Consider the following 144,179-nt stretch of genomic DNA (forward strand, 5'->3'; position numbering starts at 1 on the left):
AATCACAGTCTCAACAGACCACGATCTTGCTGCTGTCGACTTCCGCCCTGTGCTGCTAGAGACATTTCTCATCCTTACACCAGGCGCGACACGATCATCTCTCATTCAAATGCTATTTCTGAATGAGAAACCCGCAGCATTAACTTCTGTATGTACGTAACGTAGATATTGTTACCACCTTGAATCATGGACCTTTCAGAAATAAGAAGACTTGAGTGCCTCAGTGATACAGATAGCCGCATTGTAGGTGCAACCAAAAGGAGGGATATTGAAGATGCCAAACAAATTTGTGGTCCGTGAAGAGGTACAGCAGCCGTTTATGTAATCGCAGGGGCAACAGCCTGGATGACTGACTGATTTGACCTTGTAACAGTAGCCAACGTAGTTTTGCTATGTTCGTAACGTGAACGGCTGAAAGCAAGGGGAAAATACCGTTGTTATTTTTCCCGAGGTCATGCAGCTCTACTGTACGACTTAATGGTGATGGCATCCCCTTGAGTTAAAACAGTCGGATCTCTGGGCGCTGACTACTCAGAGAGATAGTGTCATCAGGGAAAATAAGCCTGCCATTCATGTAGTTAGTGGGTGGAATACTATATCCCTTGATCGGTAAGTGGGTTAGAGTATTTAAAAAGGGAAACGGCCAGTTTGAAATTAGATGTAACGAGAAATCAGTGAAGTGCGGTGGTAGGACGAACTCGACTTCTGTTCAGGTGAGTACAGGGTTATAAATACGAAATAAAATAATGCAGGACTAGGTCCAGTAGAGAATAAGGAAATAAGAATGTTGGTAAACTACTATGAATAGCATGGTGGACGCATTGTAGCAGCCAATATAGACAAGCAACCAACACCCGCCACTGTAGTGCCTTACACTAGATCCTCAGACGATAAATTTGCCAACACTTCGTTTGAGACTCATGAAAGGAAGCTGTATACATGGTAAAGACCTGGGCACACCACAAAGTTTCAGACAGATTATGTAATGGAAAGGTAAAACTTGAAGCCAGATTTTAATTTTCAAAATATGTACAGAAGCGCATGTGAACTCTGAGCGTAATTTGTTGGTTGTGGACGTAGATTAAAGCTGAATAAATTGTGGAAAGGCGGAAATTAAGAATTTGGAACTTGGATAAATTGAAAGAAGTAGTAGCAGTAGAGTGTTTCGAAGGGGGCATTAGGCAGTGATTGACAAACAGGGGGAATTAATTCAATATCAGACATATGGGTAGCTTTGAGAGATATACAATAGTAAAGGCAGCAGAAGATCAAACAAGCAAAAAGAAAACACGGCTGAGTACTGAGCTTGGATAAGACGGGAGATATCGAATGTAACTGACGACAGGAGAGCATCAGAAACGCTGCAAATGAAGTAGTCAAGAGGGAGTACAGACGTCTAAACATGAGATTTAAAAAAGTCCAAAATGACTAAAAAGGAATTGATAGTGAACAAATGCAAAGCTGTACAGTCGTGCACGACTGTGGCAAAGAAAGGCGCTGCGTACAGGAAAATTAGAAAGATCGTAAAAGAAAAGAGGAACAGCTGAATGAGTATCGAAGAGCACAATGGCAAGCCAATACGAAGTAAAGAAGGGAAAACAAAGGTAGAAGAAATGTACAGAAGAGTTATGCAAGGAAAAACTGGAAATTTGTGGTAAGATCCTATGGGACTGAACTGCTGTGGTCATCGGTCCCTAAGGTTACACACAACCTAATCTAACTTTAACTTACGCTAAGGACAACACACACACACACACACACACACACACACACACACACACACACACACACACACCCATGCCCGAGGGAGGACTCGCACCTCCGACCGGGGCAGCTGTGTGGACCGTGACAAGGCGCCTTAGACAGCGCGATTTGATTCTAAGTCACATCTGTAATGTATCACTAACTGAAGGTCAACTGAGGTATTACTTGAGTGAAAAGTAGCGCGCCACTGGTAGAGAATGACATGGCGACAGATCGGTACTGAACGGCTTGTCAGAGCCAGTATGTGGATTTATAGTTATTACGAGACGAGGATTGTTAGTACTAGAAATTTTCCGCTAAAAAACTCCTCGGTGTCAGAAGGTAAGAATATTTCTCCGGACAACAGCGTTTGTTATGCTCAGAAGAATACGTCTCTTGTGTGAACTGGGGGTGGAGGGAGGGGAAAAGGTAACATTTATTTGAAATGGTGTTACTGGGCGTGTGGCTTTAGCCACACGGAGAAACGTTCTGCCCAGAGGTCGCGTTATTCGCACTTCTCTCCCTAAAAGCTATACAACCAGATACACCTCGTGCAGCAATGTTTTGCAGTGCTTGTTGCAGTAGCTCGTCCAGAATCTGAGCTTACGCACGGAACTGGCTCTGCAGTGACCGCTGCGTAGCTATTGCGTCATGTCTTATAATTTGCGATTAGTACCTACATGAACGCTGCAAAAATGAGACGTTTGCATGCATACCTGGATTGGTCGTGGTCACTTCCATAGATTTTCTTCATTAGTGCTCTAGACTCTGCAGGTGTCTGTAGGTGAAAGTCCTCAGTTTCTGGTGCTTTTGTTAGCAACTCTGCATTCAGAAATTCGATGGTGATACCCGAGATGGAAATAGTTACGGAAAGTATGAATACTTTTTAGGAAAAGAGATAGATGCTCATGTACTGAGGAAAAATGGAAGTAAGCGAGTGAAGCACGATATGGAAATCATGGACTTGACTTTCGATAGTTCAAATGTGTGTGAATTCCTAAGGGACCAAACTGCGGAGGTCATCAGTCCCTAGACTTACAAACAACTTAAACTAACTTTAACTTATGCTAAGAACAACACAACATCAATGCCCGAGGAAGGACTCGAACCTCCGGCGGGAGGGGCCGCGCAATCCGTGACATGGCGCCTCTAACAGCGCGGCCACTCCGCTCTGCTTCGATAGTTTACGTTATTGTTAAAGAATACCAGAGGGAATATCTAACAGCTCCTATCGTCTTAACGCGAGGCCCTTGAGCAGAACTATTAATTTGTCTGCCTCTGTTCTTATATTTACTTTCTTAAAATATATAAAAAAACACTTTATACAAATGTAATTGATGTGCGACTCATTGAAAATGGAAATGTTCCATTCACTTTCTCAGTAGAATTTTGTTCAATGAACTATCGTTCTATCCAGAATGACATTTTACTTCAGGAAAACAAGCGGTTTCTACTACTGAAACAACACAAAGCCAAGTTACAGATCGAAGGGAAATCGAAACTACTCTCTCTGGTCAATAAACAAGTCTATAATCGACAAGACGAGCGAGTGAAGTGCTCGTTCCCTTTTCTGAATTTTTAAGTAACTGATCGTTGAGTTTGGCCTCTGTGCACAACGACAGCACCATTATAGTGAGATCAACATCTTAGGAATAGAATAAGATATTTATTAATCGTGGATCGCCTAACCATAGAGAATGGAGAAGTTGGAGGACGGTAAGGGATCTTGAATCTAAGTCAAGACTGAGAGTAACCGATATTTATTTCTTCTTAATGACTGACATCTACATCTACATGACTACTCTGCAATTCACATTTAAGTGCTTGGCAGAGGGTTCGTCGAACCACAATGATACTATCTCTCTACCATTCCACTCCCGAACAGCGCGCGGGAAAAACGAACACCTAAACCTTTCTGTTCGAGCTCTGATTTCTCTTATTTTATTTTGATGATCATTCCTACCTATGTAGGTTGGGCTCAACAAAATATTTTCGCATTCGGAAGAGAAAGTTGGCGACTGAAATTTCGTAAATAGATCTCGCCGCGACGAAAAACGTCTTTGCTGTAATGACTTCCATCCCAATTCGCGTATCATATCTGCCACACTCTCTCCCCTACTACGTGATAATACAAAACGAGCTGCCCTTTTTTGCACCCTTTCGATGTCCTCCGTCAATCCCACCTGGTAAGGATCCCACACCGCGCAGCAATATTCTAACAGAGGAAGAACGAGTGTAGTGTAATTCAAATAAAATCAGTGCAGAGCTAAGTTACCTGAAAGCTCAAATCATGTAACAAAATGTCACTAATGTTGTGGGGAAGAACTAAATTATATGGAAGACTGCCGGTCGGTGTGGCCAAGCGGTTAAAGGCGCTACAGTCTGGAACCGCGTGACCGCTACGGTCGCAGGTTCGAATCCTGCCTCGGGCATGGATGTGTGTGATGTCCTTAGGTTAGTTAGGTTTAAGTAGTTCTAAGTTCTAGGAATAGGCCAGCAGTACGCAGCAGTTAAGTCCCATAGTGCTCAGAGCCATTTGAACCATGGAAGACTGTCCAGAGGAAACAACATCTCGGGCAGCTCCCAAATTCAATGTAAACGAGATGAAAGGAGGCCATAAATTATAACCAATTAAGTAACAGAAGTTGCTTGGCAAAATAAGTACGTAACGTACTGCTCAGAATATTGATCATGCTACCGCAATTGTGACATTTCCCCAAGAATCAGCTAGCATGCGCCGATCAGCAAAGGGCGCCGGCCGGGAGACGATTCACTAAATCTTAGTTCCAAACTTCAACTGGCCACTTAAAAAAGAAAAAAAACCTCACCACAGAGGGGACGAGTCAATGTTTTTGTCAGTGTGACGAACGAGAGTATCGCTTATTTTACGAAACAGCAAGGGAACACATCAGAAACTTCCCACTCTTTTCGTACAAAATGCACATTGACAAATGTAATGTTGGTACTCTTCTGGAGCGGTATCCCCTCGACTGGTCAGCTTCTTCACGTCAAGCTTGGTGGCAGGGGCAAGTTATTTGAGTGGATACACAAAAATTTTGGAGTGAAAGCAGCCGACTTCCACACGCTTGTCGTACAGCACAGTGACATCACGTCCTTTCATTTACATGCAGAAAAGGTAAAAATGTCATGCTCAACTATTCTCTGGGGGCGTCAGTGACAGCACGGCGTCCTCTGTCCTGAGCAAGTGTAGGCACCAACCCTGCACTGAGCAGACTGTATCCCAACTTCCGTGAAAAGTGTTCAACCCCCCAGGGATGCTCGTATTTCTTAATGAGACTCACTGACCGTTTCCTGTTGACTAACACGAATTGAGGCCATACCAGGAGCACTCCTTCCAAGCGGGAAAAACAATGCTTTTCTCCCAGGCGCACACGTCAAGTACACTCAATAAAATAACCACGAGATAGTGGCAGAAAATAAAACAATATTTCATAGAGATATGTGACAGTCGTGTCGAACTTGCGTGACTGTCACAGATTTTCTTATAGCGATTGCAGCCTTTTGCCTATCAAATGGTTGCAAGAGCTAGTACTTGTCCCACCCTCCTGGTAGGAGGGGTTCAGCCTTTGACACTGGCTCGCTAGCAGCTAGCAGCACTAGCAGTGCCTCATCTCTGAATTTGGAAACACGCAATAGGCCAGCAATACGCAGCGTCTTGATGTACACCATTAAACGCTATTAGATTGAAAGCTAATAAGATTGCATACCCACAGAGTGTCGTCTCAGTTGTCCGACTGTATTCGTGATTCAGAAAGGTTACTGGAAGCCCTCTAGTGAAACCGAAGTGAATTCTGGAATTCTCCAGGGATGTGTTATAGGCCCTCTGCTGTTCTTAAGCTACATAAATAATTTAGGGGCAATCTGTGTAGCACACTTAGACTGTTTGTAGGTGATGCTGTCATTTACCGTCTAGTAAAGTCAACAGAATACAAAACGCATTTAAAAATGATTTACACAAGATATCTGCTTGATACGAAAAGTGCCAGTCGACGCTGAAAAAAAAAGTGTGAGGCCCTCCATATGTGTATTAAAATTCAGTTACACGATAAAACATACGAATTTGTTTATCTAAATTCGAATAAACACCTAGAGATTACAAGTACTATCACCTTAAATTGGAACCATCACATAGAAAACGCTCTGGGAAAACGAATCAAAGACTGCGTTTTGTTGATTGTCCGTACACTTCTGGAGTACTGCTGTGCGGTATGGAATCCTTACCAGATAGGACGGACGCAGGATATCGAAAAAGTTAAAAGAAGTAAAACTCATTTTGTATTGTGAATCTTCAGGTTTTCGCGGCGCAAAGACTTCTCCATTAAGTTTCGGGAATGCAGCCGCATGTATTCAGCTTCTTCTTCTAATATTTCGGCTGTATACCTTTCAGCCATCTTCAGAGAGAGCCGTACGACTGACGCTCCAGCGATGGAGCGAGCGCTGGAGCGTCAGTCGTACGGCTCTCTCTGAAGATGGCTGAAAGGTATACAGCCGAAATATTAGAAGAAGAAGCTGAATACATGCAGCTGCATTCCCGAAACTTAATGGAGCAGTCATTTTGTATTATCCCGAAGTAGGGCAAAAAGTGTCACGCATATAGTAAGCGAGTTGGAGTGGCAATCATTCAAGCGATGGTGTTTCTCGTTATGACGAAATCTTTTCACGAAATTTCATCAAAGAACTTTCTCGTTCGATGAGAATATATTTTGTTGACTCCCATCTACATAGGGAGAAACGCCCATCGTAGTAAAGTAAGAGAAATTAGAGCTCACACCCAAAGATTTTAAGTGTTTGTTTCTCCTACGTGCTATTCGAGAGCGGAACGGTCGAGAAATAAAGTGGTTCGGTGAACACACTGCCAAACACATTTATGCAAATTGCAGGATAGTCACATACATGTGGTGTAGATGCATTGGCCTATGTTAGGCATTCAAAATAGCTGCAATTCGTCGTGACATGGATTCCACAAGACGGTGACGAGTGGACAGAGGTAGATGACACGGGCCATAAAATCCCTGAAATCTACGCGGTGGGAGCTCATGTGTTTTGGCTTTTCCCTCGATGTCATACCAGACGTTTTCGATATAATTCATACCCGGCGAACGTGCTGAGTCAGGCCACCAATGAAATTCACTGATATCATGATCCACAAATCAATGTAGTGCGCTTCTGGTTTAGTAATATAGGCAGTTCTGCCAAGAAAAGTAACGTGTAACTGGAGAGGAAGACGTTAGCCACGAAGCAGTTTAAGTGGTAATTAATTATCACTGACGTAGCCAACAGGATTCAAGGCCTCTGTTGTAACAATCACACGCGCAGGAAACTGAATATAGTTCATAAGTATCAAATGTCGGTCAAAAATGCTTATCGGATGCATTTAAGGATCCCATGGGCCAGGAGCAATAGTGGCGGAGCGCTTCAGAGAGAAGTTGCAGAATATTGTTCGCAACTTTCTTGAAGATGCAGCTGTAATAGGAAGCGACTTCAACTTGCCAGGTGTAGATAGGTGACAGTTATGCGATCAAAACTGGTGCTAGGGACTGGGATTCGTGTGGAATTATTCTTAATGTCTTGTCCGAAAATTACTTCGAGCAGATAATTAGAGAACCAACTAGTGAAGGTAACGTCTTAGACCTCCCAGCAACAAACCCGCCTGTACTTCTCGAATCAATTAACACATGGGAATGTATCGGTGATCATAAGGCTGTGATAGCAACTACGACTACGGCTAGTACAAGGAATGTTAAAAAAGTAGAAAAATATTTTTGCTTAGCAAGAGTGACAGGATACAAATTGCCGAGTATCTGAGTAGTTAACGTAAAATATTCAGTGTTGAGGACGGAAAAGTGGAGCACAAACGTCTTAACGTCTTAAGGAATGGGAAAGACCCACCGTGTCTTATTAGCAGTGTTAGAAAACTGATTCAAAAGAAGTCAAAATCTAGCTGACAAAAGCTGAACGAAGCGAAGGTGAGCGCAAGGACAGCAACGAAAGAAACGTTCGATGATTTTGAAAGTAAAATTTTGTCTGCCGATCTGATTAAGAATGGTTCAAATGGCTCTGAGCACTATGGGACTTAACATCTGAGGTCATCAGTCCCCTAGAACTTAGAGCTATTTAAACCTAACAAACCTAAGGACATCACACACATCCATGCCCGAGGCAGGATTCGAACCTGCGGCCGTAGCAGTGGCACGGTTCCGGACTATAGCGCCAGAACCGCTCGGCCACCGCGGCCGGTTGACTAAGAATACTAGGAGGCTTAGGTGTTACGTGAAATCACTAAGTGGTTCGAAATTATCTATTCCGTTACTCAGTGACAGTATGGTCACCGAAACGGAAGAAAACAAAGAGATGGCCGAAATACTGAATTCAAAGTCCGCCCCCGGGAGCTGAGTGGTCAGCGCGACAGACTGTCGATCCAAAGGGCCCGGGTTCGATTCCCGGCTGGGTCGGAGATTTTCTCCGCTCAGGGACTGGGTGTTGTGTTGTCCTAATCATCATCATTTCATCCCCATCGACGCGCAAGTCGCCGAAGTGGCGTCAAATCGAAAGACTTGCACCAGGCGAACGGTCTACCCGACGGGAGGCCCTCGTCACACGACATTTCATTTCATTTTTATCTTCCGAAACTGTTTCACCGTGAAATACCGTAATACTGTTCCTCCTTTAAATCATCATACGAACGTCGAAATGGCAGATACTGAGGTAACCGATAGTACAATACAAAAACAACTACAATGGCTTTTTAGTGGAAATACATCAGGATCATGTGAGATATCTGTAAAATTCTACAAAGGTTACACGAAAGAACTTACTCTCCTTCAAGCAGCGGCTTATCGTACTTCGTCGGAGCAACGAATGATACCTAGCGACTGTGAAGACACAGCTCACTCCCGTTTCTCAGGAAGGGTCGTAGGACAGATGCTCATAATTCTAGGCTTATATCGTTGACGTCAGTCTGTTGTAGAATTATGGAACACGTTTTATGATCAACAATTATGTTTTTGGAGAATCTCCTTTATAAAAATCAGAACTGATTCCTCAAACAGATATTTTGCGAAACTCAGCTCGCTCTGCTCCTCCACGAGATCGATAGCGCCAAGGCTGATGCCGTATTCCTTGACTATGGAAGGCATTTAACACCGTCACGCACTGCCGTTTACTGAAAAAAATCCTAACTTACCAAGTACCACACCACCTTTACGATTGGATTCAAGATTTCCTTGCAGATAGAACTCAACATGTCGCTTTTAGCAGAACAAAATCGACACATGTAAAAGTAATTTACGCAGTACTCCAAGGAAATGTGGTAGGGTCGTTACTGTTTGCATGTATACTCTGTAAATGATCTGATAGAAAGTGTCGGAAGCACTTTAAAACCGTTCGCAGATGATGCGTTCGTCTATAAGAAAGTAGCAACACCAGAAGAAGGTATCGATTTGCAGGATGACCTAAAGGCTATGGCAGTTGACCCTGAACGGAAATAAAAGCAACATATTGCTCATATTCAGGAAAAGAAAGCCACTACTGTACAACTACACTAACTGCACTATTGATCACAAATTGCTGGAAACATTAACCACCGTAGGAGTAAATATCCAGAGCGATCTTAAGTAGAGTGGCCACATAAAACAAATAGCAGGAAAAGCAGATGCCAGACTGAGATTTATAGGAATAATCCTAAGGAAATTTAACTTATCCGCAAAAGAAGAGGCTTAGAAGGTGCTTGTTCGACCGATTCTTGAGTGTTGCTCATCAGCCTGTAACCCTTAACAGTTATAACGGTTAGAAGAGAGAGAGAGAGAGAGAGAGAGAGAGAGAGAGAGAGAGAAGATCCAACGAAGAGAATTGCATTTCGTCAAGGCATCATTTGGTCGGCACGAGAGCGTTACAGAGTAGCACAGCAGAACTTCAGTGCAGACGCTACAAAAAAAGCGTTGCGCATCACGGAGAGGCTTACTATTGAAATTCCGAGAGAGTACTTTCTAGGAAGAGTCGGACAATGTATTACTTCCTCCCCCACATACATCTCGCAAAATGATCGCGACGAGAAAATTCGAGAAATTATAGTGCTCCACCCGTAATTCAAATGTGGAACAAGGAAGAGGGGATCATTTAGTGGTACCATAAGTACCCTCCGCCCACACCATTAGGTGGCTTGCGGAGTATTGATGTAGGTGTAGATGTAAATAGCATAGTACTAAAATAACCGTGTACGTCGTGCAGCGCAGCAGACGATGTACGAGTAGAAGGCGAATTACTCTGACGCAGTCATGAACTAAGACATCGCTCCTGGGAAACCTCACTTAACATGCGATGCACGGTCGGTTCCCATACACTTTTAACGTGCCCAGTATTTTGCTCCGCTATTAGCTGTACCACAGAATTTCGCATTTTATACTTTACAGGGTGAGCAAAACTCCGATGTCAACGTTATTGGCGGTGACGTACACATACAATACGTTGCCGCCTACTATTTGTTTTACCGTAATTTGTCCACTTTCGAGTGAAACTAATGCCGGCAAGTTATGAACGTCGAACGAGAGTCTTTGTGTCCGTTATGGCCATTTACAGCAAGCAGGATATCAAGTTCTGCCCATTCAAAGTTACTGACCTGAGCATCTCACGCCCTTATCTGCATGCGAGTCTGAACGAATACCTGTGGCAGTTGTTATCCAACTCTGGTACGGCATCAAGCACGCTGCACGTGACCTAGTTGCGCCCATTCTCACGAGACATTGACGGTAGTAACCACTAAACTGCACTGTGCATACAGAATTTAAGCAGGACTACATCCTGTATCCATAGTCGAGGTGACTTACCAATGTTAATGCACTGGGGTTCGGTTCGAATCCTCATGCTGGAACAAAATTTGATTACCGCAGTTTAGCTAGGAAAGAGAAGTGAGGCGGGACAGGGATTCTGATAATTAGAAATGAGCAGCACTATACTGCTTCAAATCTACATATGCATCTACATCTACATGGTTACTCTGCAATTCACACTCAAGTGCCTGGCAGAGGGTTCATCGAACCATTTTCATGCTACTTCTCTGTCGTTCCACTCTCGAATGGCGCGTGGGAAGAGGAACACCAAAATCTTTTCGTTCGAGCTCTGATTTCTCTTATTTTATTATGATGGTCATTTCTCCCTACGTAGGTGGGTGTCAACAAAATGTTTTCGCATTCGGAAGAGAAAGTAGGTGTTTGAAATTTTGTAAATAGATCTCGCCGCAAAGAAAGCCGCCTTTGTTTCAGTGACTGCCACCCCAACTCGCGTATCTTATCAGTGACACTCTCACCCCTATTGCGCGATAACACGAAAAGAGGTGCCCTTCTTTGCACTTTTTCGATGTCCTCCGTCAATCCTACCTGGTAAGGATCCCACACCGCGTAGAAATATTCCAGTAGAGGACGGTCAAGAGTAATGTATGCTGTCTCTTTAGTGGGTTTGTCGCATCTTCTAAGTGTTCTGCCAACAAAGCGCAGTTTTTGTTTCGCCTTCCCCACAATATTATCTATGTGGACTTTCCAATTTAAGTTACTCGTAATTGTAATTCCTAGGTATTTAGTCGAATTGACAGCCCTTAGATTTGTGCGATTTATTGTATACCCGAAATTTATCGGATTTCTTTTAGTACCGATGTGGATGACCTCGCACTTTTCTTTGTTTAGTGTCAATTGCCACTTTTTGCACCATACAAAAATTCTTTCTAGACCATTTTGTAATTGGAATTGATCGTCTGCTGATTTTAATAGATGGTAAATTACAGCATCATCTGAAAACAATCTAAGGGGGCTGCTCAGATTATCACCTAGATCATTTATGTATATCAGGAACAGCAGAGGGCCTGTGACACTACCTTGCGGAACGCCAGATATCACTTCTGTTCTACTCGATGATTTACCGTCTATCACTACGAACTGAGACCTCTCTGAGAGGAAATCACGAATCCAGTCGCACAACTGAGACGATACTCCATATGCACGTAATTTGGTTAATAGTCGCTTGTGAGGAACGGTATCAAACGCCTTCTGGAAATATAGGAATATGGAATCTATCTGAGATCCCTTGTCGACAGCACCCATCCTGAAGTTCTCTGCAGTGTCCTATGGAATGAGGACATAATGTACTGTTGATACGGTGATTTGGCCGTTGAATCAAACTGTTAGCCTTGGCGGTCACCTAAGGTGTTATTCGCGAGGAAGAAGTGTCTACCAGTACCAGGTTTTGCCTTCGATTTCATTTTAGCTCACAAAATAAACAACACAAGCATGATATTATCCATTTTATCTGACGCATAATTCGCAACATGGAGGAAAGCAATGGAAAATCACTTGGGACCTTGGCATGACTCCTGTGTATGGTACCCATACTGTAGCTATATTAATGGAGTACTTGAATTATTTGGAGGAAGGCTTAAAAATACGTGACAAAGTTGTACGTTTATTAATATATACGTAATTACAAATGTACAGTTCCGATGCACGGAGATTGCGACAGACGGTAGGCAACCATGAAGCCGATTACTAACTTCAGTTTCTTCCTGCCATCATTGAGTAGAAGCTTGTGGAAATTTGTTCAGATAATTATCCTTTAACTGGTTCAAAAATGGTTCAAATGGCTATGAGCACTATGGGACTTAACATCTGAGGTCATCAGTCTCCTAGAACTTAGAACTGCTTAAACCTAACTAACCTAAGGACATAACACACATCCATGCCCGAGGAAGGATTCGAACCTGCGACCGTAGCGGTCGCGTGGTTCCAGACTGAAGCACCTACAACCGCTCGGCCACACCGGTCGGCCTTTAACTGGCAGTGACGTATAAATCCGTGCACAGATTGCTTACGAGGTATACAGGTGGTCAGAAACAGTCTGAAAAGCTTGTCAGGGTATTACACGGTAGGTTGTCATGAGAAATAATTGTTAGTAAAAATTTTGATATGTTACGTTGTTTCTGAATTAATTAGCATTGAAGTTAACCAGTTAGACCGTTCTACATGCAAATTCAAGCGGCTCGTCAAATAGAAATTAGTGTTAGTTGTTCTCATAGCGCAGATGGTAGCGCACGAGACTGCTCAGCCTATGGCTCGGATTCGGTCCCTACTACCGGCGCATGTCCAGTTCTCGTATCGCTCTCTGGTTCGGTTTTAGGAAACAGAGAAAAGTACAAGTCTGGTGACGCCATCTCTGGCGGGCCGTTTCAATTTGCGCCTGAGACGGCCTGACTGGATAACTTCAGTGCTAATTACCTCTGAAATAGCGCCACGATTTTTTTTCTGAATAATTATTTCTCAGTAGAGCCTACCGTTACAAGCTTTTCAGACTGTTTCTGACCACTCTGTACATGCGACAGTCGCTGGGCCAGCTAGGAGTGCTTAAGCCTCCTGTTGTTCAAGAGACAACTGAGTATCAAATGGTACGTTTCATTTAAAAGATGTCATTCTGTTATACAACTTAGATTCTCTGCAATTATGAAACTAGGTTGAAACTATATTTTTAGTTTATACTGGTGTAAAGTGTGACACTGTCAGTGAAAAACATCTGAGAAAGAGACAATATTTTAACATCATTTCTGGGAACATTATTTGGGAATAGGATACATGCTACATGTCGATAACTGGTGCACAAGTCCATTTCCATTTCCACCGTTTGCTTGTAAAAGGAACAAATGCAGCAAGTACGGTTTTGATGAACAGGCTAAATATGTTAAAACTGAAGGCAAACTGCAAGGAGGTAAAATTAAATTTAGCTCAACGTACGCTATGATGACTTTGAAGCGGGATGTGAAAAGAAATGTATGTATGTTGGCCACGGGCACACAGCCAGAGTCATAGCATGTGAGAAAATGGACCACCAAAATAATTCAGAAGAATTTAAACCAAAACGTTTATTGGATTACAACGAGTCAATGGGTAAGGTGGTGAAATACACGAAGTTAGCTCAACGGAACGTGTTCGCAAAACAATGAAACGTTACACAAAACTCTGTTTCTACCCATTAATGGTGTAAATGCAGAATTACCATGTTATTTACAACATTTATCGTAGGAAAAATACCCCTGTCGCCGAATCACATCTTAGTCTCATTCCTTCGTCACAACCAAGAAAGGAAATCACCAGTAGGCTGTCAATCAGACTAGGAAAATCCATAGCGGCTTCGAGAAAGGCACTTTCCAAGCGTTGTTGTATCTTCAATAAAACAAAAACGGAATGTAAAAAGATATTATATGCAGTAAATATGAAAATCGAAGGGAATCACGTTGCTGTTGTTAAAATTATGACGTTGGACTGTTTGTCGTTCTTTGTATCGAAATACAACACACACAAAAAATTGTCTGGACTGTGATAATTTGAGAAATATCAACAATAAGGAACATTTAAAGTGTATTTTATCTCAAAATATTTTAGGAGATTGATTATGATAAAGCATTTCTTGTATCATATCTCCAATTTTCATTTTTTACAGAGATACACGCGGTCATGCCCAGAGCATACGATTTCTTCAGCTTCCATCATTATTGTACATACAATATTAGTTGGAGGTGACATTAAGATACCGAGTATAGACTGGGACTTTATGGATTCACTGCAGATGGTACGGACAGACAGAATTGTGAAGTAGTTTTGAACATGGTTTCCGAAAACTGCCTTGAGCATCTTGCGTGGCAAACCAGACACAATGGAAATATTTTAGACCTTGTAGCTACAAACAAGCCTGACCTCGTCGACGATGTCAGTAGAGAGAAAGGGATTAGTGCTCATGATGTCATCATAGCAGTGATAGTTACTAAAGATAATAAAACAATCAAGAAGTATAGGAGGTTCTTTTTGCTGGAAAAGTCAGATAAGAAGATGTCAGAATCACACTGTTTTGTTAGACAATGATTGGGCATCATTTAGTTCCAGTATGACGGACGTAGAGGAATTACGGGCAAAATCGATACTGACTGTAAACTGCGCTGTGGAGAAGTATGTGCCGAATAAGTGGATTAAAGACGGAAAGGACCGACAGTGGAATAATAACAAAATTCACAAAATGCTGAGGAAGCACTCTCTGATCAAATACGAAAGCGCAAATGACAGACAAAAGTTAGTAGAATTTAGTGCTTCTGTAAAAAGAGCGATGCGTGAGGCATACAACTTCCACCGTCATACCTTATCAAAAGTTGTTGCCGAGAACCCGAAAAAAAATCTGGTTATATGTAAAATCACTAATCAGGTCGAAAGTTTCTATACGGTCACTTGTTGACAAGTCAGGTGCAGCAGCAGAATACAACAAAAGAAAAGCTGAAGTTTTAAATTTTCTACTTAATGAAACATTCACACAGGAGAATCGTTCAAACATACCATCGTTTGACCGACGCACGGACTCCCATGTGGAAGACATAGTAATAGGCATTCCTGGCGTAGAGAAGCAACTGTAAAGGTTGAAAACAAATAGGTCGCCAGGCCCGGATGGGATCCTACTTTGGTTTTACAGCGAGTACTCTACGGCAATGGCATCTTACTTCGCCGGCCGGTGTGGCCAAGCGGTTAAGGGCGCTACAGTCTGGAACCGCGCGACCGCTACGGTCGCAGGTTCGAATCCTGCCTCGGGCATGGATGTGTGCGATGTCCTTAGGTTAGTTAGGTTTAAGTAGTTCTAAGTTCTAGGGGACTGATGACCTTAGAAGTTAAGTCCCATAGTGCTCAGAGCCATTTGAACAATTTTTTTTTTTGAGCATCTTACTTCGTTTGTATTTATCGTGAATCTCTCGCCCAGCACGAAGTCCCAAGCGACTGGAAAAAAGCGGAGATGACTCCTGTATATAAGAAACGCACAAGAACGGACCCGCTAAATTACTGTACAATGTTCCCAACAACAGTTTGCTGCAGAGTTCTTGAATATTTTCTGAATTCGAATATAATAAATTTCCTGAAGACTGAAAAGCTTTTGTCCACAAATCAGCAAGGATTTTGAAAGCATTGCTCGTGCTAAAACCTGCTCGACCTTTTTTCACATGATATCTTGTGAGCCATAGATGAAGAGCAACGGGCAGATTCCATATTTTGAGACCTTCGGAAATTGTTTGACACTGTGCCCCACTGCAAACTTTTAGCGACGGTCCCAGCATACAGATTAAGGGGAGGTTTGCTATCTTTTGGTTAAAAAAATCGATATTTTAAAATTGCATTTTTGGATCCATAAAAGTGTTTACAATCTACCCCTGAAACGGTTTTTCCGAATACGGAACGGAAATTTTTGTTATTCGCGGTTGTACAAAAAAATGCATCTGCCTGAAATCGGCCTTTTTCACGCACCAGTTTTTTTTTCGGGAATTTCGACATTGTAGCCGCGAAAAATTATTCTGTGTGCTTGCCCATGACTAAGACTGATAAAGTGGTCAAGGAGCTTACGACGTACTACGGCTTGGCAATCCGACGGTATTCCAAATCGGTAGAACAGAGGAAGATGGCAATTTGGGCAACGTATTTCCACAAGTTTTCTACGGATGACCACCCACAATACCAAATCTGTCCGGCTGGGGAAACTAGTTGGTGCAAGTGGCGCATTGCAGAGGCTACCGGACATCTGGAGGAATATCAACAGCCGGCCGCGGTGGTCTCGCGGTTCTAGGCGCTCAGTCCGGAACCGCGCGACTGCTACGGTCGCAGGTTCGAATCCTGCCTCGGGCATGGATGTGTGTGATGTCCTTAGGTTAGTTAGGTTTAAGTAGTTCTAAGTTCTAGGGGACTGATGACCACAGATGTTAAGTCCCATAGTGCTCAGAGCCATTTGAACCATTTGAATATCAACACGACCAGCCGCTCTCCAAAGTTCAAAAAGTGCTTCATCCGATCTACGAGGCCCTTTCGGAGGACGAGGTATTGTACCGGTGCTTGGGAGGAAACTCACAAAATTCAAAGGAATGTTTGAACCCGTGTGTTTGGAAGTTAGCCCCCAAGCATTTGCATTCTGGTGCGAAGACTGTGGAGACTGCGACTTTCCTGGCAGTGAGCAGCTTCAACTAAGAGTATTCAGCAATTTTGAAGACCATGACAATGATGGACGTCACCCTGGGACTCTATTCGACGCAGTTCGCCAAGCATTCGGACGACCACCGGATTCAAGCGGCCGAAACCCGCTTGTCACCGGCCGTACGAGCGGCTCTGGAGCAACGCAGGATGGCCCATATCGAGCAAAACGCCCTCTGTGAGGAAGGGGAAGGACTAGTTTATGGACTCGGAATAGCAGATTGAAAGTAAGTTGCATAATATTGCATTTATATGTAGTGAAAAATGACTTTTTTTTTTTTATCGCGCGGTATGGTAACTTCAAATCTACTGAACCGATTGGCATGATCCTTTATTTCCGACGAAGCTAACCAAATTGTGTAGGAGTTGTACCGCTTTTATTCCGATCCATCAACTATAAATATTTTTACTTGGCCGACGAATTCGAAAAATAGATGAAAAAACCCCATTTTTCTTCAAATGGCCGCCATTTTGTTTCCTATGGTCCAAATAACTTAAGCGAGGTACAGCTCCTAAAGAATCTTATATACTTCCCTAACGTCAACTCAATTTTGATTTCAGACGAGCCGGCTGACCTGTGGCATACCGCGCGTGGAGGTCTACATCGAAATTTTGTTTCGTTCCTACGGCACTTCCGCCTCTACTCTTCGACATTTACGGCCAAAAAAATTCCAATTTGTAGAGGAAATATTAATAAACATTTTGACTAAATTTGACATTGATAATTATATCACAACCAGAGAAAAAAATCTCAAAAGACATGCTTTTTTCGGGCCAAAGACAGTAAACCTCCCCTTTTAATTCCCAGATGCGTGGGTGGCTTGAAGACTTCTTATGTAATAGAACCCAGTACATTGTCCTAGACAGCGAGTGAACGTCAGAGGAAAAAAAAATGGTTCAAATGGCTCTGAGCACTATGGGACTTAACATCTGAGGTCGTCAGTCCCCTAGCACTTAGAATTAGTTAAACGTAACTAACCTAAGGATATCACACACATCCATGCCCGAGGCAGGATTCGAACCTGCGACCGTAGCAGCAGCGCGATTCCGGACTGAAGTGCCTAAAACCGCTCGGCCACCGCGGCCGGCGTCAGAGAAAAAGGTATCGTCAGGAGCGCCCCTGCTAAATGTTACGACCGCTCTTATTTTACATATACACAAATGATCTCGCGGCCAGGGTGAGCAAAAATATTCTGTTTTGTGATGATGCTGTGATGTACGGGAAGGTGTCATCATTGAATGACTGTAAGAGGATACAACATGACTTAGGCAAAATTTCTTGTTGGAGTGATGAATGGCAGCTTGTTCTAAATGAAGAAGAATGTAAAATAAAGCAGAGGAGTGGGAAAAACAACCCCGTGGCGTTAGAATACGGCACTCGTAGTGTGCTGCTTGACATAGTCATGTTGACTAAATTTCTAGGCGTAACGTTGGAAAGCAATATGAAATGGAACGAGCACGCAACGGCGGTAGTAGGGAAGGCGAATGCTCGACATCGGTTTATTGGGAGAATTTTAGGAAAGTTTAGATCATCTAAAATGGAGACCGCGTGTAGAAATCAAGTGCGACCCGTCCCTGATTACTGCTCGGGTGTCTGCGATCCCCACCAGGTCGGATTAAAGGATGACATCGAAGCAATTCAGGGGCAAGCTGCTAGATTTGTTGCAGGTAAGTTATTTCAAAACATGAGTATTACGGAGATTCTTCAAGAACTGACACGGGAATTCCTGGAGGGAAGAGGACATCCTTTTTGCGAAACGCTTTTCAGAAAATTTAGAGAATCGTCATGTGAAGCTGACTACAGAAAGATTCTTCTGCCGCCAACGAACATTTCTCATAAGGACCACGAAGTTAAGTGAAATTAGAACACTTACGGAGTCATACAGAGAGTCGTTTTTTCCTCGCTATGTTTGCGAGTGGAACAGAAAAGGAAACGAGTAATAGAGGTAGAAAGTACTATCCGGCAGGCACCATATGGTGGCTAGCCGAGTATGTATATAGCTGTAAATAGAGGTGTCAAAATGCAACTCAAACGGGTACTCACAGAAAGTGTTCGGCAAAGGGAAATTATGAAGTTCAAAGTTGATTTTCATAAATTCCACCTCCGACTTCGATGCACTTTGGAATTCTCTTAGAAACACCACGTGTGGGTCTTCTGAGATGGTGTTTGTGTTCCAATCAGTCGATTGGGCCAATTGTGTTACCACATAGTCTTATAGAACCCCGTAAGCTACATTTTCTTGAAAATGTGCTTCAAGCAGTATTGGAAGATGTTACTATGTGTACAACGATGGCTATATTATTGCAACATGAGGGGACCCCTGTACATTGCAGTCGTCACGTGACACAGAGTCTAAAACTAACAATCTGCGGATAATGAATCGCCAGAAATGGTCACGTTTCTTGGCCACCAACGACGCTGGACTTTGCCCTTTAGAGTTTGTGGGTGGTTGAAAGGCAATGCGCCAAAGGAAGAGGCAGACACAAGAGACGAATAGATTCATCGGATTATGAGTAGCGTTGCCCTCATAAAAGTATGCCAAGACACGCGGTGCTGTCAAGAAAATTCGAAAGTGGATTTACGAAAATCAGCTTTGAACTTACAGTCATTGCCTTTGCTAAGCACGTTCAGTGAATATTTGTTTGGGTTACATCCTAACAACTGCATGTTTCCAAATAATAAAAATTGGGCGTATGTTACATGGAATGATTTATGCGAAGTAGTTTGTATTACCACCTTCTAAAATATTTACTGTTCCCGGGAAACACCCCGCATAATAAAAGCCTGCGATGACAACTTAGCGCAGAGAAAGACGGCGGCCACCACAGTGGACACTGCCGCACGGAGAGACAAGACGCTAGACCTCACACGGCAGTAAGTGCTGTTAATGTTGAGTAGGTAAAGGCTCATCAGTGTAAATGAGGTATGCAGCAGTACACGCCAACAAATGTGGTGCCAAATAAGACAGAGCACGGCATGTATAACAGATCGTGAGGAGGAGGAAATTGAGTTTTGGAGGACTCCGTCAACTCGCCCAGGCAGGCTAACAAGCGGAAAGTTAAAATTAGACTGGGAGCGCGGCAACGGGAGAATTACAAAGGCGGCGTCGCCGTAGCCAGCGGTCACCGATTTCTCGGAAACTGCACACTCTGCCCCTGTAGCCGGACCGGAAAGCTGGGCCGGCCTTCAGCCGAACCGACAAAGACTGCTACACTGGCAACCAAACGCTACCGGTGCAGAACCCTAAAATCCTTACGCAGAGCAGCTCCCACGCGTTTCTCACGTCCCCCGCGGTGAGACCGGCGGCGTGGGCGTGACTAGCATAAACCGGCACCCAGGGAAAACTTAGACTTTGCATCCTCTCTCTGTGTGTGTCTATCTGTCTCCCTCTCCCCCACTACATGCCGATAACTGCAGTTTTTTGTTTTTGTTTAATCCTCATCGCTGCATAGAGTGCTTATTGAAACGGAAACTAGTTTACAATAAAACAAGAAGCAGACATTTCAATAATTCCTCCTTGTAAGGTACATTTCTGAACATGGAACAACACAGTCTTAAGTCCCACTGCTTGCAACAATAACGCGATTCCTTTTCCGTTGTTTCATTGCCAATCAGTGTAAACCTTTACACAAAACAACGAACCAAAAACATGCTCTTTGCGCTTTAGTTACAGTGACTGTTTTCATAACGAGAATGGCTCCATCTTGTAGCCAAAAACAAGACACAGACGTCTTGGTATAAAGTGAAGGTAGGAACTGTTATTCACCGTAGTCCAATCCAGGTCTGCTTATGATTTCGTTTCTTACAGCTCCGCTCACTACCATTTTGTTGGCCTATCGTTTCGTTTCTTCTTTGTCCTTCTGCATCTTCTTCTTCCCTTGCCGTCCTCTTTCTTCCACTCCTCTTTTGCTCTGGCGCATTTTTTTTTCATCTATCACACAAATGCACCCGTATGGAAACGGCGTCTGCGGCACGAGCCTCTTATTATGACACTGATTTGGACTGCCTAACATATTCTGCCTTCTGGTCACTTAATGTACTATTCTGATATTAACTTTGAATAACATATTTTCCGCTACGTTTACGCTCAGAAAATATTTTGGTACTTTAGGCTAATCCTAAGTAAGAACTCGTGTAAGTACTGGATCACGTCCCGCAGAGTAAAGCTGGCTTCTGTGTACTACAGACGCAATTTTCTTTCATGATTGTCAATGGTACACAGGGTGTTTGATGATTAACATCGAAAATTGACATGGGTGAAAGTACGTGATAATGAAGTAGAAACATTCCAGTAGCTATGGGTCCGCAAACGAGCCGTATGCGAGATAATAGCACATGTGTGGCTGTGAATCGTCACTGACTTCAGTATTAAGTACTGTCCTGGTTAGTACAAATGTGTTCGAAAGGTAACCTTATTGATTAAGTCTCCATCCATCTGGGCTCAAATTTCATCCATGGCGGTGGTACTGTTGTCGTTGTGGTCTTCAGTCCGAAAACTGGTTTGAGGCACCACGCTAGTCTGTCCTGTGCAAGTCTCTTCAGCTTTGCATGCCTACTGCAAACTGCAACGATTTCGATCGGTTTACTGAATTCGAAACTCGGCCTCTCTCTACAATTTGATACCCCCCTCCCCTCCCACAAACACACACATACACACACTGCCCTCCATTACCCAAGCAACGATTACTTCACGCCCCAGGATGTATCCTCTCAACTTAGTCCTTATTTTTAGATAATTTGTGCCATGAATTTATTTTTTATCAATTTATTTCAATAGCTCCACATAGTTACTCGATCTACCCATCTAATCTTCAACATTCTTCTATTGTCTACTCGTCTGAACCGTTTACTGTTCTCGTTTAAGTTCTGCATAAGGCTACGCTCCAACCAAATACCTTCAGAAAAGACTTCCTAATATTTAAGTTCGATGTTTTTCTTCTCCAGAAATGCTCTTCTTACTATTGACAGCCTCCATTTATATTCTTTTTACTTTGCATTTCAATAGTTACTCCGCTGCCAAAATAAAAAACTCGTCTACTACTTTTAGTGTATAATTTTATAATCCAAGTCTGTCGGCATCATCTGATTAAATTCGACTACATTCCATTTCCTTATTTTACTTTTTTTGATGTTCATCTTACAATTTCTTTTTCATAACACTGTCCATTCCGTTCAACTGCTCCTCCAAGTCCTTTGAGGTCTCTGCCAGAATTACAACGTTATCAGAAACCCACAAAGTTTTTATTTTTTCTGCCTGAATTGTGATTCTCTTACCAAATTTGTCCTTCGTTTTCTTCACAGCTTACTCAGTGGACCATTGAATAACACAGTGGAGAGGCCAGTTCCCTGTCTGTTCCTTTTCTCAACTATTACTTCCCTTTCAAGTACTTCCACTCTTGTAACATCGGTCTGGTGTCTGCACATGTTGTAAGCAACCTATGAATCCCTAGTGAGCGAGGTGGCGCAGTGGTTAGCACACTGAATTCGCATTCGGGAAGACGACGGATCAAATTCGCGTCCGGCCATCCTGATTTAGATTTTCCATGATGGTTTCTTTGTAAGGGCACGGCCGACTTCCTTCCCTGTCCTTCCCTGATCCGATGGGACGGATGACCTCGCTGTTTGGTTCCCTCCCTGGTATCAACTAACGAACTCCCTGTATTTTATCCCTTCTCCCTTAAGAATTTCGTAGAGTGTCGTCCGTCAACATTGTCGAAAGTTTTCTGTAAACCCACAAATACTGTACACGTAAGTTTGACCTTCTTTAAGCTTTCTTGTAAGTTCAGTAGTGTGTTCTCACATTTCTCCGAAACCGAGACTGACCTTCCAGAAGACGGCTTCTAGCGGCTTTACCATTCTTTTGTAAATAATTCATGACACTATTTTGCAACCACGACTTATTAATTAAACTAATCTCTCTATGTCCATATTTTTAGAAATGGCTGCGAGACTGGGCTGCTCGATAGAGGATGTCAAATTAAATGCCTTTCAGCCGTCAATTTTTAACCTTATTTTAACTGGCAACCAGTTTCAGCGTTTTATTACGCCATCTTCAGGCCCCTGACCGACATTTAGGAAGAATCTACCTCGGTTGTGTTCAAAACAGGGGCCAGCAATACTGGCATTGTAGATATTTGCTACAGTGATCTCTTCAACGATCACCTACCGACTCGGTGATGGTCGAAGAGATAACTGTACTAAATATCTACTAATACCAGTATTGCTGGCCCCTGGTTTGAACACAACCGAGGTAGATTCTTCCTATACGTCGGTCAGGGGCCTGAAGATGGCGTAATAAAAAGCTGAAACTGGCTGCCAGTTAAAATAGGGTTGAAAATTGATGGCTGAAAGGTACTTAATTTGACACCCTCTATTAAACTAATAGTTGGATAATATTCAAACATGTCTTTATCTTCCTTTTCTGGAATTGGAATTATTACACACTGAAGTGTTGGCAGAAGAGCCAACACTGTGTTGCTAGAGGAGGCCGAAATACACGCGTTTAATTACACGCTGACTGGCGTGAGGTCTGGAACAGTTAAGGGAATTAATAGTAGCAAATAAAGTACGTAGTTGATATAATACTTAACTTTAATCCACAATTGGTGTACATCTCTCGTTACTGTACAAGCTTCACAATATTAATTATCAAATGCTATGGCGCCTTGCTAGGTCGTAGCAAATGACGCAGCTGAAGGCTATGCTAACTATCGTCTCGGCAAATGAGAGCATAATTGTCAGTGAACCTTTCCTAGCAAAGTCGGCTGTACAACTGGGCGAGTGCTAGTAAGTCTCTCTAGACCTGCCGTGTGGCGGCGCTCGGTCTGCAATCACTGACAGTGGCGACACGCGGGTCCGGCGTATACTAATGGACCGCGGCCGATTTAAAGGCTACCACCTAGCAAGTGTGGTGTCTGGCGGTGACATCACACATACTTCTTTAAGTCTGAGGATATTCCGTCTTTTTCATATCTAGCACATCACGTGCAATACGCGCATAGCGGCTAGGGCGGGGAAGAAGTCCAACGTTCACTCGGTGTGCTTGCCGGGGGGCCTTGTCCACGATGTGGAAGAGGCTCTTCCGGCGGCTATCGAGCGTGCGGGGTGCAGCCAGCTCCAGATTGCAGATCTGCAGTTTGCAGCTCCACATTGTTGCGCATGTCGGCACTAACGATGCCTGTGTTCCGAGGAAATCCTTGGGTCCTTTCGACGTCTGGCTAAATTGGTGAAGGCGGCCTCCACCTCTCGAGGAGTGGAAGCCAAGCTGACGATCTGCAGCACCGTACCCAGGGTGGACCGGGGTCCTCTGGTTTGCTGTCGAGTGGAGAATCTAAACCAGAGGCTACGTCGACTCTGTGATGAAAATGGTTGTAGATTCCTCGACCTACGCTATGGGGTGGAAGGTTGTAGGACGCCTCTCGATAGATCAAGGGTGCACTACACACAGAAAGCAGCTACATGGGTAGCACAGTACTTGTGGCGTGGACATGTTTTTTTTTAGATTAGGTTCATCCCCATGGAAAACAAACCGCTGGCCCGAAAAATTACCAGTTCATGACACTGATGTGGGTGTGCAAACTGTAAAAATTGTTAGTTCGCCTAAACAGGTCATTCCAAAGGATTTAAATATGCTTAATCTCATGTTAGTAAATTGTCGAAGTGTTTGTAGCAAGGTCCCCGAGTTAATCTCCGAAATAAACAGTAGCATTGCCAATATTGAATTAGGTACCGAAAGCTGGTTGAAACCAGACATAAGAAGCAGTGAAATTTTGAACTCTGATTGGACAACTTTCCAGTTAAAAGCTGTTTTGAACGCAGTTGATATCGATACTGCGTCGGACTGTGAAATAGTCTGGATAAACCTGTCAATCAGACAAGGATTGACCATTGTATTAGGATGTTTTCATAGACCACCAGCATCCGCAAGAAACGCCGCAAAACGTTTCAGGGAAAGTCTTGAGTACATAGGAAGTAAATATCCAAATTATCCATCTAGCATCCATTGACTGGGAAAATTACACGTTTATCACAGGGGGCAGATGCAAAGATTCGTGTGAAGTTATTCTAGGAGCGGTCTCAACATACAACCTTGAGCAATTGGTTAGAAAACCAACTCGAGATGTGAACATATTAGATATCTTGGCCACAAACAGACCTGATCTTTTTGAGGAAGTTAATCTAGAAGAAGGTATTAGCGACCATAATGTCGTTGTGGCTTCTATGTCAGTGGAAGTTGGAAAAAAAACAGCGTAGAGTTTTCTTGTTTGGGAAAGCAAATAAAAGTGTTATTAATGAATATCTTCATAGTCAGCATTCACCACGGGACACAAAGATATTGAGCATCTTTGGTCGGAAATTAATGGTATTGTTCACCACGTGCTAGAGAAGTATGTGCCTAGTAAAAGTAAAGGGGAGGGAAAGAATCCACCTTGGTACAACAAACATATTAGGAAGTTGCTGAGAAAGCAGAGAATTTTGCACAGTCGTTTTAAACGTAGTCACTGCCCCGCTGAAAAACAGAAATTATGCGAAATGAAACCAACTGTCAGAAGGAGAATGAGAGATTCTTTTAACGAATTTGAAAGCAATATTTTATCTGCAGATTCTAAAAATAACCCCAAAAAATTGTGGTCGCACGTAAAATCTATGAACGCTGCAAATAATTCAATACCTGTTCTTGCTGACAGTACAGGTAATGTAACTGGTTATGATAAACAGAAGGCCGAAATTCTAAACCTAACTTTCAAAAACTCATTTACGATAGAGGACTGCAGCACCATTCCCCCTTTCAATCATCGAACAAACGAAAGGATGGCTGACATAATGTTTAGTGTATCTGGGATGGTAAAACAGTTAAGATCCTTAGACCCCAGAAAGGCATCTGACCCAGACGGTATCCCCATAAGATTTTATGTTGACTATGCTACAAATATAGCACCATCGATCAGAGATCATTGGAACGGCGGAAAGTTCCACGGGACTGGAAGAAGGCCCAGGTCATAGCTATCTATAAAAAGGGTAGAAAATTGGATGCACATAATTACCGGCCAATTTCACTGACATCGATTTGTTGTAGAATCATGGAACATATTTTGTGTTCAGACATAATGACCTTTCTAGACTCTGAGAAGCCCATCTGAAGAAATCAGGACGGTTTTAGGAAACAACGGTCATGCGAGACACAGCTGGCCCTCTTTGTGCATGATATACAACAGGCTCTAGATACCGGCTCCCAGGTTGATGCCATATTTCTCGACTTTCGAAAGGCGTTCGACTCAGTTCCGCACTGTCGCTTGCTACAAAAAGTGCGCGCTTACGGTCTATCCAATAACATATGCGGTTGCATAGAAAGTTTTCTAACAGACAGGGAGCAGTATGTCGTCCTGAACGGGGTAACTTCAACAGAAACAAGAGTAACTTCAGGTGTGTCCCAGGGCAGCGTAATAGGTCCTCTGCTTTTTATGATTTACATAAAGGATCTGGTTGATGGTATTGACAGCGGCCTTAGACTGTTTGCCGATGATGCTGTAGTCTACAGGAAAATAGTATCACACGAAAGTTGTGAACAAATCAATGAGGATTTGCAGAAAATAAATGCGTGGTGTAATGACTGGCAGTTATTTCTCAATATTAGTAAGTGTAATCTACTGCGTATAACAAGGTGAGAACCCCCATTAATGTATGAGTACAAAATAAATGATCAGTCTTTGGAAGCGGTAACATCAGTCAAGTATCTGGGTGTGACTGTTCGAAATGATCTCAAATAGAATGATCAGATTACACAAGTAACGGGTAAGGCGAACTCTAGATTGCGGTTTATTGATAGAATCCTGAAGCGATGCAGTCCTTCAACAAAGGAAATAGCTTGCAATACGTTAGTTCGTCCAGTCTTAGAGTATTGTTAGTCTGTATGGGACCCTTACCAGTTGGGTCTGATTCAAGTGATTGAGAAGATCGAAAGAAGAGCGGCAAGATTCGTGACTGGTACATTTAGCCATTGCAAGAGCGTTACAAATCTCATAGATAGTTTGATGTGGGACACACTTGCAGATAGACGACGCGCTAAACAGAAGGGGCTGCTGTCTAAATTCCGAAATCGAATCTTCACCGAGGACGTAGAGCATATATTACTACCACCAACTTTCAAATCGCGTAATGATCGTCATTCAAAGATAAGGCAAATAAGAGCTCGTACTGAGGCGTTCACACAGTCGTTTTTCCCACGTGCGATCCGCGAGTGAAACAAAGGGGGGGGGGGGGGGGGGGAATACGACTTTGGTGCGAATTGTGCCCTCCGCCACACACCGCTTGGTGGTTAGCGGAGTATATATATTGATGTAGATGTAATAGATTCCTCATAGCTGGCTCTTCCAAGGATCTTAACAATTCTGAGAGAACGTCGTCTACTTCAGAGTTTTGTTTCGATTTGGGTCTTTCAGCGCTGTGTCAAATTTTTCTCGCAGTATGGTATCACCCATTTCATCTTCGTTTATTTCCTCTTCCCTCTATAATGTTGTCTTAAAGTTCATTTCAGTTGTATGTCCTGTTATGTGTTCCTTCCACCTTTCCACCTTTTATCTTTCGCGTCTGAGCCCTTGATATTCGAGCAACTACTTCACTTTTCTTCAGAAGTCTCCTTAGTTTTCCTGTAGGCGGCGTGTTACATTTACCTTCACATGTACATATCTATAGCCTTACATATGTCTCCTAGCCATTCCTATTTAGCGATTTTACACTTTCTATCAATTTCACTTTTAAACGTTTGTATTCATTTTTGCCTTGTTTGCCTCGTTTGCAGCACTTGTACATTTTCTCCTTTCGTTTATTAAATTCAATATCTTGCGTGTTATCCAAGGATTTCTGCTGGGATTTGTGTTTTTGCCTATTTCATCTCGTGCTGCCTTCACATTTTATCTCTGAAAGCTACCCATTCGTCTTTTATTGTATCCTAATACTTGTTTTGAAATGCTCAATAGTCTTTGGTACTTTGAAATTATCCAGGTTCTATCGCCTTAATATCCTACCTTCCTGTTGTTTCTTCGGTTTTAACCTACAGTCCATTGCTAATTATGATAGTTCACCTCTTTACCCTGGAACTGTTTTGAAATTTAAAATGTGGTTTCGAAATCTTTTAAAATTACATAATCAATCCGAAATCTAGCGGTGTCTCCAGATCTCTTCCACGTATACAGTCTTATTTCATGATTCTTAAACCAGGTATTAGCAATAATTAAAGTAAGGTCCGTTCAGTGTTCTACCATGTGGCTACCACATTCAGTTCTTTTCCCACTCCAAGATCTCCTACTATTTTTCCTCCATTCTTTTCCTATTATCGAATTGTAGTCCCTCGTCCCAAACAAATATTACTTTTCTGCCTCATTGAATAAATTTTTTTGTCTCCTCATACTCGTTTTCAATCTGTTAATCATCTGCGGAGCTAGTAGGCAGATAAACGTGTACTTCCGTGGTGGGTGTTGGCTTTATGTTTGTCTTGGTTACGATAATGCTTTCATTAAACTGCTCTCAGTAACTTACCCGCATTTCTATTTTCTTAGTCAAGGTTAGATCTACTCCTGCATTACCCCTGTGTGGCATTGAATTTATATCTCCCTACTAACTTCACCAGTAGTCCTTTTCGTTCTGCCACCGCACTTCACTAATTACCACTAAGTCTAGCTTCCACCTATATATTCACCTTTGTTAATTCTCTACCTTATCTAGTAGATTACGGGTTCTAACAATCTACCTCCGACCCGCAGAATGACAGTGTTGTTTATAAACACCCTCCTAAGTAGTCCAGGCCGAGAGATTCGAATAGGAGACTATTTTACCTCCGGAATAAGCTGCTCCCTTTTTTCAGTAAACACGTGTTAGCCTGGCCTCTCCACAGATACTTCTCCACTGTGGATGCACATACGGCACGGCTGTCTGTATTTTTGAGGCGCGCAAGCCATCGCACCTCGGCAAGAATTCATAGGGGGCATATGAGTGTAAAGATTTGTTCTTAGTATTTCACAGGACGTCCTGACTGCTGCTCGCTGTCACAGTTTCGTTACGATCGAGAAAATTCTTTTCCATGGATGCAAGGTCAGCAACATGAGTGCTGAAACTAGCAGTTAGTCTCAGATCTTTGCAAGCGACGGGATTCGATAAGCTAAGGCGGTGGACGCAAATACACACATCAGCCAGAGCACTATGACCACCGACCAACTATCGATATAAACCTGTCCACGTGATAGCAGCGTCACCTAACGAGTAATGATTGCTAGTCAGGCACACGCACGGTGCATGTAGTATCAGTGAGCGTGCTGGCCGTGTGTAGAATGGGGAAGACTCGTGATCATTCTGAGTCTGACCAAGGGCAGACTGTGATGGCCCTGAGATTCAGCACAAGCATTTCGGAAACTGAACGAGTTTTCGGGTGTTCGAGGAGAGCTGTGGTGAGTGTCTTCTACACGGGCGAAACCAAGGTGAAACCGCGTCGAGACGTCGAGGGGGTTGGGCGACCACCCCTCATTACAGATGCCGGACGTCGTAGGCCGGGCAGACTCGTTAAAAAAGGACAGGCGGCGAACTGTGGCGGAACTAACGTCTGCCTTTAATGCTGGGGAATGTACAAGTGTGTCAGAACACACGGTGCACAGAATACGCCTCACGATGTTGGCGCAGTGGTAGAGCGTTGCATGGCCTGATGAATCCCGATACCTTCTTCATCACGCCAATGGGGGGTACGCGGGTGCGTCGTCTTCCAGTGGAACGGCTCCTTGACATCTGTACTGCGGTACGGAGACAAGCTAGCGGCGGCTCCATTAGGCTCCGGGGAACATTCATGTGGGCGTCCATGGGTCCAGTGTAGCTCGTGCAAGGCACCATGACGTCCAAGGAATATCGTACACTGGTCACAGACCACGTACATCCCTTTATGACGATCATGTTTCCCGACGTCAGTGGCAGTGGCAGTTTCAACAAGATAATGCGCCATGCCACGCAGCCAGGCATGTGATAGACTGGTTCGAGGAACACAGTGGCGAGTTCCGGATGATGTGCTAGCCGCCCAATTCACCATATCTGAATCCGGTCGAACACATCTGGTATGAGAGGGAACGTTGCGTCGAAGCTCATCGCATTTCCCTTGATTTACGGGAAGTAGGTGACTTGTGTGTACAGATGTGGTGCGAATTCCCACCAGCGATCTACCAAGGGATCATTGCTTCCAAGCCAGGACGCGTCGATGCTGTTATCCGTGCCGGAGGTTCAAATGGTTCAAATGGCTCTGAGCACTATGGGACTTAACATCTGAGGTAATAAGTCCCCTAGACTTAGAACTAATTAAACCTAACTAACATAAGGACATCACACACATCCACGCCCGAGGCAGGATTCGAACCTGCGATCGTAGCAGCAGCGCGGTTCCGGTCTGAAGCGCCTAGAACCACTCGGCCACCGCGGCTGGCCGTGCCGGAGGTGGACATAGCGGCTATTAGGTAGGTGGTCATGATGTTTTGGCTGATCAGTGTATTTATCTAAGCCATGAGCTGTTCCGTGTAATAATGTAGTTGCCCTTCACGCGTGGTCGTATTCAACGTTCTCTACGACGTCTATGGCACTGGTGTTCAGCGGTGTCTACGTGAGTACTCACAATGATGCCTTCAGTCTACTCGCTATTCATATCCATCAAAAATCACACGCCAAATTCAGAAACTTCACCCTTTCAGAAATACTGGTACCTTTGATCCGAAAGCTGACGACAATCCTTCTTCGTAGCTCGGATGGATCACTAGTTCTACGTTTGAAAATAGTGAGCGAAATGCTAGGAGATAAATCGCTGTTTTCGTATATCGTTAATTCTTTAAGGCACATCACCTGATATACAGCAGCTTTGGACGTTACTTCTGGAAAGTGCTGATAATAATGCGACTCGACAGTGTACACAGATGTGTTCAATCGGATTCAGGTCTGGTGAGTTCGGGGGCCAGCACATCAATTAGAACTTACGGCTATGTTCCTCGAACCACCCCATCACAGACATGGCCTTATCACATGGCGGACTATCCGTCTGCAACCAGTGTACAATACTCCTTGGTCGTCATGGTACCTTGCACAAGCTCCACTGGACCCATGGATGTCCTCGTGAATGTTCCCCAGAGCAAAATGGATCCGCTGCCAGCTTGCCTCCGTCCCGCAGTACAGATATCAAGGAGCTATTGCCCTAGACGACGATGGATTCGCGCCCTCTCATTGGCATGTTGAAGGTATCAAGATTCGTCATGAGACCATGCGACTCTCCGCCGCTGCACCAACGTTCAGTCCCGATGGTCACGTGCCTATTTCAATCGTAGTTGCCAATGTCGTGATGTTATCATTGGCATATGCATGGGTCGTCGACTGCGATGGCCCATCATTAGGAATGTTCAGTGCGCTGCGTGTTCAGGCACACTTCTGCTCTGCCCAGCATTAAAGTGTGATGTTAGTTCCACCACAGTTCGCCAACTGTTCTGTTGTATCAGTCTGTCCAGCCTACGACGTCCGACATCTGTACTGAGGGGTGGCTGCTCAATCCCACGACGTCTGGACGTCGGTTCACTTAGGTTTCGCCCCGTGTAGAAGACACTCACTACAGCACTCCTCCAACACCTGACAACTCATGCAGTTTCCGAAACGCTCGTGCCGAGGCCCCGGACCTTCACAATCTGCCCTTGGTCAAACTGAGATAGATCTCGCGCCTTCTCCATTACACACACGGACAGCACGTTCACTGATACTATATGCACCTTGCGTGTGTCTGAATAGTAGTCATTCTTCGCCAGGTGGCGTTGCTATCCCCTGGACGGCTATATATCGATAGTGGTCATAATGTTCTGGCTGGCCAGTGTCTGTTTCGTATTTTGATCTAGCAAGCAATCTTGCAGTATTCAAAATTAGGACTACGATTTGATTAAAACGTATCTGTAATTATATGGTGAAGAAAATAAAGAAGTGGGAAAAGCCACAGTAGTCGATAATCGTAAAGCCTTTCATACAGCTGCAGGAAACCCTCCATTACTTATAATACATTTGTTATTTACGAGAACTAAAAACAGCGCATCTATAAATGTCACATCATAAATTTAAACTTCAGCCACTAAAAGAATGAAGGTTAGATATCAGAGTTCTGAGGTAATTAGAGACGGAGCAGAAACTTTGATTTCGAAATTATAGCGGCATTTTTGAAAGTAACATCTTGACATTCGCCCAAAGAGGATTAGGGAAATCGTGACAATAGGGACATGGCGAACGCCGGTAAGAAATTGAAATCCACACCTGCTAAAACGGACCTAGAGTGTCGCCTTGGGTTTTGTTTCATCAAACAGCTCACTGTTTGTGTCCGTGTTTGCATACATCCACATCTACATGATTACTCTGTAGTTCACAAAAACAATTAAGTGCCTGGTAGATGGTTCATCGAACCACCTTCAACCAATTTCTCTACCATTCCACTCACGAACAGTGCGCCGGAAAAACAAACGCTTAAATACTTCCGTGCGAGCTCTCATTTCTCTTATTTTATTATTATGATCATTTCTCCCAATGCAGATGGCATCCATCAAAATAATTACACTCTGCGTGGAAAAAGTTGGTGATTCATGAGACGATCCTGCCTCAACGAAAATCGCCTTTGTTTCAATGATATTCACCCCAAACCGTGTATTATATCCGGGGCACTCTCTCTCCTATTTCGCGATAATACGGATCTGATTCAGATATTACAGATCTTCTTTGAATTTTTTCGGTGTCCTCCGTCAATCCTATCTGATGCGGATCCCACAAAGCACAGTAGTACTACAGAAGAGAACGGACAAACGTAGCGTAGGCAGTTGTTATATGTAATTGTAATCCCAAAGTATTTAGCTGAATTCACAGCCTTTAGATTTATGTAACTGATCGTGTACGCGAAATTTAGTCGTTTCCTTTTTGTACTCATGTGGATGACTTCACACTTTTTATTATTTAGTCAACTGCCACTTTTCGCTCCATATACACTCCTGGAAATGGAAAAAAGAACACATTGCACCGGTGTGTCAGACCCACCATACTTGCTCCGGACACTGCGAGAGGGCTGTACAAGCAATGATCACACGCACGGCACAGCGGACACACCAGGAACCGCGGTGTTGACCGTCGAATGGCGCTAGCTGCGCAGCATTTGTGCACCGCCGCCGTCAGTGTCAGCCAGTTTGCCGTGGCATACGGAGCTCCATCGCAGTCTTTAACACTGGTAGCATGCCGCGACAGCGTGGACGTGAACCGTATGTGCAGTTGACGGACTTTGAGCGAGGGCGTATAGTGGGCATGCGGGAGGCCGGGTGGACGTACCACCGAATTGCTCAACACGTGGGGCGTGAGGTCTCCACAGTACATCGATGTTGTCGCCAGTGGTCGGCGGAAGGTGCACGTGCCCGTCGACCTGGGATCGGACCGCAGCGACGCACGGATGCACGCCAAGACCGTAGGATCCTACGCAGTGCCGTAGGGGACCGCACCGCCACTTCCCAGCAAATTAGGGACACTGTTGCTCCTGGGGTATCGGCGAGGACCATTCGCAACCGTCTCCATGAAGCTGGGCTACGGTCCCGCACACCGTTAGGCCGTCTTCCGCTCACGCCCTAACATCGTGAAGCCCGCCTCCAGTGGTGTCGCGACAGGCGTGAATGGAGGGACGAATGGAGACGTGTCGTCTTCGGCGATGAGAGTCGCTTCTGCCTTGGTGCCAATGATGGTCGTATGCGTGTTTGGCGCCGTGCAGGTGAGCGCCACAATCAGGACTGCATACGACCGAGGCACACAGGGCCAACACCCGGCATCATGGTGTGGGGAGCGATCTCCTACACTGGCCGTACACCACTGGTGATCGTCGAGGGGACACTGAATAGTGCACGGTACATCCAAACCGTCATCGAACCCATCGTTCTACCATTCCTAGACCGGCAAGGGAACTTGCTGTTCCAACAGGACAATGCACGTCCGCATGTATCCCGTGCCACCCAACGTGCTCTAGAAGGTGTAAGTCAACTACCCTGGCCAGCAAGATCTCCGGATCTGTCCCCCATTGAGCATGTTTGGGACTGGATGAAGCGTCGTCTCACGCGGTCTGCACGTCCAGCACGAACGCTGGTCCAACTGAGGCGCCAGGTGGAAATGGCATGGCAAGCCGTTCCACAGGACTACATCCAGCATCTCTACGATCGTCTCCATGGGAGAATAGCAGCCTGCATTGCTGCGAAAGGTGGATATACACTGTACTAGTGCCGACATTGTGCATGTTCTGTTGCCTGTGTCTATGTGCCTGTGGTTCTGTCAGTGTGATCATGTGATGTATCTGACCCCAGGAATGTGTCAATAAAGTTTCCCCTTCCTGGGACAATGAATTCACGGTGTTCTTATTTCAATTTCCAGGAGTGTAGATATCTCGTCTCAATGATTCTGCAATTGGATTTGATCTTCTGATGATTTTACTCGGCGGTAAATGATAGTGTAATCATCAAAGAGTCTAAGAGAAATGCTCAGATTGTCTGGTAAATCGTTTATATAGATCACGAAAAGAAGAGGGCCGGTAGCACTTCCTTGGGGAAGGCCAGATATTACTTTTTTACTCGATGAATTTCCGTTCGGTACTACGAAGTGTGACCTTTCTGATAGGAAACCGCGAATCTAGTCGCACAACTGAGACGATACTCCGTAGGCACGCAATTTGATTAGAAGTTGCTTCTGAGGAACGGTGTGAAAAGCCGTCTGGAACTCTAAAAATATGGAATCTATTTGCATCTCTTGTGTATATATTAAAATGTATCTAAGATTCCGTCTTGAGAACAACACAATTTGTAATTATTCACTGTATCCCATATTTTTTTCTTCAGTTTTGTATTGTCCTTAGTCGGTTTCTTTTTACATTACTTGCCAGCACATTTGACTGCTTGTGTTGCTTTTTGCCACGTTTATTGTAGGGGATATTTTTATACCGGTTGTTAACTGCAGTACTTTCACAGCTATAGTAATTATATCTCCTACTTTTTAAATATCCATTTTTGCTGTTCCGAAATTGTGCGATCTGTTGCCGTTTCTTCTTTATTTGACATTATAAATTGAAAACTGTACACGCGCTGCTGTTGTGATTTACGACTACAGGCGCCAGCGTTAACGTGGGAGAAACCGAGAAACGAAACCAGAAGTGCGGACTGACACAAATGAACAAAGAGTAGAAACTCAAGTTCTTTTTGAGGGTACCGTCGAGTACAATCGTCCCCAGAAACTAGTCGGTTGGTTCTTCCGGCCGTAGCCACTGAAGACAGCTGTAAACTTAAAGCATGGGCCTCTGTTGATCACGTCGTGGTTTCCAGTATGTAAAATAAAGTGTTACGGCCTTGTTGGCTGGCAGACCCCAAAGGATTGGTTCAGCCGTCTAGTCGGAAAGGCTTTTGTTCCTCCACATACAATGCTATATTTCCTTGCGGATATACACTACTGGCCCTTTAAATTGCTACACCAAGAAGAAATGCAGATGATAAACGGGTATTCATTGGACAAATATATTATACTAGAACTGACATGTGATTAAATTTTCACGCAATTTGGGTGCATAGATCCTGAGAAATCAGTACCCAGAACAACCACTTCTGGCCGTAATAACGGCCTTGATACGCCTGCGCATTGAGTCAAACAGAGCTTGGATGGCGTGTACAGCTGCAGCTGCCCATGTAGCTTCAACACGATACCACAGTTCATCACGACTAGTGACTAGCGTATTGTGACGAGCCAGTTGCTCGGCCACCATTGACCAGACGTTTTCAATTGATGAGAGATCTGTAGAATGTGCTGGCCAGGGCAGCAGTCGAACATTTTCTGTATCCAGCCCGTACAGGACCTGCAACATGCGGTCGTGCATTATCCTGCTGAAATGTAGGGTTTCGCAGGGATCGAACGAAGGGTAGAGACACGGGTCGTAACACATCTGAAATGTAATGTCCACTGTTCAAAGTGCAGTCAATGCGAACAAGAGGTGACCGAGACGTGTAACCAATGGCACCCCATACCATTACGCCGGGTAATATGCTAGTATGGCGATGACGAATACACGCTTCCAATGTGCTTTCACCGCGATGTCGCCAAACACGGATGCGACCATCACGATGCTGTAAACAGAACCTAGATTCATCCGAAAAAATGACGTTTTGCCATTCGTGCACCCAGGTTCCTCATTGAGTACACCAACGCAGGGGCTCCTGTCTGTGATGCAGGGTCAAGGGTAACCCCAGCCATGGTCTCCGAGCTGATAGTCCATGCTGTTGCAAACGTCGTCGAACTGTTGGTGCAGATGGTTGTTGTCTTGCAAACGTCCCCATCTGTTGACTCAGGGATCGAGACGTGGCTGCACGATCCGTTACAACCATGCGGATAAGATGCCTGTCATCTCGACTGCTAGTGATACGAGGCCGCTGGAATCTAGCACGGCGTTCTGTATTATCCTCCTGAATCCACCGATTCCATATTCTGCTAACAGTCATTGTATCTCGACCAACGCGAACAGCAATGTCGCGTTACCATAAACCGCAATCGCGATAGGCTACAATCCGACCTTTATCAAAGTCGGAAACGTGATGGTACGCATTTCTCCTCCTTACACGAGGCATCACAACAACGTTTCATCAGGCAACGCGAGTCAACTACTGTTTGTGTATGAAAAATCGGTTGTAAACATTCCTCATGTCATCACGTTGTAGGTGTCGCCACCGGCGCCAACCTTGTGTGAATGCTCTGAAAAGCTAATCATTTGCATATCACAGCATATTCTTCCTGTCGGTTAAATTTCACGTCTGTAGCACGTCACTTTCGTGGTGTAGCAATTTTAATGTCCAGTAGTGTATGATACTTGTGTTTTGTGTGTATTTCTTGAGTGTATGTAAGCGTAATGGCTGAATGTACAGTGTAGTGTGACGTTTTGTGTTGCATGACGACGATGAAAGAAGGGAGAGGGTGAAACCCAGTGCCGGCACATAGCCTACTCCTCTCAAGTATCATCTAGATGACTACCGGACTTAACGATCCCATGCGACTGACGGATCAGTGTCACATGCCCTCACTTCATGAAACACCACAGAGAGGTTCGGAATTTAACCCAGGATATTGGCGCAGAGGCTGGTGATATCGAACTCCGGGCCACCACCTCTCCTTCCCTTACCGGCCGAATATTGGCAGTGAAAATTTCATCCACCAACTTCATTCCAACCGGCTGACCCCCAGAGTCGAGCGTCGCCACACAGGTGTGCGTTAGCTAACTCGGCTACGGAGGCGGGTGAGGTTTCCACTCACACATTTATATCAGGCCTGATGCAAGGACGTGGTTGCTAGCTTCCACTCGTGGAACGCATAGCCCAGTAGTTTTTTAGGCTTGGGAAAGACCAGCAAAGAAATTCGAGCTGGGGTCCCCAATCCGGCATAGCAACAGTCAGCCTGGCCCCACCAAACGGCGCAAGGCCAGCAACTGTTAACACTATTTATAGAAAAACTACATGGAACCTTATCTCGCGGCAACACCCGAAGGGAAACGAACACGCTTCGAACAGGGGAACATGGGGAGGAGAGATCCTAGACTACGAAACGACATATTTTTTTGAATAGACAGTTCTCTCGATGTCAGTCATAGGTGCATCGAAGCTGTGACGATCGATTTAGATCAGTGACGTAGAACTTTGCAATTTCGCGTCTTGCCGCTGCGCAGTTATCACTTAGGACTTGAATTCTTTGTGCAGTTCCTCTGCACCACCTATGTACTTATTGAATACTTGCTTATGCTCAAAGACAGAAAATACATAACAACTATACTTCAGTGTTGGTTCTTGGCATTTCTGTTTATTCCAAGGTGTCCTCAATTAGCCGCGTTTAATACAGGTATCCCTATCACAGGACATATATCCACCTCAGCGTCCAGCGTAAAGCTTACAGCAGTTAGATGATGACCGCTCGCAACGCCTGAAGGTGACGCACATACCTTCAGGTGACAAAACTGCTAAGATGTTTACTACGCCTTGTACCCTTGCGCCGCTAGCTGTGTGGCATAAATTTTCATTTATTATAACACTTTCATTACGTTACAGGTTCAACATTTCTGAAGGGATTTCACTGATTCAGTCCCTATTGTTGCTATTCACGACATTTCAGTGAGTGTAATTCAACTGTTATGAATGAAATAGCAGTTTGTGCAGAAACAGTGCGCATAATACGTGTACTTTGTAGACAACAGCTAGAGCAACCAAATATTCTTATGAGGGAAATAAAGAGAAATCCACTAAGGATAGTATAGCAGGGTATGTATGCGAAATAGTGGACAAGAAGAAATAGTGTTTCTCGAGCCTAGTATCTAGAGAACTTAACTGCCTTACGCTGTTCACAGAGGGAGATGCTGAGTTTGAATATTGGAGACCGTGGCTATCAGAGAAGAATGGCGTGGCCTGCTGTGTCGGCTGGACGGCAGTCCACGGTTTCACGGAAACTGCACGCTCTGCTTGTGCTGACGCAAGGCTGGACGCTTTCCGGCAGAGCCGGGAAGTATTGCTGCAACGTCAGCGTAGCCACTTCAAGCTGTCGAAAATTCTAGAATCCTCAAATACAGGTGGTTACAAAACGCACTGCATATTGATAGCCTGCGCATGTTTCTATCTTGCGCCCTCTGGTATTTAGATTGCCTGACATATCTACGTTCTTACACTACTGGCCATTAAAATTGCTACACCACGAAGATGACGTGCTACAGACGCGAAATTTAACCAACAGGAACAAGATGCTGTGATATGCAAATGATTAGCTTTTCAGAGCATTCACACAAGGTTGGCGCCGGTGGCGACACCTACAACGTGCTGACATGAGGAAAGTTTTCAACCGATTTCTCGTACACAAACAGCAGTTGACCGACGTTGCCTGGTGAAACGTTGTTGTGCTGCCTCATGTAAGGAGGAGAAATGCGTACCATGACGTTTCCGATTTTGATAAAGGTCGGATTGTAGCCTATCGCGAATGGGGTTTATCGTAACGCGACATTGCTGCTCGCGTTGGTCGAGATCCAATGACTGTTAGCAGAATATGGAATCGGTGGATTCAGGAGGATAATACAGCACGCCGTGCTGGATTCCAGCGGCTCGTATCACTAGCAGTCGAGATGAGAGGCATCTTATCCGCATGGTTGTAACGGATCATGCAGCCACGTCTCGATCTCTGAGTCAACAGATGGGGACGTTTGCAAGACAACAACCATCTGCACCAACAGTTCGACGACGTTTGCAACAGCATGGACTATCAGCTCGGAGACCATGGCTGGGGTTACTCTTGACGCTGCATCACAGACAGGTGCCCCTGCGTTGGTGTACTCAATGACGACCCTTTGTGCACGAATGGCAAAACGTCATTTTTTCGGATGAATCCAGGTTCTGTTTACAAAAGAATGGCTCTGAGCACTATGCTACTTAACATTTGAGGTCATCAGTCCCCTAGAACTCAGAACTACTTAAACCTAACTAACCTAAGGACATCACGCACATCTACGCCCGAGGCAGCACTCGAACCTGCGACCGTAGCGGCCTCGCAGTTCCAGACTGACGCGCCTAGAACCGCTCGGCAACACCTGCCCGCCGTTCTGTTTACAGCATCTTGAATCTCGCATCCGTGTTTGGCGACATCGCGGCGAACGCACATTGGAAGCGTATATGCGTCATCGCCATACTGGCGTATCACCTGGCGTGATGGTATGGGGTGCCATTGGTTAAACGTCTCGGTCACCTCTTGTTTGCATTGAAAGCACTTTGACCAGTGGACATTACATTTCAGATGTGTTACGACCCGTGGCTCTACCCATCATTCGATCCCTGCGAAACCCTACATTTCAGCAGGATAATGCACTACCGCTGTGCGGGCTTTTCTGGTCACAGAAAATGTTCGACTACTGCCCTGGCCAGCACATTCCCCAGATCTTTCACCAAATGAAAACGTCTGGTCACTGGTGGCCAAGCAACTGGCTCGTCACAATACGCCAGTCACTACCCTTGGCCGGCCGGAGTGGCCGTGCGGTTCTAGGCGCTTCAGTCTTGAGTCGAGCGACCGCTACGGTGGCAGTTTCGAATCCTGCCTCGGGCATGGATGTATGTGATGTCCTTAGGTTAGTTAGCTTTAGTTAGTTCTAAGTTCTAGGCGACTGATGACCTCAGAAGTTAGGTCGCATAGTGCTCAGAGCCATTTGAACCATTTGAACTACTCTTCATGAACTGTGGTATCGCGATGAAGCTGCATGGGCAGCTGTACTTGTACACGCCATCCAAGCTCTGTTTGACTCAATGCCCAAGTGTATCAAGGCCATTATTACGGCCAGCGGTGGTTGTTCTGGGTACTGATTTCTCAGGATCTATGCACCCAAATTGCGTGAAAATCTAAGCACATGTCAGTTCTAGTATAATATATTTGTTCAATGAATACCTGTTTATCATCTGCATTTGTTCTTGGTGTAGAATTTGAATGGCCAGTAGTGTATTAATTAATGATACTTTAACTGATTTCATATTTTCTACTAGATTAGTGGCCGGGGTATGTTTTGATACTTTGTGGCTGTCTTGCAGCAAATGTGCCCTAAGTATTCGCTCTAAGTGTGGTGTCACCGCCAGACACCACACTTGCTAGGTGGTAGCCTTTAAATCGGCCGCGGTCCGTTAGTACACGTCGAACCCGCATGTCGCCACTATCAGTGATGGCAGACCGTGTGCTGCCACACGGCAGGTATAGTCCAGAGAGACTCCCTAGCACTCGCCCGAGTTGTACAGCCGACTTTGCTAGCGATGGTTCACTGTCTACATACGCTCTCATTTACAGAGATGTCAGTTTAGCATAGCCTTCAGCTACGTCATTTGCGACGACCTAGCAAGGCGCCATATTCAGTTACTATAATTACTTCAAGAATGTATGGCTCTGACCACTATGGGACTTAACATCTATGGTCATCAGTCCCCTAGAACTTAGAACTACTTAAACCTAACTAACCTAAGGACATCACACAACATCTACTCAAGGTAACGAGCGGCAGCCTTTTCTTTTGTCGCCCATTGGTGTGCAAACCTACTGTGTCATAGTGAAATTATTTCCCCGACGCGATGTAGCAACTCTGTCCTACGACGAAATTTTGTCCGCATTAGATGCATATTTCAAACAATCAGTCAATGTAGTTGCGAAACGGTATACCTTCTTTCGTACAAAACATACGGCAGGTCAGACTAATTGGGAGTAGGTTGCAACCTTGCAAAGCCTTACTAGGGATTGTGCTTTTGACTGTCAATGTGGACTCCCTTGTTGAGATACTATGGTACGTGATGCAATTGCACAGAACGTTTCTGATGTTCGTATAAGGGAACAGATTTTGAGACTAGTCAGTCCCTCCCTTCAACAAGTGATGGACATATTGGATCGGCAGGACACACTTGACTTTGCTCAGGAATCGTTTGAAACTTCGCCAGCCATGTGTCAGGTTAACCGGCCCACCGGGCGAGATGCACGGAGCAGTAAACAGCCATCGTGCCTGGCCTCACCACTGCCGCCAGGCTCTCAGCCACGTGTGCCGCGCCGGCAAGCAAATGCAGTGCTCAAATCATGCCCGTGGTGCGCTACTAAAAATTCGCATGAGAATTGCCCGTCACGCCAGGCTATTTGCTTTTACTGTAATAAAAAAGGACATGTTCAGAGTGTTTGACAGAAAAAACTCAGATTGGAAATTCAAAACCTTTCCAGGCCCTTTGCTTCGTGCCGGAATCGGAATCGAACCAAGGATACTCAGGCTCGTGTAGCTTTGCCCATGGAAATTCATGTCGTTCATTCCACTCCGCCCAGTGCCACTCTCTGTAACAGTGACTGTGTTCGTCCCACAAATAGTGTGCGTCGACATCGCCGGAACTCCCGTCAAGTCGCAAGTGATTTGGTACCAGTGTCAGTTCACGTTGTGCGAGACAGTCGCTCTTGTCGTCAGCAGGACAATAAACTTTTTGTGGAGTTTGACATTAACGGCAAAGTGATACCATTGCAGCTCGATACCGGAGCTGTAGTTTCACTGATCAATCAAGACACTTACTTACAAACAGCTGGGCGCACCTCCGTTGCGTGCCGCAGATGTTACGTTAACTAGCTATTCAGGTCAAGAGATCCCTGTTTAGGATAGTGCAGTCTTCTTGCAACATACAAAGGACAAACAAAACTTGTGTCATTTTGGCCTTTATTCTTCTTCTGCAGTGAACTTGTTTGGTTTCGATTCATTTCAGTTGTCTAACTTGTCTATAGTAAATCAGGTCCTATCAGTGGACCAGACTATGCCTTCAGACAGTGTTTCTCGTCTATGTGAAGAATTTGCAGACATTTTTACACCGGGCCTCGGTTGCGCTAACAACTATAAAGCACATTTGGAACTGAAAGTAAATGCGCAACTGAAACTTTTCAAAGTGCGCAATGTTCCCCACGCATTGAGTGATGAGGTCGCAAAAACGTTACACGATTTGGAATCGCAAGGTGTAATTGAACATGTGCAGGCTTCTCTCTGGGCATCACCCTTAGTAATTTTGCTAAAACCTTCGCGAAAGTTGAGACTTCATGTGGACTTCAAGGCAACAGTGACTCCACAACTACTGATTGCAACTTTTCCTTTATCCCGCCCGGGAGATCTTTTTGACAAACTGTGCCCAGGCACATATTTGTTGGACCTAAGAGATGCGTACTTGCAAATACCGGCGGACGAAGAATCCCAGCGCGTTTTGGTGGTTAACACGCATCTTGGTTTGTATCAATTCAAACGACTGCCATTCGGGTGTGCATCCGCCCCTGCATTGTTTCAGCAATATTTACAAACTGTTTGTGCGTTGGTCCCTAATGCAGCAAACTATCTGGACGATATTGTGATCTCCGGGAAGACGGAAGAAGAACATTTAGCCAATCTCAGAACATTATATCAAGTCTTGCGACAAAATGGTCTTCGCTTACGGAAGGACAAATGTGTGTTTTCTGCTAGTGACTTGTCATACCTGGGACATGTACTCAATTCCCAAGGCATACATCCCAGTCCAGAGCACCTCCGTGCCATACAAGACTTGCCTTAGCCGCAGAATTTGAAGCAGCTACAGAGTGTGCTGGGAAAAATCAACTATAATCACAGATATGTGCCGTATAACTCTGCCATTTCAGCTCCGCTTCATCGCTTACGCCGTAAAGGTGTTCCGTTCGTCTGGACGACGGACTGCGAACGCGCCTTTTGCCAGTTGAAATCGGCGTTGCTTTCCAATACTTGCCTTACACCATTCGATCCCTGGAAGCCCCTTTTGTTGATGGTGGGTGCATCGGATTTCGGGATCGGTCTTGTGCTGGCGCACAAAGATGGTTTGCACGATCGCCCTATTGCCTCTGCGTCCAAATTGCATCGTCTGCGTAACGAAATTACTCATAGATCGAGAAAGAAGCATTGGCTCTCGAATTTGGTGTTACAAAGTTTCATGACTTTTTGTATGGTCGTCACTTTATCATAATCACAGACCACAAACCTTTGACAGCGCTTTTTCATCTGAACAAGCCTGTACCTCCACGTACAGCGCAGAAATTCATTTGCTGGTCTCTTTTCCTTTCGCAGTAGCGCTACGATATCTTGTAACGGTCCACTGCTAAGCACGGAAACGCCGATGCGTTGTCCCGTTTGCCTGTTGCTGACGATAGGGCAATCGATTCCTCCGAACTTACTTGCATGTTCATTGATTCAGAAACCGATGACGTGGTCGAATCGTTTCCGATTGATTTTCGTCGTGTAGCTACAACCACAACTGCCGACCCTGTCCTTGGTACCGTTCTGCGTTTCGTTGCTACGCAATGGACCTTGTCAAAGTCACGGATCGGGGACCCGTTGGTTCGCCGATTTTTTGCTCACAAGGAGAGACTTTTTGTTCGACGTGGTGTTTAGCTTTTGCGTTCTGATAATGATCAGTCTAGGGTCGTGATCCCACGTTCGTTACAATCCTCTGTCTCAAAGCTTCTCCACCAAGGACGTTGGGCTATAGTGCGAACAAAACAACTTGCTCGTCGGCACTGTACTTGGTTCGGAATCGATGCCGCGATTACGAATATGTGCTCTTCTTGCATGGTGTGTGCCGAACAACAATCAGCACCACCGCGGAAATGCTTTCTTTGGCCAAAAGCCACTTTCCCTTGGAAACGCTTACACATCGATTTTGCAGGTCCATTCTGGAATTGTCGACGGGTGGTTGTGATCAATTCATTCAGTAATTTTCCTTTTGTTGTCCGGATGTCTTCCACGACATCATCTGCCACCATCCAAGCGTTATCTGCTATCTTTTGCATTGAAGGTCTTCCACAGACAATTGTTTCCGACAATGACCCACAATTCATGTCCGCAGAATTTCAGTCATTCTGCAAGGTCAATGGTATTCAACATCTGACGTCCGCGCCGTTTTCGCCACAGTCAAACGGTGCCGCTGAACGATTGGTCAGGAATTTTAAGTCACAGTTGTTGAAGTTGAAAGAGTCGCATTCTCGGGAGGACGCGTTATTGCTCTTTTTGTCCTCGTATCGCTCTCAGCCCCGAGATGGTCGCTCGCCTTCTGAGTTGCTCCACGGTCGCCATCATCGAACTTTGATGTCTTTGCTACATCCACCGCATCAGGTTCATGTGCAGCGGCAGACATCTGCTTTTGCCCCAGGCGACGTTGTCTACTACCGCCACTATCGAGGTTCACGGCGTTGGCTCGAAGGGCGCATTCTTCGCTGCCCCGGACGCTCTACGTATCTGGTTTTGGGGGCCTCTGTTGAGGTGCGTCGGCATCTCAATCAGCTGCGCCTCTGTCGTCGCACGGGATCTGCCACTCGCTGTCTGCTTTCAGCGAATGTGCCGTCCGGTCAGCGACCCGGGAACCCATCTAGTGGCTCGCCTCAGCCCCAGGTATTACCGACGCTGCCTTCAATTTTGCCCCATGTCTACGCGCCGCCTCCGCCGCCGCCGCCGCTTGTTCTCCCGCCGGCGACGCCCGCAGTGGACGCTTCGCTGCAGCCGCCGGGCGCCCCTCTGGGTCACGCGCCGCCGATCGCTCCCCGGGACCAGTTGTCCTCCGACATGGAACTCCTGCCCGCTCCGGACCATATCTCGTCTTTGCCCGTCGGGTGCCCCGGCCCTGAGATCGTCCCTTCGGCCCCTCCTGTCTCTCTACGGGCGCATACACCGCATGTTGGCGTGCACCCTGGAGTAGGTTTTCAGGCGTTTCCTAGCTCCTTGCGGTCCGAATAGCAGGGTGCAGGTGGCACAGCCTCGCCTGTTATTAGGCTCCCCACCTCGTCGCATACGTCAACATGGGGTCATCCCCACGGCGGGCGGAGGCCTTATACCACAACCGTACGCCGACTTGCGGGGGAGGAATGTGGTGTCACCGCCAGAAAGGTGGTAGCCTTTAAATCGGCCGCGGGCCGTTAGTATACGTCGCACCTGCGTGTCGCCACTATCAGTGATAGCAGACCGAGTGTCGCCACATGGGAGGTCTAGTCTAGAGAGACTCCCTAGCTCTCGCCCGAGTTGTATAGCCGACTTTGCTAGCGATGGTTCACTGTCTACATACGCTCTCATTTACAGAGGCGACAGTTCAGTATAGCCTTCAGCTACGTCATTTGCGACGACCTAGCAAGGCGCCATATTCAGTTACTATAATTACTTGAAGAATGTGTTCTGAACAGATAATATTGTGAATCATGTACCGTCAAGAGAGACGTTCATCACTAATGGATTAAAGGTAGGTATCAAACTAATTACGTCCGCTTTCTGAATTCTCATTCCTTGTCATGTTCCAGACCTCACGTCAGTATAGTTCTTCCCTCCTCACGCCAGCCTGTTTGAGCTAAAACGCGTGCATTTCTGCTAACACAAAACTAAGATTTTCAGCATAAAGGTGGCTATCATTTCTTACTGAGACGAGATTTTTTTCATGTTTATCAACACCACACGAGACAATTTATGGATTGTCTGGCCTCTGGGTAGACCAATGTGAGTGTGGCTGCTAACCCAGCACCTTAAAGGTCGGACTTCTTCCCTCGGCAGGTGTTTCGTAGCCTAACTGAAAAATTCATTTAATAATAATGGGCAGTGCGAGAATTACAGGACATGATAGGCTGTAATGAGATAAATTAGGCATATATTTTTGCAGTAAGACTCATGAATGGGAGGTAGCCCTATTACAAGTTTTTTTAACATATACACTCTAATATGAGATATTTGACACGAGGCAACCTTGCTGTAGGGCAAGAATTGATACAGGAAATCACATAAAAAGCTAAGGACCTTCTGGTAAATGATAATACGACCAGTCCCGGAAGAGAGAGAGTGGTTGAACAAGAGAATGATAAGATGCTAACTATGAGATCCGAATTAGGAAAACAGGCGCAGGGTCCAAATTAAAAAGCATTCCTCATTACATTTTGTGAGGTCACTATTCAGGGCGCACAAGGTGCAAACGGTGTAATGGCGCGGGAGCAACCAACATAACTGCTACAAGTTTCCGAACGCTAACGGACATGGACGGCCCTAATAAAAAGCTGCTCACAAGGTAATAAGAGTCGTCATTTGTACCACAAAATGTCGGCAACTGCCGCAATACTGTTGTCCGCGATGTAAAGGACTCAGAGATGAGCAACCGAAAAGACACCAAACGTGGCTGTCGGTCTTATTTGTGAAATCGTGAACCGAACTGTAGTGTGTGTTCGCTGTTATCAAGTAGGTCCCCGCAGCCAACGTGACAGGAATAAGGAACGAACCAGAGGTGCAGCTTCTCCCGGGCGGTCTCTTGTACTCTCAAGTTCGGAAGCCAGTTTGAGAACTAGGGAGAACTGGTAATCCTACGCCACCATGTGACTTCAGCTAACATTCAAGTGTAACGGCCAAGAAATATGAAGGAAATTCGTCATTTGAACATTTTCTACATTAAACAAATGGTGAAAGTGAAGATTACTCTGTTCCCTCAGTTTGATAGTCCTCAATGTAGGCAATCGTTCGGTGATACTAATTGGATGGGGAAAATTAATCTAACGGCATAAAGTAATTGATTTAAGGCGGCTGCTGTGGCCGAGCGGTTCTAGGCGCTTCAGTCCGGAACTGCGCTGCTGATACGGTCGCAGGTTCGAATCCTGCCTCGGGCATGGATGTGTGTGATATCCTTAGGTTAGTTAGGTTTATGTAGTTTCTAAGTCTAGGGGAGTGAAGACCTCAGATTTTAAGTCCCATAGTGCTTAGAGCCATTTGAACCATTTTAATTGATTTAATTTGATGAAGTGTTTGTCAATAATATGAACGGTCAAATTATTACCAATGAGTTCAGTAATTCGTAGGCAGCTCGAATTTGTGGCTAAAATTATCAAATTAATTTTATTTTGCTATATTTGTGATGTGGACTGTTTACTACAGCCGTTGTGGCCGCTCCATGCTCGTTGTGTGTCCTTAAAAATTCTCTGTGTTACAAATTTTTTGACGAGTACGGTTGTAGATATGCAGAGAACGTATTAATCGCACAACAATTCTACCGCGTAGGTTCGAAATACGTTAAACTGTTTTTCATAAATTCAAAATGTTATTTCTCTATCTTAAAAAAATCAATACTCTTAAGTTCGTATTGAACACTACAGTGCTTTACCAGGCATGAACTCATTGCACGTGGTAGGCCTTCCTATAGGTCCGAATTTCGAACTGAGTTACCCACTCAGTTACTTGCATGCTAACCTTAGACAACTGTGGTGGGGTACTATATTCCCCATTCATTTATATTTGGAATTTTCTAAGAGATGCCAGAAGTTTGGTATTTGATATTCCAGCTTAGCTTTGGGCAGGTGGCGGCCTAACCAGAAGCAGCTCCAAATTTATTTGAAGTGGTTGTGTTTTGCATTACCATCGTTTTTGGGACACCATATACCCCTGTAAAGCGTTACTGTAAATATTTCCTTCCGCATTACTGTATTTCTGTTTTTGTGAAATTTTCTTGTATAGTGCTACTAGCCAAGTATCTGGCATTGATCAAGTATATATTTATTTCAGTCTTATATTAGTTCATCTCAATCTTTGCCCCTCTGTTTATCTCCTCCTCCCCCCTCCTCTATCCATTTCCTGCCCTCTCTTTCTGCCATCTCCTCCACTCCCCACTCTCTGCCTATCGCCTCCACCACTTCCTCCTCGTCCTCCTCCTCCTTCACCTCTCCTCTCTGTCGCACCGAGCGAGGTGGCGCATTGGTTAGACACTGGACTCGCATTCGGGAGGACGACGCTTCAATCCCGCGTCCGGCCATCCTGATTTAGGTTTTCCGTGATTTCCCTAAATTACTCCAGGCAAATGCCGGGATGGTCCCTCTGAAAGGGCACGGCCGACTTCCTTCCCCATCCTTCCCTAATCCGATGAGACCGATGACCATGCTGTCTGGTCTCCTTCCCCAAACAACCAACCAACCAATCTCCTCTCTGTCCATCTCTTCCTCCCCCTGTCTCTATCCATCTCTTCAACTTTCCTGTCTGCCCATCTGATCCTTCCCCATCTGTCCATTCCCCCCGCCCCCTGCATCTGTCTCCACCTCACCCCCTCTTACTCCATCTCCTCCTCCCTCCATCTCTCTCTCTCTCTCTCTCTCTGTCCATCTTTTCCCTCTCTCTCTGTCCATCTCCTCTTCTCCCTCGCTCTCTCTGTCCATCTCCTCTTCTCCCTCTCTGTCCATCTCTTCTCCCTTTCCTTCTCTGTCCATCTCCTTTCTCCATCTCCGTCCATCTCCTCTTCCCTCCTCTCTCTGTCCATCTCCTCTTCCCTCCTCTCTCTGTCCATCTCCTCTTCCCTCCTCTCTCTTTCCTTCTCCTCTTTCCTCCTCTCTCTATCCATCTCCTCTTCCCTCCTCTCTCTCCCCATCTCCTCCTCCCTCCTCTTTCTGTCCATCTGCTCCTCCCTCCTCTATCTTTATATCTCCTCCTCCCTCCTCTCTGTCTATCTCCTCCTCTCTCCTCTCTCTGTCTATCTTCTCCTCCTTCGTCTCTCTGTCTATCTCCTCCTGCCTCATCTCTCTGTCTATCTCCTCCTCCTTCCTCCCTCTGTCTATCTCCTATTCTTTCCTTTCTTTGCCATTTCCCCTCTCGCTTCTCTCTGTCCATCCATTTCCTATTCTCTGTCCATTTCCTTCTTCCCCTCCATCCACTCCTCCTCATCTCAATGTCCATTTCTTCCTCCTCGTCCTTTATGTTCACCTCCTCCTCTTTCCTTTTCTCTGCCTATTTCCTCCTCTCCCCTCTCTCTGTCCACATTCTCCTCCCACTTATCTGTGCCTATCTCCTACTTCCCCCACTCTATCTGTCCATCTCCTCCTCCCCTTTCTCTCCTCGTTATCATCCCCACCCCAATAGGAGGTTGCTGGTTTTTACCTCCACAGTACTTAATTTTAGATGGTAGTTAGTATGTGCACCAAATTTGGATGATATCGACTCAGGGACTAAGGAGGAGCTTCTTACTGGTGTCTTTACCCGTGTAGGCATGTATCACATACATTTAACATATTTCACGGGTATTTGTACACGTATTTCACCTGTATCTCAGACGAAATTTGCCTTCACAGTTTTGTTTGGACGCAGCTCAGCGTTTATACGTCATGTCTCCTGATGCAGTAGTTTTCCAACATGGACAGCGAAAATGCGGTAAGCTATAAACTTTTTTCCTTTCGTCATTTTGTGCGGTTTGTCAGGAAGAAAAAGTCTCGTTGGTTGTAAGTCACTAGGTGCTCTTATCCTCAAATACTGGATGAATATAGTCTGGCTATTTTCTCGCCGTGAGCTACACGTCTTTTTCACCTCACCTCTTCTTACCTCCACAGCGGTTCTTTCCAAACAGTAAGTGATGTGTAACAAGTTTGGTTGAAATCGATCTAGTGGTTTAGGAGGAGATTTGCGACCTACATACAGATGTCAATTTTTATGATATCTATTGATAGAACCCTGCTGGTGTTCCAGTAATAGTAGGAATAACAGTGGTAGAGTACCTGATAATTGTAAATTATACAGGTCCAAGCGGTGAGTGATAGATTCTATAATTTTATCAATATGATTTACTGAAAATGGCGAGAAAAGAATTATTGGAAGAAGAGATTTTCAGGATATTTTACTGTGAGGCTGAAAATGATGCTGGTGGAAGGGACAAATATGGGCGTAATGAAAAAGACGAAGTTGAGTGTAGTAATGATTATCATGTTGAAGAGGTTTTTATAATCGATGATAAAGTGATATTTTGGGAAAACAGGCTCACTTTACTCCCCTCCCCTGCAAACCAGCCCAACAGAGAATGCTCCTAGAAGAAGACGCTATTGTCTTTGTTCCAGGAAGAACGACAGAAAAACAACGGTTACATGTTAAAAATGTAACAGACTTATTTGTAACCCAAGTAAATCATGTTTGTGCGATGAGTGTATGCAAATTATCAGATGAAAACTTATTTCACTAACCACTGAATTGTTAACAACAATTTCATAGCAATAAAACAAGAATTTCAACTACTGGAATAGTGATTTTTATTATTTTGGTTATTGTGGCGTACAGTCCCCTGCATAGTGTTCACGTGTAGTGTGCATATGTATAGCACTGCAAAATTAATGTCGACTACGAATCGCGTTGTATCTTTCCTCTTTTCAAATCAAACTATTTCAGCTGGTGAGAAAAGCATTGTGACAGAAAAATTCTAGGACTCCTAGAGGATTGAACCACAGACGTAATGTCTTGCAGTTCTACACTTAACTAATTTGCCACTGAACTTCACCCTACCGCCATATTACGAGTAAATAACAGGTTTTAATGTTCTATTAGTTGATTTACTCAAACACTGTGTACGGTATAAGCATTATTATGTAAGACAGACAGTAAATACATTATGCCATTAAAAATAGTGGCACTTAGGGAGGAAAAGTGATGAAATGATGCCTATATGACGCGCGGGAGGGTGTCTGAAGTTCACACTATCACACTTGACAATGGTTTTCTTCTCATGTTCAGTTACACACGACACACGTCGGTATAAAATTAGACAAACATTAAGTTCCCAACAAAAAGAGATCCATATGTTAATTACGATCATGAGTATCAGCTACTTACGAACTTCGGAAAGTAAGTTACACAAGTCATCCACGCTAAGACCATTGAGCACTTGTACGTGTTCCTCGTTTCCAGATGACACAGTTATGCTGCAATACGGTAACGTTTGCATCACGGTGAATGAGTAAAATTGCGTGGCAGCTGCAAATATAACAAAAATTGAAGTATGAGTCGCAGTACGATTCTTTTTGGCGGAAAGTCCAAACTGCACACAGATTGACCTTGAAATTCTGGAGGTATACAGACCAAATCCAATGTGGCGTCCAGCCGTACTGAAATGGTGCCAAACATTTGACCAAGGCTGCACAGACGAGGGTGACGCTGACCATCGATATCGACCACAGAAGGCAATGCCCAAGCAGCCAAGGAACGGACTGGCAGCAATCACATATTTTCCGACATTGAGGATGTTCACACAGCGGTTCTCGAATGGCTCCGTGGCCAAGTAGTGGATTTCTATCGTCAAGGAATTGAAAGATTGGTGGAACGTTCCTATCGTTGTTTACAGAGACCTCATGACTGTGTTGAAAAATGGTGATGTATCCGTGTAAGCCTGAAGTGTAGTGCAGCATTCAATAAAACTCCTGCCATAATAAATCGTAACATACTTTATGAAGTCCCCCGTAATTCAACCTACTGCATCGTTGTAAGTTTCAGTGTCAATACTCACCTGGTACTAGTAATGTCGAATGAAAGCAGTGATGTTAAGACACTTTGTACAAGGTTACGTATAACAGTAAGATATTTATATTTTTCACTTCCAAGGGTTTTGAGTTGTAAGCTTCGCATCTTGAAGGAATCTGACAGGAAAAATGATTTGGAGGTGCTTTTAGTCACTTGTAATTTGGTATCAGTCATTAACTTTCCTAACCGAGTTACTCAAGATAGCAGGTCCCTTATAGGTAATGTAGTCATTCAATAAGAAGAAATTAAAGAGACACACGCCTACCTTGTGGTAAATGGATAGACAGATCACTATGCACAGTTAGTCACATTATGTAACAAAGCTGCAGGTACAGTTTCCAAAACTCTAACCAAATTAATTAATGATAAAACTGCTGAAGACTTTATAGAAAACTGAAATATTGCCTGGGGTGAAGCTTACAATGGGCCTAATGCTAACTCTAAATTCAGTATACATCTTAGTGAGTTTGTATTCACATTTAAAAATAATTTTCCTAAAAAATAATTAAATACAATAAGGTACAGTCATTAAAGAAAGCTTATATCAGTACAGGTATCGGAGTATCTGCACAACTAGTAATGGACTTGTACAAAATAACCAGAACATGTAATGACCCAGAAATACATTCTTATTATAAACAGTACTGTAACATATTAAGAAAAGTTGTAAAAATCCAGGAGCATGTATATCTTACTGAAATTGACAGAACACATAGTAAAATAAAATCAGTACGGAATATTTTGAAATGACAGACATGGAAAACAGTTTAACAAGATGACATTATTTTTATCAAAAAGAATGGGAGCAGTGTAAGAAACCCTTCATGTGTAGCGAGTATTTGTATTCATTACTTTTAAAAATAGGTGACGAAATTAGAGCAAATAGTTCAGAAGAGGAAGCAAAGAGTACACTAAAGAAGCAATACAGGTGACATTTAGTGAATTAAAAATAACTCTGATATGTCCATGTGAAATAAGGAGGATCATCACGACTCTAAGAAGTAAAAATTCATGTGGGGTGGATAGTATCTCTAATAGGACACTAAAAAGTTGTGGCCCTGTAATATATCCGTGGCCGTGAGCGGGCAGCGTCTCTGACTGCTGTGCGAATGACTCGGGATCGATTCCCGGTACTGCCAGAGAGTCTTCCTTGGTGGGAGAACTGGTACGGGTTGCACTCAGCCTCAGGAGGCAAACTGGGTAGCTTGTGGAATCAGAAGTAGCGGCTCCTCGGTCTACAAAGCCGACAACGGCAGGCAGAGAGGTGTGCTAACCCCACGACCCTCCATACGGCATCCAAATGACGTCATATGGCAGAGGAAGTCAGGCAGCTTCGACCGGCCCATCAGGGCCAAAAGGCGGGACTTCACATGCTTATCTGCAGCAGGTAATGTCTTAGTGACTTAAGTAATCATTAACTGAAGGTGTTTTCCTATGAAGACTTAAATATGCCACTGTTAAACCTTTTTATAAAAAGGTTGACTCGACAGATGTCAATAATTACAGCCATGTGTCACTGCCTACATCACTTTCTAAAATTCTGGAAGATAATGTACTCCAAGATTGCAACCTACCTGCGTACTAATGGGATACTTAGCCAATCACAGTTCCGATTTCAAAAGGCCCATTCTACTGAGTCAGATATTTATAAATTTACCGAGTACACAATGAAATCTTTAAATCATAAAATATCACCAAATGGGATCTTCTGGGACACATCGAAGGCATTTGATTGTGTCGGTCAAGATATACTTTTAGAAGTTTTTCTGGAATATGTAATTCAGCAAATGTCTGCATTACATCTTATTTTTGATAAACAAAATGCCAAGAGTTACCTTAGGCTGTTCGAGTTATACAAAGAGGGACGCCACAACACTTGCATGAGTAGAAATTACAATGGGAGTCCCACAAGGTCCGATCATTGGCCCACTACTATTCTTGCTATATGCTAACGATCTGCCATTTTATTTGAATCAGGTGGCGGAATTAGACATGTTTGCCGACGAGACAATCATTGTTGTGAGGGCGAGCAAAGAAGCTTCAACAGGGAAAATAGTAAATCATGTTTTTGTGAAAGTTACTGAGTGGTTTTGCAGAAATGGAGTAGCTTTAAAATTTGTGAGAACGTAGTTCATCCATTTTCCTACTGCCAAAAATATCCCACCTCCTATTAACCAGGTGTACGAACAAGGAATGACAGGAGGGTAGAAAATTAAAGCTATTAGGAGTGCATATTGATGAAAGCTTAAACTAGAAAAGATAAGTCATCTACATCTACATGGTTACTCTGCAATTCACACTTAAGTGCCTGGCAGAGGGTTCATCGAACCATTTTCATACTACTTCTCTACCATTCCACTCTAGAATGGCGCGTGGGTAAAAGGAGCACCTAAACATTTCCGTTCGAGCTCTGATTTCTCTTATTTTATTATGATGATCATTTCTCCCTACGCAGGTGGGTGTCAACAAAATATTTACGGATTCGGAAAAGAAAGTTGTTGATTGAAATTTCGTAAATAAATCTCGTCGCAAAGAAAACCGCCTTTGTTTCAGTGACTGCCACACCAACTCGCTTGTGTGGGTTGGCAGGAGAGCCAACACCGTATTATTAGAGGAAGCCGAAAGGCACGCGTTTTAGCTCACGCAGGCGGGCGTGAGGTCTGGAACAGGACGAGGAAATTAGACTTTAGAAAAAAAGGACGTAGCTGGTGGAATACTTAACTTTAATCCATTAATGATGAGCGTCGCTCTTGACGGTACATGATTACAGTATCAATAGTAACTGGTAATGGCGCCTTGCTAGGTCGTAGCAAATGACGTAGCTGAAGGCTATGCTAACTTTCGTCTCGGCAAATGAGAGCGTATTTTGTCAGTGAACCATCGCTAGCAAAGTCGGTTGTACAACTGGGTGAGTGCTAGGAAGTCTCTCCAGACCTGCCGTGTGGCGGCGCTCGGTCTGCAATCACTGATAGTGGCGACACGCGTGTCCGACGTATACTAACGGACCGCGGCCAATTTAAAGGCTACCACCTAGCAAGTGTGGTGTCTGGTGGTGACACCACATTCCTCCCACGCAAATCGGCGCACGGTTGTGGCATAAGGCTTCCGCCCGCCGTGGGGAGGACCCCATGTTGACGTATGCGACGAGGTGGGGAGCCTAACAACAGGCGAGGCTGTGCCACCCGCACCCTACCATTCGGACCGCGGGGAGCTAGGAAACGCCTGAAAACCTGCTCCAGGGTGCACGCCAACATGTGGTGTATGCGCCCGCAGAGAGACAGGAGGGGCCGATGGGTCGACCTCCATCGGGCCGGATCACCCGACGGGAGAAGACGACATATGGTCCGGAACGGGCAAGAGGTCCATGTCGGAGGACAACTGTGCACGGGAAGCGATCGGCGGCGCGTGACCCAGGGGGGCGCCCGGCGATTGCAGCGACGCGTCCACTGCGGGCGTCGCCGGCGGGAGAACAGGCGGCGGCGGCGGCGGCGGCGGCGACGGCGGCGGCGCGTCGCCATGGGGCAAAATGGAAGGCAGCGTCGGTAACACCTGGGGCTGAGGCGAGCCACTAGATGGGTCCCCAGGGCGCTGACCGGACGGCACCGTCGCTGAAAGCAGACGGGGAGCGGCAGATCCCGTGCGACGACAGAGGCGCAGCTGATTGAGATGCCGACGCACCTCAACAGAGGCCCCCAAAACCAGAATACATAGCGCGGCCGAGGCAGCGAATAATGCACCCTTCGAGCCAACGCGTCCTCCCGAGAATGCGACTCTTTCATCTTCAACATCTGTGACGTGAAAGTCCTGACCAATCGTTCAACGGCACCGCTTGACTGTAGCGAAAACGGCGCGGAAATCAGATGTTGAATACCATTGGCCTTGCAGAATGACTGAAATTCTACGGACATGAATTGTGGGCCATTGTCGGAAACAATAGTCTGTGGAAGACCTTCAATGCAAAAGATAGCAGATAACGCTTGGATGGTGGCAGATGACGTCGTGGAAGACATCCGGACAACAAAAGGAAAATTACTGTACGAATCGACCACAACCAACCATCGAGCATTCCAGAATGGACCAGCAAAACCGATGTGTAAGCGTTGCCAGGGGGAAGTGGCTTTTGGCCATGCAAAGAATTTCCGCGGTGATGCTGATTGTTGTTCGGCACACACAATGCAAGAAGAGCACATATTCGTAATCGCGGCATCGATTCCGAACCAAGTACAGTGCTGACGAGCAAGTTGTTTCGTTCTCACTATACCCCAATGTCCTTGGTGGAGAAGCTGTAAGACAGAGGACTGTAACGAACGTGGGATCACGACCCTGGATTGATCATTATCAGAACGCAAAAGCAAAACACCACGTCGTACAAAAAGTCTCTCCTTGTGAGCAAAAAATCGGCGAACCAACGGGTCCCCGATCCTTGACTTTGAAAAGGGCCATTGAGTAGCAACGAAACGCAGAACGGTAGCAAGGACAGGGTCGGCAGCTGTGGCTGTAGCTACACGACGAAAATCAATCGGAAACGATTCGACCACGTCATCGGTTTCCGAATCAATGAACATGCAAGCAAGTTCGGAGGAATCGAATGCTCTATCCTCAGCAACAGGCAAACGGGACAACGCATCGGCGTTTCCGTGCTTAGCAGTGGACCGATACAAGATATCGTAGCGGTACTGCAAGAGGAAAATAGACCAGCAAATGAATTTCTGCGCTGTACGTGGAGGTACAGGCTTGGTCGGATGAAAAAGCGATGTCAAAGGGTTGTGGTCTGTGATGATGGTAAAATGACGACCGTACAAGAAATCATGAAACTTTGTAGCACCAAATACGAGAGCCAATGCTTCTTTCTCGATCTGTGAATAATTTCGTTGCGCAGACGAATGCAATTTGGACGCAAAGGCAATAGGGCGATCGTGCAAACCATCTTTGTGCGCAAGCACAGCACCGATCCCGAAATCCGATGCATCCACCATCAACAAAAGGGGCTTCCAGGGATCGAATGGCGTAAGGCAAGTATTGGAACGGAACGCCGATTTCAACTGGCGAAAGGCACGTTCGCAGTCCATCGTCCAGACGAACGGAACACCTTTACGGCGTAAGCGATGAAGCGGAGCTGAAATGGCAGAGTTATACGGCACATATCTGTGATTATAGTTGATTTTTCCCAGCACACTCTGTAGCTGCTTCAAATTCTGCGGCTAAGGCAAGTCTTGTATGGCACGGAGGTGCTCTGGACTGGGATGTATGCCTTGGGAATTGAGTACATGTCCCAGGTATGGCAAGTCACTAGCAGAAAACACACATTTGTCCTTCCGTAAGCGAAGACCATTTTGTCGCAAGACTTGATATAATGTTCTGAGATTGGCTAAATGTTCTTCTTCCGTCTTCCCGGAGATCACAATATCGTCCAGATAGTTTGCTGCATTAGGGACCAACGCACAAACAGTTTGTAAATATTGCTGAAACAATGCAGGGGCGGATGCACACCCGAATGGCAGTCGTTTGAATTGATACAAACCAAGATGCGTGTTAACCACCAAACCGCGCTGGGAATCTTCGTCCACCGGTATTTGCAAGTACGCATCTGTTAGGTCCAACTTCGAAAAATATTTACCCGGGCACAGTTTGTCAAAAAGATCTGCCGGGCGGGATAAAGGAAAAGTTGCAGTCACTAGTTGTGGATTCACTGTTGCCTTGAAGTCCACACAAAGTCAATTTTCCCGAAGGTTTTGGCAAAATTACTAAGGGTGATGCCCAGAGAGAAGCCTGCACACGTTCAATTACACGTTGTGATTCCAAATCGTGTAATGTTTTTGCGACCTCATCACTCAATGCGTGAGGAACATTGCGCGCTCTGAAAAGTTTCGGTTGCGCGTTTACTTTCAGTTCCAAATGTGCTTTATAGTTGTTAGCGCAACCGAGGCCCGGTGCAAAAATGTCTGCAAATTCTTCACATACACGAGAAACACTGTCTGAAGGCACAGTCTGGTTCACTGATAGGACCTGATTTACTATAGACAAGTTAAACAACTGAAATGAATCGAAATCAAACAAGTTCACTGCAGAAGAAGAACGAAGGACGTAAAATGACACAAGTTTTGTTTGTCCCTTGTACGAGGTGCATTCAAGTTCTAAGGCCTCCGATTTTTTTTCTAATTGACTACTCAGACGAAATCGATGAAACTGGCGTTACTTCTCGACGTAATCGCCCCGCAGACGTACACATTTTTCACAACGCTGACGCCATGATTCCACGGCACCGTCGAAGGCTTCTTTAACAGTCTGTTTTGAGCACTGGAAAATCGCTGAGGCAATAGCAGCACGGCAGGTGAATGTGCGGCCACGGAGAGTGTCTTTCATTGTTGGAAAAAGCCAAAAGTCACTAGGAGCCAGGTCAGGTGAGTAGGGAGCATGAGGAATCACTTCAAAGTAGTTATCACGAAGAAACTGTTGCGTAACGTTAGCTCGATGTGCGGGTGCGTTGTCTTGGTGAAACAGCACACGCTGCCCGGACGATTTTGATGCAGTGCAGGAAGGAATTTGTTCTTCAAAACATTTTCATAGGATGCACCTGTTACCGTAGGGCCCTTTGGAACGCAATGGGTAAGGATTACGCCCTCGCTGTACCAGAACATGGACACTATCATTTTTTTAGCACTGGCGGTTACCCGAAATTTTTTGGTGGCGGTGAATCTGTGTGCTTCCATTGAGCTGACTGGCGCTTTGTTTCTGGACTGAAAAATGGCATCCACGTCTCATCCATTGTCACAACCGACGAAAAGAAAGTCCCATTTATGCTGTCGTTGTGTGTCAACATTGCTTGGCAACATGCCACACAGGCAGCCATGTGGTCGTCCGTCAGCATTCGTGGTACCCACCTGGATGACATTTTTCGCATTTTCAGGTCGTCATGCAGGATTGTGTGCACAGAACCCACAGAAATGCCAACTCTGGAGGCGATCTGTTCAACAGTCATTCGGCGATCCCCCAAAACAATTCTCTCCACTTTCTCGATCATGCCGTCCGACCGGCTTGTGCGAGCCCGAGGTTGTTTCGGTTTGTTGTCACACGATGTTCTGCCTTCATTAAACTGTCGCACCCACAAACGCACTTTCGACACATCCATAACTCCATCACCACATGTCTCCTTCAACTGTCGATGAATTTCAGTTGGTTTCACACCACGCAAATTCAGAAAACGAATGATTGTACGCTGTTCAAGTAAGGAAAACGTCGCCATTTTAAGTATTTAAAACAGTTCCCATTCTCGCCGCTGGCGGTAAAATTCCATCTGCCGTACGGTGCGGCCATCTCAGGGACGTATTGACAATGAATGCAGCCTCATTTTAAAACAATACACATGTTTCTATCTCTTTCCAGTCTGGAGAAAAAAAATCGGAGGCCTTAGAACATGAATGCACCTCATATGTTGCAATAAGGCTGCACTGTCCTATCACAGTGATCTTGTGGCTTGAATAGGTAGTTAACTTAATAGTTGCGGCACACAACGGAGGTGTGCCCAGCAGTTTGTAAGTGCCTTGATTGATCAGTGAAACTGCAGCCCCGGTATCGAGCTGGAATGGTATCACTTTGCCGTTAATGTCCAAGTCCACAAAAAGTTTATTGTCCTGCTGACAACAAGAGCGACTGTCTCGTGCAACGTGAACTGACACTGGTACAAAATCACTTGCGACTTGACGGGAGTGCCGGCGACGTGGACGCACACTATTTGTGGGACGAACACAGTCACTGTTAGAGAGAGCGGCACTGGGCGGAGTGGAATGAACTACATGAATTTCCATGGGCGAAGTTTCGCGAACCTGAGTGTCCTTGGTTCGATTCCGATTCCGGCGCGAAGCAAAGGGCCTGGAATGATTTTGGGTTTCCAATCTGAGCTTTTTCTGGAAAACACTTTGAACATGTCCTTTTTTAATACAGTAAAAGCAAATAGCTTGACGTGACGGGCAATTCTCACGCGAATTTTTAGTAGCACACTGCGGGCATGATTTGAGCACTGCATTTGCTTGCCGGCGTGGTACACGTGGCTGAGAGCCTGTCGGCAGCGACGCGGTCGGGCGCGAGGACTGTTTACTGTTCCGTGCAGCTTGCCCGGCGGGCCGGTTAACCTGACACACGGCTGGCGATGTTTCAAATGATTCCTGAGCAAAGTCAAGTGTGTCCTGCCGATCCAATATGTCCATCACTTGTTGAAGGGAGTGATTGACTAGTTTCAAAATCTGTTCCCTTATACGAACATCAGAAACGTTCTGTGCAATGGCATCACGCACCATAGTATCTGAATAAGGGAGTCCACATTGACACTCAAAAGCACAATCCCTAGTAAGGCCTTGCAAGGTTGCAACCCACTCCCGATTAGTCTGACCTGCTGTAAGTTTTGTACAAAAGAAGGTATACCGTTTGGCAACTACATTGACTGACTGTTTGAAATATGCATCTAATGCAGACAAAATTTCGTCGTAGGACAGAGTTGCTACGTCGCGTCGGGGAAATAATTTGACTATCACATGATACGTGTGCACCCCGACGGAGGACAATAAAAAAGGCTGCCGCTCGTTACCTTGAATTCTGTAGGCGGCGAGATGGAATCCAAATTGGCGTGACCACTCCGTCCAGCTTTCCAGTGCAGCATCAAAGGGATGAAAAGTTGGTGCAACTGCGTGTTGTGGCTGCGTTAGCGGAGGAGCGGCGGCTGCCGCATCGTTTTGCATTGCACGTTGAGCCTGGACGAGCTGTCCAAGGGCATCCAGTAAGGTCTGCGTCTGCTGATTCTGTAAGCGATAAAATTCGGACAGTACATCTGGAGATGGTGGCGAAGCCATTACACAAGTAAATCAGGGCAGTATAGTTACGAACGCGGTGTTGCCTCGTCGCCAATGTTATGGGTTGGCAGGAGAGCCAACTCCGTATTATTAGAGGAAGCCAAAAGGCACGCGTTTTAGCTCACGCAGGTGGGCGTGAGGTCTGGAACAGGACAAGGAAATTAGACTTTAGAATAAAGGACGTAGCTAGTGGAATATTTAACTTTAATCCATTAATGATGAGTGTCGCTGTTGACGGTACATGATTACAGTATCAATAGTAACTGGTAATGGCGCCTTGCTAGGTCGTAGCAAATGACATAGCTGAAGGCTATGCTAACTATCATCTCGGCATATGAGAGTGTATTTTGTCAGTGAACCATCGCTAGCAAAGTCGGTTGTACAACTGGGCGAGTGCTAGGAAGTCTCTCCAGACCTGCCGTGTGGCAGCGCTCGGTCTGCAATCACTGATAGTGGCGACACGCGGGTCCGACGTATACTAACGAACCGCGGCCAATTTAAAGGCTACCACCTAGCAAGTGTGGTGTCTGGCGGTGACACCACACGTATCATATCAGTACTCTCACACTTATTGCGCGATAACACGAAACGAGCTGCCCTTCTTTGCACTTTTTCGATGTCCTCCGTCAATCCTACCTGGTAAGGATCCTTTACCGCACAGCAATATTCCAGCAGAGGACGGACAAGTGTAAGCAAGAAGCACATCTTCTAAGTGTTCTGACAACAAAGCGCAGTCTTTGTTTCGCCTTCCCCACTATATTGTCTATGTGGTCTTTCCAATTTAAGTTGCTCGCAATTGTAATTCCTAGGTATTTAGTCGAATTGACAGCCCTTAGATTTGTGCGATTTATCGTATGCCCAAAATTTATCGGATTTCTTTTAGTACCCACGTGGATGATCTCGCAATTTTCTTTGTTTGTGTTTGAGGCTGTTCAAATGGTTCAAATGGCTCTGAGCACTATGGGACTTAACATCTGAAGTCATCAGTCCCCTAGAACTTAGAACTACTTAAACCTAACTAACCTAAGGAAATCACACACATCCATGCCCGAGGCAGGATTCGAACCTGCGACCGTAGCAGTCGCGCGGTTCCGGACTGAAGCACCTAGAACCGCTCGGCCACCGCGGCCGGCGTTTGAGGCTGTTGCCGCAGCGTATGTACAAGGCAGCACGACTTCAATGCGGGTATATAAGCACCGACATGTAGGCAAAGGATTAGTGTGGCATTCGTTTCTTTCACATTTGGTGCGGTAAATGCGGAAACGTAAACAATGACGACGCTATTAGAAAATGAGTCCAGACAGCACCAACATGCTGTTATTTCTTCCTTGGCTGACGAAGGACAATGATCCGATAGACCTCCATCAATGAATGATGAATGTGTGTGAGGCAACGTGTCTGTCGAAATGTAAGGCAAAACGCCCGTTTAAACTGAGATAAGGGGTGCTGCTGCTTGATGGGTCATCGATTCTTTCCGGACGAGGATATGCAGCATATAGTTACGGACTTCTCCACGCGGCAGGACACGCTGTTTTACCAAACGGTTATTTTCAACATGGTGCATTGGTGTAATGATTCGCTCAATGCTGTGGGCGATTGTGTATGATTAGCTACCAATTCTGGACCGTTCGCCCTTCGAACGGAAACTTTTCGATCGCTCCTTATGCATACACTGACGGAAAAAAGTGGCGACATCAAGAAGAAGTTGTGCGTCATTAACGGAATTTACGAGGCGTGATGGAACATCTGAAACATGATGTCTATTAACATTTTGCGCCAATCGCATGAGTGTGACGCTAGTGGCGCCCCTATGAGCATTCGAATCAGGTTTGCTTTAAATACACGCTGTAACGGTCCAGAGAGTTAGTTACCTTCGAGACTGGGTGTGTTGAGTTGATGCTAGTCAAGAATGACTTTAAGGTGACAAAGACGCCATTATCAACACCTCACGGAATTTGGACGAGGCCTTGTAATAGGGCTACGAGGAGTTGAATGTTCCTTCTCCTATACTGCAGAAAGACTTAGCAGGAATGTACATGATTCCTGGCAGCGGTGGTCATGAGAATGTACAGTCGCTAGAAGATCGGGCTCTGGACGGCCACGTGACACTGCCGAGAGGGGAGTCCACAGTACTTGGCATATGGTTTTGGTGCATCGAACTGCATCTGCAGCAGCAATTTGAGCAGCAATTGGCATCATTATGATACAACGAATTGTTACAAATCTTTTACTTCAAGGACGGCTCCGAGCCAGACGACCGTTAGCATGCATTCCATCGACCCCAAAATACCGCCATTGGTGACTTCAGTGGCGTTAGGCGAGAGCTCGCTGGATGGCAGGTTGGAGGTCTGTAGTGTTTTCTGATGATGGCCGTGTGGTGGTTACGAGGAGGCCGGTTGAGGACCTGAATCCAATCTGTATGGGTGCTAGACACACTGGACCCACATCTGGAGCTATAGTCCGGGGTGAAATTTATTATCACAGAGGAGCACTCTCTTCATTATCCCACACACGCTGACTACAAACGTCAATATGGGGATTCGACCCATTGTGCTGCCATTTGTGAACAGCATTTGAGAGGGTATTTTCCAACAGGATAGCGCTTCTCCACATATCGCTGAAGCACTTCACTTGAATTCCTATGTTGTTCCTGAAACAAGACCACTGCTGTTTCCTTCCTCGTCTTCGTGCAATCCGAGCTTGAACTGCATCCGTAATGACGTTATCGTCGACGAGATGATAAACCATGTCCTTCCTCCAACCAGTTTTACAGAAGCTACACCAGTGGGTTGGTTACTTATGATACCGCGTTGCAAGTGAGAGGAAAACCGACGCTTAAATTCGTATTTGCGATACCGTAATGAGTTTCAGTATTCCATGCTCGGGTACGAGTACGGTAGATATCGGAAATTTCCTGTGTCTGTGTTCTGCAAGTTGTTGAGAATATAACAATTTTATATAAAATTTTCCTCTTCGGAATGTTCATAATATTAAAATTTGGCATGTCTCCTCTTGAACCACGATATATAAAATGTCTGACGTTATTGCATATTTACCTCGTTTGCACATTGGAAGTACAACGCGTAATTAAGTCAATAGTCCAGTAACGATGGTTCGGGAATGGTTTTTATATTTATGTTTATTGTTAACATTTACAGTATAAGAATATCCTTATTCCTTGAAGACGAAATTACTCCTCTTACATAACTCTGCCACCTCAGTAGGCATCAAATTGCGTGTTCACCAACTCACTGCCATGTTAATATCATATTCAAGTCACCAAAGAATCATGAAATGTATGATATGACTTCAGTGGGCGTCCTACCCTACAGATACGATATTAGCATTGAGTATTGCTCATCAGTGTGGGATCCGTACCAGATCGGGTTGACGGAGGAGATAGAGAAGATCCTATAGAACACCTTTGGAATTTTTTGGAACGCCGACTTCGTGCCAGGCCTCACCGACTGACATCGATACCTCTCCACATTGCAGCACTCCGTGAAGAATGGGCTACCATTCCCCAAGAAACCTTCCAGCACCTGAGTGAACGAATGCCTGAGAGAGTGGAAGCTGTCATCAAGGCTAAGGGTTGGCCAACACCATAGTGAATTCCAGCATTACCGATGGAGGGCTACACGACCTTTTAAGTCATTTTCAGCCAGATGGTGGGATACTTTTGATTACATAGTGTAGGTAGGTTGACACTGGACCAAAAAACTTTCCAATTTATCTCTGGCGACAGGGACTCTAACAGGAAACGCGACTTGGTAACGTCCAGCGACATACAGCATTTTTACAAAGAGATGCGACAACCCCCAAATAACGGACAATAAAAAATTCTCGAATATACCATTATTTGTTTTTTATCCTATCATCAAGTACTGGAATTATTAAGCTCGTAGCATGGACACAGGAAAAAAGGCGAGCTGTAAGTGATTGGGAGACGCAAAGATACGTTGAAATAGTGCGCTGAAGAAATGAAGCAGAAACTTGGCCCGAACATCAGGAGGCCCAAATCTCCTATCTGCCGTGGTCTTGTCATAACTCTGAGCACTATGGTACTTAATATCTGAGGACATCAGTCCCCTAGAACTTAGAACTACTTAAACCTAATTAACCTAAGGACATCACACACGTCCATGCCAGAGGCAGGATTCGAACCTGCGACCGGCGCAGTCGTGCGGTTCCAGAATGTAGCGCCTAGAACCGCTCGGCCAACCGGGCCGGCAGTGCGTGCGGTACCGGGCGTGGGCGCCGGAAAATAGGCATGGAATTTTTTTTAACTACAACATGCACTGCAAAATCTACGGCTCAACCAAGGCCACCAGAAAAAAGTTCAGCAAAATCATCGCATAGGACGGCATCAGTGACTACCGGTGATGCAAAGTACAATGTCCTGAATTGCGACCCCAAAAGTTTCAAATGCGTCCATGGCAAAAATGTTCGGAGCATCACTAGAGTGGAGCACATTTTTCATGTGACACAGATTTAGTCGTTGCCCTATACGTTTCTTGCAAACTACACACGCCGAGCGCTGATATTTCCCGTCCAATAAATGCAGTCAGTGTGGAATGTGAACGATGAAGCGGGGGCGAGCCAAGTAAGTCATATGTTGATCTGTTCAGTAAAGAAACTGACGCACCAGTGTCCAGCTGCATGCGAACAGAATGTCCACAAATGTTCAAAGTCACAAAAAGTTTCCTCGCATCGTGCTGAACGCGAGAGGAAGTGTCTGGCAAAACTTGATTCCCACGAATAGCTGTAGAAGCACGCGAAGCAGAAGGCTGTGAATAAATGGCATTAACGTCCATAGGCTGACGTGAATCATCATCACTGCGGTTTCCGTTGCGGTGGCGCCCACGCGAGTCACGTGAACGGGAGACAAGTTGTGAATTGGAGTTTCTCTTACTGCACACAGCTTGCACATGTCCTTTCTTATTACAAAAATAACACTGTGCTTGAAGGGATGGGCAACTGTCCCGTGGGTGGGCACGAAAGCGGTTCGGACATGATTTCAGTTTCTGAGTAGGTGCCTGGTTGGGAACTTATTTACTTGTGACCGAGTGGCGCGGCGTGGCGAAGCGAATGGTGGAAGCAGTCGCAATGAGCTAGCACGAAAAGAAAGCAGTACCGAGCAAAAAACAGATAAGAGGAGAGGAAAAAAATTTTTAACCCCATCCTCGTCGCCAGTTTTTGTGTGGTGCCTGTAAGGCGGCGCGTGGGTCTGCTCCTATAAACTGAAGGGTAGGCCGAATGTAGGAAGCGAGTAGGAGCAGGTGAGGTAAAAGTCTCTTGGTAGTGCTATTAAGGTAAAAGTGGTTTTACTATAACACAACACAATATTAACTTGTATACGTATCTTTGTACTGAGGAGCACGTAGGTGCGAAGCCGGATGTATCAAAGCTTACAAAAGTTACACAAGCAAAATCTGTAGTGGCTCACCCACTATGAAGATGAAACAATGTTGGTTGGTCGTCAGCTCGCGAACAAATGGGGTGAATCTGCAGCGGCGCTCGTAGAGCTGCACAGCGACGGCTAGAGGGCGCTGTCGTCGGTGTCGGTGTCGTAGTGCCAACCTAAGAACTTGTACCTACGCTGTGGCATCGTAGCTTTCGATACCACAATCCGTAACGGACTTAATGTTTAAGGCTGTCATCTTCATCGGACAACAATCAATAATAGCATCAATAATAGCACCCAACGATCGACGGCGAGTGACCACCACAGCCCATGGAATCTCAACCGTGTCAAATCTCCGAAAACTGAGTAATGGACATTTCCGGTCGTTAAACTGTGCTCCAGCATAAGGACAAAATGCACACAAAATGTCCTTGAGCACCGGTATATTGTCAGGAGTGCGAAGAAGTACCATACCGTCATCGGTATACGCGCGGACGATAAACCTTTCTCACAGTAACTACCAGCTACTCTATCTAGCAGCTATGGGCCTCAATAAGGGGCCCACAAATACCACGAATGACAACATAGATCGGGGGCTCACCTACAGCACATCTTGAAGCACTTCTGTGGCGGGAGTAAGGCGACTATTCACGTCAATAGACGGCTGAATACCAGTGATTAGAGAGGTGAACACCCGTCATGCAGCATCATTAAAACCAACAGCCGTCTACACTAGCAACAGAAAATCGTGACTAACTAGGTCAAACGAATGATTAAAATCAATGAAAAGTAAAGCTGCCGACACAGGAACAGTGGAAGCAATCGAGATGATATCACGACATTCAGCAACGGGCGTCGGGAGAGTACGACTCGAGAGTCAATTTTGATAGCATGCCACAATGTAAGTAAGCAAAACCAAAAAACGGCTATTTATCACCCACGCTACGGTTTTATAATCAAAATCATCCCGTCTTTCTAGGAATTAAAACAATTTTTCCGACCTTCAAGGGGGGGGGGGGGGGGGGGATGTGTACTCCTTGCATCACTTCATCCACCATCGATGTCGTATCTAATATCAGAGGCCAAAACCGAACATAAAATTCTCTGGGAAGGCCATCCAAACCCGGCGTTTTGCCAGAAGGAGAGCGAAGTACAATGTCAGATACCTCATCACGATGAAAAGCTGCCAAAACCTCCTCGTGAAGAATTGGCGTAACAACGCTATCAGAGAAGGAAGTAAAATCAGTAGACGGTATTTCGTCTGTCTCCACTCCAGCGCAAAGATCAGAAAAGTACCAGGAAACTTCACGCGTTATAACGCTGTTGAACGAATGGCAATGAAAACCGTTCTTTGAGCTCGCGTTTGATGCCGAATTAGATGGTACAGAGACGTCAACTAATGGTAGAGAATCAAGAGTGGCTGGGAACGCAAACGAAGACCATCTAATTTCCGTCTTATGAGTTGCAGGAGATTCACCTTTACGAGGCTCAAATGTTCAAATGTGTGTGAAACCTTATGGGCCTTAACTGCTAAGATCATCAGTCCCTCTTTACGAGGTGAACATCCGTAAATCTCAAAGGGGCGTCTCGAGCACTATCATAAAGATCACGGACAGCATAATAAAATTCCCGAATCCTCCCCTTTTCAGCAGCTTTACCAGCGCCAAAACGCATGAGTATAGTGCGAAGCCGAGGTTTGGCAGTGGCAACCCATCGTTCAATAACTGAGAGATAAATGCACTTGGGAACAGATTGCCCGCCCACATAGCAGCGATAATGTTATTCAAAGAGGGATCCTCCATATGCAAAATGTTCAGCTTCTAAATAGGGCGAGAAAGATTTACCCGGTACGGGACATGATGAAGAGACATTGAAACAACACAGTGGTCAGTGAAGCTGACAAGAATAACATCAATTGACAAAAGCTGGCTACATAGGGAAGCAGACAAATAAAAAGGGTCCAGTCGACTACTAGAATTAACAGTAAAATACGTAAACAGCACTAATGTGGGATATCTGCAGATCCAAGCATCTCGCAGACTCAACGACGCCACCATATCGTTAAGTTCACAGCGATAGCTATAACAGAGTTTGATCCACATGACGTATGACGCAGTTAAAATTTTCCCCAGATTTTGAGGTAGTTAATAAATGGCATCTTCCTTATAAAAACGTGAGCGGTCGTATGTACGACCAAATCCAGATGGAGCATAAAGAAAAACTGAGGCGAGATCATAAAACCCGAACCATCGTCCAGCGTTTCAAAGTCCGTCAACGGAATACCGTCCCTATAAAGCACGGCCATACCAGTAGAACATTCCGTCACAACATTAAAAAAAACAACAGAATACACAGGGAGCAAAACACATCAAATAACACTTTTTGCAAACACACGATATCAGGTGGGGAATCGTAGATGAACTGTCGTAACGCAGCAAGCCTTTGATGGAGAGCTTATCCTATTAAAATTGAGGGTAAGAAACGTATGTACCTGCATTAGTTAACACATGTAAGGCATGAAAGAGAACTAGAAAAGAATTTACGCATCACGTCCCACTCTACACAGCTCCTGCATATGGCGGAGAAGAAGGAACAGGATTTGAATCCTTCCCACCGGAAGGTGCAGACTCCACGCTCATCGTGGTCAGCTTCGGGGGCGGGGTGGGGGGCATCCCCATTCCACTCAGCGGAATGTGAGAAACAAACCCTGGAGCGATGAACATCATCGGCATCTTATAAAGAACATATAGGTAATGCAGCGTCTGAAGTTGTCTGCATCGTCTGACTATATGGAAAAGAATGCGTATTAACCCATTGCTACACCGTATCAGAATGATTAGGGGATGGTATTGCACGAGAACACTGTACAGGCAGAACAGCAAGCGGCGTCTCCGTTAAATCACCGGAACCCTCCGGAACAGCCGTTTCTACGGGTGGAGGAGAGGACGCAGACGTAACATTAATTTCGATATCAACAGGATCGGCCTCGTCATCCCTTGCGAAACAAGAATCGCAATTAAGTCAGTATTCAAAGCATTCCCACTGGAAGAAGCTCCTTCCACCATCACCTTCTCGGAATGCGAGACTGAGGAGGGGTGACGTCAAAATTCTCGCCACCCTGAGTCCGCCGCTGTTTAAATTGTGCTATCGGTGCCGGAGCCTTAACGGCAGCTGAGACCGCATCTGAAGGAGCTGGGTAACGGAGGACAGTCGCGCGGAGTGGGGGCGATGTTTCCTCAACGGTCTCTAAAGCTGGCGAAGTATTGACAGCAGATTGTGATGACACTGATTCAGCTAATGTCAGACGACGTTCCTCATAGGACGACTTTAAAACCGTAACATGACGCGTACTACTGGATCTGAGATGGCCAGGTTCATTACAAAGCAACCAGGTTTTCTTGTACTGCGTACGTAACATGAATCCGGTAGCCACAAACATTCAAGTGTAAAGGAATATTCTTATGACGTCACATTTCTACGGTTGGGATACCACTGTACCACGATGTTGTGCAGACCGGCGTTCCCGGCAGATATGCCGAACGATTTCAAAAGCAAGTAACGCCGTCTTAAGAAATGAATCTTTTACTTCGGGTGGAATATTGTGAACTCTAACCGGAATATAATCTATCGCCGCATTTGAAAGAAGGTTGGATTCACGGAACCATCACGTTGTGTAAACATCACCTGAGAACCAAACCGAGAGAGGGGCCGGTCTACTTACAAGGGATCTTGAAACTTCACAAAAAATGCCTACAAATTACAATCAAAATAAGCAGTATCTAGCTGATCAGATGCCACTTGAATCGTATCGACCAAGAAATCGTTAATTTCTAAAGAGCCTGGTTGAACATTAAGCTTACTCTTGCCGAAACTGGAACGAACGGTAACCAGACAAGTAACGTTCTTGGGAGACTCGACAGACCTCATGGCATGGGCAGAGAACGCCTTCGCCAGAGAACAATTAGCAACAAAATCCGCTAGGCAAGAACGATGCGACACCAGCCGATACACATAAAAGACTGAGTACACCCAAGTTCGACACGGGTGGCGCTGCGTTAAGATCGGAGTAAGAACGACCTGCTCGCTCGACGCCCAAGGTGGAACGAGTAGGCTTTTTGGGAGCTTCAATTGAGTTCCTGTTCCATGATCACTTATCTCCATGTATGTCATTTCGGAATTTGTGCTACGGCTGGGCGTAATACGACATTCTCATGTGAAACATTTCAGTGTGATTGTTGAGCCACTGGATATATGACTTGGACCTGTTTGTTGACTTCACGTTAGACCAAAAAGTCTTATGTTTCTCATCAGAGCAGCACTTAGAATTTTGCCTTCGAATTCATTGAACGCTTCTCACATTGCTCACGTTATGTTCAGTTTTCGTCCTTTCACCCTTTGATATGACAGAGGGAATAACTTTGTTTAAACCTGTGATGACGCTCTCGTTGCTTTCGTAGTATCTTTATAACATGATTAGTGAACGACGGCTGGTCTTTCTCGTCCCTCAGAATACGTATATGAGCTGCTCAAAGGAACTTCTGCATTGCCTTCATGATTTGCATAGTTTTTTTATCGTAAACTTCTTTCTCAATGCCCTTTCGTGCAGAGGAACTCGCTACGCAAAGCCATCAGCCTCTTGGAGGTAAAATTAATTCAGTGCAGCACAGTAGAGCATACAGTCTCTACTGTCGTAAACGAGGCCATGTGGCTTGTGTATGCTATTCAGTCTGACAATCTAGAGGGTGTTTCATAACTCGACGGCAAACTTTCAGGACTGGATCCCTCATAAAACAAGAAGGAAAGCAGTCTATGAACGAAAGATATGTGATACGTGTGCTAATTATATTTTTCTCACATCCTATCTACAGACGGGTTGAGAAGGAGGGGCAAACAGTGTAGCACCGCCACACTAAATAATGCCACTTGCGAAGTGCAGATGTACGTACAAATGCTTAAAAAAAGGCACTCCTCGGGCTAATTTACATAGCAGGCCAGTTTTAGTTTGGCATGTAAAGGTTGCCTGGCGAATTTAATCATTGTTTTAAGCATTTCAAGTGCGGTTCATACATAATTTATTTTTGATACTTTTTAAGTGACGTACTGAGACTATTGAGACACATGTGACTTACTTCATATTTTGTAGTTCCTACTTTATAATCGATTCGTGAATACCGAAATGTTGTGACTGAAGTGAAACAGTTCTGCAGTTTTTGTGCAGTGCTACCTGATTATAGCACATTAGAAATTAAGCACAATTACTAGCCGTATACTTCTGTGCTCCAACAAATAGTCGGTATTGTGTATCATGGCTCCAGTTACCGACCGAACAAAGTGGTGCAGCAATTCGTACACTGGACACGCAGTTGGGAATAGTGGGGTTAAATCCCAGTCTGGATGTTCAGCTTTAGATTTACGACAAATAATTTCATACCAGTTTTGGGATAGTTCGTTTAAAAGTATACGGATAGCAGTTTCTAACGAAGAACAGGTCACAGCATCCTATGAAACTCAAATATCGGATTATTAAGTGTACTCAAGTAAGACAAAACAAACACAAAAAAATTTTAAGAACTTTGTTTGATCGCCATGGTGTGATGTGGTCGCGGAAACCTTCACCACAATACAGGAAAAACGTCGGATACACATAGTACAAGCAACGCTCTACACCAACTGCGAAACTATTGCTACTCTACCTCATTTATTCCATTGCAAAAGGCCTATAAAAAGTGTAACTGCACAAGACGTAAATTCGCTATGATAACTAGGACGGTGCCATAACAGAGATACAGAGATCAACTACATATTCAATCAGGGCTGGAAAGCATTTCCGGCAACAAAACCAACAGTCAATTCGGCTATCAGACATATTCCCTACACGATAAATACACACACTCTGACGAAAGAGGATTTTTATGAATTCTTGAGACGACACTGGCAACTGCAAAAGGAAATGCAAAACACCGTTTCAAAATTTCCGAAGTGTCGTAACTAGTTTATAGCGGGACAAGACCCCTCAAACAAGACCACATGTACGCGACCCAAAGGAGAACGAGTGAGATGTAGCCTAACCAGAAGTATTTGTTTAATCAAAATGTTATTTTATCATAAAATTTAGTTTAAAAGCAGACATTACGCTAACAGATTTTGTTTTAAACGACTGCATAATTTTTTCACTTAAGCTGTATTTAGACCTCTTCGTTGTTCCACAACTAGTTTTAGCTTTTGAAACTATTATCCAGCGTTTAGCTAGAAAGAAGAGCCATATGTATACAAGCTGTAGCGTATTCACATTATGTACTTCAGTTCGTTTTGGTGTACAAACTTAACTCTTCCTTGCACATTTATCGTCTCATGTGCACCAAATATTTGTCATACCATCAAGAACACTTCAATTTTTAAACCAAAACGAACGGAATCACTTACTGTGAACATGTCCTTAGTTTTGAACGTATGACACCTTTTTTTAGATAATGGATAATCGCTTAAAAGGCCGAAAATAAATGTGGAACGAGGAAGTTAAATAAATACAGCCTAAGCTTAAAAATGGCGCAATCATTTAATAAATTTATGGCTGTGGTATCAGCTATAAAGAAGGTTTTATCAAAAATTTGGTTTAATAACATTCAGCTTGGAAAAGACGGAAGAAAATTTAATTGAAATAAATGGTTGCAGGTGCGTCGTAAGTTACATTTAGGAGTATCTTCTTTTGATACTATGGTGACTAGTTTCGGACACTTGTGCCCATTTTCAAACCAAGCTGCAAAGAAAATTACAGTTGACCTGAGAGTTTTATACAAACACAATTATAGAACAGTAATATACATGTAAAGTATACAAATTTGTCATGGTTATTTAGTATTATGAGTTGCGTACTATTTACAAACGGTATCGTAAGTGTCCCAAATACTGTCCTATGTACGAAAACTGCTACTGCAGTGATGATCAGAGTGGCACTATGGCCGACTCAACAACAGTACATACACCACATTGGATGGACATTAGAGAACTGGTGTGCAGAGACACCAATGGTTACCAGGTAAAAATCTAGAGGCCGCTGACAGCGGCTCGCGTCGAAGATAAAATATTTACTGACTAGACAACACATCCTTTTTCCTTTATCAACTTAATATAGATTTAAAGACCGTACAATGCCAAAAATGCATTTGCTAAGACGACGCATTGATCTCCAGTGGTCGAATTACAATAGAGTGCTACGCGTTGCGTCATGACAGGGCATCATCTGTAGAAGACGACACAGTTGCATGAGCTACGCTCGGTAGTTATAGTACTATTCACTACACACAATTTATGTCCAGTCCCTAAAAAGTTACATGTCTGTACTACAACTCAAAACCAAAAAGTGCGGCAGCTCCCGTTCCAAAAATAAATTAACCTGTCAATTTACAAGAAGACTGTCCGCTGAGCAGATCATCTCAACAGTAATTCTTTAATTTATATTCATTCCTCCAACGGAGAAGACTAGTGTCTCATTTTAATATAAAACACAGTAAAAAATTCCATTTGATTACATATACATCTACATAGATACTCTGCAAATAACATTTAAGTGCCTGGCAGAGGGTTCATCGTACCACCTTCACAATTTTCTGTTATTCCAATCTCGTATAGCGCGCGGAAAGAATGAACACCTATATCTTTCCATACGAGCTCTGATTTCCCTTATTTTATCGTGGTGATCGTTCCTCCCTTTGTAGGTCGGTGCCAACAAATTATTTTCGCATTAGGAGGAGAAAGTTGGTGATTGGAATTTCGTCAGAAGATTCCGTCGCAACGACAAACGCATTTCTTTTAATGATTTCCAGCCCAAATTCTGTATCATTTCTGTCACACTCTCTCCCACATTTCGCGATAATACAAAACGTGCTGCCTTTCTTCGAACTTCTTCGATATACTTTGTCAGTCCTACCTGGTAAGGATCTCACATCGCGCAACAGTATTCTAAAAGAGGACGGACAAGCTTAATGTTAGCAGTCTCCTTAGTAGGTCTGTTACATTTTCTAAGTGTCGTTCCAATAAAACGCAGTCTTTGGTTAGCCTTCCCTACAACATTTTCTATGTGTTCCTTACACTTTAAGTTGATCGTAATTGTAATACCTAGGTATCTAGTTGATTTACGGCTTTTAGATTAGACTGATTTATCGTGTAACTGAAGTTCAACGCGTTCCTTTTAGCACTCATATGGATGACCTGACACTTTTCGTTGTTTGGGGTCAACTGCCACTTTTCGCACCATTCAGATATTTTTTCTAAATCGTTTTGCAGTTTGTTTTGATCTTGTAATGACTTTATTGGTCGATAAATGACAGCGTCATCTGTAAACAACCTAAGACGGCTGCTCAAATCATCTCCCAAATCGTTTATATAGATCAGGAACAGCAAAGGGCCTATAACACTACGTTGGGAAACGCCAGAAATCACTTCAGTTTTACTCGATGACTTTTCGTCAATTGCTACGAACTGTGACCTCTCTGACAGGAAATCACAAATCCAATCAAATAGCTGAGACGATATTCCATAAGCACGCAATTTCACTACGAGCCGCTTGTGTGGTACAGTGTCAAAAGCCTTCCGGAAATCCAGAAATACGGAATCGATCTGAAACCCCTTGTCAATAGCACTCAACACTCCGTGTGAATAAAGAGCTAGTTGTGTTTCACAGGAACGATGTTTTCTGAACCCATGTTGGCTGTGTGTCAATACACCGTTTTCTTCGAGGTAATTCGTAATGTTCGAGCACAATATATGTTCTAAAATCCTGCTGAATAGCGATGTTAACGATATGGGCCTGTAATTTAGTGGATTACTCCTATTACCTTTCTTGAATATTGGTGTGACCTGTGCAACTTTCCAGTCTTTGGGTACGGATCTTTCGTCGAGCGAACGGTTGTATATAATTTTTAAGTATGGAGCTAAAGCATCAGCATACTCCGAAAGGAATCTAATTGGTATACAGTCTGGACCAGAATAGTTGCTTTTATTAAGTGATTTAAGTTGCTTCACTACTCTGAGGATATTTACTTAAACGTTACTCATGTTGGCAGCTGTTTCCGATTCGAATTCTGGAATATTTACTTCGTCTTATTTTGTGAAGGCATTTTGGAAGGCTGTGTTTAGTAACTCCGCTTTGGCAGCACTGTCTTCGATAGTATCTCCATTGCTATCGCGCGGAGAAGGCATTGATTGTTTCTTGCCGCTAACATACTCCATATACGTCGAGAATCTCTTTGGATTTTCTGCCAGGTTTCGAGAGAAAGTTTCGTTATGGAAACTGTTACAGGCATCTCGCATTGAAAATTTCGAGCTTCTGTAAAAGATCGCCATTCTTGGGGATTTTGCGTCTGTTTAAATTTGGCATGTTTGTTTCGTTGTTTCTGCAACAGTGTTCTAACCCGTTTTGTGTACCAAGAAGGATCAGCTAGTCGTTTGTTAATTTATTTGGTATAAATCTCTCAATTGCTGACGATACTATTTCTTTGAATTCAAGCCGTATCTGGTCTACACTTATGTTATTAGTTTCGAATGAGTGGAGATTGTCTCTCAGGAAGGCGTCAAGTGAATTTTTATCTGCTTTTTTGAATAGGTGTATTTTTTGCATATTTTTCGAAGATTTGGGGATTACAATATTCAGTCTCGCTACGACAACCTTGTGTTCACTAATCCCTGAATCGGTTTTGATGCTCGTTATTAACTTAGGATTATTTGTTGCTACGAGGTCAAGTGTGTTTCCACAACCGTTTGCTATTCGCGTGGGCTCATGAACTAACTGCTCGAAATAGTTTTCAGAGAATGCGTTTATCACAATTTCAGATGATATTTTACGCGTACCTCTGGAATTAAACATGTATTTTCGCCATCGCCAACATATCGAAGGTAAATTAAAGTCACCACCAACTATTATCGTATGAGTCGGGTACGTGTTTGTAATCAAACCCAAGTTTTCTTTGAGCCTTTCAGCAACTGTATCATTTGAACTGGGAGATTGGTAAAAGGATCAAATTATTATTTTATTCCGGTTGCCAACAATGACCTCTGCCCATACTAACTCACAGGAAGTATCTACTTCAATTTCGCGACAAGTTGAACTACTTCTGACAGCAACAAACATGCCATCGCCAACCATGTTTAGCCCATCCTTTCGGAACACCGTTAGGTTCTTCGCAAAAATTTCAGCTGAGCTTATATTCGGCTTTAGCCAGCTTTCAGTGCCTATAACTATTTGAGCATCAGTGCTTTCTATTAACGCTTGGAGCTCTGGTACTTTCCCAACACAGCTACGACAATTTACAACTGTTATACCAATGGTTCCTGTATGTACGTTCTTCCTGTGTTCAGCCTCCTCCCTAACGATAACAGGAAGCCACAACTTGCGGAATTATGTCCAAAGACTAAAAAGTAGAATCAAACAACTACCATACAGTAAATCACCCTTAGACTAGCCACTTACAACAGATTTACATGGTTTTACGTTCTGTGCTCTGATGAGCAAAAATTACTTTTCTCTTCGTTACATACGTATTGTTTGGTCAGTAAACATTTTATCTTCTACGCGCGCCTCTGTTAGCGGTGTCTAGAGTTTTACCTGGTAACCATAGGTGTCTCTGCACACCAGTTCTCTAATGTCCCGCCGCGCGGGATTAGCCGAGCGGTCTCAAGCGCTGCAGTCATGGACTGTGGGGCTGGTCCCGGCGGAGGTTCGAGCTCTCCCTCGGGCATGGGTGTGTGTGTTTGTCCTTAGGATAATTTAGGTTAAGTAGTGTGTAAGCTTAGGGACTGATGACCTTAGCAGTTAAGTCCCATAAGATTTCACACACATTTGAACACTTTTTTCTAATGTCCTTCCTATGTTGTGTATTTACTGTTGTTGAGTCGGCCGTAGTGCCACTTTGATCGTCATGGCAGGGGCAGTTTTTGTACAAAGGCTGTCGCCCGTATTTTCCACACATACGGTACGGTATGTTACTAGTAACGAAACTCATAAAACTAAATAACAATGACAAATTTGTATACCTTGCATGTGTATTAGTGTACTATAATTGTATTCCGAACGTGTGTCTCGATGTATAAAAGTATCATGTCAACTGTAATTTTCTTTGCAGGATGGTTTGAAGATGGACACAGGTGTCCGAAACTAGTCACCATCAAGAAACAAAAAAAATGATGTTTCTCAGTGCAACTTATGACGGAGCTACAACCATATACACTCCTGGAAATGGAAAAAAGAACACATTGACACCGGTGTGTCAAACCCACCATACTTGCTCCGGACACTGCGAGAGGGCTGTACAAGCAATGATCACACGCACGGCACAGCGGACACACCAGGAACCGCGGTGTTGGCCGTCGAATGGCGCTAGCTGCGCAGCATTTGTGCACCGCCGCCGTCAGTGTCAGCCAGTTTGCCGTGGCATACGGAGCTCCATCGCAGTCTTTAACACTGGTAGCATGCCGCGACAGCGTGGACGTGAACCGTATGTGCAGTTGACGGACTTTGAGCGAGGGCGTATAGTGGGCATGCGGGAGGCCGGGTGGACGTACCGCCGGATTGCTCAACACGTGGGGCGTGAGGTCTCCACAGTACATCGATGTTGTCGCCAGTGGTCGGCGGAAGGTGCACGTGCCCGTCGACCTGGGACCGGACCGCAGCGACGCACGGATGCACGCCAAGACCGTAGGATCCTACGCAGTGCCGTAGGGGACCGCACCGCCACTTCCCAGCAAATTAGGGACACTGTTGCTCCTGGGGTATCGGCGAGGATCATTCGCAACCGTCTCCATGAAGCTGGGCTACGGTCCTGCACACCGTTAGGCCGTCTTCCGCTCACGCCCCAACATCGTGCAGCCCGCCTCCAGTGGTGTCGCGACAGGCGTGAATGGAGGGACGAATGGAGACGTGTCGTCTTCAGCGATGAGAGTCGCTTCTGCCTTGGTGCCAATGATGGTCGTATGCGTGTTTGGCGCCGTGCAGGTGAGCGCCACAATCAGGACTGCATACGACCGAGGCACACAGGGCCAACACCCGGCATCATGGTGTGGGGAGCGATCTCCTACACTGGCCGTACACCACTGGTGATCGTCGAGGGGACACTGAATAGTGCACGGTACATCCAAACCGTCATCGAACCCATCGTTCTACCATTCCTAGACCGGCAAGGGAACTTGCTGTTCCAACAGGACAATGCACGTCCGCATGTATCCCGTGCCACCCAATGTGCTCTAGAAGGTGTAAGTCAACTACCCTGGCCAGCAAGATCTCCGGATCTGTCCCCCATTGAGCATGTTTGGGACTGGATGAAGCGTCGTCTCACGCGGTCTGCACGTCCAGCACGAACGCTGGTCCAACTGAGGCGCCAGGTGGAAATGGCATGGCAAGCCGTTCCACAGGACTACATCCAGCATCTCTACGATCGTCTCCATGGGAGAATAGCAGCCTGCATTGCTGCGAAAGGTGGATATACACTGTACTAGTGCCGACATTGTGCATGCTCTGTTGCCTGTGTCTACGTGCCTGTGGTTCTGTCAGTGTGATCATGTGATGTATCTGACCCCAGGAATGTGTCAATAAAGTTTCCCCTTCCTGGGACAATGAATTCACGGTGTTCTTATTTCAGTTTCCAGGAGTGTATTTCAATTATAAGACAAGTTGCGGACCTATTTTTCATCTGCAGCATGCTGCAAGTTCGTATAGAAAACTTAATTTCTCAGGAGAATTCAGTTTCAAAAATAAGATTGGTGGCGCCGTGGTTTGCACACTGAACGCGGATTTAGAAAGAACAGGGTTCGTACCACAGACTGGCCGTCCAGATATGGGTTTCCGCTAACTCAAAAAATGGCTCTGAGCACTATGGGACTCAACATCTTAGGTCATAAGTCCCCTAGAACTCAGAACTACTTAAACTTAACTAACCTAAGGACATCACACACACCCATGCCCGAGGCAGGATTCGAACCTGCGACCGTAGCAGCCCCGCGGTTCTCCGCTAACTCATACTATGCCAATTTCGGGATGGCTCCTTTTGCAAAGGGCGTGTCCGATATCCTTCGTCATCCTTGTCCAATCCGATCTCTGAAGGCTTCAGCACTGACGGTATGTGGAGCCGTAACGTCGGTGGCGGCCTTCCCTCCTGACAGAGGGAGGTGACTTCCTGTCGGCGTGCGCCGCTATCGCCAGCCGGGACGAAAATCCAGGAAGTGCAGACACGGCAGCGGCCAGCGGGGCCTCCCACACGTAGGCCGTTCCCACGAAGCCGCACTGACCTTCGCTTTCATCTCAGAGTTGCCGCCACACCAAAGCCCAGCAGGGCTAACCTAGCGCAGAGGGTGCGTGCACCTCCACAACGTTACTTCCTGGCAGATCTTAACTATTATCTACACGTACTCACTTAATACACGCAGCACGTTTTTTTTTCCGAAAGACTTATTTTACTTTAGATATTTCTTACGGTAACTTTCATCTCAAGTAGTTAGCAAAAAGGAAACCATTCTGCATTCAAGAGAAGATAAAAGCTTTACCTATTATCATCTGGTTAGCTAACTTTTCGGTGTGTTCCAGTTGTTTCCTTCTGTCCAGCAGTAAACAAGTATCTCTACTACTTTGTCAACACTATCTACACTTTTCTTGTCAGTATCTATTCCTATATTCTTCCTTCTACGTCAGCTACTAACCTTTCCCCATTATTTCTCACTCTTTCTCTAACCAGTCAACTTATCTCCATGTTTGAGTCCTTCAGAACGGCTGACACATATTTCTGTTAGATGTCACAATACACATTCGACAGGAATGGAATGATAAAAACACTTAATACGATAATAACAATGACATTTCTTAAATTCTATACGCATTCCTGTGTCTTCTTCTTCTAGCGCTAAGGGCTTCTGGGACCAAGTTCCAATTTCAATTCTCAATCTGTTGTTATCCTTTCCCTTTATTCCAGTATTCCTTCATTATTTCACATTGTTTCTTTTTCCCGTCTTCATACTACTTTGTGCCAGTTGTCTTTTCCCTCCCGTCTTGGAATCATTCCAGTATAAACCTTTTTCTCTAAAATCTCTGTTTCCAATACTTGATCCTCTGTTATGTTACTCCTTTTCAGGTCTTTCCTAACGTCTTGAATCCAAGTGGTTGTTAATTTCACTTCCATAAGATATTTGGAGAGCTACTTGGTGATTCTGTTGCCATTCGTCCTGCAAATATGTCCAAAAACAGTGATCTCCTCTTCCCTATTCCGAAGTGTTGCATCTCACTGAGGACATAATGTTTTTGCATAATCATTATGTCTCGTATTTCTAATACATCATGCTTATAATTTAATTCTAGGCATTCGTTAACATACAGGCATTCTGGTGTAACCACTGTGTTGCAGTGCTTTATTGTGAATTTTATAAATGCTTTTTGTTGTAGGTAGCTATTCCATGCACTTTTTCCATCTTGTGTATCCTTTCCCTTATCTATTACAATCATTATTATAGCTGCTAATATTATTATAATTAATAACTGCTCATGTACAGTGGGTGGAAAAAATATGGAAACAGCGAAAACATAACACATTTTTAGGCCTAATACGGTGTAGGAAAAACAAATGTTGGCATTCAGTACAGCTTCCAATCGTCTCTGAATGGGTAAATACATGTCCTCTATGGTTCTCAAGGGATATTATACCTTTCTTTCTCCAGACAGAAGCGGATGCAGGCAACGGTGGCGGAAGTGGATCGAGATCACGCCTCTTTCTCTCCAGCTTGGACAGTAAAGACTGAATAATATTGAGATCGGTGACTGGTGGCTAGGGGGACGCGAAAATTCATCTTCGTGCTCATAAAACCAGCCCAGGTCGACGCGAACTGTGTGAACAGGGGCCCTGACGTATTGGAGCACAGTATCACTATTACGGAACAAACATAGTACCATGGCATGGATTTGATAAGCCCAAATGGTCACATAATACTTGGGAGTAATGTGGCCTCGCAGAGTAGCCATATCGCCTTTGGAATACTACGTTATGGCTGCCAAAATCATTACCAAAACTCAACCATATTTCACTCTTGGAACTTAAACTCGATCATAAGTTGGAAATAGTGTGAAACAAGGCGCTTCCGACCAAATCACTTTCTTCCATTGCTCCGTAATCAAGGTTTTGTGGCTTCGGCACCACGTGTTCCTTTCACGGGCATTTGCATCACTGACGAGTGGTTCTGGAATTACAGTTCGTTCTGCAATTCCCTGTTTATGGCGCTACCTTCGTGTTGTTTAGGTGCTGACAAGGTCCCTGAGTGCGACATTCAGTTTTGCAGCTGTCGTCCTCTTCTTTTTCGTCACAATCCTGTTCAAAGACCGTCTGTTACGATCGCTCAATACATATTTTCGGCCGTCTTATGACTTAGCGCACGATGTTTTTCGGCTTTCCCAGTATGCGGTATAAAACTTCGATACGATGCGTCATGAAACACGGAACGTCTCGGGTACCTTGGTTACAGAAGCACCCACCATACGAGCACGGAGTATTTTCCCACGTTCGAATTCACTTAGCTTCGACATAACGCACTCGCAACTACACAGAACACTGTTGTGACCACGCCTGACACTTGCAACGTATTGAGGGCATTGCACTGTGCCGTTCGTGGTCAAATACAACAGCGCAACCCGCAGGCTTGGTTAGCATGTTCAAGCGTGCATTTTACGCTGTTCCAGCTCTTTGTCCAAATCGTGTACTCTGAATGTCGTAAAGCTGAGTCACTGAAAATGTCTGGCTAGACGTCAGATGGTGCTCGAAGGCCATAATATTGTCAGGTAAAATAAATGAATAAATAAACGAATAAACAGGTAGATCCGGATTAAAGTCCCTTCGACGAAGAGGTAAGTCTATCGCTTTAATATTTACGGGTATTTGAACACGTGAAGTCTGTAGCAGGGAAATCGAGTGTTAAATTTATTGGAAGCATTCTAGGAAGGAAGAAGCAGACAGTGATGAGCCAAATCATTACGACCACTGCCCACCACGCGACAGAACGCCGTTTGGTGCCGCTACGAGTACGTGACGAGGTACGGGAAGTGTACTGTATAAGCGGAGCACAAACGAGTGAGGAATCATTCTAGCAAAGATGCGGACCATAAATAAGGAAATCCACTGATATAAACGACATTGACAAAGGACAGATATTTATGGCCCGGCGCCTGGGAAAGAGCATATCGGAAATGGCGAAGCTGGTATGCTGTTTGCGTGCTACTGTCTTGAGTTTGTATGAAAACTGAGGAAAGGACGATGAAATGGCAACTAGGCAATAAGGTGTTGGACGTCCACTTCTCGTCACAGAACGTAAAAGTCGGAGACCTGTTTGTTCTGTAAAAATACAAATGCCGTGTGGCTAGGGCCTGCCACCAGGCAGACCGTTCGCCTGGTGCAAGCCTTTTGAGTTGACGCCACGTCGGCGACTTGCGTGTCGATGGGGATGAAATGACGATGATAAGGACAACACAACAACCAGTCCCTGAGCGGAGAAAAGCTCCGACCCAGCCGGGAATCGAACCCGGGCCGTTAGGTAACACATGCCGTCGCGCTGACCACTCAGCTACCAGGGGCGGACGTTTGTTCTGTAAAGCAGACCGGGCGATGATCTGGGACAGATCTGATGACAGAGTAAAATGCTGGCGCAGGCGCAAGATTTACGGAGTACACCGTTCAGGGCACATCGTTGTACATGGGGATATGCAGCAGACGATCCCTGTTTCTCTGTTGACATGCGATTGCAGTGGGCATAAGAGCGTAAAGACTGGAGCGTAGATGAATGTGTGGCGTTTATGTCCAATTTCAGCCAGCGTTTTATCATTTTTTTGTGATACAGTGCATGAAGCCTCACGCTGCTGCAAGCTAGCGAGCAAGCAAGATCAGAAGAATACCCCGCCCCGCTAATGACAGATGGCGGGAGAGGATGAGAACGAAGCGTACATAGAAATCTGTGTCACCTGTTAGCAATGAAGCCAATCCCCAATATTTATTTATATCTACCGTTTAAATTTTTGTGCAAAGTTCCAGCTATGCTGATTACATTATCCACAGTGACATATTTTTAACTGTGATTTCAGAACTCTAATTTCACAGTCGAAGACTAGTTAAAGCTTGCGTTTCATGTTATTTGTCATGGGCGTACTGAATCGACCTATCACGAGCGCGCTAAACAGTCAGGGTAGCCAATCAGTCAGCTAAGAACAAACTCTTAAGCAGTTCACTTACGCAGTCTAGGGCAAACTTTCACACGGTCTAGAACGATCGCCGGCCAGGCGCTACAGTCTGGAACCGCGTGACCGCTACGGTCACAGGTTCGAATCCTGCCTCGGGCATGGATGTGTGTGATGTCCTTAGGTTAGTCACGTTTAAGTAGTTCTAAGTTCTAGGGGACTGTTGACCTCAGAAGTTAAGTCCCATTGTGCTCAGAGCCGTTTGAACCATTTTCTAGAACTATCTTTCACACGAGGAACATATTTGTGATATGACTGGCTGTTGTGTCTTATTCAAATTAAGTTAAAGTTTAGATCAGCCTCGGGTAACGTTTGTAAACGTGTCTGCAACTAGTTTTCCGAGCGGCAATACGTGTGTGCGGAGAATGTTACGTTATTTAGCGTAAAAGTGGATTTTTGATTAAAATTGCCTCGTAAACATTTAAGTGCGGTTTCTACATGTCTACAAATTGTGTGATGTCAGTTGTTACAACTTAGTATGGTGTTCGATAAGTTATAATTAGATTGAGCAATCCTTGCTGCAGACCTCAGTACTAGGCTGGCTCTTAGAAAATGTTTATTATAACCTATTGTTTCCTGCTTTTCAGACTGAAGTAATAGAAAAATCAGGGGGCATATCAGTATTCTGAAGGTTCATTAACGTAGTGTCGAAATATTCTCACGCATTAATCGGATGACTCGCTGCTTAATGCACGCATGTTGGGATCTGCTGCTGACGGAGAAGAAATCCAGTGGGGACAACGAGACAACTATAGGAGACGTGAGGTAACAATATCTCTCCTAAGTCACACCAGCCCTACACATGCAACAATTCACAAAGAACGACTTTTGCTGTCAGCATGTCCGACGCAGTAATGCATCATTACAGGAACATTCTATATCTAATATTCTTTAGTTAATTATATAGGCAGGGTTAGGAACTGCTACAAAATAGAAACGTGTCTCCTGGTCGGATTAATCACGTTTCTTGTTACACAAGGTAGTTGATCATGTCCAGATACACCGTCTCTAAATAAATGGTTGCTCGAAACTTGCATCGTGACGCAGAACAGGCCTATAGGGACAGTACCATACTATTGAGGACACTGACCTGGGTTTCCATGCAACCGTTGGTAGTAATCGAAGATACCATGATTGCTGTGGACCATTTGCATCGCTTTGTGCTTGATGTCTTGCCCGACGGCGATTGCATCTTCCAGCAGGATAACTATCCAGGTCACAAGGCCAGAATCCTGTTACAGTGCTTTGAGAAGCATGACTGTGAGCTCACGTTGATGGTTTGGCCACTAAATCCACTTGATCTGAAACCCGATAGATCACATCTGGGATGCTATCGGACATCATCTCTGAGCTTTCAAACCACTGGCCAGTAATTTGCAAGAATTGGATAGCCTGTGCGTAGACATCTGGTGCCTTGAGCGTAACCCTACTGCGACCAATTCTGTAGTATTTCTCCGGGCTTTGGTGTCATTATCAACTAGGCATGACAGGCGACAAGGGACGAATTCAGAGGCATGCTGATAGGATCATTATAGATGGTTATGACTCATAGAATGTATACTGATGATTTTCTGGGAACATACAAGAGTATCTCTGGAAGTAAAGCGGTTTAAGGTGGCAGAATACATGAAGATCAATTTCGCACCTTACATAAGACTTTAATACATTGTAATGGGAAGGTGAATATGACACCTAACTTACTTCAGCGGTAATGAGCAGATTTGCCTATAAGTATTTAACACAACAGAGATGACTCTCAATCGACAGTAGTAACACACCACTCCTATATGAGGCATGTCAATGAGCAGAAGGTGAAACAAGCAGCGAGAGGAAACGTTTAATGTGGAAGCCAGCGCGAGCAGAAGCAGAGGTCATCCCACGGGAGGCTCCACGAAAATCTCTTACAAGGGAACCTCCCCATCGCACCCCCCTCAGATTTAGTTATAAGTAAGTGGATAGGCCTTGAAAAACTGAACACAGATCGATCGAGAAAACAGGAAGAAGTTGTGTGGAACTATGAAAAAATAAGCAAAATATACAAACTGAGTAGTCCATGGGAAACACAGGTAACATCAAGGACGATCTAAGCACAGGAGCGCCGTGGTCCCGTGGTTAGCGTGGGCAGCTGCCGAACGAGAGGTCCTTGGTTCAAGTCTTCCCTCCAGAAAAAATTTCAATTTTTTATTTTCAGACAATTATCAGAGTTCAGGCACTCACACATAATCAACTTCGCTCTCCAGAATTCCAGGACATGTTCAAATTTGCTTCGACATATGCAGGATTTGACGGTCTACACACGGAAAAATTTGAAAACTTTAAAAACATATGTTTTGACAGAGCACAGAGAAAACTGTGCGACTTTGAAACTGTTGCATTCTTTTGTTGCAGTTTATGTGACACACTCTTATGTTTTCATCACTTTTTTGGAAGTGATTATCACATCAACAAGAAAACCTAAATCGGGCAAGGTAGAAGAATCTTTTTACCCATTCGCCAAGTGTGCAAGTTAGGTGGGTCGACAACATACTCCTGTCATGTGACGCACATGCCGCCACCAGTGCCGCATAGAATATATCAGACGTGTTTTCCTGTGGAGGAATCGGTTGATCTATGACCTTACGATCAAATGTTTTCGGTACCCATTGGAGAGGCACGTCCGTTCGTCTACTAATCGCACGGTTTTACGGTGCGGCCGCAACACACAGACACTAAACTTATTACAGTGAACAGAGACCTCAATGAACGAACGGACAGATCATAACTTTGCAAAAATAAAGTAATTAAACTTTTCGCTCGAGGAAGACTTGAACCAAGGACCTCTCGCTCCGCAGCTGCTTACACTAACCACGGGACCACGGCGCCCCTGTGCTCACATCATCCTTAATGTTACTTATGTTGCCCATGGATTACTCAGTTTGTATAGTTTTCTTATTTTTTCATAGTTCCACACAACTTCTTCCTGTTTTCTCGATTGATCTGTGTTCAGTTTTTCAAGGCCTATCCACTGTGCCAACTTATAACTAAATCTGAGTGGGGTGCGATGGGGAGGTTCCCTTGTTAGGGGGCGTCCCTCGCCAGGAGTCAGCGACCGGATGCATGACGCATACTGGAGAGCACATAAAGAGCCACCAGAAGTAGGACAGAAAGAAGCTTTAGAAAAATGCGTTTCGGAATTACAAATGGATACGAACAAAACCAGTGGCGCAGTTGATCACATAAACAGCGAATGGTACACATGTGATGTACGCATGTAACTTTTAGGCGTCTGGAACGGGCACAAGACGTCCGATTGGCGGAAACGAACTAGGAAGGAGTAAAGTGGCGAGATTTCAAAGCAGTTCAATGGTGGGGCCCTTGCGATTGGCAGAGAGAGTTTTCACAAAATAAGAGAAACACTCCCAGTGGTCGAGAAAAGCCGTGACGTGGAGAACGAAAGAACTCAGGTGGGGAAACAGTTCGGCTATGAGAAAGACAAGAGCGAAATTTTCGAGGACTCTTCTCTGAACTGGCATCAAGTGCAGAAAGGGGCGCATAACGCTCCGTACGACACAGAGGAGAAATTTGTGTGACCACTGCATTCACTGCAGCTGACATTCAGCTAGATATTAGCTGAAGCGTCGTTGATCTCCAACTGTGGAGAAACGAACCAGTTCTTGCGAGGACTGAGAGGGCATTTCAATATTCATGCTGCTCCAGCCATGTGTGTGCATATCGCCATATTCCAAGGCTAGGGATGAGTACATGGTATCTCGCATCACGAGAAACATAGGAAAAGTTTCTGCAGAAAAAAATCAGCAAAGGCTTCATTAATTTTTATGCAGACGACAGCTCATCGCAGCTAAGGTAAATACCACGAGCAGCTATCTGCTACCTGTAATTGTCTATTCAAGTCAGGGTGGTGCGCACACGCAAATTACAAAATCCTAAGTTCACTGTTAACCGCGTACATCGACTGTCAACTAAGTTCCAAGGCTGGGATTGGTGGTCTAGTGGTAAAGTACGTGCTTGGTAGCGACTTTATTCCTGGAATATAATGGAAGACAGTGCATTAACTCCGCTGGCAGCTTGAACTAACAACTATGAACAGCAGTTGTGGATTCGACGAGTCAGCTGTGAGCAGGCAGTGTTAAGTAGTGGATGTGTGGTTGTTGCCTGTCGAGTTGTTATGTGTCAAATAGCAAAGGAACAACAAACCTGTATCAAGTATTCAAGACATTCTCGAGGATGCTTTGAAGGACAGAAAAGTGTGTGTCAAGTTTGTATCACATACCTTCACTAGACGTGTCCACACCTGGAGCGACTTGATTGAAATGCAGAACTTCGACAATTCTTTTCCGGAAAAAATCATGGCGAGTGACGGAACTTGGTGTTATCAATACGAACCGCAAGATGTCGAAATGCTGAAATTCACATGAAGGGTCAACTCTCAGACGACGTAACCGATATTCAGCGCAATGTAACGTGAGAGTTGAACAACCATCCCAATGAAGAACTTTTCGGACAGCTTCACATCGTTATACGAACGTTCTGTCCGTTGTACTCAAGTGAGGGGACACTATGTGGAACATCGGAAGCCTTAAAACCACCATCTTAACGTTTCTCTATTTTTTATTAATCCAGTCTCTAACATTTTTTGACTGACGGTTATACGTTCAGTTTTCTACGATGTGTCAAACGGTTGTTTTCTAAGGAACACCTTACATAGATTGAGTGCATTTTCGCAGTAGCCTAGCAATTAAATGAAGTGTGCCAGCTGATTTGCCTACGAATGAGATTTTGTGATCGTTCTATTTGATATCTCTTAATATTGTTACACCCAGGTACGTAAATTAGTTTACTGATTTCAGTTCTGACCCACTGGTATTATAGCCATAGGATGCTACGCCTTTTCGTTTCATCAAGTGCACAATTTTATACTTCTGAACATTTAAAGCAAGTTACCAATCTCTGTACCACCGCGCAATCTTATCAAGAGCCGCCCGTTGTGGACGAACGGTTCTAGACGCTTCAGTCCGGAACCGCGCTGCTGCTACGGTCGCAGATTCGGATCCTGCCTCGGGCATGGATGTGTGTGATGTCCTTAGGTTAGTTAGGTTTAAGTAGTTCTAAGTTTTAGGGCACTGATGACCTCAGATGTTAAGTCCCACAGTGCTCAGAGACATTTGAACCATTTTCTTATCAAGACCTTAGTGAATATTTGCGTAGCCTTTTCATTTTAGATAACTCTGAAGTAACCATTAATATTGTCTGCAATGACATTAATATACATTGATGAGCCAAAACCTTACTAACACCTCCTTAATAGCTTGTTTGTCCGCCTTTGCAACGCAGTAAGTCACTGATACTACGTATTAGAGATTCGACAGTTTGTTGGTAGGTTTGAGGAGGTATGTGGCATTAGATGTCTATGCACAGGTCATGTTATTCGCGTAAATAAAGAACCGCTGATCTGCGTAGGCGGTGACGGCATCCGACAACGGTTTACATGTGTTCCATAGGATTTACATCAATCGAATTTGGTAGCCGATACATCAACGTGAGTTTACTATTATACTCCTCAAACCACTGTATCACCGTTCTGGCTCCGATACACGGACAATTATACTGCTGAAAGATGACATCGCCATCGGCGAAGACATCAAGTATGCAGGGTTGCAGGTGGTTTGCAGCTGTCAGCGTGTCTTCGGTTACTGCCACAGACAGGTCCCACGCAAGAGCAGGAGAATGTCTTCCCATAGCATGATACTGCTCCTACCAGCCTGCGATCGTGGTGCGCTACACCTTTCGAGCCGCTGTTCACTCGATGACGGCATTTGTGAAGACGACTATCGACCTCGTGCAGCACTCGAAGAAGCAGCACGCTTCCACTGATCGACGGTCGAATCGCAATTGTTCCATGCCCACTGCAATCGTAATTGACGATGTCGTTGCTTCAACATGTGAAAACGCAGTGGTGATCTGCTACAGAGCTCCATGTTCAGCAATGTACGACGAACAGGGGCTCCGAAACACCTGTTTGTGCACCAGGATTGTGCTCTTTCGTCAGAGATGCCACAGATTACCATCTATCTTACTTTAGAGAGCAGACAAGCCTCCGAACCCCACGTTCTGTGAAGAGTCGTGAACGTTCAACCATTTAGCTCCTAGTGGTAGTTTCACTGTCCTACCTTTTTCTGTAGATCCTCACGACAGTAGCACGTAGACACTCTACCAACTTCGTCGTTTTCGAGAGACTCGTTCACAGGCTCTGCGTAATAAGCATCTGCCTTTTGTCAAAGTCGCTTATCTCAATAGATTTCCCAATTTGCAGCCTATATCTTTGCTGGGGTGATGCCTCGTCCGTGTCTGCTCCACTTACATACTTTTGTGGTTGCGTCACGTGCCCGCAGCGCCATCAGACGGCATCCAACGTCGCGGTAGGCAGTGGTTGTAATGTTTTGGCTTGTCAAGGTACAGAGTGAGCATAAAGTTTTTCTCTGCAAAAATTTATTTCTAAGGAACTGTCCTATTTACAGCTATGCGATTTGTTAAAAATGACATCTTCATGAAGTTTTTTATGGATACATTTCCTTTTTCTTTTTCTTTTTTTCTTTTTTTTTTTTAATGACGATTTTATACATAGACTTCTACATGTACTCTGACAGCATCTGATTTCTCTCTCTCTCTCTCTCTCTCTCTCTCTCTCTCCCTCTCCCTCTCCCCCCTTCTCTCTATCTCTCTTGTTACAGGCAGCGTAGTTTAGGAGTGGTGCTACGAGGGCTATTCAGAAAGTAGGGAACGTTTTGGAATTTAAAAAAAAAAACTAAGTACAAGAAATACATTTTGTTATATACATCTGAAAGAGTGACTGACATACTACTTTTCCACATAGTCACCAAACACATTGAGGCACTTATTATAGCGGTGGACAAGCTTTGAAAAACCTTCGTCGAAAAAGTCTGTCGCCTGAGACTTCAGCCAGTGAGTCACGCCCGCCTGGAGTTCCGCGTCGTCATCAAAGCGCTGCGTTGCAAGCCAGTTCTTCGTCTTGGGAAACAAGTGGAAGTCGTTTGTCGCAAGATCGGGGCTGTAAGGCTTAAAAGGGGAAATTTCCCATTTGAATGAATTAAGGAGTTCTTTAGTGCGGTTTGCCGTGTGAGGTCGGGCATTGTCGAGCAAAAACAAAATTTGTTTTGACCTGCTCTTCTAACGCTGTGCAAAGTCCGACAGTACCGGGCAGAATTTATGGTTGCTCCAAGTTCGAGAAAATCAATAAGAAGCACACCTTGCCTGTCCCAAAACACTGTCGCCATCAACTTCCTTGCTGACAAGTTTTGCAACAATTTTCTTGGTTTTTGGGGGGACATTGTGTGCCCCCACTCCATGGACTGTAATTCTGTCTCACAATTGACGTGTTTCACCCAAGTTCCGTCACCGGTTTCGATCCAGTAATGAATCAGCACGTTTGTGGTAGGTCTCCAGAAATGTCAAAGTTGCCCCCATTTGGTGTTCTTTATGGTGCCCTGCAAGCATTTTGGGCACCAATCGTGCACAACATTTGTGGTAGTCTAGCTTTTGAGCTTTCAAACAACAAAATCCGTGAAGCTTGTGGAAAAGAAATCGAAAGCTCCGTTATTGTGAAGCGACGGTTTACACTAATCAAATGGTTCAAATGGCTCTGAGCACTATGGGACTTAACAGCTGTGGTCATCAGTCCCCTAGAACTTAGAACTACTTAAACCTAACTAACCTAAGGACATCACACACATCCATGCCCGAGGCAGGATTCGAACCTGCGACCGTAGCAGTCGCGCGGTCCAGGATTGCGCGCCTAGAACCGTGAGACCACCGCGGCCGGCTTTACACTAATCGTTACATCAACTTTAGCGATAAGATCGTCAGTCACTATGCTCGGGGGTCCACTCTTCTATTTATGATGAACGTTGGTTCGGCCATTTTTAAACAGAATGCACCAATTCCGGACGGAACATTCACTCATTAAGTTGTTTCCGTACACTTCACGCAGTTCACGATAAATTTCTATAGGTTTTAGGTTTTTTGCCAACAAAAAACGTATCACAGACCACGCCTCACAACTGGCGGGACTTTCGATTGCAGCGCACATTTCAAATTTGAATATCGCAAAAACCAGACGCACAGAGACGTCCCTGCTGTCACGGATGGATGCAGACTGAGATGCCGAGCACGCACTTACCAAAATATATGCGATCGGCGCGCCTAGAGGAGTCAGACGGAAACGTTCCCTATTTTCTTAATAGCTGTCATATTTAGGAGTGATGCTGTCACAATGGCGCCTATGCGGGAGAAAGCGCAATATGTTTTGTTTTTTCATGAAACGCAGTTGGCTCTTTCAGTTCCGTGACAGTTCCGAGGTGCCGATGGTAGAAGTCTGCCAGATGTGAAGAGCATCAAAGAATGGTAAAGGATAAAGACAGTGGCACCGTTGGTGACAAGGTAAACAGAGGCAGATCTGAAGCGAGTAACGACGCTGTTGATACTGTACATACAGCATTCCAACGTAGTCTGTGGAAATCGACGCATCTGTTTCCAGAGAATCAGGTGTACCTCATAGCCTTGTGGTGAAGATTTTACATAAATGGAATTTAGTATCCGGCAGTGTTTCGGATTCCCCACCCAGATCAAGTACCGATATGAAGCAAAGGTCAGAGATATTCACAAGGAACCCCTTGAGTGCGAAGTCGCAAAAGGCCAATGATGTTTACGGCTTTCGACGACCCACAACTGTTTACCATGCAGCCACAATACAGGCTGCTAATGGCATAAGAGGGTCGGACTGGTCGAGTACAGCTTGAGGCTACGGAGCTTAGTTGAACTGCTTTGTCGACGACGAACTAACAACAGTGCTACAGTGCTAGTGGTGTGGATACAAAACAGAGCAAAGGCAATGATAAACAAAGCAAACAGTGCATTATGTCTACAACAACAGTTGCCGAAGTTAACATTTCGTCAGAAAGGAACCCAAGGAATTTCACAAAGTGAGAAAGAAGAGCATATGAAATATTTGCATTTCAGCAAGATGAGTCAGTGGAATGTGTGGTGTCGTATACGCTCGAGTGTGCGAACAATGTACATGAGGGGTACAATGATGATGATACGTGCTTAACAAGTGAAAGTGGCATTGAAACTGTTGTCGAGTCATGTGGTTTGTCATCCTTGTCGGATAGGAAACCTCAAATCGCGTCATCAGTGAAACGCAGTAAAGGACAATCGTCGTCCAAGTACCGATATATATATATATATATATATATATATATATATATATATATATATATATATATATATATATATATCAAAAGATTTCGAATAAGTCCGCAGCAATATGACCACGTAGTGCAGAAGGAAAACTACGGATATGCAATGGAGGACAACGAGCACTTGTTACAAACACTAGTAATGGCGCGTTTCAGGGATGCTCGACACAAGTTACAAACACTATGGGACTTAACACCCGAGGTCAACAGTCCCCTAGACTTAAAACTACTTAAACCTAACTAATCTAAGGACATCACACACATCCACGTCCGAGGCAGGATTTGAACCTGCGACCGTAGCAGCAGCGCGATTCCGGAATGAAACGCCTAGAACCGCTCGGCCACAGCGGCCGGCTGCAAGTTACAGGATGTGCATGATAGTGACCTACTACGTTATGCACATCAAATTGTGCCTCACACAGATTACAGTGATTTCAAGGGAGGCAGTGGGTGGTTACATAATTCCAAACAGTGGTACAGAACAGGAAGACGAAAGATAACGAAATTTCAAAGTGTCAACTTGACGATGGACAGCAAACTGCAAATGCAGCCCGAAAATTTGTAGATGAGATAAACAAATTTATTCCATCGTTCAGTAAGGAATTTGTTTTCAACTCTGACGAACTGGGATTTGAAGAGGAAATGCATATGAAAAGAACCCCGTAATTTAAAGGTACCAAGAGAGTTGTATGAAGATCATCTAAAATCAATGTCTTAAGGCACTCGTATACTATTATGCCGACTGTTAATCTGGATAGTAAATGGGCTGGAAAGTTATTTATTGTGCTGCGAGAAGTTGGAGGTGCTCTGCCCCCTTAGATTCTTCCGGGCGTGCGTGATCTTGCAAGGGCGGCAGGGGATATTTACGTCACAGAAAGCAAGAGTGGGAAAATGGGCGTAATAGAAATAATACTAAGCTAAACTACTAAACTCCGCCCGAACAGCCCATGAAGACTCTACGGTACCGACCGGCCGCTGTGTCATCCACAGCCCGCAAGCGTCACTGGATGCGGATACGGAGCACGTGGTCAGCGCGCCGCTCTCCCGGCAGTATGTCAGTTTACGAGACCGGAGGCGCTACTTCTCAAAAAATTGTTCGAATGGCTCTGAACACTATGGGACTTAACATCTGAGGTCATCAGTCCCATAGACTTAGAACTACTTAAACCTAACTAACCTAAGGACATCACACACATCCATGCCCGAGGCAGGATTCGAACCTGCGATCGTAGCGGTCGCTCGGTTCCAGACTGAAGCGCCTAGAATCGCTCGGCCATACCGGCCGGCGCTACTTCTCAGTCAAGCAGCTCCTCATTTGGCCTCACAAGGGCTGAGTGCACCCCGCTTGCCAACAGTGATCGTCAAACCGAATGGTCAGCCACTCAGCGAAAGAGAACTCAGCTGTGGTATGAGCACTGCTTTTGGCCAATAGCAGGTCAAAATAACTCTCATTTACTTGATTCCTGGCCTGTGTATAAAAACCATACTCCTTTAGAACAAACTATCTCTTCTGAAATGTGTGTTCATTGCAGTTCATACCACCTAGAGCCGCTGGACAAATTTGACCTTTGCATATTTGTTTTTTCTGTGACTATAAATTATATTATCGCAATATCTGCAGGTACGCCTTAAAGGATAGCCAGTTTCACGATAAGCTCCTCGACAGACTGTTTCGTATCCAGTTTCATGTTATCACATTCCATAAGCTCACATCACCCCGTTACACAAACATGATTCTATAAGCACTCTTTGAGAATGGGTGTCTAGCTGAACGTCGTGCACGGTTTGTAACTCCCAAGAAGTTCGTCTTCGGTCTTGATGGTGCGAACATTTGTGATCACTGTAGCGTGACATTTTTTATTCGGTGTTCGTGGTGCAAGTTAATGGTTCATTTTGAAAATTTCCTGAATGTCGACAATGTCCATTTTGTGAAGTGTAAGCTGGCCGTTGTGGCCGAGCGGTTCTAGGAGCTTCAGTCTGGAACCGCGTGACCTCTACGGTCGCAAGTTCGAATCCTGCCTCGCGCATGGATGTGTGTGATGTCCTTAGGCTAGTTAGGTTTAAGTAGTTCTAAGTTCTAGGGGACTGATGACCTCAGATGTTTAGTCCCATAGTGCTCAGAGCCATTTGAACCATTTTTGTGAAGTGTAATAAATACATCCCATAGAGGTTGACCTCTGCTCCTTCCGGACACTCATTTTCTGTCTCCCTCCCAATGCACGTGGCGATCCATTAGCAGGTAATACTTTTCCTGTCATAATTATTAACACAACTCTATTAAATGAGCCTTTCTAAAGATTGAACTTGTGATCTCGCACTCAACGGATTTCATACAATGGCTACAGCTTGCTCCCGTCGAGGGCATGCCACGTGGACCATAGAGTCCGTACTGGCATCGCACTTGCCCGGCACTTCTTGCTACACTTTGATGTCTTCTGTACGCGCCATTAATAGCAGAGTGGCTGACCTTGCCCGTGTTTACCACTCCCTGGACTACATTAACTGAATTCACAACTACGTATAAGAACAACCATCAGCTGTAGACTGGAATGACGACAATGAAAATCTGTGCCGGACTGGGACTCGAACCCGGATTTCCCGCTTATCACTAGCGGTCACCTTACCATCTGGCTACCGGTGCAGGACTCACGGCCAGACCGGAACTTTCACATGCTGTCAGCCATGCGTCTACGACCTGTACTCTTACATCCCTTAAGTATAGTCCCGTACAGGTCAGAAATTTGTACTTGAAAGTCGCTTGCCCGGTAGCGGCAGATAAATATGCTATTGCAGCGCCTGTGTTATTCAGATTACAATGCAAAGTTCCTTTACAACACAGGTACTGCAATGTTGTACTCTCTGGACTGTTTGTGCGCGCTTACGGCGACTTTCGGTATGCTATGGAATTTGCTTCTGGCTAGGCGTTCACTTCTTGAACTCCGCCGTCATCGACTATGGGAGTTGACTATTAGTTCCACCGGTCTCTGCGTCACCACTAGTGTGAATGATCATAAAATATGTTCTGCCTACACTGCGTAGCATACAGAAAGGAACCTATCTTCTGTCTCTATGCTCGTAGTCGAATATGAGGAGTCCAGGAATCCTACGAACTCGGTTCGCTAGACAAACAGTTCAAACAAATCGTATTAATTAGTTTTATTACAAAATGAAAAGAGACAATACTTAACTTTGCGATTACACAGATGTGTCGCTAGCAGAGGGCGACATACGAAATAATCAAGTTTCTTCAGTATAGACAATCCTAAGTCGCTGCTACACAAGTCACTAGTCTTGAAGCTACAATTGAGCTGGGCCGCGACCATTTTTTTATTTTTTTATTTTATGTTTTGTCACTTTGTTGAATAAAGGCCCATCGACTTTGCCGATTCGCCGTGTATTTTTGTGTGTGTTTGCATGTATGTGCTGTGGTGGCACTCTTTATTTAACTTTGGGGGACAGGAATGTTATTGTTTTCGGACTTCGTCCTCCAATCCGCCTCCTTGGATGGTGGTTTGCTCTTCCTCTTCAGGAGTTGTGTGGTTGGACGTTCTCGTTGTCTTCTTGGTTCTTCAGAGGCGATTCGCCGCTGGGCTGTCGTACTTTGTTTTGGTTTCGGATGCGAGTACTAGTTTATTTTAGTGAGTAGTATTTGAGTCGTGCCTGCCTATCCTTATGAGCTATGAACTTTCTACACATTTATTTAGAGAAGTTGCTAATGATTCTAATCTATCTACAGCGTTATATGTTTATTCTAGTCTACTAGGGGTGGTTAATGATTTTAATCTATCTACAGCGTTTATGTTTACTATAATCTACTAGGTGTCAGTTTAGTCTGCTGGCTCTTCAATTATGCTGCGTGGCACGCGTTGCTTGTGCCATTGCTTAGGTTTGTTGGTGCCTACGTTAGTCAAATGTCTGCAGCTGTCTCTTATGATATCTAACTTGTTATGGACCTGTGTTGCTAATTTCCTGACTGTTTCGTCCAGCATGTCCATCTCCATAATCTCGTGGAGGTGTCTGGTGCGTGCCCATGGTGGGGCGCCTAGGATCCAGCGCAACACTTTATTTTGGACGATTTGTAGTTGGTATCTGGTGCTTCTGCTTGCGGTGCCCCATGAGGTGCAGCCATACGTCATCGACGGCAGGATTGTGGTTTTGAATAATGTTCGTTTTGTTTCTTGTTTTAGGTTTTTACTTTTGAATATGAGGAAGAGGGCCTTCGCTAGGTTTTGAGCTCTTTGTTTCCTTTCCTTGATGTGCCGGTGGTAGAGCAGCTTCCTGTCCAATGTGACGCATAAATACTTTACTTCATCCCTCCAGGGTAGCTCCTGTGCATTTAGTCTCAGGTTTTCCTCAAGGATAGGTCTTTTTCTCGTAAAGTAGACTGCAGCTGATTTCCCTGCGTTTAGTTGCAGTTTATTTTGGCGACACCATACTTCCACTAGGGACATATGCCGCTGCGGCCTTCTGATGTTGGTGAGGTGTCGTTTACCGCTTGTGAAAAAGGCCGTGTCGTCAGCGAACTGGGCGATGTTTACTCCTGGCTCCAGTGGGATATCGTTTGCGTAGATGTTAAACAGGGTTGGCGAAAGAACTGATCCTTGGGGAATTCCTGCATTCAGCGGTCGTATGGACGAGTATTTTCCGCCAACTTCGACCACGAAGTGTCTGTTGGACAGGAAGCTGTCTATAATTTTGACGTAGGTGGCTGGGATGGTTGTCTGTCTTAAGAGTTTCCATATTAGGTTCTGATGCCACCAGACGGGCGCGGCGCTTTATGTCCTCTTCACAAAGGGGCCGCTCCTGCCGAGTTGTCGTCCTGGAGAGGGGTCGGGCAGCGTGCGATTGGCTGACGTCTTCTCACAGCCATCTCTTCTTTATCGTTCCCGACTGACGTTCCGGCGCTTGACTTTACGCCGTAACAACCTCCTCTCTAGGTGCATCAGATGTAGGAAAATTTCTTCTTTAGGAGCTGAAGGACGTCTCAGAATTTCGCAATTCCCGCAAGCTGAAACACAGACTGCAATGAGTACAAGTGAATTCAAGCTTGTTCACTGTATCTACAGTTTTGTTTGTAATGATGGCATGTGTGTGAAACTTGAAATGCACATCAAATCCTGTACCGTTGTTTGCGTTTAGTGAATTTGTCATTTACTGCTTACATTTGCAGTTTTGGTTATAATGACGGCACTTGTGTGACGCGTGAAATTCACGTCGAACCGTGTACTTTTGTTTGCGTTTAGAGAATTTGTCATTTACTGCTTGCATCTGAAGTTTTAGTTGCAATGACGGCACGTGTCTGTAGCGTGAAATGCAGGTTCGTTTGCGTTTAGAGACTTCGTCATTTACTGCTTACATCTGTAATTGATTTTACACTCACATTAGTTCATGTAAACGTAGCATAATTTACGTATTTACATAAAGTAAGCACTGTTGTGCTAATGAAAAGGATAAAAAAAGAAAACAGTTCTTCAGGATACTGTCGTTGTAATTAATTTTTTCATAATTATTACCGAAGTATCGATACAATTTTAGGTATAGGTGTCGATAAGAAATATCGCTTCCGATCAGATATAGGAACGTCTCTACGGGCTGGGAGTAAAAGTAAGACCGCAGCCGTATACCGCTAAAGGACTAACATCGCCATTTGAGCCTGCTAAACAGACTCCCAACCTTGTCAAATATCCACTTATTTGCTTGTAATAGGAGCTGTTTTGCATGAGATTTAAGTTCTGCATTAGTTATACCTGCCGTTTATGTACTTATTGCAAAAGTGGAGACGAGGAATAAGCGCATCAGATGCTGCTGATTGGGTTGCTATGCTTTATTTACCCTCCGAAGTTCGCTGAAAGTGCTGAGTACGTCATCACACTGTCATGTACCGGAGAAAAACACTCACAGGTATACCTGTACAACATCAGCCACGTATGACATAATACTCTTTGTCTTCTCAAAAATTGATCACAGATACGCTGGACAAAGCTTTCAGTTAAAACTTAAAGCTATGGAATAATAAATTTCATACACGTGGCATGGAGTATTTCCCGGACTTCAAAGCTGACAGTTTGTAGATCCAGGTGTGTGGTTTAGTTTGGTTCAAATGGCTCCAAGCACTATGGGACTTAACATCTAAGGTCATCAATCCCCTAGACACAGAACTAGTTAAATCTAACTAACCTAAGGACATGGCACACATCCATGCCCGAGACAGGATTCGAACTTGTGACCGTAGCAGCAGCGCGGTTCAGGACTGAAGCGCCTAGAACCGCTCGGCCACAGAGGCCGGCGTTTAGTTTGGGGCTGTACGTTTATTGATGGAAATGATATCTGTGTCGCTGTTTTCTGTCAGCAGATAACAACAATCTCACCTGCTGATCTTCTGTTCCCTGGACCGCGGAGGCGTCAGCCATCATCACCTACAGCATGGAATTCTTTTGCCTAAATAAACGATTTATCGAAGGGGGCAGGGGAAAACTATAGTCCAGTAAAAGGCAGTAAACTGAAATTAAATCAAATGTATTCACGATAACGGCACACAAAAGCGAGATAATCACATCACAAAGAAAAGAATTTCGGCAAAACACCATTCTGAGCTATGTAGTGAGCTGCCAACCTGCTATAGTACAAGATAAATATACCTAAAAAACAATGAAAATGGAACGATAAACAACAATAACTCCTGCAATCCCAGGAAAGAGAGAATGGTAATCGGAAAAACTGAGATGAATTTTGGGAACTGAGACTCACGAAAGAAAGAAGTGAGTCACGAGGAAACAAGTAATACGAAACATAGACAGGGTAACACGACGAAGCTTACCACCTCAGCACCTACGGAACAGTAATGTCTGTTGCTCGTAGAGGAAAAAACGTATTTGCACGTTCATAGTGGGCAAAGTTGCCACGAGCGTTCTACCAGGAAAGACCTTGACGAAAACTGGTTGAACCTACAAATCTACAAGTTGTTTCCAAAATGATGGAAACCAGAAAATGTACAATAAAGTGCCAGCAATTGCAGTACTGCTACTAATAACGAAGTGAAAATTACTAAGAAATACGACGTAATCGGGGTAAGAGACATCTCTCCATTGTTTTGTAACGTGAGATGCAGCACAGGAGTATCATCCTCTGATAGAGAAAAGTCCCCGTAACCAACTTGACTGAGGGTGGCAATGCAAACAGTTCCTTATGATTTTGGTCGGAGGGGCTCAGCTTGGTGGCCCTGTGGAGCGCCAGCAGTCCAAACGTGGGCGTGGCTTGTGTCCTTAGGTGTCGGCGTGGCTGCAAATGGAATCTGATATTAACAGCATCAATTCAATTTCAATTGGCTCTGAGCACTATGGGACTTAACATCTGAGGTCATCAATCCCCTAAAACTTAGAACTACTTAAATCTAACTAACCTAAGGACATCACACACATCAATGCCCGAGGCGGGATTCGAACCTGCGACCGTAGCAGTCGCACGGTTCCGGACTGAAGCGCCTAGAACCGCTCCGCCTCCGCGGCCGGCTTTACAGCATCGAACTTCTATGCATTTTCCCCATCTTGTGAACTTTCTGGATTAATCGATCTATGAACATGAAAACTGCTCTACCCCAACCAATCGATGGTCCTCTATTCAGACGAATAATAAGTGGTTTTAGTTGGCACGGAGAAAATTTGTTTTAATGCATAAATTGACTAATACATCGACTTTTTAATTAACTGATTTATAGACCTGTGACTATTATAATTGAAATCGTGATGACCAAAGCAACACGAATCCGCGACTGGAAACATGATTTTAATGAATTCAACATTCTTTTTTTTGTAAGGGACTGGCCTGGACAGCTGCTGCGGCTCCATCACATGCTTTATTCGTCTCCGAAAAGTCTCCAAGTTACAAGTTATGAAGCGGACATGACTAACTACTAGTCAGTAATTGAACCACTGCACGTAAAATTTTCAAATAGATTCCAAAATTTCTCAAGACTTTTCGGTGTCATCAGACATTTTACTTCAGTACAGCCATAAATTACAATTTAAAGTTAATAAACGAGCAGCCGTACAGTTACTTACTAAAACTAAACTCCGTCCGAACGGGCCTCGGAAGACCCAACGTTACCGACTGACCGCTATATCATCCTAAGCCGACAGGAGTCCCTGGTCGCGGATGTGCAAGGGCATGTGGTCAGCACACGGTTCTCCCGGCCGTTGTCAGTTTTCTTGATCGGAGCAGCTGCTTCTCACTCAGGTAGCTCCTCACTTGGCCTCACAAGGGCTGAGTGCAGTCCGCTTGTCGGCAGCTCTCGGCAGACCCGAACGGTCACCCTTTCAAGTACTAGCCAAGCCCGACATCGCTTATCATCGGTGATCTGACGGAAGCCGGTGTTACCACTGCAGCAAGGCCGTTGGAATAATTACTTGCAGGACTTAATAATTCCAAAGCTAATACTGCTCTAGTTATTCATATCTCATCACGAGTCATCCTTTCGTATCGCAACAGGGTCATGATGATCCTCCTGTCTCTGTGTCACATTCTTTTTACGTTCGCATTAGTCGGTGAAATACCGAGCCAGTATCCGCCCGTAAGGAAGGAAATAATGATCTCAGGAAGCTCTGGTATGCAATTTTCCAATAAAAAGCATTAAAAACCGAGGTGACAAAAGTCATGGGATAGCGACGTGCACAAATAGAGATGGCGGTAGTATCGCGTATACAAGCTATTAAATGGCAATGGATTGCCGGAGCTGTCATTTGTTGTCAGGTGATTCCGACGTGATCATGGCAGCACGGCGGAAATTAATTTGAGCGCGATATGAAAGCTGAAGCTAGACACATGGGACATTCCATTTTGGAAATCATTAGGGAATTCAATTTTCGAAGATTCACAGTGTCAAGTGTGTGCCGAGAATACAAAATTTCAGGCATTACTTCTCATCACGGACAGCGCTGTGGTCGATGGCCTTCACTTAACGAGCGAGAACAGCGGCGTTTGCGTAAAGTTATCATTACTAACAGGCAAGCAACAGTGCTTGAAATAACAGCAGAAATCAATGTGGGACCTGCAACGAACGTATCCGTTAGGAGAGAGAGGTGAAATTTGGCGTTAATGGCTATGCCAGCAGACGATCGACGAGAGGCCTTTGCTAGCAGCACGACATCGCCTGCACCGCCTTGCCTTTCCTGGGCTTGTGACCATATCGGTTGGACTCTAGACGACTAGAAAACCGTGCCCTGGACAGGTGAGTCCCAATTTCAGTCGGTAAGAGCTGATGGAAGGCTTCGAGTGTGGCGCAACCGCACAAAGCTGTGGACCCAAGCTATTAACAAGGCACTGCAAACTGGTGGTGGCTGTATATTGGTGTGGATTATGTTTACATAGCATGAACTAGATCCTCTGGCCCAACTGGATCGATCACTGTCTGGAAATGGTTATGTTCGGCTACTTGGAGACCATTTGCAGCCATTCATGGACTTCATAGTCCCAAACAATGATGAAATTTTTATGGATGAGAACGCGCCATGCAACTTGGCCACAATTGTTTGAGATTGGTTTGAAGAACATTCTGGACACTTCGAGTGAATGATTTTGCCACCCAGATAGCCCGAAACGTATCACAATGAATAGTTATGGGACATAGTGGAGAGGTCAGTTCGCGCACGTAAACCTGCACCAGCAATACTTCTACAATTCTGGAAGGCTGTAAAGGCAGCATAGCTCTCAATATTTCTGCAGGAGACTTCCAATGACTCGTTGAGTCGACGCCATATCGAGAGGCTGCACTATGCTGGCCAAAATGAGGTCCGACACGATATTAGGAGGTATCCCATGACTTTTGTCACCTCAGTGTACTCTTATAATATATTACAGAATGACAGCGATGTTTACTCCTTTAATTTTTACCAACCCAAACATTTTTACCTACTCCTACTTCGTGTTGTTTAAATGATTACTAGCTGAAAATTATGTATTATTTAATACGTATGTTTTCACACCTTTTTTAAAAGAGTTAGTTGCCACTTTTATTTTATTGAGCAATGTACTGCCGTCTTATTCACTGGTTTTGGGCTGTTTGTTTAATTTTTCGCGGTGAGTCTAAAATGAGACTGAATTTTACTAGATGAGCATGAATAAAGCAGTTACGTAATAATTACTAAAGTGTTTCTTGACGTGCATAACCGTTTAGTAGATGTACCCATGTGGTGCAGTTACAATCTCCATCTCTTTAAACACACCAACTGCAAGTTGGAATACCGCCTCGTGGCTTTGCGCACACGTGACGCTTGAATGAAGGTACAAAAGCGGAGAACAGATGGGTGGGAAATAATTATAGCGACGATACGTGCCCCTCACATAAGCTATTGTGCAAAGGGCAGATTGTTATGACCCTGCAACTACATATGAACATCACGGCAGCGGAGAAGCTGGTCGGCTGTCCACGTGCTACTGTCTTGAGCATCCTTTGAAAGTGGTTAAAGCGCGGTAAAACTACTAGTACGCGACAAGATAATGAACGCCTAAGCGTCATCGCAGAACGTGGTGGTCAGAGGCTTGCCTTCTGCAAAGCCCAATAGGCGGCGATCTGTGGCAGATGTGACGACAGGGTACAATGCTGGTGCAAGGATAACAGTTCCGGAGAACATCGTTCAGCGCTCACCGTTGAACGTGGGGATCCACAGCAGACGATCTCAAAGTTGATTTAACGACATCGTCAAATGTGACTGATATGGGCCGGGATCAATCAGGTTGGACTGTGGATGAAGCAAACTTGGTATCTGGTCGGAGGAGTCACGTTTATTGTTACATCAGGTCAATTGTCGTGTTCGGATACGCCGTCATCCAAGCAACACGTCATCAACGCAATCCGATGGGTGCGGTGATACGTTGTGAGGGACATTTACCTGGGCTTCGGAGGGACCAGTGTTAATGATGGAAAGTACCGTGACAGTTCTCGAATGCGTGAACGTTATTCCAGACCACTTGCATCCATTCATGTTTGCCAGCCTCTGGTGGCCGAGCGGTTCTAGGCGCTTCAGTCTGGACCCGCGCGTCCGCTACGGTCACAGGTTCGAATCCTGCCTCGGGCATGGATGTGTGTGATGCCCTTAGGTTTAAGTAGTTCAAGTTCTAGGGGACTGATGACCTGAAATGTTAAGTCCCATAGTGCTCAGAGCCATTTGAACCATTCATGTTTAATGTCTTCTCTGACGGCGATGGCATCATCCAGTAAAGTAAATGTTTTTGTTACAACCGTGTCACAAGGCCAAGATTCTGCTACAGTTGTTTGAGAAGCGTTTTAGTGAACTGACGTTGATATCTCGTCCGCTAAATTCGCCTTATTTAATCCAGATGAATCACATCTGGTGCCACCTATTGCCGGTTAGAAAGCGAGAACAGAATCTCTGCTGTACAGCGTTCTAAAGGAGAACCAACACGCTACTTAGCTACTCCCGTTCATGTCTTGTCCATCAGCTTCTCCTGATCTGAACCCGATGGAACACGTCTGGGACACTACCGGGCGCCAGCTCCGAGGCCGCAAACCACTCACCCGTAATTTACGGGAACTGGGCGACCTGTGCGTAGACATCTGAGCCACACACAGCCAGAAAACTATAAAGGACTAGTCGGAACTATGCCACGCAGAATCACTGCTGGACTGTTACAAAGGTGAAGCAACATGCTGTTAAAAAGGTGCTCAAATGTTTTGCCTTAACAGTGTATTTTGTCGATATAGTTAGTAATAATATCCTTAATTGGTATGCATATACGTAACGGGCACGGCATTGACTTGTCAAACGACACTCATGCTCATAAGTTACGGATAACTGCAGAATGTGGTGTCACACAACGTGACACTACACAAAACTGGCGCCAATAGCATAGGCACATAGGGAGCACACACGACACAGATCTGTAAGTGCACGGTATTGGTGATAAGTTCAGAAAACCGCCCCGAAACACATGTGCTACAAAACACCACTGTTTTCTGCGCATGTACCCCGACATCGATGTGGGATATGGTCACCATGCACAAGTACACAAGCCACACAATGGGTTGGCATACTCTGGATCAGGTGGTCGAGCAGCTGCTGGGGCATAGCCTCCCATTCTTGCACCAGTGCCTGTTGGAGCTCCTGAAGTGTCCTAGGGATTTGAAGACGAGTAGCGATTCGTCGACCGAGAGCATCCCAGACGTGCTCGATTTGGTTTAAGTCTGGAAAACAGGCAGGCCATTCCATTCGCCTGATACCTTCTGTTTCAAGGTACTCCTCCACGATGGCAGCTCGGTGGGGCCGTGCGTTATCATCCATCAGGAGGAAGGTGGGAACCACTGCACCCCTGAAAAGGTGGACATACTGGTGCAAAATGACGTCCCGATACACCTGACCTGTTACAGTTCCTCTGTCAATGACATGGAGAGGTGTACGTGCACCAAACGTAATCCCACCCCACACCATCAAACCACGACCTCCATATAGGTCCCTCTCAAGGAAATTAAGGGGTTGGTATCTGGTTCCTGGTTCACGCCAGATGAAAACTCGGCAACAATAATTGTTCAGACTCTACCTGGACTCGTCCGTAAACATAACCTGGGATCACTGTTCCAATGACCATGTACTGTGTTCTTGACACCAGGCTTTACGGGCCCTCCTGTGACCAGAGGCCAGTGGAATGCACCTTGCAGGTATCCGGGCGAATAAACCATGTCTGTTCAGTCGTCTGTAGACTGTGTGTCTGGTGACAGCTGTTCCAGTGGCTGCGGTAAGGTCCCGAGCAGGGCTACCGGCAGTACTCCGTGGCCCTCTGCGGGCACAGATGGTGAGATATCGGTCTTGTTGTGGTGTTGTACACTGTGGACGTCCCGTACTGTAGCGCCTGGACACGTTTCCTGTCTGATGGAATCGATGCCATAATCTTGAGATCACACTTCGTGGCACACGGAGGGCCTGTGCTACGACGTGCTGTGTTTGACCAGCCCCCAGTCGCCCTAGTATTCTACCCCTCGTAACGTCATCAATATGCGTTCTTTGAACCATTTCTAACACAGTCACCATTAGCACGTCTGAAAACGTCTGCACATTTACTCGCTGCACCGTACTCTGACATGCACCACTCACCTCTGCTCTGCGTATGTGGACTGCTGCCAGCGCCACCGTGCGACGACTGCGGGTTAAATGCACGGCGTGGCCATACCCCGAGGTGATTTAAACCTGCAAACCGCCCACCAGAGCGTTGTTTCACCATGTATCAGCATTATCCTTAATTTATGAGCATGAGTGTAGTAATATGACCCAGTGGTTGAGGCACCGTAGATTCTTTCGAGAAGAGCTGGGCTCAGATCCTAGTTCTGCGGCCTAAGTCTACGTTTCTTCTTACAGTATCGATAGCCTTAGTGCTACACGAAAGCACACATGTAGAGCCATTGTTTTAGTTCGCTTGGTGAGCATAAAACACGGAGAGATGCAATGGACGGAAATGAACAGATGTGAGCGCAGAGCGCGTGCATTTCCGCACCAGTCACTATTTTAGTTTATGAACATTATCATGTAACACCCATAGGGTCATCTCAGCAATGTGCAACTGTAAGTACATTGTAGTTACGTACTACAGGTTTTTCTGTGTAAACTCAGTTCACAGCTGAGATATCTTTGGGCTTAAGTGCACGAAATAGAGCCAAAGGATTAAAAATACAGAAAAAGGACGTAAGTATAATACCTGAAAGGAAAAACTGGGCTCGTTGAACAAATACACAGATGAGTCAGTGTCCAACGGGCACAATATTTTGGCAAAAGCCCACGTCGCCGTCATCAGGTGCGCTGATGAATCGACTGATGCAAACCGGCGGCGTGCTTTTATCTCCTCCTCTTCTTCCTCTGATCGGAAAAGCTGAAGAATCACTAAAAAGTATTGTTACTTGATTTTCGGTTATTGCGTTTTCCTTGTAAATGACGTCAGATATTACGAGTAATTCACATTTTTTTTTGACAATTCTTGCACGGGCCTTAACATTAGTAACTTCTACGTGAAAGTGTAACATTGCAATTGTAACAATGATGGTATTATGTAGACGTTATTTTATACAAATACTTGGAGTAATTGAGCTGAACAGACTGAATAATTGATTTTATGCGGGATGAGTCCTTGTTGATGGTGAGAACTTTAAGATATAATGGGGAAGGGCAAATGCATCAATTTGAAATAAGGGACTTCGTCTGGAAACCACTAACTTAAAAGATGTAAGATAAAATGAGAAAATTTAAAAGTTAATCTTTTGTTAGCTGACGTTAAAAATCAAGGTGGACACGTTTTAGCAATGTGTTTATCCACATACCGAACATGTACAAGGTGTTACAGACACAACAGTTGTTCAAAATGGAGTCACCCAGCTTCTATGCACGCATGTCATTGTCGTAGCACAGAGTTTCCTCTCACCATACTCGATGACGGGCATATTGTTCGGGACTGCCTACCTCAGAGTTTTAGTAAGTACGTACATAAATTAATTTATTACATGGTACACACCACGATTCATAGGTTGTCATATTCAACTGGCGGATACATCCCGCAAATATATTTTTTTTTTGTATAATGAGATTAGAGCTTAATGTGGCCCATTACACTAGCATTACGGAAGTTCAAATCTCTGTCCGGCCATCCAGGCTTATACACACATAAAAAAAGAAACATTTTGCATCACCTCGGTTCCGATAGTTCCGGAACCTGTACAGAAAATTGGAATAGAGATCAACATAAACATCGTTTCCGCCCTTTTTATTGCTCATGAAAACCACACATTGCATGTTGTACCACCTTACAGCGAGACCTTCAGAGATGGTGATCCAGATTGCTGTACACACCGGTACCTCTAATACCCAGTAGCACTTCCTGTTGGATTGATGCATGCCTGTATTCGTCGTGGCATCTATATACAAGTTCATCAAAGCACTGTTGGTCCAGATCGTCCCACTCCTCAAAGGCGAATCGGCGTAGATCTCTCAGAGTGGTTGGTGGGTCACGTCGTCCATAAACAGCCCTTTTCAATCCATCCCAGGTATGTTCGATAGGGTTCATGCCTGGAGAACATGCTGGCCACTCTAGTCGAGCAATGTCGTTATCCTGAAGGAAGCCATTCACAAGATGTGCACGATGGGGGCGCGAATCATCGTCCATGGAGATGAATGCCTCGCCATTATGCTGGCGATATTGTTGCACTATCGGTCGGAGGATGGCATTCACGTATCGCACAGCCGCTACGGCACCTTCCATGACCACCAGGGGCGTACGTCGGCCCCACATAATGCCACCCCAAAACAGCAGGGAACTTCCACATAGCTGCACTCGCTGGAAAGTGTGTTTAAAGCGTTCAGCCTGACTGGGTTACCTCCAAACACGTCTCCAACGATTGTCTGGTTGAAGGCATATGCGACACTCATCGGTAAAGAGAGCGTAATGCCAATCCTGAGCGGTCCATTCGACATGTTGGGCCCATCTGTACCGAGCTGCATGGTGTCGTGGTTGCGAAGATGGACCTCGCCATGGACTTTGGGAGTGAAGTTGCGAATCATGCAGCCTATTGCACACAGTTTGAGGGGTAACACGACGTTCTGTGACTGCACCAAAAGCATTATTCAACATGGTGCCGTTGCTGTCAGGGTTCCTCCGAGCCATAATCCGTAGGTAGCGGTCACCCACTACAGCCCTTGAGCGGCCTGAGCCTCTCTATATTTCCCCCATGCCCAAACTACATCGCTTTGGTTCACTCCGGGACGCCTGGACACTTCCCTTGTTGAATGCCCTTCCTGGCACATAGTAACAATGCGGACGCGATCGAACCGCGGTGCTGACCGTCTAGGCATGGTAGAACTACAGACGATACGAGACGTGTACCTCCTTCCTGGTGGAATGACTTTAATTGGTCGGATGTCGGACCCCCTCCGTCTAATAGACGCTGCTCATGCATGGTTGTTTACATCTTTGGGCTGGTTTAGTGACATCACTGAACAGTCAAAGGGACTGTGTCTGTGGTACAATATCCACACTCAGCGTCTGGGAACCGGGGTGATGCAAAACTTTTTTTGATGTGTGTATTTTTCCGTGGTTTACCTAAATTACATTTTTCAAATTCAGGTTGGTTCTTCTGCAAAAGACATGTCAGATTTTCTTTCCTATTATTCCTCAATACGAACTAGAGTACCGTTTATAATGACCTCGTTGTCGACGGGAGGTAAAACTTTTATCTTCCTTCCTATCTTTTTCCATTACACCATTTTTATTTCAAGAGAAATAAATCAAAGTGGACAAAAAGAGATAGACGTAAATTATGTGTTCGAAATCACCAGCTATATGTGATGACGCACACTGTTGACTGCGTCATTCTTCAAGTTGATCAGCATATTGTTAACTCCCGAATGAACATTCCACTCAGCGGAGTGTGCGCTGTTTTGAAACTTCCAGGCACACTGAAAGTGTGTGCCTGATCAAGGCTCTAACCGGGAACCTAGTGTTTCATAGGTTATGACCTTACCGACGACGGAGCTATCCACGTACAACTCGAGATTAGCTCCCTCGCCTCGCCACAGCTTTACTTCTGACAGTATCTCTACTATTTTTCAAACCTAACAGTAGAATTCCTGTACACAACGCGTAAAAGTTTCTGGCGGAAGTCACATCTTACCTGCCATAAGCAACGTGGACAACATCTGGAACTAAGGCGTAATCTGAGATGCCATTTAACTGTCGAACTCATAATCTCTGTTGCAGCTTACAAGTGCACTTAAAACCGCATCAGATGTGCGATCCGCTGGTTTTACCGATATTTTATTGTTTCCCGTACTGTCTTTCGCTTTATATAGAGCAATATTTAGACTGTATTCACCAGCTTAGGGGAGTAACTTGCAGGGAGTCAGTACAAGTTGCAGCCTCCCCTGATAAATAAGCACCGGGCAAGAGCAATTCGCAACGCTGCAGCCGGGCGTCTGCTGCACAGAAAAGTAAATTAATGTCGAATTATTGGCCTGGAGTCTCATAGGGGTAAGCTAAACCTCTTAAATGGAACGGTTTTCTTTCTCTGCTGCAAGTGGCAACTTTCCTTCGGAAAGCGCGAAATTTATGTCTTGTGTGCACATGTCTACTTCTGCATCGACATCTACATATGTACTCTGAAAGCCACCGTACCCTGTACCACTACCAGTCATTTCCTTTTCTGTTCCTCTCGCAAATAGAGCGAAGGAGAAACGGCTGTCTATACGCCTCTGTACGACGCTGATCTCGCCGATCTCGTCTTCAAGGTTCTTGCGCGAAATGTACAACGGCGCTAGTAGAATCGTTCTGCAGCCAGCCTCAAATGCCGGTTCTCTAAATTTTCTCAATAGTGCTCCACCAAAAGAACGTCGCCTTCTCCAGTGATTCTCATTTGATCCCCGAAGCATCTCCTCACACTTGCGTGTTGTTAGAGCCTACCAGTAACAAATCTAGCAGCCTGCCTCTGAATTGTTTCGATATCTTCCTGTTATCTGACCTGCTGTGGATACTAAACACACATGCAGTACTCAACAACGGGTCGCACTAGTGTTCTGTATGTGGTCTCCTTTGCAGATGAACTAGACTTTCCTAAAATTCAACTAATAAACCGAAGTTGACCATTCACCTTCGCTACTACAGTCACATGCTCTTTCCATTTCTGACACCCCACTCCTTTTCACGTTCGTTAGACATCAGAAAAAAAAACACCCTGTGAGTGCGTTAGCGTCACTAGAATAAATTTTTGGGGTTAGGAGTGGACTATTATTCTATGACAGAGCACATCGATGTTTAGCTGTACTAAATTTGTTTTATTCCTATATTGTTGTTAAAGAAGCATACAGGTTTACATAGATTGTGACATGACTATTTCAGGACAGTTCTTAAGATAACGCATTACGTCCTGTTTAGCAGAAATGACACTGAACACAACAATATCAGATTTAAATAGAAGGTTCTCCACAAGATGTTTCTTACTTCTAGACAGTGAAGTTGGCCAATATTACGACGAATCATCCGATTCCGGTTCTATGCTCAGGACTATTAAGGATGAAAATCAAGTCTACGGAGGGTGGTTAGTTTTTGTGACAAGATGAGCAAAAGATTACCCAAGGTTGCTCTTGTCCACAGTGGACGGAAGCTGGTGATCCAACAATTTCACGCCTCTGCCAGTGTCATTTACCTGTCGGCTGCATGACTGCTCTCGCCTTTGAAAATCTTATAAAAAGATAATCAAAATCATTACTGACTTTATCAGCTGAAACTGTCCTATGTTTCTCGTTAGGCAAGAAAACATGCACTCATCCCTAATCTGGAAAGTATGGCGATATACACGTGCATAGATGGAGCAGCGTGTATGCTTCAGTGCCCTCTCAGTTCTTGCAAGAACAATTAACTATGTGGCTCTTTCGTTTCTCCGTTATCGGAGCTCAACGACTCTTCAGCTAATTTCTAGCTGAATGCCAGCCAGAGTGAACGCAGTGTTCTCACAAAATTCCTGTTTTGGCGTCGTACAGAGTGTGATGCGCCCTGTTCTATACTTGACGCTGGTTCAGAGGAGAGTCCTCGAAGTTTTCAGTATTGTGTCTCTCATAACAAACTTTCCCCCACCTGTGTCCTTTCGTGCTTCACGTCATGGCTTTTTCTGACCAAAGGGAGCATTCCTTTCATCTAGTGGAAAATACTCCGCCAATCGCAAAGTGCTTGCCTTCAAACTGCGTCGACTCCTTCCCAGTTTATTACAGCCAATCGGACATTTTGTGCCGTTCCTGACGCCTAAAAGTTACACACGTACATCAAGAGCATACCACGGGCCTTTCACGTGATCCACTGCATCGCTGGTCTGTTTGTATCCGTATGGAGATTCCCCTCACGCAGTTTTCTAAAGAATTTCTCTGTCGCAAGCAGCGCTGGGCCGCTACCTGCTCCACTTCCTGTGTAGCCCAGCGCGTTCTCACCGTGGGTCACCAACCCCTGTTAGAATTCTTTCGTTGCATGCGGGCCGTGATGGCGCAACTCGCGTCTGCCCCCAAATTAAGAAGTTTCTTCCAGCATCTTTTTTCACCTTTTGTTCATTGACATGCAGGATTTGGGTTAGGTATTTTGATACCATCGAATCGAGTGTCATCCCTTTGCATTATATGCCGTACATTTTGTTAGTAAAATCTGCTCACTGTCGCCGAAATATGCCAGGTGACATATCCTTCTACTTGTTATGCCGTATAAAATCTCATGTAAGGTGCGAAATTAATGTTCATTTAAGCTGCCACCTTACACATTTCATATTGCTTTGCAACATTACGCCTAGATATTTAATCGACGTGACTGTGTCAAGCAGCACACTGTTAATAATGTATTTGAACATTATGGGTGTATTTAGTGTTGGTGACTGTGATGAGCACATGCATTCTTTATTGTTTTGTTTGTGTTGTTGACGATCAAGACACAGAAGGAAGACTAAGAAACGTGGTGTTGGCAGACAGCCTACTTCTCTCGAATAGCTGAGCCTGACGTTCCCGTCAGACTAATGGATCACTATTGGCAGTGTCACGTACCCTCTCCTCAAGACACAATGCAGAGAGACTAGGAATGTGACCTGAGACATTTGCGCAGAGTCTCCTGACCATGTGACCGAGCGAGGTGGCGCAGTGGTTAGCACACTGGACTCGCATTTGGGAGGACGGCGGTTCAATCCCGCGTCCGGCCATCCTGATTTAGGTTTTCCGTGATTTCCCTAAATCGCTCCAGGCAAATGCCGGGATGGTTCTTCTGAAAGGGCACGGCCGACTTCCTTCCTCGTCCTTCCCTAATTCGATGAGACCGATGACCTCGATGTTTGGTCTCTTCCTCAAAACAATCCAATCCAATCCTTCTCCTGATCATGTAATGTGAGTAAAATAAGAAACCCAGAATCAGTGTTAACTATCTCTATAAAAGAATACACTTGTAAATGGTGTGTAACTGCTACCAAGCAAGCTGCCAGTAGGCACTGATTTATATCAATTCGTGCCATCCCAGGATTCGAACCCGGCTCTGTTGCTTACTAGGCAGATGCACTGACCACTATGCCATGCAGACGCAGTAGTCACCCCAGTCACACTGCCTGTCAGACTTAAATTCTTAATTTATACCACACACTACTGATGTGGTGCCCCTGTTCATTAGCCTCATTACTCGCAGCATCTCGCTGATTCCTGTAAAAATTCGAGCATGGTGTGCATATGAACTGAAGGTATCACTGGCCATCACCGACTTAATTACACTCACGCTCATAAATTAAGGATAATTGAAGATTGTGGTGCCACACAACGTGGCACTACACAAAACTGGCGCTAATAGCATAGGCACATAGGGAGCACACACGACACAGATCTGTGCGTCCACGGTATTGGTGATAAGTTGAGAAAACCGTCCCGAAACACATGTGGTAGAAAACGCAACTGTTTCCTGCGCATGTACCCTGACATCAGTATGGGATATGATCACCGTGCACACGTACACAGTCCGCGCAATGGGTTGGCATACTCTGGATCAAGTGGTCGAGCAGCTGCTGGGGTATAGCCTTCCATTCTTGCACCAGTACCTGTCGGAGCTCCTGAAGTATCCTAGACGTTCGAAGACATGCAGCAATACGTCGACCGAGAGCATCCCAGACGTGCTCAATGGGGTTTAGGTCTTCTGTTTCAAGGTACTCCTCCATCATGGCAGCTCGGTGGGGCCGTGCGTTATCATCCATCAGGCGGAAGGTGGGACCCACTGCAGCCCTGAATAGGTGGACATACTGGTGCAAAATGACGTCCCTATACACCTGACCTGTTGCAGTTCCTATGTCAAAGACATGCAGGGGTGTACATGCACCAATCATAGTCCCACCCCGCACTATCAAACCACGACCTCCATATAGGTCCCTTTCAAGGACATTAAGGGGCTGGTATCTCGTTCCTGGTTCATGCCAGACGAAAACCCGGCGAGAACCACAGTTCAGACTATACCTGGACTCGTATGTGAACATAACCTGGGACCACTGTTACAATGACCATGTACTGATGGTGAGATATCGGTCTTCTTGTGGTGTTGTACACTGTGGTCGTCCCGTACTGTAGCGCCTGGACACGTTTCCTGTCTGCTGGAATCATTGCCATAATCTTGAGATGACACTTTATGGCACACGGAGGTCCCGTGCTACGACGTGCTGTGTTTGACCAGCCTCCAGTCGCCCTAGTTTCTACCCCTCATAACGTCATCAATATGTGTTCTTTGATCCATTTTCAACACACAGTCACCATTAGCACGTCTGAAAACGTCTGCACACTGACTCGCTGCACCGTATTCTGACATGCACCAACGCACGTCTGCATATGTGGACTGTTGCCGGCGCCACCGTGCGACGACCGCAGGTCAAATGCACCACATGGTCATACCCCGAGGTGATTTAAACCCGCAAACCGCCCACCAGAACGTTGTTTCACCACGTATCTGCATTATCCTTAATTTATGAGCATGAGTGTATATATGTTGCGTTTGTTCTTTCGAACATGTCCTAAACAACAGACACCACATATTCAGGTTTTTAATAGTTCATGAGAGCTTCTAGAAGCTGTAGAGGGGACTAAGTAGATCAAGTTTTTCATGGGAATTCATGTCCGGAAACGTCATCCAACGACGCTAAAGAACGTCAGAGTTATAGGTGCCTGTAAATGTTTGTACATACAGGATGATTCCGTGATGATATCACAAACTTTCAAGGACGATGGAGAGGGATACCTTTATAAAGAGGTAAGTGTTTCTGGGTCGGAAACGAACGAGTCGAAAGTTACAGACGAAATCATTCTGAAACCTCGGACAGTGGAATAAGTGTACCAGTACTGTCGTTGATAAGAATGTAGGGTATGCAACTTTCAGAGGTAGTAGTAGGGAACAAGACAAGAAAAAATTTACAGCAAGCAAGGGCTCTAAAATGCATACCTGAGGAGCTACTGGAACTTACTCATCTTCGTTAGTGTGAAACACGTCTCTATTGAGAAAGTGCTCATAGCTCTTAAGGTATGCATTTCAGATCCCATGTTTACTAGACATTTTTTCTTGCTTTGGTCCATCTATCATCTTTGAAAGTTGCCTACCCTACAATCTTTGCAGCAACAGTACCAGTACATGTATTTCACAGTCGGATGTATCAGATCGGTTTTCACTTATAACTTCCGACTCGTTAGTTTTCGGTACAGGAACCCCTACCTGAAACTGATACATTTATCCTTCTTCATCATCTTTGGAAGTTTGTAACATCATCACGTAATCACCCTTTATACACATGTATTTGCAGGCGCGGCGTCTATGCCTATAACGCTCCGTTGTGTCATTGGATGACGTTTACGGACATGGGTTCCCATGTAAAACTTTATCTACTATGTTCCGTCCACAACCTTTAGAAATGTGTAACATGAACTGTGGAACACCTTGTTGTGCTACCAAGCCCTCCACAGCTGGCGTAATTCGCGGTAAGGAGGTGGTGCGCAATTGATAGTGGATTGTATGGAATCAATGCAATGAGATAGGTCAATGTGGAGACGTGATAGAATGGTAGAAAGGAGCTATTGCATTTGAACGTGTCCCTATGAATCAAGTTGCCAGATTTGTTTAGGGTATCAGCAGATACGCTTCAACCTGGGACCTATGAAACAACGCGTAAGATCAGGGGTCGTGAAAATACCCCAGTCGGCAGGGACCAGTGAAGAATGTCACACCACTTCACCAGTTTCATACCCGACAGGAATTGCCTGCTGTCAGTGAATGCAGGGCCATCTCAACCAATTTCCGAGCGACCACTTCGAACATGCAATGGACATTTGGATTCGGGTACTTCGCAAAAGACCAGCCCACTGTGATACATAAAGATGCACGGTTTCAATAGGCGGAATAATACGCACAAATTGGACTGCAGTTGACTTGATGCGCGGAGAGTAGTCCCACGCGTAGCGGTTTTGCCTCTTTTGAATGATGCTAGGCGCCAAGTGCCCTGACGGCCCAACGAGGCATTAACCCCTCAATCAGCGGAGAATGTAACGCCACCGGACAAAAAATTAGTCAAGACAGTGCAAAGAATAAATAAATTGATAAGCCTTTACAGATGGAGCAGCGATCGAGTCACGTCCTCAACCGCACGCGTACTGCCTCTACGTGAGCACAAGGAACTAGGTATGAGTAAGAAATTGATGTTTCAAGTGGACATTGTACATACATAAGGGTAAATGTAAGGGCGTGGGAGCGTGGCAAAAAGGCGCAATCGTGTTTGGCCGTACGCATGGCCATACGGTGTGTGAAGTTGGTACATTTGTTGGTGTTGCGCTGCCGGTTGTTTACCGTGTATCGAAGCGTGGCCACGAAAGACGTCAGAATTGTGGTCAGAAAAAGATGTTGACTGAGATGGACCGGAGATGCACACCGCTGCTTGTGAATCGAAATTGCTACCAAACCCGTCAGAAATGGCTGCAGGCTAAGAATGAAAGTCGATACCCACCTGTTAGTGAGAGAACACAGCAATGGGAACTGCATGCAATGAACATTTGGAGTCGATCACCTTGCAAGAGGCCATTGCTCACCCAGGCACATAAAGGTGCGCGTCTTCAGTGGGCTAGAAATCATCGTGTGCGTACAGTAGCTGATTGATGGAACGTAATGTGACCTGAAAAAATGGTTCAAAAATGGCTCTGAGCACTATGGGGCTTAACATCTAAGGTCATCAGTCCGCTAGAACTTAGAACTTCTTAAACCTAACTAACCTAAGGATATCACACACATCCATGCCAGAGGCAGGATTCGAACCTGCGACCGTAACGGTCGCGCGGTCCCAGACTGAAGCGCCTAGAACCGCTCGGCCACACCGCCGGGCATGTGGCCTGAAGATCACGTTTTTGTCTATATTCAAGTGAGGTACGTCGTCGAGTGTACCGATGCTCAAATGCTGTATTTCATCTTAAATGTGTGCAAAGTCAGGTTCGTGCCGGAGGTGGATTTGTGATGTCTCGGGGGTGTTTTTCTTATCATGAATTGGCACAGCTCACTGAGGTGAACACTAACATGAACCAGAACGTTTATTTAAACATTTCAATGATTATGCATTGCCTTCCAGTCAACACATGCATGATGAGTACGCTATTGGTACCCATATTTTTCAAGACGACGACAGCATGGTTCATCGGGCTAGAAGAATATGTGACTGATTTTCTGAACACTCCTACACCCTATTACATCTCTATTGGCTTGCAAACTCACTTCATTTGAACCTCATAAAAAGTCTGTGAGACATGTTAGAACAGCGGGTAAAACTACGACATCAGCATCCCCGAAATTTAGTGGAATAGCGCTATCAAAACCTCAGTGAATGGCTTAACCTGGAAGCAACGTGCCTGTACATCCTTGTGGACTTTTTCTAACCGATTCCAGGCGGTTACCTGTCCCAGCGGCGAATTTACACTGCATTAAGTGATACTTCTAATGGTTTTTCTAACACTAAACTAAAACTAAACTCCTCCATAACAAGCCATGAAGGCCCAACGGTACCGACCGGCCGCCGTGTCATCCTCAGACCATTGGCGTCACTGGATGCGGTTATGGAGGGACGTGTGGTCAGGACACCGCTCTCCCGGCCGTATGTCAGTTTCCGAGATCAGAGCCACTACTTCTCAATCAAGTAGCTCCTCTGGTCGCCTCACAAGGGCTGAGTGCATCCCGCTTACCAACAGCGCTCGGCAGACTGGATGGTCACCCATCCAAGTGTAAGCCCAGCCCGACAGCACTTAACTTCTGTGATCGAATGGGAACCGGTGTTATCACTGCGATAAGGGCGTTGGCAATGATTTTTCTAGGGGCGACTAATTTTTTGTACGGCGAGCTTAGTTCAGGCAGTAGGTGTTTGTACGATATTTTGGGGGCATTTTCCGTATAATGTCTTCGTTCCACGCCTTCAGGTTACCGTGGACGTGAATTACGATGTTTATTAGAACATTCTCGATGACCCAGAGTTGCCTTTTATTCAACATCCTAACGACGTGTATCATATGAATACTATCATCTTCCAAGGGCAGTGCGCATATATTCCCGGTTCACAAAAAACCTTTGTGACTCGCTGTCACATCTAATTTTAATCCCATATAAAATATGTGGGACTATTTGGAACGCTGGCAATCAGTGGCCCGCAATTTGGTAGCTGTGCGGGATCTAATTACCAATGAGCGGCTTCAGCTTGATACGGCGTACATGGAGGAATTTGTGCTCTCTTTTTAGCCGAACTGAGGTCATTGTCAAAGCTAGAGGCGGTGTTACGTGGAAGTAGTGTCCTGTCTCTTGGGGGTGACTAATTTTTTGTCCGATATTCGAAACCATTACCACCTATCCGAGCGGTACTTATCAAATGTGCGTCCTTGACCTTGGCTGCGATAGCCGCTGTGGTTGCTAAGACGACGGCAGGTTGAGTGGGGAGCGCTACCGCCGAGTTATGACGCAGCCGCGGAGCTGGAGCCACCAGTGGCGCCCTGTGACGCGGCTCATACGGACACGTGCGCGCCTCGCCGTCGAGGATTGTCACTGCAGAGGTACGTTAAGCTGCGCATTTCGTCTTCCTTTTGGCTTTTGATGGCTTAGTGGTCGTTTGTGCCTCGCTCAGCACGCGAATAGAGTACGACAAAAAACCATTGTGCACTGCAGAACAGTTTTCCGGGTATGTATCGTCGTTGCAGAAACAATATAGCGAGAATGTTATTGTTGTTGTTGTGGTGGTCATCAGTCCGATGGCTGATCTGATGTAGCTATCCACGCTATTCTGCCCTGTACAAGCCTCTTCATCTCTGCGTAAGTACTACAAACCACATCCCCTTGAATTGGGGTAATGTGTTTCAGCGTTAATCTTCCCCTACAATCTTTACCCCTCATATCTCCCTCCACTACGAAATTCGCTATTTTCCGATGCCTCAGATGTGCCCTGTCAGCCGGTATCAACCATCCTTTGCGTCAAGGTGTGCCATAAACGCCATTTCTTCTCCAATTGAATTCAGCATTTCTTCATTAGTTATCCCATCTACCTATCTAATCTTCAGTATTCTCCTGTAGTACCATATTTCAAAATCTTCTGTTCTTTTTATGCCTGAATTGTTTATTGTCCACGATTCACTTCTGTGCAAGGCCACACTCAAAAGAAACAATCTCAGAAAAGACTTCGTAATACTTTAATTTATGTTTGATGTTAACAAATTTCACTTTCAGAAACGCTTTTCTTGCTATTGCCACTCTACAGTTCATATTGTATCTACTTTTGTCACCATGAGTGATGTTTGTTCGCGTCCGCGCTCTTAACTAGGCGGTTAACTTGTCTGACTGCCATGCAACGGGCTCGGGTTCGGTTCCCGGACGGGTCTGAGATTTACTGCGCTGGGGACTGGATATTGTGTTGTCCTCATCATTATTTAATCATCACTGACACGCAAGTTGCCCAGTGTGGCGTCAGCTAAAAAGACTTGCAACTCGGCTACCGAACTTCCCCACCGACCATAAATGCCATACCATTATTTCGTATCATTCTTTTTTCCAAATAGCAAAACTCATAAACTACTTTTAGTGTCTGATTTTCGAATGTGATTCCTTTACCGTCACCTCGTTTATTTCCAAGAGTCCATTATCCTTGTTTTAGTGTTGTTGATGTTCACCTTACCGCGTAAATGACTTTTCTGATTTTTCGGATTTCGAGCAATGGAGACATTTTCCCAGCGGACCTTCTGCTACAACAGGAATGAGGAAAAACAAGGCAATAAAAGGTGCAACGCCGCGTAACTGAAAAAGAATGAAATACCGCATAACTGGACCGTAGGAATCTCTGTGGTAATATTCGCGGACGATGCTGTTGTCTATAGGGAGGCAAAGAATGCAGCTAAATAGGGGAAGACCTGCAAAGAGTCGACGGTTGATGTCAGCTGCCACTCTCAAAATAAATACCTACTTTCATGCTCTACTTTCAAAAGAGCAACTATTTCTTTTTCGGTGAAAAGATCATGTTGTGAAACGATGCCCATTTCCATTAACTGAAGCCTTTACTAGAGAACTGCTTTCGAATACAGAGATATACAAAATAGTGTGGCTGCGAGTGCTTCTTCATTTTCACGGCAAGGCGAAGGAAATTTGCGCGTTACTGTATTTAAACGAGGATATGTGTAAATGGAACGAATTTGTGTCCTGTTCTGCTCCTGTATTGAGCGTGGGAACAATAACTGGCTGTACGCCTCTGTGCGTTTAATCATCTGTCGTATCTTATTACAGTGCTCTCGGAGCGAGATATGTGGTGGTAACGGGAGAACTGTCGCACATTCTTCCTGGATTTCCGTTTCTTTAATTTACTTGCCCAGGTTCCGCGGAAAAATTTTTTCTTCCTTTTTGGTTCCCCGAGAACAGGTAGTTTTTCTTCCAAAGATTCCTATTTATGTTCACCGACTAGTTACGATCTTTGCAGTGTGCCTCTGATTTCGGTCAGTTTCTGCTATCGTGTTACTTGATAAGGAGTCCGGACGCTAAAGCAGTACTCCAGAATTGGTCGCACTAAAGTCTTGTATCTGATTTCTTTTACAGGTACACCGCACTTCTCCAGAACAATTCTATCAAATTTAAAAAGGAAAGAGTACAGGAAAGGAGCACTGATATTCTTAACTTTCGCACGATTGCGGTACATAGTTAAATTAACAACTCTGCTCTCATACGATGCGCTTCGTAAGCGTTTTCCAGAAATCGAACTTCAAAGTTTTACTAGCCTGTTGAATAATAAGCGAAAGCGCCAGAGGTCGGACATTCGTGCTGGCGCAACCGTCTTCGGAGCCAGGTACAGGTCTGCCCACAGTGCGTTCGAGTTTCATAATTTTTTCAAGTCAGTTTGTTATTTCATCTTACACACATCATTTGTAAATGTGGCTACATACTGCCCATTTACAAGTTTCGTTTTGTAAATACGCAGATGTGAACTCGTAATTTCTATCGAAACTGTCAAGCAGCAACTTTTTCAGTTTGTTTTCAAATTTAACTTCGCTGCAGACGATTTATATCGCGGTTAAGTGACCAAAACGTATGCTGGAAACATTGTGCAAGTCTTTGCGTCACAAAGTCAACCTTAATGTAGAATAATGAATGCCATTTACAAGGAACGCCATGAGGGAGGACATACACTATGAAGCAATAGTCAAAATGCCGAACTTGTTAAACAGATGTCTACAAGATGATCGTGAGAAGGGTATTACATTGTCTTAACTCTTCCGTTAAACACTTGTAACGCTACAAGAAATCATTTTTCTTGGGAAGGGAACAATAATGACAGTCATAGTGGTACATTTTTGGTATAACAAGGAATCGTGATCAGACGAACATTATTTTATCGGTACATTCATGCACTATCACAGAGGAATCATACAAGTATATACGAGCTTCGAATAATATGCACTGTATTTGTATTAGTGCCGGCCGCTGTGACCGAGAGGTTCTAGGCGCTTCAGTCCGAACCGCGCTGCTGCTACGGTCGCAGGTTCGAATCCTGCCTCGGGCATTGATAGAAGTAGCTGTTTTTGCTGGTCCGTTGTTGCCTGCTTTCCTACATGCTTTGTTGCAGTCCTCATCATTTCCATACTAGGAGTGGTCGAGTTGTTAGTCGACATTTTACAATCTCTTAGGACACTCGATTGTTGCTACACGATGCAATTATACGATTACTGTGATTTTGTTACGGAGCCGTTACAAGGTTCATGACATACTGTGAGAGTCTATTGTTCGAAAAATAATATTGTGAGAGATAAGTCGCCGAATAATATATAAACTCTATATCTGTTGGCAAGGGAGAAGCCATATGTGATGAAATAGTTACATTGTCAGATAGAAAAATAGGCTTACTTATCGAAGATGATCTGATATACTAATGTTTGTTACCGCTTGTGACGAGTGGTGCTTTAAACCTATAACGTGTTGCCAAAATGGCAACGAATATTTAACGATTCTCGCGCCTGACGGGCGAAACCAGTCAAATGCAGCAAATAACATGCGAACTGTGGCGGTCTGTCTATTAATTACAATGGTCGCTGCGTCCGCAGAGGGCCATGCCTGTGTTTCCCATGATTCGCTGCAACGACAGAAGTGATTGGTCGAAGATTAGAAAAGAAAATGAGGCGACTGGGATGCAGTACGGAGAGACTTGAAATTACTGCGTAAACTAGTTACACCATGACGACCTGCTTTGCTTGACGGCCGGCGCTTTCGATTGCATTCAGTTGGCACTGTTTCACGAAGGCGCTTCAGATCCACTTGGTACTAAAGAGCCGGCCCGTGTGGCCGAGCGGTTCTAGGCGCTACAGTCTGGAACCGCGCGACCGCCAAGGTCGCAGGTTCGAATCCTGCCTCGGGCATGGATGTGTGTGATGTCCTTAGGTTGGTTAGGTTTAAGTAGTTCTAAGTTCTAGGGGACTGATGACCTCAGGAGTTAAGTCCCATAGTGCTAAGAGCCATTTGAACCATTTTTTGTACTAAAGAAATATTTGTTGACTTCAATTATTTATAACAGTCATGCGGAATATGAGCAAAATCGGTACTCCGTTGAGCGTATGCTTCCTTTCTAAGTCTTCTAATCACATTCCCTATAATAGATTCTGCCTATTCGTCCATTTCATATCGCTTCTTAGTATTACTCGTAAACGCACTTCAACACACAAAAAAGTGAAACACCCAGAAGACATGGTCGGACGTCAGTTTAACTTCATACACACACACACACACACACACACACACACACACCATCGGCGCGTATGTAAATGATTCGAGTTGCAATTCTCTGCGACAGTTAGAACGGTGAGTACAATGCATTAAAGTTGGCGTGTTTAGTGTTGTTACTAGGCCTGGTGGGGTACTAGGGGGCGTGAATAGTGTCACATGTTGAGTGATCACTATGAAAGATACGGAGATGCAACGTATTTTCGTGTGATACAGCGTTAACAGTGCTCGGTAGAGTATGAAAGGAACCTCATTGTGCGTCTCCAATTGGTCACCTGGTCGAATCGGAATAGGCTGCCATTAACATCACAATACAGACGGCGGTGTTTGCGGTGATGTTGTGACCGGGAAGCATAGACTAGTGATGAATGGCATCGCATTGTGTGCAGTGATGAATCGTGGTTCAGCAACACCCCAGACAAACATCGTCGCTCAGTATGGCGGCGGCCTACGGAGAGGTCTCATTCTTCCAATGTTTCGGAGAAGCACAGTGGCGATACTCGTGGCGTCATGGTGTGGGGAGCCATCAAGTATGACTCTAGGTCACAACTCGTTGTGGTTGATGGAACTATGACGCCACAACGGAAAAATCGTGGTGCCATCTTTCAACAGGACAATGCTTATCCACACATGACATGTATCTCTATGAACTGTCTGCAGGATATTCCGGTATTTCTATGACCAGCAACATCCCCGGATCTGTCCCCAATAGAGTGATAGACTATTCATGGGATCAGCTAAGAAGTCAGCTCCGCCCAGTGCCAGCTTGCCTCAGAAGAGGATACAACGCCTTATGACATCCTACCGAACCGATTGTGCATGCATCCAGGCCAGAGGCGTGTAGCTTCATACTGGTAAATCGGCTCATACTGCTAAGTTCTTTGTAAATTTGACTCGAATTTGTAATCACTGAAATATGAGGGGCGTTCAATAACTACTGCAACATTTTCCTTTCGCGGCCAGTTTCGGTAAAAAAGATGTGAACTTTGTTGTGGAACGTCGTGGAATATTCCCACTTCAGCCCCTGCAGTTTCATAAAGTTCCGAGAAGTGGTAGCGCTATAAGTATCCTTGTACACTACCGTTTGTGGAAATTGCAACACCAAGAAGGAAACGCATGAATTCAATTAATTTATGACCACTGATTAGGTACATGACAAGTAACAAATGATTACCTTTTCAAATCTGTACATGTCCTTTGAGCCCTACTATTCAGTATGTCGTATGGCAACCATGGGCTGCAATTAGAGCTGCTGTACGCCGTGGCATTGAATCAATAAAGTTCTGAATGCGTTCCCGAGGGACTTCCCTTCGCGCAGTTTGTATCCGAGCCCACAAATCCGTGACACCAGTTACTGGAGGACCGTGACGCACAAGGTGCCGACCAACCACATCCCAGACATGTTCGGTGGACGACATGGCTGGCGAACTTACAGGCTAGGGAAGCAATGGCACCCGTCGCTCTTCGAAGAAGGCCTGTACATTCCTCGCAATATCTGGCCGGGCATTGTCCTGTTGAAATGTGGCCTGTGGAAATGCCTGAAGCAGGGGGAGTACCTCAGGCTCCAAAACCTCTGTTAGTCCGTTAGGTACCGGTTGCTGTTCAAAGTGCCCGCAATACGTACGAGGCGAGATCGGTTGCTGTAACCAATGGCGCCCCAAACCATCACACCTGGTGTTCGTCCTCTATGCCGCTCCACAATGCAGCCCTCCAGGTTGTGCTCACCACGGTACCGCCGGACACGTATACGGCCATCACTCTAGGAGATGTTGAAGCGGGACACATCCGAAAAGATTACATGTTGCCACTCAGCACCACAGTGACGGTGTTCACGTGCCTATTGCAGTCGGAGGAGCTTGTGGTTTCTGGACAATGGAAGCAGATGTAATGGCATGCGTGCAACCAGTCCAACCTGCAGCAGACGGTGATGAACCGTCGATGCAGACAAGTTCACACCTGTTGCAGTGCTCCTGCGACGAGCCAACACTGTAGATGACGCTGTACGGCCCGTAATGGGCATGCGGACAAGATGACGGTCATCCATTGCTGTGGTCATGTTCCGTGGTCGAGTTTCCGCTCGTCGCTGCGTACGACCTTCCTCTATCCACTGTTTCCACACACGCGTTACTGTCGTAGCAGCATGCCCTGTGCGAGCCGAAATGTTTCGGTATGACAACCCTGTTTCCCGTTGTAACTCGCTCACATGCCGATATGGCTCCTTTTGACGTCGACGACGTATACTGGCACTCACTGTATTGTTTCCGCCTGGTGTGACAGCTCTGCACCGACTACACTAGGCACAACACCGACCTTGTCGGACCGACACGAGAGGGTTCTGCTCTGCCTACGTGTACGCCATCTCGCTGCAAAACGTATCACGTATTGGTTCAAATGGCTCTGAGCACTATGGGACTTAACAGCTGTGGTCATCAGTCCCCTAGAACTTAGAACTACTTAAACCTAACTAACCTAAGGACATCACACACATCCATGCCCGAGGCAGGATTCGAACCTGCGACCGTAGCAGTCACACGGTTCCGGACTGCGCGCCTAGAACCGCGAGACCACCGCGGCCGGCATCACGTATTGCTTGCACACCCGGCGCCACTTCCACCAAGTGTGGCGCTGTTCGGGCAATTCCTTCTCGGTGTTGCACTTTTCACAAACGGCCGTACATACGGCGTCTGTAACGCACCTGGGTGCCAAGCACAGAGTTGTCATAGAGTTTCTTTTAGTGTAAAACCAGAGCATCACAAATATTCGTAGGTGCTGCAGAATGTCTACGACCTGGCAGTAAACGAAAGCATGGCGAGTCGTTGGGTGAGGCATCTGTCATCATCGAAACAAGGTCGTCACGTTTGTCCGATCTCCAGTGTGCCAGCCGGCCGCACATAGCTGTTACTCATGCATTGTTGGAACTTGCTGACACTCTAATTCGAGATGATGGATCACGATCAGACACCTCGCTGCTCAACTGGACGTCTCTGCTAGTAATTATGACACATTCCTTCACCAGTTGGGGTTCTCAACGGTGTGTGCCTGCAGAGTTCCTTGCCGCCTGACAGAAGAACATGCTGCGCAACGATGGACCATCTGTGCGGGACTGCTTACGCGTTTGAGACAGATCGCGATAATTTTTTTTGTTGGAGATCTTCACAGGAAACGCAACGGTAATCCACGGAGAGCGCTGAACCACCTCTCCTCCGAAGGAAAAGTTCAAGGCCGCACCCTCAGCCGATAAAGTCATGGTGACGGTCTTCGGGGGCTGAAGGGGTTACTCTGTTTGATATCCACCTTCATGGTGCAACGAGCAACACTGTAGAGTACTGCGCTATCCTCAGGAAATTAAGTAAACGACTTCATCATTTTCGTCGCCACAAAAATACAAACGAACTGCTCCTTCTCCATGACAACGCAAAACCTCACACAAGTATGCGTACCCGAGAGGAGTTCACAGCCCCTCAATGGACGGTGCCTCCACCCCTATAGCCCGGATCTCGCACCTTCCTATGTCTATCTGTCTGACCCAATGAAGGATGAACTCCACAGGAAACATTACGTGAACGATGGTGTGGTTATTCATGCAGCAAGACTTTTGCTCCGACGTCTACCAAAAGAGTCGTACCATGCGGGTATGTAGGCCTTCCCAAAAATCAAATGGCTCTGAGCACCATGGGACTTAATATCTGAGGTCATCAGTGTTGTGTTGGCAGAAGAGCCAACACCGTGTTACTAGAGGAGGCCGAAATGCACGCGTTTTAGCTCACGCAGGATGGCGTGAGGAGGAAAGAACTATACTGACGTGAGGTCTGGAACATGACAAGGAATTAGAATTCAGAAAGCGCACGGAATTAGTTTGATACTTAACTTCAATCCATTAATGATGAGCGTCGCTCTTGAAGGTACATGATTCACAATATTATCTGTTCAGAAGACATAGTAACTGAATATGGTGCCTTGCTAGGTCGTAGCAAATGACGTAGCTGAAGGCTATGCTAAACTGTCGTCTCTGCAAATGTGAGCGTATGTAGGCAATGAACCATCGCTAGCAAAGTCGGCTGTCCAACTGGGGCGAGTGCTAGGAAGTCTCTCTAGACTAGACATGCCGTGTGGCGGCGCTCTGTGTGCAATCACTGATAGTGGCGACACGCGGGTCCGACGTATACTAACGGACCGCGGCCGATTTAAAGGCTACCACCTAGCAAGTGTGGTGTCTGGCGGTGACACCACATTCAGTCCCCTGGAACTTAGAACTACTTAAACCTAACCAACCTAAGGACATCACACACATCCATGCCCGAGGCAGGATTCGAACCTGAGACCGTAGCGGTCACGCGGTTCCAGACTGAGGTGCCTAGAACCGCTCGGGTCACTGCGGCTGGCTCAGGCCTTCCCAGTAAGGTGGCGTAAGACCGTCGCATTGCATAGCGATTATGTTGCAAAATAGCCAGAAGAGTGGGAAATAATATGGTGCACTGGAATCCTAAATAAAACTAACCTGCTTTCAGAAAAAAAGTGTTGCATTACTTATTAAACGTCCCTCGTAACATATACTCTCTCAACTCGTGAAATTTCATTTCGTTTGCTCCTCTCGCTCTGGGTTCTTAACTTTTGTGTCAGCAGTGTATCTAAGGGCTAAGACGAGCTCCAGATGTTCGCCAGTAATCTTCTACTTGCGTACGATCGGGTTCTTTCTCTTTATTATAGACAGTATCATACATTCATTCTTATTGAGACAGAACTGCCATTCAATAGACGAAGTAGAAAATTTGTCCAGGTCTGTTAATAATTCCCTAAGACCATCTATAGACGATACCTACCTGCAGACAGTAGCATCATTAGTGAGTAGTGCTGCTCCTCTTTTCGAAAAAGTTTAGTTTAAATGAAAACATTAGAGATCCGATTGAGTATCCTCGGGGCATACTAAATCTTACTTTTGCTTCTGTTGACCATCCTTCGTCCAGTATAACGTATTGCGTTCTAGTAGTAAAAAATTCATGGATTCGAAAGGATATGTTTGCAGGTACTCCATAAAATCGTGTCTTCGTTTTTAGTCGACGATGTGGTACAGTTTCTAGGGCCTTTCGGAAATTCAAAAAGACAGAATCTTCCTCACAGTTTACCGGATATCGAGAAATTATCAACAGAAAGGTGCAAATACTGTACGAAATAAGGGAGGTATGTAACCCGAACTCACAGCTGTGTTCTTAGACGGCTTTCGTTTATAAAACAGTAAGAAACAGACAGATTTAACGTCGGGGTTCACATCAGACATAAACAAATATATGTTTCATCGGAACTGCGTGAAAATTAACAACTAACTTTTGGGTAGGTGTGTCCTATAGAATTGGTATCATATTTATGTCACAATCGCTCTTACGTGATTCTTACTAGCTACACCTCTGCCACTACAATGAAGAGAACAAACACATACTGAAACTAAAAGTAAGAAATGTTCTTGTAGATTAATACAGCACGAAACCTTCTTAAAAAGTCTTTACTACATCAATTCTCCTCCCCGTCGAGCACACTACTCCAGTTACTTGTAGACTAGCGAAAGTAACATTGCTCTTATCTATAGATAAGGTCCGGAATCTGATAACTAGTGCGGGACTGAGGGAGACTTTAACATAAACCCTCTCTCTTTCAGTGGCACTTGCTCATCTGTAGAAAATCTGAGGCAAGGAATCGGCCTATACCTATTGAAGTAAACATAGCATTCGCTTGATCTTCTCTCTTTTGCGCTATTACAAGAACCTAACTCAGGATGAACAGACAGGGATAACATTACTGTGGAACCTCCTTGCATATAATATCGTTTCCACTTATAAAGGAATACCAGCGACACAAAATACTCCGCGTTACATTGTAACTCTATGAATAACGCAGGGAATGGCGATTATGTACGGGTCTGTTTACTTTATCTTAATATCCATCATGCTTAACATTGATCAATTTTTAGCATAATATTTAGTGGACACATTCGTAAGCTATAAAGTAGCTTGAATTTTGTTGTCAAATCCGGTCTGCTTTTCTAGTTCACCACAGTGTCAGTATTCGTAACTAGTATGGTGATTTGTAAGTATGATAAGTAAATAAAAGTCATCTGTATAGTTTATCAGTGATGAAATTGGCACCCAGACGCAAGACAACACAGAAAGGCCGAAATCGTTTCACTGAGGAAGATCATTCTGAATGGCTCTGAGCACTATGGGACTCAACAGCTGTGGTCATCAGTCCCCTAGAACTTAGAACCACTTAAACCTAACTAACCTAAGGACATCACACATATCCATGCCCGAGGCAGGATTCGAACCTGCGACCGTAGCAGTCGCGCGGTTCCGGACTGTGCGCCTAGAACCGCGAGACCACCGCGGCCGACGAAAATCATTCTATAGTTCCACGTTGCAGTCGTCACACGAATGTCGAAGGGGGACATATCGAAATAATCGAGTGCGGAATAGAAAATCATCTAAAATCTCTTAGCGTAGGAAAGAGGATTGGACATGAGTGGATACTTCCGCAAGCCAACGAAGATAATGTGGAGCAACTTGCTCCTTCGAGCAGCAGTCTCTCATAAGCTGCTAAATGAACGAACGTTTCAAGTGACTGGAAAAGTCACGATTTGTATTCCTATTTTTAGCAAGGGTAGTCGGACAGATATACGTAGCTATAGTGCTGTATCACTGATGTCAGTTTGTTGAAGAATTCTGCAATGCTTCCACGGAGACCAAAAATTTCCTGTTTATAAAGCATCGTAGATTCAGCAAACAGCGATTTTGTTAGTCTCAGCTCGCTTGTTTCTTGGCTTCTGGAAGGTGTTCAGAGTAGTCCTGCACTGTCTCCTAGGGAGAAGAAACGGATCATGAAATCTCTGACCAGGTTTGTGACTAATTAAAGACTTCCTTGCAGACAGAATCTATTTATTCGTCCTTAACAGTGAGAAACTGTCATACGTGACAGGAACAATGAGCGTATTCGAAGAATGTGTAACGGGGCAATTACTGCTTACATTATATGTACACACATGAACAAAAGTGTTGCACCACCGCGGTAAGTCGTGCAGGTATGTTGCTATTGTGGCTGTTCCTGTACCTGTCGGAAGGTCCACCCCTGACGTTGTTTGTAAACATACACACAGTGACAATGAGCGCTAGCTGTGGGTAGAACGCCGCACACGGCTGGACTGCAGTATTTCGATTGAAAGTACAGCACCAGTGGTGGCTGCATTAGAGACCTCTGTGTAATAGTGGAGTGAGGATCCATCATGCTACGAAGGACAGAAGACTTGTCGACAGGGAAAGTTGCTCGATGTGTGCACCCGTATCAAAGTGATGTGGTGCTGACATGGAATCAGTTCCAATCGACAGGTAGTGTTGATGATTTACACCGCACAGGCTGTCCACGTTCGAAGTTGCTCAGGATGATCGCTATCTACAACTTCAGAGTCAAAGGAACCGTGGGATGAGAGCTCTAGAACTGAATTCGGCGATCGAAGAGGCTGCAGAACGTCATGTATAGCATCAGTCTCATAGTAGACGACTGCATGATGCGAGTCTCCTTTCATGACGACCATGGCGAGCACCACGTCGTACAGCATAACATCATGTACTCCGTTACAGATGGGCAAGAAATCACGCAGAATGGACACCCTAGTATTGGCGTCGGGTGCTGTTTACGGACGAAACTCGATTTTGTTTGTCCTTGATAATGGCAGGCAACGAGCTTGGAGACAATCTGGTAACATCGAATGCCTCCAGCACTGGTGGAGAAGTAATGTTCTGCGGTGAGATTACGTGGGACAACCTCTCGTGGTTGTTGAGGGCACTCTCACTACTCTACGCTCCAGGAACGAGATTCTTCAACCAATAATGGGACTGTATTGACAACATTTTGGTAACGATTTCATCTTGGTGGTTGATAACTGGCGAACTCATCGCACTGTTCTAGTATCACTAGAATGGAGTAGCCTACCCGTACGCCGTCCATGAAGTCAATGAAACAGTGAGCAGTCGATTGAAAACACCTGTTTCAGGACGTCGACAACGACCATGTACTATGCGTGAGTTACGCGGAATCACCATTGAAGAATGGGACAATCTGGACCAGTGACGGCTTGTATGCCACGACAGAGTCAAGCCTAGATCCGAGCAAGGGGACGTTACACCACGTACTGACGTTGCTCAGTAATTTTGTGAAAAATACCCCATGGGGAACAGGCGATTTTGTCATTACACAATTTTTGTTTGTTTGATTGTGTGATATGGACACATTGCAAATGAACACATACGCATGCCTTAGAGCCATGTTTTTTTGCCCGAGCCGTGAACTTCGAAATAAGGCGGTGATGCAAGACTTTTGTTGATGATAACATCCGTGAGGCTGTCCGCGTATGATACTGTTGCGCATGACGAAGACGTGAGGCGAGACAATTGTAGCGAAAGGCAGAGCGACCTACGGAGAATCGACGCTTAGTGCAGGGAGAGGCATGTCTACGCAAATACAAACAAATGAAACGTATCGAGCAGAAGTGGGAGAACGGATTTATTCTTGTTTGAATACACGATTGGTGACCAGTCGCTGGAAACAGTGACAGCCGTAAAATATGTAGGAGTATTTGTCCGGAGAGACTTTAAGCGGAAGGACCATATTAAACTAGTTGTAAAAAATGCAGATGGCGAAATGAGATTCAGGTGAGAAATTCTAAGGAGAAATACTCCTTCGTTGAAGAAGGTAGCGCACAAAATCATTATACGACCGTTACTTTAGTATTACTCGTCAGTCTGAGATTAATATGGGAGAAAGTGAAGATTCAAAGAAGAGCGGTATATTTCGTCACGGGTTAGGTTAGTCACCGCGAGAGCTCCACAAGGCTGCTCATCCAGCTACAGTGGCAGGCTCTACGAGAGGCTGTTGAACGTCGCGGAGGGATTAGCTGTTAAAATTGGGAGAACTCACACAAAAATTTTCCGAAATGACTGTGACAGTAAAATCAGATAAATGTGAGCTCGTGCAGAGGCTCAGCGTCAGTTGTTCTTCGCGCACATCGTTCACAGTTGTAACAGTAAGGGGAAGTGACATTGTCATAATGGAAACCAAACTACGCTCCGCCACAAATAATAGTGCTAATTGCGGAGTATAGATATAGGTGAATATGGGACGATTCTTAAAATTTAAGATATTCAAGATAGTTAAGCTGTAAAATTGAAAGTTTTATGGCACTCCCTCCCCGATGTTATAAAATAATACTGTTACTCGTATTTCGATTTAGGCACAGGAATAATTTATATGCTCGTTTTCCTGTAGAAGTAGTATGATATGCTTTGAAGAGCAGAAACGTTATGACCACCTTTTTAAGAGCATCTTGGTTCACTTTTGGAATCCAACACAGTTGAGATTTTGAGTGGCATAGATTCTCAAAGACCTTGGTAGTTTTCTGGAGGTATGTCGTACCATATCTTATGCACTACTCACCCATTCCCTTTCAATTACGGGCTGGTGCTTTCTGGGTGCGGAGTTGACACCCGGCAACGCTCCAGACGTGCTCCATTGGGTCCAGATCAGGCAAATTTCGTAGCCAAAGCATCAACGTGAGTTTAGTATCAAAAATGGTTCAAATGGCTCTGAGCACTATGGGACTTAACATCTGTGGTCATCAGTCCCCTAGAACATAGAACTACTTAAATCTAACTAACCTAAGGACATCACACACATCCATGCCCGAGGCAGGATTCGAACCTGCGACCGTAGCAGTCGCGCGGTTCCGGACTGAGCGCCTAGAACCGTAGACCACCGCGGCCGGCTGAGTTTAGTATCACGCTGCTCAAGCCGCTGTAGAACGATGCTGGCCTAGCACATGTATGTTTATCCTGATGGAAGATGCCACAGCCGTCGGGAAGACATTAAGCATGAAGGGATGCAGGTGGTTCGCAGTAATGTTCACGTAGTCCACAGCTGTCGTCGTACATTTCGTTCCTACCACAGGTCGCATGGATGCCCAGATAAATGTTGCCCACAGTATCTCACTACCCCCGCAGAACTGCCTTCGTGGAACGCTGTATGTTTCGAGCAACCGTTCGCACGGGTGATGGCATATTCGGACACAACCATCGACCAGATGTAGTGAGACGGGGCAACACATTTGCATTGATCCGTGAAGCAGTATCGAAGTAGTAAAGATGAAGCTCCGACCATGTCTGTCCATTATGTACTTCCCGGCCATCGTGTAACCCTCTGCCAATGGCCTCATTAGGACGAAGTGCGGAAACGCATTGTGTCAGCACGCCGTTCTTTCGGCCGTTGCCAGCTTCTCAGACATTGGAGGCGTTACTTCTCACTCAAGTAGCTACTCAGTGGGCATCACGATGTTGCGTCCACCTCGTTCCACTCCTCCCACCAAGATTAAATCGGTGACAGTAGTGCAGTCCTCTGCATATCAGTTAGACATACTGACCACTAAGCTACGGAGGCGAACAGACATTACGGAGGCGATCAGACAGCGTCCTCGCTGAAAACGTAGTTGACGGCGTTGTTGGGTCAACATAGGAACACGTAGGAGTCGTCTGCTGTGGAACCCCATGTTCAGCAATGTGGGGCGAACTTCGTGCTCCGACAGCGTTGCCCCTTCACCAGTGTTAAATGGTTCAAATGGCTCTGAGCACTATGGGACTTAACTACTGAGGTCATCAGTTCCCTAGAACTTAGAACTGCTTAAACCTAACTAACCTAAGGACATCACACACACCCATGCCCGAGGCAGGATTCGAACCTGCGGCTGTAGCGGTCGCGCGGTTCCAGACTGTAGCGCCTAGAACCGCTCGGCCACACCGGCAGGCTCACCAGTGTTATACTCCGTTGTCAGATCTACCACATATCGCCACCTATCCTGCTTTACAGAGAGCGCAAGCCTCCAGAATGCACGTTCTGTTATGAGGCGTAGGCATTCAGCGCCTTGTCAACTGGTGAACCATTTTCCATAGGTACTGACAGTAGAACGCTAACAGTCGAGCAGCTTCACCGTTCCGATATGCTTATTTTTAAGCGCCGAGGCAGGACCTTTGTCAAAGTCACTTATGCCAGTGGATTTTCTCATTTGTAGCCTTTATCGTTCCTTGAATGATTCTCCATTCGTCTCTGCTCCGGTTATGTATTTTTCTTGCCGCATCACTTTTCTGTAACACCACCAGGTGGTGCTCAGTCTCTCTATGGGCAGTGCCGTAATGCTTTGGCTCATTAGTGTATAATTTTCGGATGTATGCATGTTTGCGAAAATACCTACGACATAATGAAGAACTCTTATTCAATTCGACCTGTTACTGATAGTGATGTGCCGGCCGGGGTGGCCGAGAGGTTCTAGGCGCTACTGTCTGGAACCGCGCGTCCGCCACGGTCGCAGGTTCGAATCCTGCCACGGGCATGGATGTGTGTGGTGTTCTTAGGTTAGTTAGGTTAAAGTAGTTCTAAGTTCTAGGGGACTGATGACCTCAGAAGTTAAGTCCCATAGTGCTCAGAGCCATTTGAACATTTTTTTTGATAGTGATGTAATCAGTGACTGAATTTACAGCCTCAGTGCTACCACAGAAGGAGTCGTATAGTATTCTAGGGTTGGTGACTCGAGGGATGTTCATCCAAAGGCAGGAAAATGATACTTTCCCACTGGCATGCTTCCTCTGCCATGTGTGTGTTTTACGCTTTGAGTGCGCCCGATTGTGGCCCAGTAGTTTCGGAGCGTCATTACTGCTGTGTGTTTCATAGGTCACATGTTCGAGTTCTTTTTCATGCTTGAGTCGATCTTAAATGTGCAGTTGCCGTGTGTTTCCTACATACAGTGGAGTATGAAATACATAGTAGTACGTCTTCATGGCAGATCGAACCTGTGTGTCCCATCGGGACACGAACCCGGAACCTTGCCTTTCGCGGGCTGTACTCATAGAGACGTAATTTCCCAGGCACAACTTGCGACTTCCCCCATCACAAAAAAAGGTTCAAATGGCTCTGAGCACTATGGGACTTAACATTTGAGGTCATCAGTCCCCTAGAACTTAGAACTACTTAAACCTAACTAACCTAAGGACACCACACACATCCATGCCCGAGGCAGGATTCGAACCTGCGACCGTAGCGGTAGCATGGTTCCAAACTGAAGCACCTAGAACCGCTCGGTCACATCGCCCGGCTCCCCCATCACAGATTCCAGCACATTATACAGAGGAGTTTCTATAAAGACGTGGGAGCCAGGTATTGGTAGAAGTGAAGTTTTGACAACTGGTTTGAGTCCTATCTTGCCATATCTGTCGACAAGCACTGTTTGTGGAAAACAAGGTTCGGGATTCGCGTACCATCCGACGCGCAGTTTTAATCCGTAAGAAAATGTCAAAAGTGCGAACACTCCTCGGCAGCGGGAGAAATTCATTCTCAAAGGTAAAAAGCAAATGTGTGTTAAAAAGTGACTATATTGTCACAACGACGATAAGGTAGTAAGGCTTAAGGAGCCTAATGACAGTCTTTTCCTTTGTACGGAGTATTTACATTATAGTGCACATGACTGGCATAATTACACTGCTGTATTCGTTTTTGTTAATGGCAGAGGGAGACCATGAAATCCCATGCCGACACAAAATCAGACTTTTTTTCGAATGGTATCAGAGTCAAATCCTGACAGATGGATGATCGCCAGAGACACATAACCCCACTCCATTAGACACTGCCAAGACTTTTGGGATTTATCATAACGTACAGACATCATTATGATGATCAGACATCACCTATCCTTCTACTGTCGGTATAATATCGGTGAGGGAAATTTGTTCCAACTCCGTGTGTCGAACTTTTTGCCTCCGAATTGAGCCCTTACGCAGTAGCGAGCGTTAGTAAAATGGTTCAAATGGCTCTGAGCACTATGGGACTTAACATCTGTGGTCATCAGTCCCCTAGAACTTAGAACTACTTAGACCTAACTAACCTAACGACATCACACACATCCATGCCCGAGGCAGGATTCGAACCTGCGACCGTAGCGATCTCACGGCTCGAGACTGAAGCGCCTAGAACCGCACGGGAGCGTTAGTAAAGACACTATTGTGCAAGAGAAGACGATCTGCATTAACAGCTTTTGTAGGACCTACCATCGAAAGAACGCTCCTTGGGTCCACGTCTTACAGAACGTCCTGGTCCAGTTGTTGAGACACTAGAGTTAAATTTAGTATGAATAGGCTTCAAATTCCTGCCAATTCTTGATAATTAGCGTTTCTTGGCAAGATTATTTCGAGGGCCACGGCCAAATATCTTACATCATCACTGCACAATCCGACCTATTCATCTAAATATCAACGGGACGTTATACTGAGTCCTTCCTCCCTTCCCTCATCCAAATCCACAATCTGCTGGTTATAATTACTGGAATACACTTATCAGCTGTATCCGATAACGCTATCCTACACTAACGTATTGGGCTTCTGCAACTTTGTTTTCTCCCTGCTTGCATAGCAAAAAACAATAAGGGCTGGTGTACGTACATCCGAACCATTTTATGGGAGAAAAACATATTTCGGTTCTGTTTATGATCTTCAATAGGTCGTTTCTCCTCTAACCTATTTGATATTTTACATCTTGTCTTGCATTTTACGAAAACTGCGATGCGCCGTCCGTCTTTCTAATTAAATGTGTGTACGTTTTGCACAGCTTATGTGAAATCTGCGCTGATGCATTGGCATCTTATAATCCTACCTTCACTCTGACAATTGTAACAAAAAGTTGGTACAGTAATAGGAAAAAACTATTTCCTGCAAGAAAGTGGACTTCCACGAAGAATTCTACAGTCCATGAAAGTTTAATCGACCAAATATCTGGACAACGGTCAAGGCAGCGAACAGGATAGGGGCCTCTGTGATGCTGTGAAGGGTCAAACGCACAAAATACTATGTAATTTTCTGTTGCATAGCTGGAATATAACTTCAGGAATGGCTTGGAAGAGATCTGCTTTCGTCCTAAATAACTCCCGTATGGTAGTCCATGATAGCGAGAACAGTAGGAATCTAAAGCGTCTACATCTACAGCTCCATACATACTTTGCAAACAACTGTATGGTGCACATTACATGGTACTTCCCATTGTACCACATATAACGGTATCTACTCGTTACTTTTGCGTATGAAACGCGGAGGAATACATTTTTAAATGCTTTTCAGCATGTTTCCGGATCTTGTCTTCATCGCTCCTACGGGAGCGAAACTTAGAGGTCTGTAGCTTATATTTCTACATTCTGCAGTTAATACTCTTTGTTGAAACTTTGTAAGTAGGTCTTCGCGGGATGGTTAACGTCTATCTTTAAGCAACATGCAGCTCAGGCGTCCAGCTCCTTAATTTCCGGGACGCTCTCCTGCCAATCAAACAAACATGATACATTTCGTGTTGCCTGTCTTTATACTTCTCCTGCCCGCATCTCGTGGTCGTGCGGTAGCGTTCTCTCTTCCCACGCTCGGGTTCCCGGTTTCGATTCCCAGCGGGGTCAGGGATTTTCTCTGCCTCGTGATGGCTGGGTGTTATGTGCTGTCCTTAGGTTAGTTAGGTTTAAGTAGTTCTAAGTTCTAGGGGACTTATGACCACAGCAGTTGAGTCCCATAGTGCTCAGAGCCATTTTTGTATATCTCCTGTTAGTCCTAACTGGTATGGATCCCAACACTTGGGCAATTTTCTAGGACCAAGTGCACGTGTGCTTTGCAAGCGTCTCTTTATGTAGAGTACCCACATTTTCCTATTCACCGACAAATGAACCGAAGTCTGCTACCTGCCTGATCTGCGATTTATCCTTTGTGATCGTTCCATTTCAGATCCCCACAAACTGTTACAAACAGGCGTTTGTATGTGTTAACTAATTCAAACTGTGAGTCGTTGATATTGTAGTCATATTATATTTTGTCGCTTTGTGAAATGCACAATTATATATTCCTGAACATTTGAAGCTCTTGACGTATTATCTGCTGAAGGTGTGAGTTTACTGTAAGGGGCAGTCAAATGAAAAGGAGATAGAATGTAAAAAGCAAGTAAACTGTTTATTACTTCGAAAATAATCGTCACAACTGTTAATACATTTAACCCATTGTGAGACAAGACGGTCACTGACATCATGGAAAAATGTTCGCGGTTGCCTACGGAACAATAATTGTATTCATGTGTGCATCTCTTCGTCCGAAGCAAATTGGCGGCCACGAATTTTTTTCTTCAAGGCTCCAAAAATTAGAAATGTCATTGGGACACAGCAACACTCTATGCAGAGTGTGTATGAGTTTCCCAGCGAAACTTGTGCGGCGTAGTCGCAACATATGGACGGGCCAACATGTTGCTGAGGTTATTTCGATTACGCTGTAGTTCCGTTGGGAAGCCCTTACATAATTACATGATACAAGTATAGTAATCACACCTGAGAAACAAGAATTAACTGATGAAATTGTCAATACTGTCTTTCAGAAAATTACTAAGTGGTTCCTTGTAAACGGACTCTCACTGAATTTTGATAAGACACAGTACATACAGTTCCGTGCAGTGAATGGTATGACGCCATTAATAAATATAGACCTTAATCAGAAGCATATAGCTAAGGCGACCGTAGCGGTCACGCGCTTTCAGACTGAAGCGCCTAGAACTGCACGGCCACACCGGCCGGCGTAATTTTAATAAAAGCTGCACAAAACACAACCTCATGCCTCAGAACAACTAAAACAGTAGAAAACGCCAGAAGCTACTTATGGTAGTCTCTAGTCAGCGTTGCTTCGTGTGATTCTAAAATGGGTCACTAGATCGAAATACCCACCAGGAAACAGCACGTATTCCTTGGTTCACCATCCTCCAGGTACAACATTCTCCTCTACCACAGTAGATAGAGTATGACATGAACAACAACGTGTGCTGTTTATTTAAATAATGGGAGCTCACTGACAGTGGTATTACATTACCAAAACAGTGTGGGTGAAAAAGTAGAAGAAACTGTGTTTTGCTCAAGATAAAATCCTGAAAACATTTATTTGTTGGTAAAGCAAACATAGGCTCAAACAGAAAACTTTCATAAAATAATAATCATCTCAGGATGAATATAGTGTTTTGAGTTTTCATATTATAGCACTGAATTCTCATTGCCTGAGTACACTTGCAGCCTGCGTGTAAGTGATTCATCGATTAGGGTAAAAGTTGTCTTCTTCTTTGCTCGTCTTACGTTGTCACTTTTTTCGTGATTACGTGTTCCGTTCAATGTTTGATCGCTTCGACCCGTGCGTTGCAGTACAGCGTTCTCAGTGCGCTTGGCTTTCAGTCGGCATTTCCTTGTTACGATAACTGCTGCGAGTCATGGCGGCCTGAGCGGCTATCTCGTGGGTTACGCAGACGCAGCTACGGCGCCACTACCTGAATGGCGACGGCCTTCAGCACGGCTGCCTTTGTAGACAGACGATTTACGATCACACTACCCGGCTCGGCCGTTTACGAGTTTCAGGCTCCTCGCACTTCTTTCTTTCACAGACCGTTCTTTGTCTGAACAGTATTTCATTTACAGACACAATAAAAGGCTGTGTCTGGATCTGCGAAAACACTCATTCCTGCATATAACTTCTAAAGTGCGTTTGCTGAGTGCTTCCGTCCGGGACACTGGTATCAACCACTGTCAGAAGTAGTGATTCGTTTCCGGTAGCCGCACAGTTCGTAAACTTTTTAGTTCGCGCTACTCCCGGTATGTTAATAGCAGCAGCGTCATAGATATAAGATAACTTTTTAATTGCGTTTCGTAGAATCTGTAGAGGGAAACAGAGGGCTTGTTGATGTAACCGATGGAAATTCTCCAAAAATTTCCCCATATCGCAAAAGCGTCCTAACTTTTTATTTCTATGTTTCTAAAGGAGCTTTTAGAACGCTATTAGCACCAAGAGTGGCAAAATAAATAAAGTACAGAAAAGGTTTATAAGTCTTACGCGAAATGAGCTACATTATAAGTGATCAAGAGAAGTGCTGTTTACAGAAGAGGCAGCGCTGTTCGCGATGTATCGAAATGTGAGACTAGCTTAGCAGCTCTGCCTGACGGTGCAGCCATTGCGCTTTCAGTGTTCTGATGTAGCTCTTACGGTGTCAGGATTACCTGACTTCGTTTGATTGTTGAAACTGTCCCATGCACTGATAAGCGCCGTTGTTACGTGACCATGTGCTTGCGTTCCACGCATATCATCTTTCATATAGCTATACAGTGTGTCTCAGGAGAAATGGTCAATATTCAGGGATATGACAGGAACGATAATTCGAAGCAAAAAAGTCTCGTAAAAAACTGGTATGAAGTGCATATCTTAAGAACTAATAGCACTTCTTCACCTTCGATACTGTGAAATCAATCTTTTCAACTGCAAGCACTTTGCTTTCCATATTTTGGGAGGAAGTAATATGGGCCTAAACGAGCAAAAATTGTTTGTTGAACATGGGCTCTAAAGTGTGTAACTTAAGAGCTATGATCACTTTTTCAGCAGAAGAAATGTATTTGGCTCTGAGCACTATGGGACTTAACATCTATGGTCATCAGTCCCCTAGAACTTAGAACTACTTAAACCTAACTAAACTAAGGACATCACACAACACCCACCCATCACGAGGCAGAGAAAATCCCTGACCCCGCCGGGAATCGAACCCGGGAACCCGGGCGTGGGAAGCGAGAACGCTACCGCACGACCACGAGATGCGGGCTAGAAATGTATTTCACAGTAGCGAAGATTAGCAAGTGTTCGTAGCTCCGAAGGTATGCAGTTTAGAGGCAATGTTTACTGACTTTTTTCCTTGTTTTCGTCCATAGTACCTCCTCCCGAAATATGGTAGGCAAAGGGCTTCCAATAGAAAAAATTCATTTCACAGTATCGAAGACGAAGATGTGCTCAGAGCACTTAAGGTATGCATTTTGGAGCCCATGTTTACTGTACTTTTTTCTTCGAATGGTCATTCCTATTACATCCCTGAAGATGGACGTCCCTCCTGGCACATTCTGTACAATTCTTTTACATTTATTTTTCTCTATATTCGCAGGTTCTTTCCGGGAATATTTATTATTAGCAGTCAGATACGTTAGTAATTTGCTCGGTTCCGAAGGTTATCGGTTTTGCGATTGTTGTTATTTTCTTAGAGACGAACTTTGATACTCCATGCTATACTACTCAGCAAGGGAGTTATCGCAAGCTGCGATCGCAGTTGTAACAAAGTTTTAGTTTGCGTGTAAGAGTTCTACGTGTACATCACAAATATGCACACAATCTTCGCCATCGACTGTTATACTGCACTTGACAACCATGCCCAAGTTCAGTCATCAAGTTCAAAAAATGGGTTGTTGGCAGTTCTTGACAAAAGATTACAAGGATGAACATGACAACAGAGTGTAAAGAGTCGGAAACAGAATTGCTTATCACAGAAGAAGCACTTCATGATTGCCTGCTTGAAGCAGTCTTCCGAGTCGCAATGCGTTAGAACATAAATAATACTTTCGAGCGGTGTTTGAAACCTCTCTGGTTTGATGTTATGATATCCAGCTACATTCCAGGAGTACCGAACAAGTCTGCGAAGACTGGAGAAGAAAACTGATTGTGTAGAACACATATCAGTAACGATACTGAATCCCCCGACGATGATGTCAATTGATAGTCGTTAAGAATACTGTGATCTTCAATCGGTTTCAGCACTGCCTTGAACTGTAGGAAGAATAGCACAGGGCAAGTACAGAAAGGGCAACAGCCTCAACGGGTGCGGGGCAAAGTCAGGACATGCGGGGACCAAGCAGCAATTGGTATTGTAATTGTAAACTGTCGAAGCTGCGTTGGTAAAGTACCGGAACTTCAAGTACTGATAGAAAGCACCGAAGCTGAAATCGTTATAGGTACAGAAAGCTGGCTGAAGCCAGACATAAATTCTGCCGAAATGTTTACAAAGGTACAGACGGTGTTTAGAAAGGATAGACTGCATGCAACCGGTGGTGGAGTGTTCGTCGCTGTTAGTAGTAGTTTATCCTGTAGTGAAGTAGAAGTGGATAGTTCCTGTGAATTATTATGGGTGGAGGTTACACTCAACAACCGAGCTAGGTTAATAATTGGCTCCTTTTACCGACCTCCCGACTCAGCAGCATTAGTGGTAGAACAACTAAGAGAAAATTTGGAATATATTTCACATAAATTTTCTCAGCATGTTATAGTCTTAGGTGGAATTTCAATTTACCAGATATAGACTGGGACACCCAGATGTTTAGGACGGGTGGTAGGGACAGAGCATCGAGTGACATTATACTGAGTGCACTATCCGAAAATTGCCTCGAGCAATTAAACAGAGAACCGACTCGTGGAGATATCATCTTGGACCTACTGATAACAAACAGACCCGAGCTTTTCGACTCTGTATGTGCAGAACAGGGAATCAGTGATCATAAGGCCGTTGCAGCATCCCTGAATATGGAAGTTAATAGGAATATAAAAAAAGGGAGGAAGGTGTATCTGTTTAGCAAGAGTAATAGAAGGCAGATTTCAGACTACCTAACAGATCAAAACGAAAATTTCTGTTCCGACACTGACAATGTTGAGTGTTTATGGAAAAAGTTCAAGGCATTCGTAAAATGCGTTTTAGACAGGTACGTGCCGAGTAAAACTGTGAGGGACGGGAAAAACCCATCGTGGTACAACAACAAAGTTAGGAAACTACTGCAAGAGCAAAGAGAGCTTCACTCCAAGTTTAAATGCAGCCAAAACCTCTCAGACAAACAGAAGCTAAACGATGTTAAAGTTAGCGTAAGGAGGGCTATGCGTGAAGCGTTCAGTGAATTCGAAAGTAAAATTCTATGTACCGACTTGACAGAAAATCCTAGGAAGTTCTGGTCTTACGTTAAATCAGTAAGTGGCTCGAAACAGCATATCCAGACACTCCGGGATGATGATGGCGTTGAAACAGAGGATGACACGCGTAAAGCTGAAATACTAAACACCTTTTTCCAAAGCTGTTTCACAGAGGAAGACCGCACTGCAGTTCCTTCTCTAAATCCTCGCACAAACGAAAAAAATGGCTGACAACAAAATAAGTGTCCAAGGAATAGAAAAGCAACTGGAATCACTCAACAGAGGAAAGTCCACTGGACCTGACGGGATACCAATTCGATTCTACACAGAGTACGCGAAAGAACTTGCCCCCCCCCCCTCTAACAGCCGTGTACCACAAGTCTCTAGAGGAACGGAAGGTTCCAAATGATTGGAAAAGAGCACAGGTAGTCCCAGTCTTCAAGAAGGGTCGTCGAGCAGATGCGCGATACTATAGACCTATATCTCTGACGTCGATCTGTTGTAGAATTTTAGAACATGTTTTTTGCTCGAGTATCATGTCGTTTTTGGAAACCCAGAATCTACTCTGTAGGAATCAACATGGATTCTGGAAACAGCGATCGTGTGAGACCCAACTCGCTTTATTTGTTCATGAGACCCAGAAAATATTAGATACAGGCTCCCAGGTAGATGCTATTTTTCCTGACTTCCGGAAGGCGTTCGATACAGTTCCGCACTGTCGCCTGATAAACAAAGTAAGAGCCTACGGAATATCAGACCAGCTGTGTGGATGGATTGAATAGTTTTTAGCAAACAGAACACAGCATGTTGTTCTCAATGGAGAGACGTCTACAGACGTTAAAGTAACTTCTGGCGTGCCACAGGGGAGTGTTATGGGACCTTTGCTTTTCACAATATACACTCCTGGAAATGGAAAAAAGAACACATTGACACCGGTGTGTCATACCCACCATACTTGCTCCGGACACTGCGAGAGGGCTGTACAAGCAATGATCACACGCACGGCACAGCGGACACACCAGAAACCGCGGTGTTGGCCGTCGAATGGCGCTAGCTGCGCAGCATTTGTGCACCGCCGCCGTCAGTGTCAGCCAGTTTGCCGTGGCATACGGAGCTCCATCGCAGTCTTTAACACTGGTAGCATGCCGCGACAGCGTGGACGTGAACCGTATGTGCAGTTGACGGACTTTGAGCGAGGGCGTATAGTGGGCATGCGGGAGGCCGGGTGGACGTACCGCCGAATTGCTCAACACGTGGGGCGTGAGGTCTCCACAGTACATCGATGTTGTCGCCAGTGGTCGGCGGAAGGTGCACGTGCCCGTCGACCTGGGACCGGACCGCAGCGACGCACGGATGCACGCCAAGACCGTAGGATCCTACGCAGTGCCGTAGGGGACCGCACCGCCACTTCCCAGCAAATTAGGGACACTGTTGCTCCTGGGGTATCGGCGAGGACCATTCGCAACCGTCTCCATGAAGCTGGGCTACAGTCCCGCACACCGTTAGGCCGTCTTCCGCTCACGCCCCAACATCGTGCATCCCGCCTCCAGTGGTGTCGCGACAGGCGTGAATGGAGGGACGAATGGAGACGTGTCGTCTTCAGCGATGAGAGTCGCTTCTGCCTTGGTGCCAATGATGGTCGTATGCGTGTTTGGCGCCGTGCAGGTGAGCGCCACAATCAGGACTGCATACGACCGAGGCACACAGGGCCAACACCCGGCATCATGGTGTGGGGAGCGATCTCCTACACTGGCCGTACACCACTGGTGATCGTCGAGGGGACACTGAATAGTGCACGGTACATCCAAACCGTCATCGAACCTATCGTTCTACCATTCCTAGACCGGCAAGGGAACTTGCTATTCCAACAGGACAATGCACGTCCGCATGTATCCCGTGCCACCCAACGTGCTCTAGAAGGTGTAAGTCAACTACCCTGGCAAGCAAGATCTCCGGATCTGTCCCCCATTGAGCATGTTTGGGACTGGATGAAGCGTCGTCTCACGCGGTCTGCACGTCCAGCACGAACGCTGGTCCAACTGAGGCGCCAGGTGGAAATGGCATGGCAAGCCGTTCCACAGGACTACATCCAGCATCTCTACGATCGTCTCCATGGGAGAATAGCAGCCTGCATTGCTGCGAAAGGT

This window comes from Schistocerca americana, chromosome X, assembly GCF_021461395.2.
Source record: "Schistocerca americana isolate TAMUIC-IGC-003095 chromosome X, iqSchAmer2.1, whole genome shotgun sequence".
Lineage (NCBI taxonomy): Eukaryota > Metazoa > Arthropoda > Insecta > Orthoptera > Acrididae > Schistocerca > Schistocerca americana.